Source organism: Anomalospiza imberbis, chromosome Z, assembly GCF_031753505.1.
Source record: "Anomalospiza imberbis isolate Cuckoo-Finch-1a 21T00152 chromosome Z, ASM3175350v1, whole genome shotgun sequence".
Lineage (NCBI taxonomy): Eukaryota > Metazoa > Chordata > Aves > Passeriformes > Viduidae > Anomalospiza > Anomalospiza imberbis.
In genome coordinates, this window is record NC_089721.1 from 43,183,650 (window position 1) to 43,292,551 (window position 108,902).

A 108,902-nucleotide genomic window follows, 5' to 3' on the forward strand; every position below is an offset into this window, starting at 1 on the left:
AAAACTAAAGAAGTAGTATAAGTCAATCCAAGACCAAAGGCTGGCAGCAGATGTATTGACCACACTCATCAGATGATGACTGTTTCAGCCTCTGCTTTAGTATGCTGTGGAAAGGCATTGTGGCAGAATGTTGTTCATTATAGCACAAAATATAAATATTGTTTTACCATGCAGATTCTGAACTACAACAGAACAGAATTTTCTACTTTGGTCTTGGCCTTACACACACATACAGTTGTGTGAAGGCAACCTCCTGGAGTGAGCTTAGGTCATGCTTTATTACTTATTTCACAGTATGCATATATACAATGATTGTTCCAGATCTGATCATAGTAAATCTTCCCTCCTGCTGCCCAATGCATACTGATATTAGAAACTGATCTGTCAACAAAGGAGAACATTACTTCCCTCATCACAAATATTATTTTTTTATTTATTAAATGATGATGGAACCCAAACAGGCATATAAATGTCAATCATTTACTTGTTCACATGATAAATGTGCTTCAACAGAAGACAAGGAAGATAATTTTGAATATTGAATTACACAGAGATAGGATGTTTTCTTTTTTAGGCTTATCACCCATGCAACAAGTAGTTATTAATATCTGAGTATGACTCAAAATCCATGAACATAGTTCTGACATTGTGTTAATGAAGAATTATTTGAAGTCAATTGGACAGTCTGCAGAACTTACTCTGTGAGAAAAATTGTTTTTATAACTTTACAGTTTCTAGTTGCCAGGAATGTAGTGGGGTAAGTTTTGTCAACATGATGGTCACAATCACAAATAACCAAACATAATTCTCCTGGAGTGCATTCTGAAATACCCTTGGTATAGATCCAAAGAAGAAAATGTGATAGAATGGTTTAATCCTGTTACAATCACAAATAGTTTCTGTGCTTGCAGTGATGGTCCCATGGAAACCAGTATACTGCTTCCTACAGCAGGACATCACAGTCCAGAATGGAAAAACAATATTTCACATGGTCTCTAGTCTCTGTTACTAAATTTTCTTAACAGAAAATTAGTAAGAGAATTAGTGGAGGCATTCTAAGAGGCCTTGGTGTAGAAGTGTGTTTGGCAGCTTTAAGGTGTAGTAACCTCCATGTCATGTGAATAAATGCTTTATAGTTCTAGAGAAGTACAATGTACCTTTGCAGGGCAACAATTATAGATCCATAGAATCATTTAGATTAGAAAAGACCTTTAAGATCAACCAACCATTAACCAAGCACTGCAAAGTCCACCACTAAACAATGTCATTAAGTACTACATCTACTCATCTTTTAAAAACCTCCAGGGATAGTGACTCTATCACTTCTCTGAGCAGCCTGTCCTAATGCTGGGCAGCCCTTCCAGTGACAAAAGTTACCCTAGTATGCAATCTAAGCCTCCCTGGCACAACTTGAAGCTATTTTCTCTTGTCTTATTCTGTTACTTGGGACAGAACTCCAACATCTGCTTCACTACAACCTTCTTTCAGGTAATGAAGATAAACACAAGGAAGATGCAGGATCAAAGGATAACTTTGTGATTTTTATCTCAACATTCAATGACTCCTCAGATGGTATGTGTAGCCAAAGAGTATCACCTTCAAAATTTTCCAGGTTTCTGGGGAGCCTTTATTGACCAATAACACAATTCCTACTTCTAAAAATAAGCAGTCTTGAAGGTTTTACAGAATAGTTCTCAGGGAACATCGCCTCTCTTCTGTTTGCTCTCTTATTCCTTGTATCCCTCAGAGTGGTCAACAGATTTTTCAAAAGTATCACCTTTCAGAGTACTCCTAGAAGGTAATATTTCTGTCTGACTTAACTTCCTGGACTGTGTCAAATGACAGGCATATGGATTGTTCAATGACATTTCCTCCAGACATTATCCCACTCTCAAATCCTCATTTTAAAACAATTTTCAAAATCTCTATTTTGCTTTCTCACCTGTTTTTTTTGTACTAGGCACAAGCTGGGGTTGGTACTGGGCTGATACTCTTCAACATCTTATTGGTGACATTGTCACTGGGAGCAAGAGCACCTCAGCATGTTTGTCAATGACACCAAGATGAGTTGTGCGGTCAAACATGCTGGAGGGAAGGGATGCCATCCAGAGAGACCTTGACAGGCTTGAGAGGCTAGCCAATGCAAACCTCATAAAGTTCAACAAACCTAAGTGCAAGGTCCTTGTAACTGAGAGTAAGTAATTGAGAGTAATTGAGAGCAGCCCTGAGGACAAAGATTTGGGGGTGATAGTTGATGAAAAACTCAACATGAGCCAGCAGTGTGCACTTGCAGCCCAGAAAGCCAAACACATTCCAGGCTACATCCAAAGGAGTGTAGCCAGTAGATTAAAGGAGGTAATTCTGCCCCTCTGCTCTGCTCTTGTGTGACCCACCTGGAGTCACCCATTCTGTGTACAGTTCTGGTGTCCCCAGCATAAGAAGGACATGGAACTGTTGGAGCAAGTCCAGAGGAGGGCCATGAGGTTGGTAAGAGAACTGAGACATGTCCACTACAAAGACTGACTGAGAAAGTTGGGACTGTGCAGCCTGGAGAAGAGACCTCATAGCAACCTTCCAGTATCTGAAAGGGATCTGCAGGGAAGCTGGAGATGTCCCAGCCCTGGCAGTGTTCTAGGCCAGGCTGGATAAGGCCTTGAGCAACCTGGCCTAGTGGGAGGTGTCCCTTTCCATGGCAGCAGGGATTGAAACAAGATTTTAAATCCGGTCAATATTATTTTAAGGCCCTTCAAAACCCTTAACATTATATGTTTTTATGGTATCGTTCTCATAGGGACTATACAGAAGTTAGAATTGGAAAGACAGAGGTTTGTGTTAGTATTCATATTCAAAGATGTGCCAAAGCAAATGCCTTGAGCTTTAGAGGAGACAAACATTCATGCTTAAGACTGAAAAAGAGCCTTATCCCCATGACTGATCTCTTTAATTTGAACTAACTTTAAATTATTTACCTAAAAATCAACTATTCACAAAAAAAAAAAAGAAAAAAAATTTAAAAACTTATCTAAAAATCTAATACCTGAAAATCAAGGGTTAAACAGTGATGAATGTACATGGAGCAGCACACTTCACTTAGGAAGAAGGAAGTCTTTCCTATTGCTGCAGGCAAGAGGAAAACCTGAATTTACTGAGATATCTGTGAAGTACACTGAGCACACCAATTCTCAGAGTGGAACATAAGACTTAAAGCAATGCCAGATTATACAGTGCAAGAAGACGGGCAGTTCCATGGTGAAAAATACTGTCTATTGTCCGTGCCAGTCATCCAAAGGTCAAAGAAACATCCATGTTCATGTGACATGTGGGTTTAATAACAGCTGACTGCTCTGCAGGCAAGGAAGAAACACCTGACTGTTGGCTTTCACAAGCTACCCTAGCAATTGTGGGGTCTGGGCAAGGGTTCCCCATCACGTACAGCCTGATGGCCAAGCCATGGCAGAAAAGGCAGGGAACCATTTGGATTCACCTGTACCTGGCCTGCAGGGCATAGCTTTGAGCACCCCCTGCTGAAGGCAGCAGGCAGTTACCAGCAGATGCTAGTGTGAGCTAGGCAGAGCACTGTTATGACCACTATTGCTTTAAATAGTGTTTTGAGTAGCTAACCCATACTAAATAATAGAAATAATACCATAACATGAACAGTCAAACTCATTAACTTTGCTGTTTGTTGCTGCTGCTCTAATTTCACCTTTAGGTACCCAGATTTCTAAAAGGAAAGCAAAGTAAATTTAAGCTTACTTCTATTCAAGAAATTAAGTTCACTCTTTCCTTGCAGCAATCACCCATTTCTAAAACAACATTCTTCTCTTACAACCAAGTGTCTTAGCCTTACGTGATTTTTATACCAATGTGTTTGCTAATTGCTATAGTGTGTTTTTAAATTGTAGTTTTTATTATCAAAGAAATCAGCATAGGCAATATGTTAAGTAGAATTCTCTTAAATTCCTTCCTCATATGAAAACATCTTAAGTATTTTTCTTTTCTGAGGAAAAACTGACTAGCCTAGAAGAGGAAATGAGTTTAGGTCCATCCTTGCGAAAATCACATCAAATTACAAAATTCGCAATTCACAAATTCACAAAATTGTGAATTAGTGACTGATTTTTATTTTCATACTGTATTTCACAATCATACTTCAGAACTATTTTTATGAGTTAAATTTCTACAATTAAAAACTGTCTTTGGTGTCTCTGCATTTGCACATTACATATTTAGAAATAGAGAGGATTGTCTGAAGTAGATTCATCTCTTTTCAATTACAGGTTTCTTCAATTTCATAAAGGTAAAAGAAGAAAAACTATTATAGCATACATAGATGCAACTTTTTGTGATTATTTGATTTTTAAAAAGTTTGTGGTTTCCAACTGATGATCATGAAACCAAAGGATTTTTGGTAGCTTACTTTATGACAAAGCAGTTTTTAAATAATAATTATGTAACTAGAAACAAAATAAGTTGTTTTTTTTTTTTTTTAAATTCCAGGAATTAAAAGAAATTGAAAGCAATTTCCATACTCTACAAGTTGAAGCATCAAAAGAAAATATCCAGCATGTAGTATCAGGCTTCAGAGAGAGGTATTTGATGCTTTGAGTAGATTAGTAGATCCCATACAATTTATTATTATGTTTCAATTTAGGTAGAAAAGCATCTGTGTACTACTCAAATGAAAAACGTTACAAAATTCACCTGGGCAGGAGAACAATGAATGGCTCATTTCCATTCATAGCTCTGCATGAAAGGCTTTTCTCTAGCTTAAACTCCACTGCAGATAGTACAATGTTATTTTTGTTTAATTTTCTCAACGTTATACTTGGTAAATAATTTAATTAGTCATATACCAATCCAAATATGAACTGCAAGTATTCACATAAGGAAAGTGGGAAAAAATGCAATGCTTAGTGAGTCCATATCCCTTCTTTCAAAAGTTCATTATTGTAAAATAAGACAAAACAAAAGCAGGAAAACAATCAACCACCATAATATTTTTGAAAACAAAGTAAACACACAAACAAAAATTTAGTTTGCCTCCATCTGGCTTTCACATTTTTTCCCCTGGAAATGGTAACTTATCACTATTTTTTCCTTCAGTAGGGGAAAACGTTATTATCTGTATGGCTTTAAGAGAAGAAAGAACAATATTTTTTTTAAGTCCTTAGAAGTGACTAAGAAGTCATGAACACAAGAATACTTCACCAAGAACATTAAAAACATAAACTACTACTGACTACAACTATTACTTTCAAAGGCAACAGTAATTAAAATATACTGTTATACCATACCTCACCATCAAATTCTCTAATACAAAAAGCATGAAGTAGGAATTTTAATCAAGAAATAGGAAAATAAGTATCTCCCTTCTCTAATTTTCTTCATTCGCTGCAAATAGTTACCTATATACAAACATTTAAACACTTCATCTTGAGTTAGTTTCTTTTGAATTAGCACTTACCTTTCTCTTCCTCATATTAGACACTTCCTTACCTTAGACACTTCAAGTAGCATTCAGCCACCAACTGAGGCTTCTATCCAACATGCAATCTGATAAAGTTTGTTCCCCAGTCCTAAGTAAAGGAAACTGTGATACAAAGCAGTGACAACAAAATCCCATGTATTAAATTGATAGTTGGGTTTGATTGGCTGCTTTTTGGCTTTTGGGGGATGAGATTTGGAGAGAATTAAGGGTTGAATCAAAACTCCCTGACACAACGTTTTTACTCTAGTTATGCTGAAAACCTTGTGTCACCTTATGATCAGGGACTTGTGAGTTGATCTACCCTTATTTATGTATCAAGTAAGGAAATGATTAGCATTCATGATGTCACTGCTTGAATTTTAAGTAGCAGTCTGGAATAAAAGCATACCCAAAACATTTTCCAGATTCATGGTAAGTTGCTGTGAATGTGTATTGCCACCTAGAGTGTCTAAGTTATAACTGTAGGCATGGAAGTAATTAAGCCAGCCCAGGCATATCAGTTATTATGAAATGCTCCTTTGAGCACAAGTTTTGCTGCAGAAAATAGTGAGTCTGTGCAGTCTAAGTCCTCTTCCCACAGTCATGGTCAGAGGCTTTCAAAAAAGAATACATTAATTTCCCCAAATGAATCTCCTGTTCTGGTTAGAACATACTGGCTGATGCTGGATAGTAATTATCTTCAGTTTCACCTGGTAATACATACATTTGCACACTTTTATATTATTTATGAAGGACCCTATATATTTTCCAAGTCCATATACAGAAGCATGCTTTTTAAACATCCATTAAATTCCTGGCCAATAGGAAAAAAATCAACCAGCAACTGTCAAAACAGTGAGAAACCTATTACATTTAGTTGATACCATATTCAAATTACTGTAACGTTGCTGTGCTGAAGATGGAGCTAATGCTGAAAATATTCTTGTCGTTGATCTGCTGGTCAACTATACCTGCACTCACAGGCTGAGTTACTTCATGATCACCTACCTTCCATCCTCCACTTTTTCCCCTTTCTTTCTACAGTCTATTTACCAACACATGTTAATTTATGCAGCCTGTTTTTCACAGTAGTTCTTCACTTTCCTAATCTGGACTGAGCTTTAATCTCTTCCCGGAGGCTTATCTATCTTAGGAACCATAAACATAGTGCAGGCCTCCAATAAATACAAATCAGACAATCTAAGACAGTTTAGAATAATGCAAAATATTTATTAAAGTTGGTCATGCTACTTTTCTGTTTAAATCTGCTTTGAAACATATTTAACTCCCATATCTGATTTACTATTATGCCTGTACTCTTACTGTGCAACTTGCTGATGCAGCAACTGATTAATCTGGGTGGTAACTAGGTGTGGTCACCCCTTACAAGTTCTTAAGCTTGTGACACTGTTTTTTCCTTTTAGAGAAAAGTATTTTAGAGAATACCAAACTCCCTGTTAACTACAGAAAATATAAATTATTTTTTTATTCTGAAAATTAAAACAATACCAAATTAAAACTGTCAGTCAGTATGCAGCTACCAAATTGTTTTGATGCGTGATGGCATTTCTTTATCTTAAAACATTATATTTTCATTGGATGTTAATGTATATGCAAATTAAAAGTTCTAAGCTTACATAGAGTTTACATGCAGCTTTTGAATGAAAAGCCTCTAGTAAAATGGGGTCAGAAGTCAAGACCAGCAATTTGGTAGTTCAGTGTCATATGGCATCTGGAGACACCAGACACTGAGAAATCCAATTTATCATACCTTTTGTCAGCTCTAATGCAAAATTTATGTATCTGTCATCACTCCCCATTACTGCCCCAGCCTTTTGTATAACCCAGACTCTCAAGAGTAATTTCAAATAGTTTTCCAAGGCTTTTAAATTTACCTCTATTTGCAAAGAGATGAATGGAAAAAATGAATCAGCTCAGGAAACATTCTAAAAGTAGCCATAGCATTCCAGCCTGCAAGAGAGTCCACAACTGAAATAAACTATGAGGAAAGTGCTTGCCGACAGCACAATTGCAAATGAAGTAAACATATGGCTTACTGCACACTGCAAGCTTAATTTGTTGTAAAGGACTTATTTATCTAGTTATGGGATAGATCAAACATGTATTTCAAAGACCATAATAAAACATCTTCTGTCCCATGAATGGAGTGGAATGACAGATTTTAATAATAAAATGCAGGCTATTGCTAGGATGTATCTACTGTGAGTGAGGCACCAAGCAGATTTTAAGTGAGCAGTGTGTTGCAAAGATACTAGCTAATAATGCAAAATACTGGATCCTGAGAACACTGGATGGTCTGAAATATTATAAAACTCACAGGAATGCATGTACCATATAGGGTCAAAACGTGGATCATATAACCAATTCAAACACTTCAACAAATTAATAGATCTATTTTTTCCACTAATTTATTTTGTTTATAGTAAACATGAAATAACAGTTTTATAGCCTTCTTGCCAGAAAAGGAGTTTGTTTTTTAGAAAAATTTCAAAGTATCTCCTAAGACAAGTTGGTGTATTTGGACTTAAACAAAACGTTAAAACTGTCTGAGAAAAATGCATATTGTCCAAATATGTATCCAACTAATCTGACAGAAAACAGAAGGATATTCAAAGAGGCACCGTGAACTGTTTAAGTCCCTAAGCCACCTCCTTTTTTCAGAAGGTATTCAGAGATCTCAACAAGTTCAATGAATAAGCAACAAATAAAGATATCTAGGCAGCACAAATTCCAGAAAAAGTTTCCTAGTGTTTACCAAGGAAGCTGACAAGCTCACTATTTTAAGCAAAAAGACCTAATAAATAAATAAATATACAGAAGCAGCAATCTTATGAAATAAAGTCAAGAACTTCACATAGTAATAGTGCCTAAGTTTTCACATACACATTGGCAAAACTTTATTGTCCTTTAACAAACACATTATTAGAAAAAAAAATAAAATTCAAAAGTTGCCTTTTTCCATAGTGATTACAGAAAAAATACAATGTTTTCTATCCCTAAAGACAAATCATATTCCAAAATGTAAGTCTTCCCATACAACTTCAGTCTATTGTTAAAGGTGTCTTTCTAATTGTACTTCAATTTGTAAATAAATTGCAAATCACAAACATTAAGTTCAAAATTCACAGCAAAAAAAAAAACTATTTCAATGAGCTTCTGCAAAAACCTTCTGCAAGATTCACAGTCTCTGCAAACACTACACCTCAGTCAGTATAGTTTGAAAGAGTGTGTGTGATCATTTTATATTGTGCTGACTTTCCTTGACATATCTGCCCAAACCTGTCATTCATATGCAATCTACTAGTTCAGAGGAACTTCACAAAGACTAAGAATAGCAATAACTTTAGAATGAACCAAAAACATAAAAAAACAGGGTGCCCACTGCTGTCCGTAATGTAAAAAAGGTGAAAAAACTTCTCAATGAGAATGTGAAACATTTCAGAACAGCAGCAGCTTTCAGCAAAAAGTAGCCCCCTTTCCTTCCCCTTCTCTGCCACACTTGGTTTCTAGTTTGCATAGAAAAGGGAATGCTTTGTCCAATTTTGATGGACTCTTATTTTTTGGTTTAGCTATTTTACAGAAAAAAAAAAAAAAAAACAAACACATTAGAAATCACTAGAGCTTGTGTGCTTTATGATAAATTCACACATTAAATACTTCTCTTTCAGGTACCACATGATTTTTGTTCAGGACAGACAAAATGATTTTGCATTTCCTTTTGACATGTAACATATCCCCATTTCTTTTAATTGCATCTCAAAGTATAATTTTCTTCTTTTAGTCTGCCTCCATGTCTTCAAGAATTCTTGTTATACTGTTGGCTCCTCCTTACTGCCCACCTTCAGACAGCTTCCTGTTAAGTACCTAATACCATTTATCCCATCCACTAAGGCAACTCAGATTTGCTTTTGAAGACTGCCAGAACAGTTTCTCCAAGACCACATAAGCATGCTTATTATTCACCCAAGGAACAGAACCCGAATGTCAATGGAAACAAGTTTCCTGGGAGTAGACACACAGCTATGAAACAACTGATCAGGTTTCCATTTCAGTCTCTGAGGTATCAGTCCTTGCAGCAGTTTTAGCACTCGATGGAGTCTCTTCATCTAGGTTCTGAATATCAGACAAATCCACAGCAGGCAGTGGTGGTCTCCAGTACAGGAATGAGTTATATTGACAGAATTCTTCTTCTTGCTTTGAAAAGAGACAAATAAACAAAAAGTTAACAAAACATTAATGTGTATATCAGCAGCAGAAAATAAGAAAGTTTTTATCTGAAAAACTGAAACTAAGAAGAGTTACTCAGCTATTTCATATTAACAACTATTTTATGATTCTTAACTAGATCATGATTTACTTCTGCCTTTTTTAATATTCTTGCAAAGAATTATGTAACAGCTTCCATAATTCCATAAATTTCTTCAGCTTACGACTTTTGCACAGAAAAAAAGGTGTAAAACTTGTGCAATTACTGGACTTTCCATACAAAAACGGCTCACTGCTTTTTCTTCTCATAATAGTATACAATTTTCATGCACATTTAGAAACTGGTATTCAAAAGAATGTATTTAGCTACTTAACAGCAACTCAGAGGGATGATACATATAGGATAAATAAAGCATTTTATATTACTTAAACAACATTCTACTTTTCTTTTCCGTATCCAAATTTGTATTCAAGAGAGGAAAGCTTAAGAATCACAGAATATTCTGAGCTGGAAGGGACCCTCAAGGACCAGCAAGTGCAGCTCTTAAATGAATCGCCCATATGGGGAGCAAACCCACAACCTTGGCATTATGAGCACAATGCTCCAACCTGTCTAACTACATAGCATCTCAAAAATCCTTGGAGAAACAAACACATCCTCATCTACTAATTTAATATGGCAGCACAATTTTAATTTTTTTTTAAATGTCTATGAGAAAGTGCACTGTCTGTTTATAAACATGTCACAGTTATCAACAGTGGCCAAGCTGCACATGTTTCTAGGGACATGATACATCTAGGAAGAGGAAATAATTAAATTATTCCTTAGGTCATGAGCATGTATTTTCTTCTGGTATATAAAAACAGTGTATGCTGACACAAACCTAAAATAATGCATTTCCACATTATATTGAGTTTGCATTTTTCCTAACATACAATTCAAATTTTTAAATACTTTACTTCACTGTCTAAGCTCTAACAGACGCTGAACAGAAGTTTTTTTAACAAATAAAATGTAATTGTTTTGGTATTTCTGAGATACCAAAGTACAGCCTGTAGGGGGTCAAAACATCACCACAATCCACACTGTGACTAAGTCAACTTCAACGGGCCTCTACGGTGTGGCTCTTGAAAATATTAATTACTTGTCTGTTGGTTTTGCAACAGAATTAAAAAAAACAGTAGTGAATACTATCCCTACACCTTCTCAAATACTGAAAAATTATGCTTTCTCCACTCTTCCCAAAAGAGAGAAGTACATAAAATTACCATACTTCTCATTTAAAGAATACATTTTTCTATTTGTTACCACACAGACCTCTCCTGAACTACAATCTGTTGTACTTCAAGAAACATCTTCCTGCTGCAAAACCTCTGCATGATTTAAAACCTATAATAATTAAGAGAGGATGAAAGGTGTAGACATTTCATAGCAGTAAGACGGCGCCTTGCCTGTAGAATACTACTAATGTGAATTTCCTCATTGGGAAAGTTTGTCTTAGAAAATATTAAAGAACAAAAGTTCTCATTAATTGAGACCAAAACCAATTAAATGACACCATGACACAGGAACAAAAGGATTGATTATACTGAAACTGGAAGAAAGCCAAACTAAAAGTAGTTGCCCATTCTTGTAAACTGGAAGTTTTGTACAGCACAGCATTAACAACAACTGACAAGTATGGAAAAGATGACTTTCCAGTCTGTATTGCAACATAGGCAGCATCACTCACACAGAACTGTGCAGGGCAGATGGCTAAAACATTCTTTGAAAAAAATTTCAGGCAGTGCACTTTCAGAAACTGTCAACTACTTTTACAAATTCTCCCCTGCATTATTTGTACTTCCCTGACATTTTAGTAAGTTGTTTTTTTTTTTAACTGAGAACTAAGAACTAAAAATCAGAACTCTGATGCTTTGTATGCATAAAGTGAATGACAACACCCTCGTTTCAAAATTATTACGAGTCTAAGAGTTCATAAACACATACTCAATTTTGGACTAAGACTACATGCATAATTACTCTCAAAAGCTTTCAGGTTTACAGATCAGCAATACTGCAGTGTGAAAATGAAAAAAAAAAAAAGAACAAAAGACAGGCACAAGTGCTAAACATTCGTACCTAGAAGGCAAAATAAAACACCAGATATTCACCTTCAACTAAGTAAGTTTCCACATAGGTTTTGAGTAGAAATTCTAGCAAGGTAGGCAACAAGGTAGGCAAGCTCAGACATACAAAAGCTCCATTTCTATAGGCTAAGTTGCACAATATTTAAGGAGTAAGTTTTCCAACTCTAGTTGCAAAAGTGTACTTTGAATTAAAATAATCTTTCTTCTCTGGCCAACTGCAGTACGATGCTTTAAATTTTAACAAAACCACTGTGAAATTAACAGTATCCTGATCATACTTATTAATGTAATGAAATACACAAGCCATAAACAGCAAAGAATAATACCAACCTAAAGATTGTATTTTCATAAAGGTGTAAAAATCATCATCAGAAATATCATTATAAAACATTTAAAATATATAGGTGGGACACACAAAAACTGGAAGAAATATCTCTAGCCTGAAGTGTTAATCAAGCTTTATTTTAAAACTAAAACATTTTTATAAAATATTGTGCTGAGAGAAACAACCTGTTTAAAATACAAACCTAGGAAAATAATTTATATAGAGAACCAATCTTCACTGTGTGGAAATTCAAGGGGCTTGTGGCCTTCCAATCACTGCTAAAGCTTACAAAATTATGCCAAGTAACACCAAGAGCAAGTATACCTGACCTGTAACAGGAGCCAAACTGTTCCATAGAGGTTTGTTCAATTTGTTTAATTACTATACTTATGAATAAGTGTTTCACCTTCAAAAATAAAATAAATGCTTGTGTTTAAAATGGCTGTATAATATTCATATGACATAGAATTTTTTCTGAATTTCTTCCTGCCTTAATTTTACCATCCATCATCAATAAAACCCACTAACAAATCCATCAACCAAGAAAACACAAAAAGGCAGAGCATGAAAAATAAAAGCCACTGTTTTCTTTACAGATTGTGAGTGTTATACTGTGATACGCCTCAAATTATTGAAATTAAAGTCTTCAACTGCCAATGAAAGCCCATCTAACCTGATCAGACTTTCTGCCACTTCCGTATCACTGAGTCTAAAGATCTAATAGTCTTTCAAGATCCAGGTGGGAGGAAAAGTTAGTTTAACATGTACCAAACGTCTGTGTTTGAAATGTGTGAAAATCTGATCACAATCTGCTTTCATTGTGCGGGGTTTTTGGTTTGTTTTTTTAAATTACAATTTTCTTCATATGTACCAGATTTTGTTTGCTGAACTACTATGTAAAATGCAGTCAAGGTCAGGAAGAAAAATGTATATTGCTCAAAGTTAACCAGAAAACTCGTTTGAATATAATCTAATCATTATGACACTGATGCCCCTCCTCAGACCACCACCTCCGCTAAATATTTATGTTAAAAGACAGCTCTGGCATTGCTATTAAATGTCAAAACACGAAATTTGGGAAGCTGACGCTGTAGCGAGCCTAGCCCTCACCCTCACACAACAGAGGCAACACCTGAAAAACCTCGGCAAGCTTCCCCCGCACTGCTGGACGGGGATGAAGCTGAGCATAACCTCGGGTAAGGTGGACAGCATGTTTCATGGCACGGAGCGGGGAACGAACCGGTAAAGCTGGATGATACTTCTCTTGCCTCAAGGAATACAAAAGTAAAAGGAGCTTTAAGATGCCCGCGGCCAGGAGGAGGCGCAGGAGGAGGCGCAGGAGGAGGCGCAGACGGGGCTGGGCGGCGCCGAGCGCCGCGCCGTGCCCGGCGAACGCCCGCCAGCACCCCCGGCGGACACCCGCGTCCGGCAGACACGCTTCAGCCGCTACCGGCACCGCCCCCCACCTTCCCTCCCCACGGACGAGCGACGCGGGCCCGTCCCGCACAGCTACCTCGACGGCCGCGACGGCGGCCCGCTCTTTGCCCCGGCCGCCCGCGCGTCCCTCCGCCGCCGGCGTGTCCTGGGGCGCCACAGTCCCGCCGCAGCGCCGCCGCCCGCCGCCCGCGTCACCCGGCTGCGCACGGGGGGCGCCGGGCCCGAGCCGCTTTCCCGGCGGGGCCTCCGCCTCCTCCAGCGGGCGCTTGAGCGCGGCCGGGGCCGCGCATCCCGGCTCTGCCCGGGGCCGCCGCTCGCCCGCGCGGGGCAGCGCCGGGTCCCGCAGCAGCCGCTTCGCGGGCACGTGGCACATCAGCGGCTCCGCGCGCCGCTTGGCCATGAGGGCGGCGCGCCGGCGGCTCCGCGGAGCTCGCGTGCCCCGCCGGCGCGGACGCGGCAGGCGCGCGCTGCAGCGCGCATGAGCGCCACGCTCGGCGCCGCCGCCGGGGGGCGGAGCCGCCCGCCGCGCTGCCTGACGGGAGGAACGGGCGGCAAGCGCCCTCACGGCCGGAGCCTCAAGCGGCCGAGAGGGATGGAGCCGGACGCGGGACTTCATGCCTTACAGCAGTCTCCAATATCCAAAAAACCCAGTCCCTTACTGTGAAAAATGCCAGTCACTCGTTTTAAAATTTTAAAAGTTTAACAGTAATAAAATAGTTATAGTAGTAAAAATTAGAGCAATAAGAATTTGGACAATCAGAGTTAGGACAATAAAGGACAATAAAAAGCGAAGAATTATGGGCATCCGGGTGTCTGGCAGTCTGCCATATATGAGAAAATGGCTACTCACTTTTCATAATTTTAGAAAGGTTTAACAAACCCTACCAAAAATACAACAGAAGACTGAAGAGAGAAAATGTTACAGCACCGCCGTGGATATTCCCCACCATGTGCTCGCCTTTTAACCCTTTAACCCCTCCAAAGGTTCTGTCCGTCGACGACCCCTTCTTTGTTGTCCAGTGGTGCAGAACCCTTCCTCAAATCCTGATTGGAGGTCACATGTCGCCACAGTGACAAGCCAACCCTCCCATATGTCCCAGCCCCGGCTATCTCTTGATAACAATGCAAGGGGGTAAAACATAACTATAAATCTATAAAACTTTTCTTAACCAATACACATGATATTTGTCCGTTAATTGTGAGAGTCAGTCATCGCATTACTCATCTATCATAAATAGAAACACACCTCACTAATGAAGGATTAACCCTTAAAAGCAATAGCCTGTTGCATATTCATATATCTCATACATGATGCAAACATTTTCAAACAAAGGATGTCTTCCATTCAATTTCTGCCCCTTCCCCCTCCCTCCCCATCTTGTAAATCAATTCTTTTGGCTCCTTGAAGTCTGGTAAAAGTCTGAATGAAGTCTGAATAGTCCCAATAAGGAGGCAATAATTCTTCTCTTGAGATTTTGGTGTCTTGTTGCTGTTATTTCTATCCAAATAGGATAATGCAACGAATTTCTTGATTATCTTTTCCATTCCTTGAGCTAGTTACAAAAAGTATCTTACATCACATAGTTTCTATTTTAATATTATACTATAGCCAAAAAACTATATTTACCACACTACTTAAAATAAATTGATACAGCATAACTTTCCAACATAACACATGTAGAATTCATTTCAGTATTTGCAAAGAGCCAATCATATCATATGCATTTTTCACAATCCCTCCTCTTATTCTTTATAAATCATTTGGCTTGAGCAATATTTCTTGTCCACTTGTGTTGTTTGGACTATGTTGGTAATCAAATAAAATGGGGGACTAAACAAGGAAGAAATATTAAAACAATTGTAACACATAAAAGAAAGAATCCTAATTTCTTCCACCATCCTATCCTAAATACATTATCCCACCAGCTAGTTTTTTAACATTGTCTTCCAATTTTTGGACCGGTACCTGGGTTATTTTTCTGATATCTTTTGCTTTTTTTCCAGGATGACATCCCCGTTGTCATCTAGTTTTAACAATCTGATAGATGAAACTTTCCCCAAACACCCCCTTCTTTAGCCAATAGTCTAAAGCCAACCTGTTCTGATACACTACAGTTTATGTTTGGCTTTGCTGATTCAATATTAATTCCAATGCCTGAGCTGCTTTGTTTGTTATCTTCTCTATAACTGCTTGGAGTCCTATAATACAATTCAGTATAAAATTTGGGGCCAATACAGAGTTAGTCTGCTGTGCTGGTTGTACCTTTTTTTTTTACTGAATCTTGGACTGTATTTCTAAGATCAAATGTAAAACAAATCCATCTCTCCTCTTGGACATTTAATTCCCTGTCTATTACTACTTATTCCTATGTTTCTTGTAATCCAATATGTTTCCCCATTTTGCCTGCAGGTACTTAATTTGGATGGGTTATAACAGTGGCTGTTGACACAGGTATGTGTAATAGAAGAGGAACTTTGGTTTCTTTCCATGTAATGCTTTCTGTAGCATTTGCGACACGATCTTGCTGATATCCCGAAAGGGAAAAGACAACAAATGAGTGACAGAAACAGGAATAGCAGAGGTCTGGTATGGCTTATACCCCCACCTTCCCCACCTATGGAGTTGCAACCCATAGCAGGAGTATATGATCTGCTCAGTGGCAAGTACAGAGGTCAACCCAGGCTTGCACTCTTTTTCCTTTGTCACTTCCTTTTTACTGTCCCAGATTGAGAAGCAAGATTTATTCTATTACCATCTGTGTAGCAGTTGTCCTCTGTTAAGTAAGCAGTTTTCCTTATCGCTTCCACAACCACGCCTGTTTCTGGGGAGATATCTGCTGATAATGGGCTATTGAATGTCACTGCATGACTGACAAGAACTGTAACATCCCATTGTGAGATGCTCCTCCCAGAGGGAGGAGCCAAGCATTTCTATCTGGAGATAATCTTGAGTTTCTGGAACACCAGCATGGCTTTTCCTGCGCTGGATTTTGCAGAGGAACAGCTGCCTCTTCCACTGCAGGAAGACTCCACCCCCTTTTTACAGAATCACTGCTCCAACAGAACCACACCTGACACTCCAGGAGGACTGCAGCCACAATTCCAATTGGACTGCTGCCAACACCCTGTCCAACAGGGTGTCAGGTTGTATTCTGACTCTGTCAGTGTTGTTTTGGTTCACTGCATTGTTTATTTCTTTTTATTATTATTATTTTCTTCCCTAATAAAGAACTGTTATTCCTGCTCCCATATTTTTGCCTGAGAGCCCCCCTTAATTTCAAATTTATACCAATTCAGAGGGAAGGGGTTTTTATTTCTTTTTCCATTTCAGGGGAGGCTCCTGCCTTCCTTAGCAGATACCTGTCTTTCCAAACCAAGACACTAGGCAAATCATTTTTGACACTACTTAACTGTGGTTTCATACTGTTCCTCAGGTATCTCTCATTTAACAGGCACTAATAATTTCCATCCACAAAACAAAGTTATTACTTCAGTTGTTTTGAGTTCTATCTGGATAGGGGTTAAATTTAGTACACAACACTTCTTGCAACAAGAGCTAAGATTTTGTGAACTACAATACCAATTATTCCCAAAATTTAAACATTTACTTATAACCCAGCTAGCATGTCCAGTGAATGAACTAGATGAATCAGAGTATACAGTATAGCACTGATGGAAATTGTAATTCCCCCTCTTCCCTGTACAAGTTACAGGCTAAGGCCAGAATATAAGAACTCTTTGACCAAAACAGTCGTGATCCTCCTGTTTGAAGTGACAGTATTCCTCCCCAAGGAGGGTACTGGAGGCATCTCAGAACTTGTCCAGGCAGTACTTGAAACCACTGACACAAGCTTGGTACATTTCCTAGATAATTTGGGTCTTCCCACTTTATTACCACCCATAGCTTGTTTGAGAGTCAATTTGGTATCACCCAGTTTAGATGTGATAGTCCATTCCTCAGGTTTCTTCACAAGTTCTTTAATTCTGCTGGCATGAATTTACCCCTGGTTCGGATTGTTGTTTTAGTACTACCTGAAAAGGACTTTTTAATAGCACAGGGACAGTGACAAAAGGAAGACAACACTACATCAGCTTTCTTCAAAACTTTTTGGGTTTAGCTTTTTTTTTCCACAGCTGCCTCCTCTTCTTGTATACAGCTATGCTAAAAGCTGCAGAGGCAAATTCTTCTTTTTGTGAGCGACAATTAGTTAAACAAGAAAAAGGCCACACCAATTTTAAAACAAGATGAGTCTTATCTATTGCCTTTTTTACCCTCTGGGCAATATTTAACTATTTTAGCATTACAGATTTATTCCTCAAACAACAGCCCCTTTTAACAGCAGGAAAAAGGAAAAAAACAAACAGAAAGAAAAACAGAAATCTTGCTTTAAAAATAAACAACTTTGTGAGCTTTGGAGGTCAGCAAGAGATTAAGGCTATCTCTGCCTTGATCTTATCTCTAGTGCCAACCCCTCTCCCTTTTTTTACAACAGTGCTTTCAAAGCTGTCTTTCCCATACAGCCGCCTGCGCAGGGGGAGGCCAGGGGCATGGCCTGCGCCTTGTCTCCCTCTCACCCTCTCTCTCGGCCTTCAGCGGCACTTGCTGGATCTGAGGATACGATACCATCCTGGACTTGGGACCTTAGCAGGCTGGGAGCCACCCCTGGTAGTTCCACCACTGAGCCAGTCCGTTCCTGAGCAGCAAACCTGCACGATCCGCACGAAGCACAGCCACCGGGCCAGCAAGTGCATCCGGCAACCCTGCACTTTCTGGGACCCTGGCATAACCAAGCCAGCTCCCAACCCCCAGTGGTGCCCTGTTGGGGCTGAAAGGCCCACTGATGAGAGAATTCCTGTACTCCCTTGGAGGGCCAATCCTTGAACAAACAGCTCCGCAGTCAGGGTGAGAAAATCCCCTACCCAAAGTGCCTTGTTATTTATATTGATTCAATGTTACTCATTGGCTCTGCTTCCTTTACCCCACCTCTGAACTTGTATCCCATTTGTTACTGAGTTGTCCCCGCCTCTCTCCTTTCCTATATAAACCTCAGGTTTTCGCCTGTTCAGAGAGCTGGCTGTCACTGGCCTCATTCACAAAGTGATGTGTTCTCAAATAAAGGCTTCTCTCTGTAGAACACCTAACAGTGCTCGAGTCCCTTACTCCGCATCACCTCAAAGAGCTGATATCACTAGCTAGGCTGGGAGAAGGATGTGCCTGTGCCCCTGAGCCGTCCTTCTAAGGATGTCTTCTTCAGGAAGGTCACGGCACTCTACCATTGACCCCGCTGCGGCAGTGCCCCATGCAAACCACACCCTGTGCCGCTTCTACCGGCTGGGAGAACCCTGGCAGTGGCTGCTCCGGGTCACCCCCATGAATCGGCCCTTGCCACAGTTCCTGAGACCTTGCTGCTTGCATGAGAGTGGCCAAACACCTCTTAACTTTGACAATCTTTAACTTGGCATCCCCAGGTGCTCCTGACATTCTTTTTCCTTAGTCTACCTTCCCGGACTCCAATTCGGCATTGAATAACCTCTAAACAACTATGAGTTAAGACACTTCCCTGCCCCTCATGCAGAAACTGCATTCAAATTCCTGTCTTCCTCCAGCACAAAGGCTTCATCATCCCACATTCCAACATCCCAGAGTCTGCCTTTTTCAACTTCTCTCTTTCTTCTCTATTTTTTCCTCTTTTCTCTGATTCAACACACCTCAGACCACACAAGGTGTACACACAACTAGTTTTCTTCCAAAAGTAAACTTATGACTTTCTTCTACCAGGATTGCAGTAGCTGCTATAGCTTAAATACATACTGGCCGGCCGTGGCTCATTTGGTCTAACATTTTTGATAAATAAGCTACTGGTCTCTGTACTCCTCCCCACTCCTGAACCAGAACTCCATGAGCTACCCCATTTTCCACATTTACGTAGAGATGAAAGGGTTTTTCTAGCGAGGGTAACTTAAAGCTGGTACTGAGGCCAGTTTTAATTTCAATTCTTCTAATTTAACATCCTCTTCCTTGGTCTACTTTATATCATCTGTAAGTCTCTTCCTAATAAGTTGCTACCTGCTCCAGGGACCAATAAGACATCTCCCATCCAAATTCTAGTTTTAACACATCTTGCCTGGATGGGCAAGGAGGTATTGGAGGAACTTAGGAATAAAAAAAGGATGTATCATCTCTGGAAGGACGGTCAGGTTTCTCAGGAAGTATTTAAGAAGGCTGCTAGAGCATGTAGGAAAATAATAGAAAATGTAGGGAGGCTAAAGCTCAGCCTGAATTTAAGATGGCTGCTTCAATAAAGGATTATAAGAAATGTTTTTACAAATATGTAAATGGTAAAAGGAAGGGTAAGACCAACCTTTGTTCTTTATTGGATGAGGGAGGGAACTTAGTATCTGCAGATAAGGAGAAGGCAGAAGTACTTAATGCCTTCTTTGCCTCAGTCTTTAGCGGAAAGATGGCTTGTCCTCAGGACAACTTTCCTCTTGGGTTGATTAATAGCGTCAGCAAACAGAATGGTCCCCCTATTATGCAGGAGCAGGCAGTCAGAGATCTGCTGGGATGCTTGGATATTCATAAATCTATGGGACCAGATGGGATCCATCCCAGGGTGATGAGGGAGGTGGCAGATGAGCTTGTGAAGCCACTCTTCATCATTTACCAACAGTCCTGGCTCAGTGGTGAGGTTCCAGATGACTGGAAGCTGGCCAGTGTGACGCCCATTTACAAAAAGGGTAGGGAGGAGGACCCTGGTAACTATAGGCCAGTTTGCCTGACCTCAGTACCCGGTAAGGTAATGGAACAGCTTGTACTGAGTGCCATCACACAGAATTTACAGGATGGCCAGGGTATCAGACCCAGCCAGCATGGGTTTAGGAGGGGTAGGTTGTGTTTGACCAACCTGATCTCCTTTTATGACCAGGTCACCCGCCTGATGGATGCAGGAAGGGCTGTGGATGTTGTCTATTTGGACTTCAGCAAGGCCTTTGACACTGTCTCCCACAGCACACTCCTGGAAAAGCTGGCAGCCCACGGCTGTGACAGGAGCACTCTCTGCTGGGTTAGGAACTGGCTGGATGGCCGGGCCCAGAGAATGGTGGTGAACAGTGCTGCATTCAGCTGGGGGCCAGTCACCGGTGGTGTCCCTCAGGAGTCTGTGCTGGGACCAATTCTGTTCAATATTTTTATTGATGACATGGATGAGGGAATTGAGTCTTTCATTAGTAAATTTGCAGATGACACTAAGCTGGGAGCTTGTGTCGATTTACCGGAAGGAAGAAGGGCTCTGCAGAGAGACCTGGATCGGTTGGATGGATGGGCAGAGTCCAATGGGATGAAGTTTAATAAGTCCAAGTGCCGGGTACTGCATTTTGGCCACAATAATACCCTGCAACGTTATAGGCTGGGGACGGTGTGGCTGGACAGTGCCCAGGCAGAAAGGGACCTGGGGGTACTGGTAGATAGTCGGCTGAATATGAGCCAGCAGTGTGCCCTGGTGGCCAAGAAGGCCAATGGCTCCTGGCCTGTATCAGGAATAGTGTGGACAGCAGGAGCAGGGAGGTCATTCTTCTGCTGTACTCTGCGCTGGTGAGGCCACACCTTGAATGTTGTGTCCAGTTCTGGGCCCCTCAGTTTAAGCAGGACGTTGAGGTGCTTGAGCGTGTTCAGAGGAGGGCAACAAGGCTGGTGAAGGGCTTGGAACATAAGCCCTATGAGGAACGACTGAGGGAGCTGGGATGATTTAGCCTGGAGAAAAGGAGACTCAGAGGTGATCTTATCGCTCTCTTCAACTTCCTGAAGGGTGGCTGTAGTCAGGTAGGGGTTGACCTCTTTCACCAGGCAGCAACTGACAAAACAAGAGGACACAATCTCAAGCTGTGTCAAGGGAAATATAGGTTGGATATTAGGAAAAAGTTTTTTACAGACAAAACAAGAGGACACAGTCTCAAGCTGTGTCAAGGGAAATACAGGTTGGATATTAGGAAAAAGTTTTTTACAGAAAGGGTGATAAAGTACTGGAATGAACTGCCTGGGGAGGTGGTGGAATCACCGTCCCTGGATGTGTTTAAAAAAGACTGGATATGGCACTCGATGCCATGATCTAATTGAGGTGCTAGGGCATGGGTTGGACTCGATGATCTTGAAGGTCTCTTCCAACCCAGACATTCTGTGAATTCTATGAATTCTGTGAACTCTTTAATGACAGGAACTGTAAAACTCTCTCCCCTTGCTCCTGTTACTTTTACAGTGTCTTTGCTTACACTGTAACTTTTTGGAATTTAACAGGCAGGTTCTCTCTGCCCTGGTGTCTACCACAAATTCTAGTTTTTCTTCTTGGGGACCCACTTCTAAAGTTATCACAGGCTCCAGGTGGTATTTGTCCCCCAAAAAATAGGACCTATGACCTCCCTATTCCTCCTCTGTGCCCATCTCTTGGAAGATTTTTAGATCTTTTATTTGATTAGGGCAATTTCTTTTACAATGTCCTTTGACCCTACAGTAAAAACAGATATTTCTAGAATGCTCCTGAGATTTGGGTTGGACTGGAGTTCTGTTCTTTTAATTTTCCCTTTCTCCTTTTATATCTAGGAGTGGTGCCAGGGGGTTTTAGATTCTTCTGGAAATTACTTTCTCGTATAGTGGTTACCATAATTTTTGCTTTCATTTTATCTTTTCCTTCATCTCTCTGAACATAAATCTTTTGAGCCTCCTTTAATAAATGATCTAACGATCTATTATGCCAATCATCACTATTTTTCTAGTTTTTTTTTTTTTTTAATATCTGGCCTGGCATTTGTGACAAAATTAATTCTTAACAGAGCTTGTCCCACAGCAGTCTCAGGGTCTATTCCAGAATATTGTTTCATACTTCTCCTAAGTCTGTCTTACTATTTAGTTGGAGTTTCTTCTTTCCTTTGCTGTCCCTCAAAAGCCTTTTTAGCATTTTTGCCCTTGGGGTGCAGCCTCTTTTATTCCCTTGATTATCAAATTACAATAATAATTCATGTTTTTCCTCCCCTCCTCATCATTTTGACCCCAATCAGGAGGTGCTGTTGGCATTGTCTGATCTCCTGGGTTGGGGGGCCCTGCTGGTTTTCTTTTTCCCAAACTTTTATTTCAGCTGCTCTGATCAATTGCCTTTCCTTCTGAGAAAAAACTATCTTCATTATAGAGTGCATCTCTTCCCAAGTATAACTCTTCAGACCTAAGAACTGGTCTAATTGCTCAGCTGTGCCTATGGGATTTTCCAGAATTCCTTTTATTTATTTTTTTTTTTAATTTCTGACTTCAGAAGGAGTAAAAGGGACGTTTACAAACCCCGTTCCACTCCCTCCCATTGGAACCTCTCTTAGCGGAAAAAGACTAATCCCTTCATCCTATTCTTTTTGTTTTTTTTCCTCTATAGCCTTTCTCCCGTGTTTTGAGGAAAGATCAGGAGGGTTGTCTTTTAAAAGAGCTTCTTCTGTTTCAATAAAGTGGATCTTCTCCAGGGAGAGAGTTATCTTGAACAGCTGGAGCTGTCGTTACCAAGGGAACGGGACCCAGGGCAGGGATGGGAAGAAGGGGAGTGAGGGGAGGGATCCTCCCCAGGGCTTGGTCCTCCAAGGGCAGGGCGCAGTCGGGGTCCGCTGATGGAACCGCTGAAGGAGGGGGATCTTTCGGTGGAAACCAAGCCGGAGCGTGGATAGCCCGCACGTGTTTCATGGAGGTTGGGTCCGCATCTCCCAGCGCAGCCGGCACAGGCAGAGCAGCCAGGGATGGGGCAGTGGGGACAGCCGCAGGAAAAGCAGTCGGGAATGGACGGCTGGGACCGATGGGACGCCCTGTCGGTGCGGCGACCACAGACCATGCGACAGGAGTGACCCTCGGTATGGGTGGCGGAACGGCCGCGGGCCAAGCAGCTGGGACTGGGCCAGACAAACTCACCGGCAGGGCCGGAGCCGGGATGTGGAGGGGCCGGGAGTATTGGCGCAACCGCAAGTTATGAGACCGGGGCCGGGCCGGGAGCCAGGACCGGCGAGCAAGTGGGAACGGAGGAGGTAATACCTGTAAAGGATTTTTTCCCCGTCTTGTTCCCAGCCCTTTTCTTTCCCCCGCCCCCCGCTTTTTTTTTTTTTTTTTTTTTTTTTTTGTTCTTGATTTGTCTTGGGCGTTTCTGATATTTTAAAGATTTTTTTATTCTCCTGCAATATCTCATCCAGCATACGCCATACTCTCTTCTGGATTAAACGGTTCTTTTGAATTTATAAATAAATTTAGAGCCTGACAAATCCAAACTTAAAAAAAACCAAAAAAACCCTCCATATCTAGGCCAATAAACGTGGTCAGATCTTATTTCCTTCTTTGCCCATTCATACAAAATTGGGTCATCTTTACCTTGTCCTTTCTCCTTGTACAAGGATTTTTTTTATCCCAGTTAGCTAACATAACTCCCAGAGGGCTATCCTGGGGTATCTTTGCTGGTACCCTTTTATCCCCTTTTTTTCCCTGTATCTAATTTACTGGTCTTCTGTCCCAGTTTTCCAAGATCTTACCTATTTGTCCCCTGCCTCTGTTTCCCACTGTCTCTAACTTAAATACCACCTTCTTCCCACTACAAAAAAACCAAAAAAAAAACCAAAAAAAAAAAAACAAACCACCCTTTCTCTCACAATACAATTCAATACACCTCCCTCCAAGGAGCTAAAGTGAGGCTTAAAATAAACAATCTACATTACATATACTTTCATTCATCTACTTTTATTTCTCACTCATTCTCACACACATTCATTCACACCTTCAGGCCTATTCATTCATACTTCTCGACTCCTTAACCGAGCTTTTGGTTTTTGGTGCTTTGCCCCACTTGGACTATGGAAGGTATTTTTTTTGACAGCCCAGAACCTTAAGTACTGATATCCCTAAGTTTCCCCACTGACTTCGGTACAGTACTCCATACATTTCCCTTTATTTTATTGGACAGAGGAAGGAAACATTAGCAAACCTCTGAGACTTACACAAAGCAGACCCCTATTGCAAGAGAATCACTGGTCCGTGTAGGCCCCCACCCTGACCCCTTCCACCTACCCGAGGTTTGACTATCCCTCTTCCCTAGAGACAGCCTCAGAGTCAGGGGTTCGGACCTCTGCACCTTGCCCAAGCTGGACTCCCTACCCTCTGTACCATAAGGAACAGGCCACAAGACTACCCTGTGCAGCCGTGGTGCTAAAAAGTCCTACGATACTGTAGCCCCCCTCACCTTGGGGTCAGCCTCTCTGGCCTTCGGTACCACCGAGGCTCCGGGAAGGGCCTTGAATCTGGTCACCTGTGGTGCCAGTTCACCTGTGAGGCTGCACTCAGTACAACGCCCTACACGGCCGGTTCGCAGGTCACTTCCACCTTTTGCCACAGCCACTCACCTGCCCAGGAAAATGAGGCTGATTTTCTCTCACACAACAGGACAACAAGGTACATTTTCCTTTCAAATCACTTGTTATAATTTCAGATGTTACCGGCCAGCCCCGGATGCTCTTGGGCATCCCTCAATCCAGCTGTGTTGTCCAACTCCGAATGCTCTTGGGCATATCCTGAATCCGGCAGAATTTTGCTTAACCCTGGATGCTCTTGGGCATATTAATCCCTCAACCCAGCAGGTTTAATCCTGGATGCTCCTGGGCATTTTTATCCCTCAACCCAGCAGAATTTTCAGGGGCCCCCTCGACTTCCACCCCCCACCTCTGTTTTCCCAGTGGATTGTTCCAGGAAAACCCTCGGCTCACTCTCTATAAGGGGTCCCATCCCTTCCCTGAAACCCAGTCCCAGCTTGCCCTGGGGAGATTCTCTCACTCCTTTTACCACTTGCTTCATCTCCTTACTGGCTGTTTTTCTCGCAAAAAGATGAAACCGCAGCATGGGAGACTCCTCACTCACCTGGCAGATCTGGGACAACCAGCTCGCCTCTCAGACACACACACACACTCTCATGAACCCCCCTCTATCCGTCCCCCCAAAAAAGTATTTACAATCCTTTTTCCTTTCCAAGTCTTCGTGTACATTTATAGGAGGCCAATTACCGCGGGTTTAGGGAGCCTTTTCCCTTTTTTTTGTTTTATTGTCTTTTTTTGTCCACTGGTTGAGACCTGCATGTGCCGATCATGCCAAAAGGAAGAGCGAGGCTGCCAAACTTGGCAGGGTGCGCCTCCCTCACTCAGAATCCTGAGGTTTCAACACTGAGATGTTTCATCCGAGTCACAGCACCAAATTGTGAAAAACGCCAATCACTTGTTTGAAAATTTTTAAAGTTTAATAGTAATAAAACAGTTATAAAAATAGTAGTAAAAATTAGAGCAATAGGAATTTGGACAATCAGAGTTAGGACAATAAAGGACAATAAAAAGCAAAGAATTATGGATGTCCAGATGTCTGGCACTCTGCTATAGAAACACACCTCACTAACGAAGGATTAACCCTTAAAAGCAATAGCCTGTTGCATATTCATATATCTCATACATGATGCAAACATTTTCAAACAAAGGATGTTTTCCACTCAATTTCTGCCCCTTCCCCCTTCCTCCCCATCTTGTAAATCAATTCTTTTGGCTCCTTGAAGTCTGGTAAAAGTCTGAATGAAGTCTGAATAGTCCCGATAAGGAGGCAATAATTCTTCTCTTGAGATTTTGGTGTCTTGTTGCTGTTATCTCTATCCAAATAGGATAATGCAACGAATTTCTTGATTATCTTTTCCATTCCTTGAGCTAGTTACAAAAAGTATCTTACATCACATAGTTTCTATTTTAATATTATACTATAGCCAAAAAACTATATTTACCACACTACTTAAAATAAATTGATACAGCATAACTTTCCAACATAACACATGTAGAATTCATTTCAGTATTTGCAAAGAGCTAATCATATCATATGCATTTTTCAAATGACACACACTGAAAACTGTGGGAAGTGCACACAGAGACATTAAATTTCCCATTCTTACCATCTTTGCAACCAATTTTAGAATGTAACACATTAAAAAAATACAGGACGTTTTACATTTATCAAACTCCATATAAAGAAGTTTTATGCTGAAGATTATGCAGCATTTTATTTTACACTTGTTACCATGTATAGATTAATAATGACCCAAAATAAACAATCTTAGCTGATGAACACCTGGAGCATTTCCTCCTGCATATAAAACTAAATAAAACAATGATCAAATTCCATAATACACAATTATCCCTGTGCATTACTATACAAGTGACGAATTCTAAGAACTCATATATGGGACTGAAGATAAAACACTACTGACAGCTCATTCACAAGATTATTTTGCTTCCAACTCTTAATGTGACTGCTGCAATTTAAATGCAGAACGCTCTGGGAAAAAAACCCCAGCATTTCCTAGATCAGAAATAAAAGCACATCACTGTATTAGACCGTATATAAAAATATTTTCAGAGAACATACAAAAATGGCACCTGTGATAACATGAAGCGGTAAGGAAAAAAAAACCACCAGAACACAGGATCTTGACACTCAACCATAAATGAAGAGTTCCTATGCTTTTTTTGAAAAACAGAACAGCACATTTCAAGTTACAGACTGCGTAAGGGGCAGTAACTGGGTAGTATTAGACATAGATATGCTACTCACCATCAGCTTCATTGACATTCAGCTAACCTCTGTCTTATTTCAAGAAGCGTGAAAATCTACTAAATTACTAATCATATTCTATCTAAGAGAAGAAAAGCGTAATGAAAGCAAAGAATCACAAATTTTCTCAAAAATTAAACAGTACAATGTGGAAATTAAAGCATGTGGTTTTTTACTTTTAGTTACACAAGGACTTTTATTTTAAAATTATTTGTTGAATAGCAGTGTTTAAACACATCTCACTTGGAACAGGGAAGAACTTTGATAGTTCATGCACTTTTAGAAATAAGAGAGTTAAAAGAAGAGTAGTTTAAGCCAAACTTAAAAACTTCTGTAGACCAGAAGCCTCTGTTCTCAATCAGGATTCTGAGCAGAAAGGAGCATAATACTACAATATATACAAGCATGCACTCTCTTATGCAGTGTTGAAAATATTTTTTAAAGAAGTTTGTTTTCCCTCCTTGCAGATTTTCAATTTAGGAATAAAGACAAAATTTTTTGGCCTTGATCAGAAAAACTGAAAAGCCCGTAACAGATCTATTAAAGAGATGTGATAAGGACATCACCATGAAAGACAGGACAAAAAGTAATTGGAAAGAAACAACATACGGACCAGTGTCTTTTTAGCCAAAGAAGAAAAAAAAAATTCAGCCCTCATCATAATGATTTTATATTTTAAACATATTTTTGAAAATGCATCCAAATGGCACTTACGGTAATCAATATATTACGCAAACAGAATGCTTAACATGACACCTCATCATGACACCTCAGACTAGTCACTAACAGTCATTAGTGACTGTTAATTATGTTTTTTCTCATTTCTTACATAACTTCAAAGTGACATGAAATTGTATGTGACATGACAGCTTCTTGTATAGTATCATGACTTGTAGATTAAATATTCAGCTAAGCCACATGTGTTAGGGAAAAAAACCACATTAATAGGAGGAACCAAGAAATCACAAGGGTAAGGTGTCTGAAGTTACAAGGAAATTGTCTACCTGGCCTGCATATCCTGGCTCAGGTGAAAGTAATTAAGTTATAGCACATATTTACATGTAACTTCACTGCTCTGATAGGTATTTTTATGTTGTACTACCTACACGTGGCATGGATAACTCAGCTATGTTAATCAACATTAAAAGTTCTGGCTTAAACAGTAAGAAGATGACTCAAAATCAGTGTTATTTCAAGAAGGCAAAGCATCTAACCCATTTCAGTTCCAACACTAAGATTAATCCAGACCGGTGTTTTCCTGAACTGAGGTTAACATACTTCTTCTCTGTGATAGTCTGCTTTTTCTTCACTCAGTGTTCTGTCTTCACATAGCATTTTCAATTTCCTGATTTTTGGTTAAACCTTTAACAGTGGTACAGCCAAAGATCAAAATTTGTATAATATCCTATTTTACTTCAGTTGCACAGGAAATGCTCTAACAGTTCTGATGACTACTTTATCTGTCAAGAATAATTTTACCACTTCCCAACTATTTCAGACTTCATAATTTAAGTATACATTTACAAATACTTCTCTAAAAGTGATACAGCTAGTACAGTAAGCACCTCCATGCATTCCTAATATCATCAAGTAGGGAAAAAAGCACTATAAAATCTATGAAAAACGAGGCAGCATTAGCAGAGAATTGGCCTAGTTACGGCAAACATTAAATTTTGTTCTCAAGAAAACACTTTTGCTTTTATATTTAATGCATTCCAAAGTACAAAGACAGTGCATGTGAACATTTAATCTTTCACAAGTGTATTATGAATATGCATATTCATATGTATATGAATATCCATGGCATAGTATATGTCTGAATAGCAATAGAGTTATTAAGAAAATAGACACTATCTATATCCTCTTAGGAACAAGAAGGCACCACAGATTTGAGGTTATGTCCATACATCACCACATGATTTTATTCTCATTTCTAGCTTTCAAGCCAATATTATTTTCTCATTAACCTATTCAAACCACTACTACTCTGGTTTTCTCACCACAAACAACACACATTCATAGTAGTATTTCATCATGGAGAGTTCATTCACAGTGTAAGTTGACAGTACAGATTCTTTCTCCACCTGAAAACAAAGCAGCAGTTTTCAAGACAGCTTCTGCACAGGAACTATACATGAAAATGCTATATTGTTACTGGATTATGAGGCTCATCTATGCACTTCTTATAAAATGAGAAAAGCAGGTAATTTATAAGATACATAATACTTCATTATATTGAATGAAATTTATGGTGGTTTATTCAAAGCAGTTTGTCTGATTCATAACAATACTGCTTATTGCAAACTACACTATCTTCTTACCTCTATATGGAATCCATACTGCAGGATAACATTTTTTATATCCTCGTAGCTTAATTCTATGGAAAGTTCATTTCCCAAGTTTTCAAAATGGTAAAGGAGAGGACCTGAAGTACAAAGATACAACAGAAATGGCTACCAAAAAGACAAAATATGTGTTAAAAGTCAAAAGTACACACTGATAGTGCAACAAACACTTATATCCAGATTCACATACTCAAAAATATGTAAGGTTCCCTGCCAGGGAGGGTTGGAACTACATCATATTTAAGATCCCTTCCAAGCCAAACCATTCTATGATTCTATAAATACTGACAAAAGAACACATTGCTGTTACTTGAATATGATTCTTACAATGAATTTCAGAATCAATGAACAATAAAAATTAATTACTTTATCTCTTATTCAAAAATTTGCTACATTTCTTACCAGATTCTGTTTTCTGTATCTTAAAATTTCTTCAGTCAAGCATCACTGCTGTCTCTATAGCTCAGAACATTTAAGTCTGCCTAGGAGCTCTGCTAGCACTCTTCCTGGCTGGGACAGAGAGTGTGACAAGACTGACCAGTAACTGACCAGTTTTTACTATGCATAATGTTTAATGCCTGTGTCATGTCTAACATTCTTTCACCATGGAAGACTCCAATCAAATCGCATTCCCAAAACTTCTGCTTCAAGGCAGAGTACCAATTAGACAAACCCTAAAAAAGCAAGGATGAATTTTAAAGTTCTGTTTTCTTAGAAAAATAGCAAAGAACAACACAGAATACTACATTTGTCAAAAAACAAACGTTTGATGCATGAATGCAAAACCTGCCACGGGCAAGATTTACTTGCCTGTTTAAAAATCACAGTGTTGACTTGATTATAACTAGCAAACATCTGAACATATTTTGAAAACTTGAGATAATTTCCAAGCCCTATATTTTTCTAGCTGTACAGTTTGCTGTATAGACACAATTATTTACACACATTTCTCAAGTATACTTTTAAAAATAATTCAAAAAGAGCAGGTGGTCACACTTGCCTACATTTATCCATATTCCTCCAGGCTTTAGTATTTTCCATATAGTATCAATATAATCAATAACATTATGTGCTGTATCTATGAAAAAGCAAGTAGCTACACAGTCCCACGTATCTGCATGAAAAGAGCAAAGTATACAGAGATTAGTTTCAGTGCTTTTAACCATGTAGAAGTTCATCATTTGACCCTGGTATTTGTTGATACCCTCAGAATCACCTTCAACTAACAGCAGCTGAAGGATCTTTATTTTGTTTCCAAGTATAGTATTTTGGTTTACATTAAAAACTGTTAACTTTGGGTTCATTTGGCCTGTATTCATGTATGCATATGTACACATACACACACTACAATATCACTACTTATTCACTTAACGAAACTGTTCATACATTATATAAAATTATATATATATTGTAAAATGTAAATTTTGTAAAACATTATATACAAATGAAGCCCTAAGTGTGCTATTACTCACCTGTCCTATGAATTTCATTATGACAACCGTTAAAAATACAACTGCAAAAATCCCCAGTAATTTAGTATCTAGAACAATACAAGTCTGCACACTAAAGTGTACTTTCAAAAGTCATTTAGCTTTAAAACATTTTACTCAGTATTTGAATATTTCCCCAGCTGTTTTTAATTAGTTAATTCAACAAGCTGGAATTTTCAAAGTCTACCTTTTAAAGCATGAGTCTCCCAATTTTTCTCGAAACAGGTATTCTTGAAATAGCAAAAGTTTTAAGTTCTGTAAATAAAAAATATTAGAGGTCTTAATTTATGCCAGTCTTGCATGTTCTACTGTTGAATATAGAATCTTCAGAAAATTAAGCAGCTGCAGGGAAGGCTCCTGCAAGATCTGTTAGACAAGGAGGTGTCCAGATTTTCTATAACTAGGAAGAAAAGCTGATTTGGAGTAAGAAATAGACCTATTGATACAGCTGGAGAAATATTCTGAATATGAGAACCTTGCTACAGCTAGTTCTTTATACTTAATACTGGTACATACACTTCCATTCTCTTTATAATCTGTCCCAAATACTCTGGAAGACTGTAAAGTTAGATGGATAGCCTAGAAGTCTGCATTTACTCACTGCACTCAGAATAAATTTCCTGAAAATCCCCTGCTGTCATAGAGAAGTTTGAACCAGAAGGAAGACTGTGAGGATCAACATCTGGGAAATAAATTGGTCGTATCTGATCAGCAGATCTTCTGTTATTGCTAAATTGATGAATCCAGGGATAAAGCTTACATGAATTAATTCGAGAGCATCTGCAAAATATAGAAACCAGCAAAATTTATTTCAACTAATTGCTTATCTAGAATCTAGAAATATAAGAGTCAAAGTCTTGTAACAGCTCCACATTTGCCAGAAAATTTAACCTAGTTCACAACACTTTGGACCGCTCATGATAGCAAAGTGATCAAAAAACTAATTTTAATCTGACAAAATCACTTCTACAAAGGAATTGCCTTTTCCAGTTTTAGAATTTTCTTTTAGGATTTGTAATTTTCTCCAACTTATTTCTCTGCTGAGAAGAAAACACATACGCTTATTTTGTAAGATTAATGAAATCTGTAATTTGCTATATTACATAAAGCTGAGACTTGCTGGATCATCTCTCTTCCTATTTAAAAAAAAAACCCAAAAAACCAAAACCAACAAACAAACAAACAAAAAAAAAAAGTAAAAATAGTTCCATGATTTTTTTTTTTGAAATGTTTGTTATCATTCTAGACTTTTCTGAACCATAATCATAGGAAGTTTGGAAGCATAGCTGAACAAAAGCATTTTTCAGATGCTAACTGAAAAGATGCTTTAAGAATTAAAATATAAATAAGCACCATTTTGCAAAGTACAATAATAGTAATTTTAAATTTGTAACCTGGATCTTTGCAATCATGCTAAGTAAAGATGTCTTTGTAAAACAGAGTTTCTGGATTCACATGACTAACTAAATCAACTCACATTTTAAAAAGTTAAAAACCACATCATTTAACTATAACATGAAGCTTTTCCCACCATGCCATAAAATTAGTCTGTAACTAAAAAATGAAAAAAAAAATTCTTTCAAGGACAATAGAGGACATATCTGTCCCACAAAATACATAACATCAAGCATTTCATAAACTGCAAGTGATCTACTGGGTTACAGAAAGTGCACTCTTTTGGCTGGTGATTAGAAGATATTTGTGATAAAGCGTTTGAAATAATGTCTTTTACCATTTCCATGTCATATCTCTATTTTATCAGTTAAAAACTAAAACTTAAGCAGCAGTCTACAGTGTTCAATGACTTTTTTCATGTATAAATAAATACCAGACATATGCAATTGGTTAAAAAAAGCAAACCCAAAACGAATCAACAAAAAAGCGCCCTAACTATTACAAAAGCAATTAAAAAAAAGATTAGAAAGGAGTTCATTGTTCACATAGACTTGGAAACAGTTATAATTTAACAGAAAACAGCAATCTCTTCATATAGAAGCTTGAAAACCTCCATTTCCAGTTTCAACAATTTTTACTTCAAAAACAAGTAGTCCAGTCCTTGGCAATTCCATTCTTATAACAAAAGATGTGTAATACACATTCTCTTATAAACATCTAACATATTTAAGTGTGACACACTTCATTACTTTCCATAGGGAAGTGTTCACTGTTCAACGTTCAGCTTAAAAGACAGTTTTGGAAAAGATGGGTAGGTCAAATCTCACTTCTCACGACTAGTATACACATAAAAATGTAACTTAACTGTTTTCATCCTAAGGCATTAATGGACATGCAACAAACACACCCAGTAGTCTCCTCCAAGTGTCAAGATTTATCTAAAATTATATTTTTCCCAGAAAGTAAAGAAGAAAAACACATCATGTAAGAAACTTAGGCACACAAGGGAAAGCAGAATGTCCCATACAAGGACTGAAGCAGCCTTGGAGCCACTGCAGGTTAACTAGTCTAGGGTCACTTTATTCTCAAGTTAGAGTTTCCTCAACAGAATAACAAACTCTAAATAATTTCAGATATTTACAGTGACCACAGTTACACTATGATACACTCTACATATCATACCATGCAACTTTATCCACTGTAACAAAAGTTCACGGTTTCAGATATATGGAAGGCTTTTTTAAAATCTGTGAAAATCAGCAAATACCACTTTGCACACAGAAACATTAAGCCAGTGTACCACACCTAATTATGTAGCAATGCTTGGCATTCAAAACAGTACTCTGTCTTCCTAAATATAAACCACTGACAGACAAAGAAGGTAAAGCTGTAAGATGTAAAATTGTAAGCACAGATGAGCAAAATCCTCATGCTTTTATCAATTAAAAATAAGTATAAATTAAATTGAGACTACAGTTAAAAACTAACTGCCAAATTATTTTTTTTCTGACCACTCTTCTTTAGGTATTATCTTCAGCTTATATTGATCAAGGCTGTTTCTTCCAGTTTCAGAAAAATAAATGTGCATTTCAGAAGGCTAACCATGAAGAGCTACTTCAGACTAAACTGAAAGAATCTTCATGTCCCTAAAACCTTTATAACAGAAGGTTACATCAAGTCCACACTTAGATCTGGCAGAAAGGGATGCTTGGACTTCAACTAAATTGACTGCTGCTCAGTCATGCTAGCAGTATTCTCTTCCATGCTAACAATGTAACTGGTAACTTATTCAGCAAAGATAAAGACTACAGCAGTTGCACAACACTCAATTTTCCTGTCCAAAATCTTATATTGTTAGCAAGTTTAATGCATATACACCTCTTTGCTAAATATCCTACATGAACAGGAAACACTACATGAGCATTAAATGCTAAAATTACTACCGTTAGTAAAGCATTAATCTTTAGGATAATTTTACATATAGGCAAAGACTCTGTATTTAATAAAGAAGTATTTAAGGAAGCATGTCATCAGAGGGTAGGGGTGAAGTTAACTAACCTCTGCGACAGCTGATCAGGGTACCAAAAGGTGGGAAATTAATGCTTTTATGCTGCTTTGAAGTTCCAAAATATGAGAGGAATATGGTTTCCTTTTAGCAGCTAAAAGGCATCAGTCAGATCAATCATAATATACAATTTCACCACCAAATATGAGTCACATGAGAATAATGCAGGAAAAAAAGAACAAATGAACCGCCAGTAAACATCTATTATCATCATACGGAGCACTACTGCTATACGCAGATACTCAGCAGGCACCATGCAGTGTTTTCCCCTTGTTGTTTTGGAACAGAAGCTGTGTGAGATGCACAGCATCACAGTGCGCTGTGGATTATCAGTCTATAAAACAGTCTCCAAAACAATATGGTAATACAGAAAAAAAGCCAATCGTTTAGGTATTTTCAGCAGAGGTGTATAATTTCAGACAGATGACTGAACTATCAAATTCTGCCTTTGTGAACTTGGACTAATCACCCACCACCCCCCCACTAAAACAACCCCACGACCTCTTTCAATACCTGCCCACCTGTAGCTTTCCCACTCTGTTTCTTAAAAGAACAGTTGCATATGCTGCCTTTTTTCTTCCCTAACAAAGTAATTTAGAAAACAGTAATTCCAGTGCAAGTGGCAGAATACCAAATGTAGAAATGTCATTTTAAGTAAAACCTGTAACATGAAATGTACTACATTTGAATTTATTGTCTGAGCATAATTGTGGAACTATTAACTCTTAACCTCTTGCTCAGCATGCTTCAATTATTCTTTTTCTTGTCAAAACAGTGCCTAAAATTTTAGTATGGAAGGTGATAGTTTTTTTTAAAACAGGTATCCTCAGTTAATAATCACCACCACTAAATAACATGGACGGATTTACTAGCCCATATTCAGTAATAGTAAGACAGTTGTCAATTTTACAGAAACAGATGTGAAATAAATCATAAAACCTAATCAAAATTTAGCAGAAAATCTGTTGTACAATTTAAGAGATTTTAAATCTCACAACTTGAAAGCCATGATTCCTGTAATTTTAATGACTCAGATACAATACTTCCTTCCCCATTTATCCCTACGATTTTTTTTCCTTAAAGCATTCTAAAAAGTGAGTATGTGTGCCTTGTAGTACAACTTATGAATCTATTCTTTTGAGATGTATATATTCAGATTTCTCACATTTTTAATTTTGCCTCTCTAGGTTTTATTCAGCAAGTAAAACATAAGCTATATACCTGTTGAGTACAAAGTTAGAAGAAAAGAGCATAAAGAGGCTCCATTCATTTCCTTGGCAAGCATAACCGAGCATAGCTATTTCCCACGCCAATCTACCTAGCCCAGCACCAGGTACCAGGATATTAACTTTGGAGAAATCCCTGCAACAGAACAAAAATAACAGTTAAGTCTTTATCTGATACCCCTTAACACAACTTAGAGGTCCAGCCAAACATTTTTCCCACCATATACTTAGAGATACTGTAGGATGTTTCCTGCATGACTTCACTTTTAAATGAAACTGAACCAACTCTGATCAGACTGGTTAATTGTACAGTCAAAATAATTCACAGAAATTACTCAAAAGAACATATACAACCCTCATTCAGAATACAGAGCATAAATGCTATACACAAATTGTTTTCCTTAGAAGTTCTACAGTTATCCAGTCAAAAATTTCTTAGGTGAAATTAAGAATATTAACATATAGCAAAATATATTTTTCTTTAAGCCCCACTGATAATCAGAAAGCATTCTAGACATATTTTTTTATCTTGCAAGAAAAAAAAAACCAAATCCCAAGTATTTTAACATGAGAAATGACAACATAAAATCTCCACAATCTGATGAATAATTCAGAATGTAAAAACCTTCAAGTAGTGACTGTTCCAGCAATGGTGGGTTCTTCATATGCTGCTCACTGGTTTCCCCAAGTACACTAAGTGACCTATTTCCTAAATCAAAGTACATTGCAGCTCTCTAACTATTTACCCATAACTCGGCATCAAGTTGAAGACAACCAGAAAACATCCAGCAGTGTGTTAATTGAAATACTTAAAATCTCTCCCAAATGCAGCAACTAACAAACAGAACTAAGAACCTCAAAAAGGAGAATCACTCCTCTTTGAGGCACATACATATTCTAACTGTTGCACTTCCACCACAATGCAATCAAACCTTCATTCATAAAACAGAAACCTCTCACATGCCAAACTGAAGATACTTATCTAAAAAGAAATAGTTTTTCAGTTTCCAGTCATAAACATGACTTCAAGAGTTCACGATTTCATACACCGAGGTATGAATATTCATAGACCTCCTGACATCGTTTTACATATCACCTTCTGAGACAAAAAATACATGTACCAATTTGTATGCAAGTACATGAAGGAGGCCAAAACCACCAGTTCCAAAGGATAAAAGGCACCAAACCACAAAGCCTTTGACTACTTAAAAATTCAGAATGCCAAAAAGGGTTCAAAAGAGTTAAGAATGCTGCACAGCATGAAGATGAATAAAGGAGATACAGAGATTCTAAAAGTTGTACATTTCTGAACACTATTACCCAAAACCAAAGGGAAGTATTATTATTTTCTAAAGGCCACAAAATCTAATAAAGCAGTTTTTACAGTGCCTTTTGAGTTTTGATTTCATCATCTAGTTAACGAAGTCTCCAAAATGGAAAATCATCCCATTCATTTCCATTCCATTATTCATCCAGGCTCTTCTTCTGACTTAACAAGAAGCTGGAAATCAAGACTGTGTTATTAGTTAAGAACACTCCTGTGAAGAAACGGTTCTCATTACCTCTCTTCTACAGGGGAAACCAGAAGCTAGCACAAAGTCCTTCTGAATAAAAATACTTCAGGAGAAAACTACATGCTCAATATGAAATTTTTGAAAATAGGGAACCATGAGAAGGAAGAAGAAAAGGTGCCTTCTGGTAGAAGCCAGAAAAGCTTCTATCTTAGAGCTTTTCTTAATTATAATGGTACACCATTATTCCATATAGATTTTCTAACCTAATCTATTTCTCCATTTCCTTACAATTTCACTTTATTTAAGAAATACTTAGAGTAACTCTACACAGATTTTAGCACCACCATGTGGACACTTCTATAATACATGGGATGATAAGCCATAAACCACTTTCAAGATAACAACACATTGATTAGAAGTCTTTTCTTAAAGCAACCTGGTAGCTAACAGATATGCAGGTATATTCACATTTTGAAATCTGCTCCTTTGTGCACCCTGAAACAAGAAAAAACTTTTAACAGTCAAGTGAGTTGATTTTAAATTGCCTGTAGTTGTCTTTATCTTTTCATTCACAATATAATGTTTTTGTACTTCTAAACAAATTTTCCCAATTCTCTCTTAGAAAATAGTTTTCTATTCTCTTTTTCTAGTGTAGACTTAACTGCGCTTTCGTTTGCACCTTTATTTAGGGATTAAAGTCTGGAAATTTGCTAGCAATTTAATTTCTAGCATGACTCTTCAGATCAGTAGATGGAGAATGCTCCTAGCCACCAACTTCATTTCAGCAACAGAGCACATCTAATAAAATATAATATAAACAAATCTCAGTCCACTAACATTGACACTAACTTTCCAAGAGCATATTTTTGAATTTACAGACTGAGAAATTATGTATGTGGCAAACTTACTGTTGATAGCGTCCCCTCATTAGAAAAAAATGTCACACTTTTTTCAAGACTTGAACTGTTTGTAACAAACTTTTAATGAATTATGTTGAATTTTGAATCCTTATAATATCTAAAAATCTTTAAATGCATAGAAACTGCTTCTTTAATGGCTATAGTCCTTTAAGAGACTAGAAAAACAGCTTTTCTCTGGTGGTAATGTGATTACAGCAGTTACAAAGTTAACTAAAAAAAAAAGACAAAAAACCACCAACAACTGTGGTAACATTAATAACCCAAAGTGATCCACAAGGCAAACTACCCTGGAACCAGCCAGCAAGGTCAGGATTTCCATGACATACATCTAGCAGTAGTTAGGAACATAATTAAGTATCCAACAAGTACCCACTGAACACCTGTGGGCCAAGAGGTAATAGGCATCAGCCTATTAACCTGACAGGTGTGGGAAAAGGTGCTGGCCAAGCAGCAGAGAAGAGGGCTGCACAGTACTATTCAGCTCAATTACTGAAACTGCAGAAGCCTCTTTAAAAAAGACAATGGAGAAATATCAGAAACAAATCTTTCATGCCCTTTTCACACTGCATGTTTCAGTGTGATATATTTTCAGCTTTTAGAAGACTAATGATATTAATGAAGATTTAAACTTTTTTAAAGGTGTCCCTTTTAAAAGGGGGAAATTAAACATTATAAGAATGGAGGCTTAATTCATGTCTATTGTGTTGTAAAAAAAAAGTAATGGTGCTGAAGGGGTAAGCATGCTTAGCAAAATAAAAATGAGAGTGTCTGATCAAACACAATCCCCATTTTCATAAAGTAAACAGAGCAGTTCAATTTATCAAATGAAGTAATAAATACATATCTCACACTGTGATGGGCTTCTGATCAGTGGAAATACCAGCACAGGAACATACTGTGGGACTCCTTTCCTAGTGTTTACGAGGTCTATACATTTAGATCATAAACAGATCTAATTCTCAGTATCCCATATTTTGTTATTTTACTTCAATCATATTGTCAGTGATTTTTTTTAAAGACAAATGCTAAACAGCACAATCATTTGAAGAGCAATTCTCTGAACTTGGCAGCTGAGTTTTATATACTTTCATTTAAAGACCTGCAAAGCACCTGGGTGATGCAGTAACACTGCAAAGTTTAGGCTAAGTACAAAGACCTGCAAGGACAAATGCATTTCATATAAAGTCAAATAAAATGCAAATAAAGCAGAAATTTCAACTCTGCTATAAATGTGACTGAGCACACTCAAGAAGTATAGTAAAGCTCAGAACTAATAAGCTGTTTTTCATATTAAAAGGAAACTAAGCTCTGGTAATTTATTTTGGGCTTCTCTGTCAGCATCTTGGAAAATACATTTGATAGCTGGACAGCATGGCACAGATGAATTTCAAGTTATACCTCATTCTAGAGGCTTAGTTTATGAGAAAACTGGAAAAAATACCCAAGTATATTGGTTTTGGCCATGGAATGGTAATTAACAAAAAAGTTAATTATTTCACAGATTTCTTCTGGACAAGAAGCTGATGATCATTAGGTGAAACATCGTTCCACCTAAGCAGGAAGAGCAACATTAGAAGTGAAAGGAAACCAAGATGACTGAAAGAAAGGGAAAGCAAAAAAAAAAATTATGAGTATGCTTATTTAGATTTTCAACTTAATACTTTCCCTATAGAAACACTTCAATAAATACACAGATAAAGAAATCAAAATGTACCTATGTTTTACTATTTTCTCCTACAGCAAGTAGGTTCATTCTAATCCAAGACACTTAAACAGTACAGAGCTCCTGTAAGCTGAAACACAAATTCCAACATGAAGAATGCAAGAAATCTATCAGTTGTTCAGGAAGACCTGATCTCATGGGCTTTACTTAAAACTGCTTTGTTGATTCTGCTAACAAAGTCTGTGTTAAGGTGCTAAGCAGAAAGAGGCAGGAACAGCTTCTGCCATTTAATTTACTTTTAGGTGACAGCCTAATCAGAAGACTAGACTGAAACACATAACACATGATAAGTAGCACCTACTAAATAACTATTCTGATTTACAGCTGCTTTCAACCATTGCTTGCACTACTTCTACTTCCCATAGAGCAAGGATATACAAAACTTCACTGCTTTTCCTATTTACATACCAACTGAGCCCATTCGTGTCCATCCTGCAAATTGCAATGCTTTAAAGTGTGCAACCACAGATGAAACACACTTCATAAGTTTCAAAAATTTAAAATCTATTTTCACATGATTCCAATGCGTTGAATTAATAACATCAATAAATTATGTTAACTAAAAATTGAAGGTACCATTCCACTGAGTATTACAAATTTGATGAGTACTGCAATTCCTTTTACAAAGTAAAAGGGGACTGGCACTGACAGTTTCAAATTAAAAACATTTATCATTTTTAACACAAAATACATTCAGAAAATGACTTTTTTTCACCCAGTGCAGTTTTTCTCTTGCACTTTAATTTCATTCTTTCAGGAGACTTTAGTGCTCTGTGCTACAAAAGGAAACTCTAAAGCAATATAAAGCTGCATTTTGAGGTTCATTTACAGGCTACTTTCTTTCACACATTAGAGTCCATGGTCAGTCCTCTCCTACTATAAACAACAGACAGAATGTCAGTTCAGGCCCTCTGAATCCCTTCAAACTGAAAAAACGTCTCCACTCCAAGATCACTGAATCACAGAATATGCCGAGCTTGAACAGATTTATCAGGGTAAGAAAATCCAGCTCCTGGCCCTATGCAGGACACTCCAAGAGTCCCACCATGTGCCTAAAAATATTGTCCAAACACTTCTGGAAATCAGATAGGCTTGGTGCTGTGACCACCTCCTCCCTGAAGACCCTGTTCCAGTGCTCATCCACCAGAGGGTGGTTTTTTCCCTGGTGTCTGACCTAAACCTCCCTTGACTCAGCTGCATGCCATTCCCTCAGGTTCTGTCACTGGAGAGTGAAGAGTGTGCATAAAATCTGTATAAAAAACCCAGACTTACTAGCTAGCCAACCCTACCAGGGAAGTTATTTCTTGCACAAGGCTGAAATGGCACTGCCAGTTAAGCTTGATAGTACATGACTCTCCTTCTTACCTCAAAAAGGAAAGTACACCTAACCAGAAGAGTCTTCTGTCACCAGGAAAAATGAGTGAGTTGACAATAGTAACTAACAGTATGTGAACAGAGAAAAGGTTTTACCTACGTGCTACAACAGCTCCACAATGATAACTTAAGTAATATACATTTTAGAAATTTAAAAAATGCTGTTTGATGAACTCAAACTTGTAGTAGAGATGTTTGATCCATACAGTGATGTATTGAGATTTCAGCAGAGACAAAATAAAACTCAGATGGTACTTCAGAGCTACCACAATAGGGAGCAATGCTCTGCCACATCAGTTTTGTCTGACAACAACCACTAGAATTCCCTGTAAAGAAGCACAAAGCTGTCAACTTCAGATTCACCGTTACCACATGTTACTTCCTAATATCAATTGAAGGTTTTGAAATAGAGTTCATTAGTGACAAATGTAAAAGTCAAGATTTTCTGGCCTCAGTCATGAATCTCTTAAGATTTGACATAAGCTACCTCTCCCATAACCAAAATCCATAAACAGTTAGCAGACAAGAGAAAAAGCTGAATTGCTACTTTGGAGATTAGAATGACTTCTTGCAAAACTAACCAGGAGTTTTCCTACAGATCTACACATCAGAGGTATACCTCCAGAATTTAATTCATTTTTTATCTTATGTGAGGCACCATTAGCACTAGAAAAATCGCAGAAAATTAACTTGCAGATAAAACATTTTTAAAGGTGTATCTTTAGGTAAGTCAGTTCAAGGCAAAATAGAAACCATCTACACTCTATGTTCTCCCACCACAAACGGTCTTTACTAATGAAACTAAACGATGGCTAGTGGAAGAGACTTCAAATTCACACAAGAGCATTATTAACAACTGCTGAGAGAGAAAAAACACCACAATAATAACCTGCTATGACAGTTTAAACTAAAATGTACTTTAAGATTACTGGGTTGATTAAATGACAGAACCAATAAAGATGGAATTCTTACAGGACTATAACCTTCTGAGACTTTACTAGTATGCTTCTACCTAAATTACCTAAAACCCCTGCATAAATGACTATTTTGGCACTGTTAACAAGCCAATACTTACAAAATAACCCTCACATGTGCAACTAAGCTTTAAGAATTTTCCTAGAACAGCTATCTGAAACCAAGATTAGAATTTACTATTTTCAGAATAAATTCTTGCAATTAAGTGCAACTGCACTAGAGGTTAAGTCTTCCTTCTTCTTTCCATAATGAAGAGTAAAAGCCTTAGTTCCTGCTGTCAGAGTCCTTCCTTTCACCTGCAGCAGACACACTCCAAGAATCTGCTAACATGCAAACTTTACCTCACCAAGCACAACTGAGTTAACTTTCTGAAGTCTCTTACTTGAAAGATTTATTGTTACAGCCAGCTTCAGAACAACAACAAAAAATTATTACTGGTTTACCTGGTATTACTTTATGAAGCTTATGATTACACTCTTTTCCAACATCTTGTATTAGAAATAAAAAAAAATTATTGATTGAAAAATAAATTCCACTAAATTCATAAAAAATATTCTACTTTTGAAACAAAGCTTTTCATTACTCCATAAATTCATTACTCCGTACACCGTTTTAGATTTGTGCAACGGTGTAAGTCCAAATAAATAAAAGCTTTAAGACACTATTACCATTTTTCTTTTGGAAAGTTCTTTAAAATTTCACTAATAATTGGCTGGTAGCAGGAATCCCTCTCAGGCTTTCCTTCTTCACTCCAGTCTCTCACAAATTGTTTCAATGTGGACTTTAATTTATCCATGTCAAATGTTGAAGCTGGTGTAATCTTCCCACTTCTCTGAATAAAGTGGAGAGAAAAAAAAAAGTTAGTGGAAAACATACCAAGTATCTGGAGTCCTGGGGAAGGGGGGCGGGGGAAGAAGGGAGAAGCAAATTATGAAGAGAAAAAAGGCCATGCTGCAAGAACTGCTGGGATTATCAGCTTTGTCACTCCTGAGACTGAGGCTTGAATCCACCTTAATATCCCAAACAAACAACAGAGTTTGCTGGCCTCTGTTTGGCATTCACAAGTCCAGTTTCCATATCAAACAAACAATACACAACAAAGCACAACTGGTAGTCCATATTCAGGAATGGATCAGGGCTTAGCCAGTGCAGAGGCTGAACTGCATACCCTGAAAAAAGGATCCCTTTGGATACTGGTAAGGCAAAACTGAGAAGCTTACATTAAAGCTGACCATTACTGTATCTTGCCTGTATCCAAGGAGGACTTCAGTTTCCATTTCTGTCAGTCCTTTAAGTCTTGGTGTCATTTTTTTTGATAGAAAATAGGTTAAGTAGTAAAAAAAGTGTTTACAAATAACAACATTAAAAATACTTACAATCTAGAATTGCAACCAATTTATAATGTTGTAACATGTAAGAACCAATATCACTTATATTCTATATAGTTAAGAGAAAAAAATAACTTTAAAATGTAACCAGGGTAAAGTTAGAACTCTGGAGTGAAAACAATGATTTGCCAGATTCACAGTTAATTTTCTTAAGAGTAACTAACAGAACTAACAACAAACAGCTACATTAAGCATCAGCTCTACAAAATGTGAAAGATAAGAGAGAGAAAAGTGTGACCAAACAAAAAACACTACAACAAGGAAGGCAAAAGAAAAGAAAGTTGGAGGTTTGAGGTATTAAAAACAAATGTACAAAATCCCAACGCATATAGAATTTAATTCTGGAGCAAAAAAAAAGTCCATTTTAACATACATCTTCTCCATATTCCTTATTTTCAAACATATGAACACAGTCATTCACAATGGTTTGTAGTATTTCTTGGTTATGATCAATGCACTTCCGAATCTTGTCAAGGTGAGGAAGAAATTGAGGAAGAAGACTCTGCTGGTTAGATGGGAGAGACTTAAACTGCCTCTCTGTTCTGTTCACTCGTTCATGCATATTCGTTCTAAAAAGCAAAAGTTTTAAATATTTAGAAGCAATATACACACATGCAAATAGCTCACTCTAAGCTATTACAATTATTCATTTTTTTATACACAGAGAGTGAAAGTTTTCTAGAATTTTTTAGCCAAAAATTCTTTTAAGCTCTAGTTCTATTTTACCACTTTATTTAACACATTCCAGTTCAGAGGACTATCCTTTCCTCCTCACTGTTTCATCGTCAGCCACTCATTTCCAGAGCAGGTGATCAACACCTTAACACAGAGATCTATAAAATTTAATAACCAACCATCTTCCAAGTTTGTTTCACAAATCCAAATTAAATTAAATTAATTTGAATGCAGTGGTAAGCTTCGGTTACAGAAACAACAAGATGTGGAGTGGGAATTGGAATCCTCAATATCCATTGCTTTCAGGAGAACTGTAAAAGTCTCAGTTGGACCATACCAGAGTTCTGGAAGCCCCACTAAGATACTAAGCTACCTTCTTTTAACAGCATATTCCTCGTAAGTACTGTGAACATAATCATGTGACTGATGCAAGCTAAAAATAATTTGCCACTTCCCCAGGATAAAAGTTTCATAAAAATGGTGACTCTTCCAAGATTTTGCTAGATTTGATTTCTGTCTAAACTGACAGAAGTATAGTAGCACAGTTATGACAACTATAGAGAGATAATTCAATAAGTGATACTGACCCTTCTGACCACCAAATGATTTTTGCTGGTCTAGTCATACTGAAGTTTCCCAAATCTTGTGTCAGCATACAGCAGCACAGAGCTGAAAAAACTAGCCATTATGAGAGACAGCTGCAATTCCTGGCATTTTAATTACAACCTCATTCTAGAAATTTGACCATAATATCTCATTCACGTGTTACTGAGAAGGTCTTGTTCACTGCAATAACAACACTGGTTTAAAATTACATTCTTGGACAAGAAACAGAAAAAAAAAAAAACCAAGAGAAAAGAATAAACTGATGCTCTACATAAAGCACATCAGCTTAGCTCAAAAACATCTTCCTGAAATTTTATCAGCAAAAAAACCTTTGAACCTTATTCTCCACCCTTTTGTGCTAAATTACAACCATCTAGCAGAATGACTAACTGAAATCAGAAAAAGTTTATATCTAGAAGACAAGAACAAGATCTGAAAGTGTGTTACTATCTTATTTAAACAGATGTTTCCAAGTTAACTGGAAATATGTATGAGAAAACAAAAATCCCATTTATTAAGTACCAATATATGTAATTTCACCTAAATTCAAAATTATTTCTTTGAGACAGAAGTAATTTCATTGAATTTCTATACTGGAAATCTGAACCACATCCTTATGTTTTTACTGAAACAAGCATTCAAAAGCAACCCAAAGCCACGGTTCAGCAGAAGGCTGAGAAAGATACTCCCAGATTCTAAGGCCTGAGGGTGCAATTATACCGCTAATATAAATAAATTACAAGTCGGAATTAATTAGTAGCAATCAGTATTAGATACTTTTAACTAATTAGGTCTTCAATATGTCCAAACTGAATTTGAGAATTCACTCTGGAAGAGACAGCAAAGCATCATTCAGACCAACCTCTGGCTCAAACACTTGTCCTGGAAGACAAATAAAACTTAAATGGACAAACCTCAAATAGAAAAAAATTATATAAGTATCACTCACTCCTACCAAGAACCTCACTACGATGTACATATTATGCCTGTGCTACATTGACAAAAGAGGGTCCAGCACATAGTAATGAGCCACATGAAGGCATTTTGTTAGCTGAAGTACAAATCTGCTTCCCAAACCCAGAAAAAGGAAACGGTTTATCAAAACACTTTTCCTGGCTGGACTTTTCCAGCTAGATTCCACTACCTTGCAATGCGAGTAACTTGCTTCCTCGTCTACTAAACGGATTCAGTCCTAAAACCAGGTGTTCCTCATCACCGCTGGCTCATTTCTATGGAGCCAGCAAACACCCTTCTGACTCAACAGATGTTATCAAAAACTGCATCCACAATCCCTAGCATTAGGTCTTATCTCTTCTGCAAAGTAAAATGTCTTTCATGAATTTCCACCCATAATCGAAACTCCATTTTGCATTTCTTTGCCAGCAAGAGATACGATTGTTTTGTGGGCTGTACAGCGCCTCAGAGCATTTTATCTCCTAAGAGACCTCGAGGCACTCTTTTCAGGTTTGATGCTCTCGAATTGGCAGATATCAAGGCAACTTTGCGCGTATCCCAAAGGAAAGTGGTGCAAAAGCCTTCTGCCGAGTCGGGCTGCGCACCGCGCTGCAAGCACGGTGCTGCGCACGGAGCGCGGACCGGGAGGCGGCCGCAAGACGCGCACCAAGAGCGAGCGCCCCGCTCCCGGGGCCGCCGCGAATCCTGCGGCGTCCGCTCGGCGAGCGGAGGGACCCCGGCAGGGCCCGACGCCCGGAAGGCAGGCCCCAATTACCCGTAGTATCGGAAAGCGTTGATGATCCTCCGAAAATGTTCCCGCTCCTGACGTTCCTCCTCCTCCACCGCCCAGGCCGACGCCGTCGTCGGCGCCCTCGGCTCCAGAGGCGGCCGCCTCCGCCGCTCGTCGCTCAGCGGTGCCGCCCACTCCGCCTCGGCCTCCGCGCCCATGCTGCCCCCGCTCTCTCCCGGCCACGGCAGCTGCTCCCGCTCCTCCTCGCGGCCTCGCCGCAGCCCCCTGCGCATCACCTTAGCGGGCGACTCCGTCTCGCCCTGGGCACCCGACCTCGGCAGCGGCGCTTTCCGGGACACGGCGCACGTGGCCGACATCCCCCGCGCCCTCCTGCGCCCGCGGGCACGGCCGGCGCGCACGCGCACCGCCGCCCTTCCGCCGCCAGCCCCACGCAGGAGGGTATCGCGAGAGGGGGCGGAACTGGCTACGCGCATGCGCATCCGTAGGCGGGGGTGCTGCGTTCCCGAGCCGGTGTGACAGGGATCGGGAGCGGCTCCCCAGCCGGTTGGCATCACAGGGCACACTGTCTGTGGCGTGGTGTCCGGGCCCGGTGTGTGAAGCGGCACGGCGGGGCCGCCCGATGGCGGCAGTGGCACTGACGCACCTCCGGCACATCGGGGAGGATGCACAGCTGCCGGGCTCCTCGGGGGTGCCCAGGCACAGGCAGTACCGGCTCAGCACTCAAACCCCGCCTCTCCGCCCGGCTGCCGGCTCCAGGCTGGGGTCAGCTATACACCCAGCCCGGCTGGCAGGCAGCCGGGGCAGCGAGGTCACTGTGCTGGCAAGAGGCACTCCTTCACACTCTGCACCAGACTGGAGACGGATGATGTTTCCTGGGGAGATGGGCAGGGACCAACTGTGGGGAGGGAAAAGCAAAGTGTCTAACCGTATGTGAGTAACTAAATACTAGATTTCCCCCCACAACAACAGACTTTGGCCTGGATGACGGGCACATCCTCCTCCACCTGACAAACCTTGTTTGACCAGGTGCAGACACCGTGTCATGCAGCATGTCACACCGTACACCTTTGCACCGTGCTTTGAGAAGAGGTGGCTGATGCAAGACTGCCTCATTTGTAAGGGCCCATCCCCTCAGTCTTAAAACCTAAAGAGCCCTACCACACCTCCTGTCTGTCAAAAGACGGGGCAGTCATTAAGCAATCCAAGTAAAGCAGCAGGAATAGGAAAGGGTTTTGGCACACTAACTTCCTCTCTGTGGAAATAGGAGCATCAGCTTCCTAAAATAAACACTTTCACTTTACTTTTGCACTGCTCCTGCTCTCTTGTAACTACAGTAATTGACCAGGCAGTGAATGGACACTGGACAGTGTGTTCAGTGGCAGTGCCAGAGAGAAACCAAACACATAACCAGTTCGATGCACAAAAGAGTCATTGTTCACAAGGGGGTATGTAAATTAGGAAACACCTTGTGTGTGACAAAACCAACTTCTGAATCGATACATAGTCTAAACAGAAATTCAGCTTTTATGCTTTGAAGGTTAGAGTAGGAATCATAAGCTCTGAGAGATAAAAAGTTTGTTTCTACATCAGTTTTTATGACTCGTCATATTCTGTTATTTTAACATCAGAAAATCACCTTCTAAATATCAAACGAATAATACATTTGTATTTCTGTCCTTATATAAAAGCCATTAGCCTTTTATTGAACACCACCACCTCTATCACTCCGCATTTCTGAATACATGCCAGACACTGAGCAAAGCTTTCTCTCACTTGTGACAGCCTGAAATTGCTGCCAGCAGATGACACCACTTCCAGAAAGTTATCTATTCTTCACTAAAGAACCACAGGCTTGTGTCATGCAGCTCTCCCCAACCACTTCACAGCTATCATAGCCCTGGCAATGCAAAGGCATTCATCAAGAGCAAACTAGAAAAAAAAAAAAAATTCTGTCAAGGGCTGTACCACCTTCAAACCAAAAGCATTCTGCCAACATGCCAAGTAACAGGCCAGCTCTGTAAGTGTTTGATAAATGGCATGTGAAATATTTTGTCTACCAAACAGACTCAGAAGAATTCATTATCTTTTGCAGTGGAGTTGCTGCAGCAACTGGCAAGAGTGCACAATTTAAGGACACCAGGTGAGCCTGGTCAGTTTCTACATCCATGCTATAGCACTGCTTGCTTCTTTTACTACTTCTTATGGGTGAACTGTCACTGAATTTTCTGGATCCCTTTTGAACTTGCTGGTACTGTCTGCCACCTTTGGCATTACATCTTAGAAGGTCAGTGTCTGCTGCATAAATTATCACCTCTACCAGTGTGAAATATCACCTTAATATAAATTGGCCAATCTGTTTCAAATGAGGAAGTGTCCTCCAGACTAGTATTTGTAAAATTTGGTGAATACTAGTTCTACATCCGTTTGACTCACAGCTTTCAAGACACTGAATTTTAGTTGCTCTTCTTTTAACTCCACTGTGGACTCCCTCCAAATGTAGAAACCAGAACTGCCCAGCTCTGAAGACATGGGTCCACTGGTCTTACACAGGAGCCAAGTAAGACCACCTGTTTTGTTTGCCAAAAAAAAAAAAAAAAAAAAAAAAAAAGCAGCTCCAAACTGTATAGAAGAACTGTGAAAGATCTATGCCCTGAGCTCTTATTAAAAGTTGGTGAAGCACCAGATCAGTAACATGTATATTCCAATAATGATTTACATCACAAATGCATAGATCTGTATTGGAGCTCATCTATCATTTCTCCCCATAGGAGGATCTGACAAAACTGATCTTCTTGCCTCAGCACCAGTGTTGGACTACTTGAGAATAAAGTCAGGTGATACCATTGTTAATTTCTTCCCTCTTCTGAATCAGCACACAGAGCAGGTGGAAGTGGAAGACTGTCCCAGTGGGAGGGACCTCACTCTCGAGCAGCAGAGGACTGTGTAGAGGAAGGAGCAACACAATCCCCATCCACCTGTGCTGCTGGGAGACAGGAGGTAGAGAATTTGTGCAGGGAGTCAAGCCCAGGAAGAAGGGAGGTGTGGGGGGAAGGTGTGTTATGATTTGTTCTTAATTATCATTATTTCTGATTTTATTGGCAGTAGATTCAAATAATTTCCCAAAACTACGTCTGTTTTGACTGCATGTGAGTAACTGCTGAGTGATCTTCCTGTCCTTATCTTGATGCACGAATCAAGATGTAAATCCATTACATTTTTTCCCCTCTCCTGTTGAGGAGGGGCAAGTAATAGTGCAGTTTTGGTGGCTAGCCAAGGTCAGCCCTCCACAGCCATTCCATGCATTAGCTAATCTCTTGCAATTGTACCCTTTCCAAAGGGAAATAAAAACAAAAATACAGTTTAAAGTCAGACAGTCCATCACAGCATATGAGCAAATGCAAGATGAAGAATTTTAGTGCAAAATAATAGTACAAAATTATATTTGGAAGCACTTTGTTTTAAACACAGCTAGACACAGCTGTAATCTGATAACATCTTTTTCTTATACACAGATTTAGGATTTTTACAATAAAGTACTACACTTCAATCACTGACCAGTTCAGCTGTCACATACCAAGTAATAAAATCCATCCTTTGCTTTCCATGTAGTTTTATTTTTATTCTGGCTCATAAAAATGCAACCTATTGTCTAGAAAATATAAGAGTTAAGACATTATTTATTCAGCAACAAAATATGATCCAATTTCCTAGTTGCATAAATATATATACACAAATTCTATAACAAAGCTTTCACATTTGTCTGGCATTCCTGCTTTCTGAACATTTCACTCACAACATTTCAGTTTCATTTCACTTTCAATGTGAGTTACTAATGTTAATAACAATTATTTCTTCCTTCTTCCTCCCTGAAGCATGGATTATCTAGTTGTCTGTGCCATCCCAGTCAATCTCTGCACAATATATGTACTATACCTTGTTAATGATGCATCTCCATTCTCTACATCTTATTTCCCCACCTTTTTCCAACAATCTGAGTCCTCTTCAGGTTTGTTTTCATTTTCTTAACATCTATTCCCAACTGCTCTAAACATTACACCACACAAAAATTACAGTGCAAACTCCAGAGAGGTATTTAGCAAGTCTAAAAAAGTTTAGCTGTGATGTATTCAGTTACTGAATAAGCATCATAACAACTTACATAAACTTACATAACTTACACGACTACTTTCTCTGAGCATGTTTATCAGTGATAATAAGCTCCTAAGAATATTAGAGGCAATCACTGTCATTCCTATATGATCATTACAAATTACAATCATCCATGTTCAGATATGCTTATTAATCCAAGAGAAGCGCATCTTTATGGTTTCATTTTATGCACAAAAATCTTCATGTTCTTTAAAATGTACACATTCAATCAGATTTAAAGCTCAGCCAAAGCAGGACTGATTAAGGGAAATTTAAAGAATGCACTGTTCATACTCCTAAATGGAGTCTCTGATTTCATATCCAAAAGAGAGTTAATAATTACTTACAAAAGCTCTTGTGTTATATGAAGTAGCATTATGATCATACACACAACATTTGCCCAATTGGTTGGCTTGCCATATATTACAGTCTTGGTGTTTTCAACTCATATCAAATGGAACCCAGGCTTTCTACATTGTCATGCTGTGACCTGCTGATCTAAAATAAATACAAAATACATATCTAACCTGTAGTGTTTCCAAGCGACATCACTGTATATTAGTGATAATATGATTCCACTAACACATTTGTTTTCATTGATACTTTATCTCATATTCCTTCTCTTCCACGTTTTTATTATTATTTTATCATTAAGTTATAGTGGATTCAACTATGATCTTAGAACATCTCATTTCAAGAACTCACAGTTTTAACTGAAATTGACTCAGAGTAATGAGCAAACATGGTATTGTAGCACATAAAGAAATATAGATCTTCATCATTCTTGTAGTACTTTCAAATAAAAGTATTAGCTTCTTGTTAACATGGAATAGAATATATAGATTCAATTTCCAGTAACGTTACTTACTTTCTTCCCTCAGCTTGTTTAATTCCTGTATTATATCACTATACACATAGGATAAAAGCTCCTCTTGGGATTTTGTTCCATCCAAATAATCTGAGGAAGAAAAAAGAATATGTATTCATGAGTTCTATGCCAGCTATCTGTAATGGCAATTGGCAAAGTTTTCAGTATTCCTATAGATGCCATCAGAAGAGAAGAAAAAAAAAAAACCAAGAACAGCACCTCCCATTTTCCTCGTCCCCAAACTTGTTTTACATGTTAAAAAAAACCAGCATAATGGAAAATAATTCTAGTTAATAATTCATTTACAATTTTTTGTGGTACAGAAGTCTCCTTAAGCATAATGGTAATTATGTGAGGACAGTGAAGCAATGGAGTAATTTGGCAAAAAGGTTTCTGTGCAGTAGATAATTTCAGGTTCCTCAATTTCAGCCTTTGAGCAAGTTCTGGAGGAGCACTGCAGTTCTTATTCTTACTGCACAGCAAGAAGCAGTGTGCTAATAATAAAGAGGCAACCCAACTTCCCTCCCCTGCCCTCTGGCCTCACTACAGAAGCAGGTAGTCCAAGAGCTGTGTTAGTATGAGCATCACACAAACTTGTGGCACTGCCCCAACAGCTGCCCCAGCTTTGACATGTCTCATGCAAAACTGGTGACTGTAGTGTGGACAGTCAGCACCTACAAAGTATCTTCAGCTTATTACAAAACTTCACCGGGATTTCAGTTTTGTTCTGAAGAACTCTGCCAATACATCAGCTACCATCTCAGAAGCTTCCTATACAGACATAAGTGTGTTATTCTGTTAAGAGCACTTAATTAGTGATCAGAACATTTTCTATTAAAACTTCCTAATTTTCATTATTAAATAACAAAACCAAAATCCCCATAGACTTTAAATGTAAACTAATAGAAACATCAAAACCTACTAAGTGCCACACAAACATTTGAAGAAAATTTTGTCCCTTTAAAAAAAAAAATCCCACAATTCAACAAAAACTGCACAAGTGCCACACTTAAGCATTTTATAAGTTTAAAATTAAGGATACCATACCGACTTGCATACTTGCATTCTCTTCCAATTCATTTTTATATTTCAAATACATAGGCCACACATGTCCATCGAAGTACCCTGGTGTATCTGCTGGCTGATAGACTCTGGTGCTACAGAAAAATACGTATGCGTTCCCATATAAGTTTTATATTTTCCCCTAGTGTCAGCTGGTTAAATAACAGCTTGTATCAAAAATAAAAAAGAAAGGCTGGCTGTATTTTTGTTGGAGCCAAGGAGGCTCCTTTGTGTTAATTCAATCTGTGACATGAACTCCTCCTGTCTTTTGCTATCTTACCTACTTCTGCCAATCAAACCACATTTAAGATAAGGTAAAAGTTTGGGGGTTTTAATTTTGTAAAAAGTATTACAGATAAATTAAATTGTATTGACACTACTTCCAAAATAAGCTACTTTTTGTCAATTTACTAGGTATACATATTTCTCAAGCTTTAAATTACTACTTTAGTCTAGACTCTTCCATTCTGGACACTAAAGTCTTAAGTGAGTCTAGTGAGAAACCAAGAAAGTTGTATCATCCACAGCCAATTGAACAGAAGATTTCTTCACTCAGCCAGCAGATTCTGACTTTGTGCACGTATTATTATTCCAAGCACACAGTATTGCTCCAAATTTAGACGCAAGTCAGACACTAGCTCAATAATCTAGTTTAGATCCACAGTAAAATTAATGGACAGTCTAAACAAAACCATACACTTAATCCACACATGAACATTGTTACTCAAAGAATAATCATCAATTAACTATATTTAAGCAAGAATAAGAGTGCTTAGTATTTTTAACCATTTCTCATTTTCAACGTAGTTTTACTCAAATATGCAATCAGTAATGAAATCATTAATCAGGACAATAAATTCTCTTTTTAGCGTTTGTAAAGCACTTCTTAATTTAATAACCATGTGCTCTAAAATAAAAACCAAACCAAACAAACCTCAAACTAACAAGCAGAGGATAGATGATCTTAATAGTTTACATTTTACAAGCACTAAAGAAAAGTTAGTAAAAAAGGACCACTTCAGAGGGTGCAGTGACTCTTTTTAAACAAGATGTCAATAATCTTACCTCCTTCTCCTTTTGCACTCTTCATAAGGAAGGGTCAAAAAATATCTTCTATTCCATAGTTCATTAAGTGGCCTAAGATAATAACATATTTAGTTCCCTCTTCCGTTTTAGGGTAGCTTTTTATTTACTAGGTTACATATTACTGCTTACTCATAATTGTAAAGGAGAAAGCCTTCAACAATCAAAATATAAACATTTTTCAGACTGCCACATGTATTCTCTGGCTCTTCTGTCACAACACCTGAGCTTGCTGGGCTTTTCATCCAATTGCGAATACTTGTCACCATTTCATCCATATAGAGGGCATCAAGTACTAGATGAAAACAAAGTTAAACATCCCTTAAAAACAAAGAATAAAAAAAAAAGAACTCTTAAGTATGCCTACATTAATCAGTAAGAATCAAATAATCTACATACAAATTTAAACAATGGGGAACAGGATTACCCCAAAGATTATATTGGTATTTCCGTGTTTGCTATTGATGATTTCCTGAAACCAAAGCTTGCACCAGGATTGGGGTATTTCTGTTGGGTGTAGTCTCTCTGAACTTTATGGCATCTAAGTGTCTGAACTGAATTCACAGCTTTTGACTTCGTGACAGAAACTTCAAGGACTGCTCTCTGCTTTCACAAAACTTGTAAAAATTTACTAACCCTGAGACCTCCACTATTTTGTCAATTGTCAGAGGGGGAAGTAGACGCTCAACATTTTTTGCTTTGGGTTTTTATAAGGTTCATCAGGTGGGCATAGAGAGAGTTAAAGGACCATGGTGTACAAAGCAAAATAGCACAATGTAACACCTGTTTTTGTCTGTAGACATACAAGAATATATTGAGGAAATATTAAAAGGTAGAAATAAGGTAGCTTTTGCATACCATAACAGCAAACACATTTTTAAAGAGCTTTTAAGAGCAGCATTAATCCTGGATATTTGAATAAGAATGTCCATTTTATCCCTTTCTTTCACATTCCATTTACAAAGATTGCATAGCTGGTAATGACCAGTTTTCAAGTACAACTGAAGGGTCTGACCCATATTCTCAGCAATACATTTTGTGATCATGAAGTATCAACAGAGATTAGCTATTAACCAAGCAACTGTTTACGAGTAGATATGACCTGACACAAAACACTGGCCTAAAGTGGATCTGGATCTAGATGTGTCTAGGAATAAATTGAGCCAGCATTAATCATGAACTTAAAAATATATGTTCTTTATGTGAGATCTGACATTAAATAAAGGTGTCAGGATAAACCGAAGTTTTAACTGACTTGGAAAACCTAATAGCGATAACCCATGAGATCACCAGCAAAAGCAGAAAAAAAAAGGGCCATTACCAAGTGATGAGATTAAGCTTATGCCAGCACTACAAGCCAAGACTTCTAAGTGAACCATTTGCTACTAAACCAGACACAAGAGAAGAAACAGGGGAAAATATTCAAAAAAGAAAAGGAAAAGTCAAACACTAGCTTGAGCTATTTACTTTTTAAGCAGATTTTCTTAGGTATCTCAATGAGCTGAATGAAATTAAGAGGATTGCTCTGGAACAACCACTTGTTTACTACCTTGCTTCGAAGGGAAGAGAGCGAGGGGATGGGGTGGAAGAAGTGTTGGAGCTCAGCACAACAATTTCAGAACAATGTTCAAAAGCAGTGCATCAGAGTTACTGACCATCATATAGCTTAAATCCACGTTCATCTGTTTCTACTTCAGACTCTGGCTGAAGGGGAAAAAAATTAATTTTTTCAAGGTTACTTTTATGACCATGCTGAGAGAAACATACTCTGGTTATAAACATAAGGATACACTTTTGTATCCTATTAGTTGAATTTATCTTCAACATTAAACTGATGTAAACAACTGTTAAAATAGACTACAAAAACTTTATTTAATCTAGAACAACAAACACTCCATATCATATTACTTAAATTCATTAGAGCTTTACTTGAGAAAAGCGTGTGTCAAAACACAAGCTGTTTTTCTGTTTTAACTTGGGAGACAAAGAACTACTTACCGTTGTATGGGTGTGGGCTTAAGATAGTACAATTCAACTCATTAGCACAAAGGGCCTTGAAAAATGCATCCATCATACATCCATGCCTTATATTAAAAGAGTGGCAAAGAAGGCAGGAAATTTCTTTTGGCGGAGTATATTCAGTAGTTTGGCCATTTAAATTTCACTTACCCCAGTGCTCATTTTATGATTCTTATGAAATTAACATTACTTTAAGCAGCACAAATTTTAAAAGTTCACCAATAGGAGAACTGCAAAAGGAATTGAAATCTACTCAAGCCTACTTTTACCTATCAGGTTTTTCCATTAAAACTGTTACCTTAAAGAAGTCATCTTGAGAGATTATATCACAGTTGGGAAGCATATTCTTAAGTTTTTCTGCTAGCGTTGTTTTCCCTCCATTTGTTACGCTGTTAAAAACATTGTAAAAAGTTCACAAAGGCAAAAAACTAAACTTTTAAACATATGTACAAGCTCACACATTTCTGTATACTTATATGCAAATAAACAATACAACTTCCCCCAAATTTTAGTCACATTAAATACTCTACCTCTAGAAATTTTCTGGCATGTTCCAACAGTTTTCAGTAATCAGTACAGTAAATCAAGCAGTGCCAAGAAAGATGCTACAGACACCCACACCTGAGGTCTCCAACTGACATAGAACAATTTCTTAAGAGTTACATGCTATAAAACTATACAATTATATGTTGCATTTGTAATCCATTTTCAAAAAAAATGTAGTCAGAAATAGAAATTACATCACATCATTCTGAGAAGAAGATTAGTCTTAAGCTAAAGAGGAAATTTAATTTTGTATAACTTACCCCCCAAGGCCGATAACCAATACTTTCATAGTTTGTTTTCTGCTCAGTTCTTCCTTTTTACTGTCAAAAACAATAGCCAGTAAAAAAAATCTTAATTCAGGAACAAGAAGGCAACTATGGTATTAAGAAATACCAATTATACAATTAATTTATTTTCTCTCTGTTGTCCATCATTTTTCTTTTTGCAAAGGTACAGTCAGAATCTCAGCTGCTTGTTCTAGTGCTAACAACCTCCAACATATATGCGTCATCTTAAATTCCAATTTATTTTTGACAGTATTTTAATAATTTGAAAGGAACTCTGGGAGACTCGATTCTAACAATATTAATATCATACAAGTTCCTAAAGAAAAGCACAATCACTAGCTCAAGCATTAACAATATAAAAAAAGACTAGGTAAACAAAAGTTGTGGTGGCAAAACAAACAAAATCATTAAGAAACAAGTGGCATGCTAAAGAGAAAGACGTCTTAAAATTTCATGAAGACTTGTAACAAAGAGTATGTTCAAAAACTTTTATAATCCTGGTCTCAGCAATGTAATATTCACTGTGTAATTCACTACTCCCTAAGGGTATTAACAGCATAGACCATACAAATCCTCCTCCTCTGCCCCACCACAGATTAATCTGGAAGCATTAAAACTACTGCAAGGGTAGTTTAAGCCATCCTAGCTGACTTAGTATTGAGAAGAATTAGGTAGCACTTATTTTGCCGTGAAAAGATTGAAGAGTAAACTCTAAAGGTCAATTTGTCCACCATATCCCTCCTGCTGCCACCATGTCCCACCAGCTCTGAGGCTCTGACTGCCTGAACACCTTCAGCAGTCAGAGCTGCCAGGACAGACAATTACTGTCTTGCCCCAGCTCTTTCCCCTGAACTGTCTTCTGGAATAGGTGTTTGCCTAATGAACTATCCTGGAAAAATACTGCAGCTGAAAAACAGTTCTGCAAAAGACAGGGGAAACAATGTTTGTTTTCAGTTTCACACATCAATTTATAACTAATTACCCACATGCAAACACCTTTTCACCTGCTCTATCCTCCTAGGTCAGACTTAGGAAGGTAAGACCCATGACACCTAAGACCTGAAAGGAAGGAGCAGGTAAAACTCTCCCGGCCTCCAACAAGCAAGTATATGTATTGTACTAGAAAAAAGACTGTTACAGACCATCAGTATGAAAACAAAACCACATTGTTTCTGTGAAAGTAAGCTCTAGACATATGTGGAGCCTGAAATAGTATCATCTTGTATTTGGTGCAATGACTGGAAGTTCCACTGTTTCACATGTCTGTGATATGATCTTCGCATGCTTTTTAATGTATGGTTATGTTAAAAAAAAAGCCAACAAAAGACATATTGACTAGTGCAAGCCATCATCTGTATGACAGCGATTGCTTTGCAATGGTGCTGCTTATCTACACTAGTTGGCATTTGTGAGTTTTTAAAGTTAGTACACATCAATTTTCTAGGAATATTATACTTTTCAAATTCAGTGATGCATTGAATGTTCATAGTACTGGCTATCATTGCAAAGAGGGAAGACAAGTAATTTTTTCTTAAGAAGTGATGATACTCAGACTACTTTAAAAATAAGATTAAAAAGCCAGTTTCTAGAAGTCATCAGTAAAGTTTGTGTTGCAGAGGATTACCCTTTGTCCCACAAAGGGTGTTACGCAACAAACTTGACAAACGTGTTCACCTTTGGACTTTAATTCATGTCATTGTCTATATGCAAACTAATCCCAATCTACGACAAAAAATACCATCATAAAAAAACCACACCAATTCTTGTGCCCCCCTGAGTAATGTGTAAAACAAATTTCAAAAGCAAATTTGTCAGAAATGCTGCAACACAGAAATCCTACACTACTCTGCCTTGGGTCAATTTGTCTCTTTAAATAGAGCACAAACCCATGACACGGCTAGCACGTCACTGCAGTCACCCCATTTTTAAGGGCATACCGCGGCAACGCTCCCACGTACGGGGCCACCCGAAGGCGCACCGGACGCGGACCGGGAACGTCTCTCACAGGTACGGGCCCACACAGCGGGGCTGGCGGAGATTCCCGGCCGCGCCTCCACCAGCTGCAGTTCCAACACTTAAGCGCCTCCGGAGTTCGCACTTAACTTCAACCACGAAGCGCGGGCGCTAGGAGCACATCCTTCCGCCAGCAAGGCCCGCCTCCTACGTCCTGTCACGGAGCTCTGCGGGGCGCGCCCGCCTCCCAGCCAGGGCGGTCCCAAGCACACGACGCCCCAGCCGACTTCCCAGGAGCAGCCCCATCGCAGCCGCCGGAGCCACCCCCGTCCCTCGGGCCGCCTGGGCGGCTTCTCCGGCCCGGGCGGAGCGCGGAGAGGGAAGCGGCGGGGCCTCGTCCCGCGGCGCGCGCTGATTGGCCGCGTGCCGCTCGGGGCTGGCACGGCGCCCGCGGCCGGCGGGGGCGGGGGGGACCCGCCGGGGACCTGCCCTTCGTCCCGGCTGCTGCCGCCGCTGCCGCGCCGTGCCCGGGGACTGCCGGGGTTCGCACCGCCACCTCTCACCGGGGACCCGCGCCCCGGCAGCCGATCGCCGTCGCGCCGCTCCCCCGTCCGTGCTTAGGCCAGCCATGTCCAAGCCGCCACCTAAACCGGCCAAGCCAGGTGAGGGAAGGACAGCGCGGCCTGGCACGTCCTCGCCGTGCGGGGCGCGACGCAGCCCGCTGCTGCTGACACGTGAATGGCTTGGGTTTCGGGTCTGCGCTCTCAATCAGAGCCCGGGCGAGGGTGGGAATGGGCACGGCCGTCCTTCCGTTCCGGACCGCACCCTGCCGCCATGAAGCTCGGCACCGCACGCCTGGTGTCGGCGGGGAGGGCTGCCCTTCCCGTGGCTGGGAAGCAAAGGGGCTTCCCCCGGGCGCAGTGTCTGGACCGGACCCCGTGCTCGCTCTAGCTCGGGAGAAGGTTCGCGAGTGCCCCCAAGTCGGAGCCATCGCCCAGCGACAGGCTCCCCGTGCCGCGGCTTGTCAAAGCGCTCTTGCCCCGGCCTTGCTCGTCTGCTGCACGAAGCCGCGGTGCTCAGCGATGGCGCTTGGAGTCGTGGCGTGCCCGGCCGGCGGTGGCCGTCCGGGAGCTGCTTGCGTAGCTTGAAAAGCACAGGAAACCTTTTGCCCTTTTTAAGAAACACTGCTGAAGTACTCTGAGGTTTGCCTCCTGCTTGCACGGATTGGCAATATATTAATGTCTAAAATCAGTTTTATAGTATAGTCTCGTGCAACATTCTTCATCTTCAAAGGTGGAATCCACTGTTTTCTCTTGTAGGAGTCCTAACGGCCAGAGTCTAAATGTGCTCCTCGAAATTCAGTTGTCAATGTGCACCTCACCCTTTCTAGTGCATTTAGTCATCAATGTGTAATGTGTTGCTCCTGTGTTTTTTTCAGAAAAATTTACTGCAAAGCCGGTTTTCTAAGAAAATTAATTGCAGCCATAGGTTTTTCTAAAAATAAATTGAAAAGCTATTGGAAGTTGCACAGTTTTAAATCTTAGAATAGAAGTGGCATTTTTCAGGTAAATATACATTATTCTGTCACAAATTTAACCATTACCTTTAGGGTTTTGGGATTTTTTAAGTAAGAAATTGATCTGGAAAGTTTAATGGCTATTTATCATGTTTTTTATCATCTGTCAGTGATAAGCTTAAGTTCTTACTTAGAAATTAAAAATCCTCAGTGATTTTAATTAAATGGATAAGAGTAGTTGATGTCTTCCAAACCAGGATTATCTGATCCCTAAGTACACTCAAATTTCAATTTTTTTTGCACTTGGAATACTGTTTGAAATGCCGATATAAAAAAATATTTAATTCTTAGCCTAACTGAGTATTTTAACTAGACAGATTATAAAACAATTTTTAATTTGAAGTCAAGTAAGTGCAGAAACAGTTTAGACCATTTAAACCATTAGTCTCATCCTGCCTGCAGAAGCAAAATCTGCTAAAGCTCTCTGGCAGTAATTTCATCTTCAGAATTTCCTCTGCCCTGTAGTTTGCTAAGCTTCTTTGAAAACAGCTTACTTGAAATGAAAAAGACAGTAATAAGAGCATTGTTGTTGTGGACCCTTACTGAAAACAGTCAGTACTGAGGGAATCTGCGGGCTTTTGAAAGGATGTGGTGTTTCACAGCTGAATATGTGTGGAAAATGGGATTTTCTGAAGACGTTGGTAACTCAGTTTTCTATTTTTCAAGAAAATTAGTTAAATTTAATGTAAGATTCTTAAGGAGTTAGAGGCTATAGCCCTGCCTAACTTACAGGAGCCCTCAGATTGAGAACTCTCAGACATATTCTGTCTAATACTAGGTGTCTCTCCCTAGTTTCATGGGGTGCAGTTTGTGGTGTGCTGATAAAATCTGATCTGATAAAATGCGGACTGTCATCAAAAGGACAGAATCCCTACCCCCACCATCCCTTTCTGTTCCGTTTAGTCATGTGACAAGCTGGCGATGCTCTCAACTTTTTTATGTTTGGTTATTTGTATGTCGGTGTAAGGTTATTTTATGTCTGATGAACTTGCTGAGCTGGTTTACCAGCATGAGTGCTTGACACAGCAAAAGGAAATTTGTAGGAGAAGGAAGACAAAGAAAGTAAAATTGTCTTGCTAATGACTTTCAGAGGGTAATAAGATTAATTTTTCCAAATCTCTGACTTTCGAGGAGATAAAATTTTATGGTATCTGTTGTGTTAGATTTTTTTTAAAGTAATTTTCTGAAAATGATTGCCTTCTAGCAAACTTGAAAATATCTCTGTAATTGCATGTCTGACTTCTGTATGTTATACAGATAATACACCTTTGATACTGTAAAATAATTTCTTAGGGTTATAGATAAATAACCCTATCATTTAAAGACATAAATATAGGAACTGCATATGGAGACATAGTTTCTACAGCAGTGGAAGGCTGTCTCTTTTGGTGGCATTTTGACTGCATTTGCTAGAATATCTTGGTGCCTTTGGCCAAGCTCTATTGATTTTTCTTCAGTGATTATTAGGTATCATGTCTATAAGCTCTGTCAGGAAACAGCAAGCCTGCTTGCATTGCTGATGAATTACTACAGTTCAGGACAGACAGAAGAGAAAACCAGACATTGGTTGCTGTCATCCATTCCTCTGTGTTGGGGAAATATGAAGTGCAGATTGGACAGAGAAGGAGGAAAATATTTTGCTGGTGGGGAAGTGAAAATATATAGTGAAATAAATATCCTTTTTAGAACACTGTGTCTTCACTGCTCAATTCAGGGATTTTGGACATCAGTACTTTAAAAATGTGGGGAAAAGAGGTGATATGAAGGAGGTAAACCAGCTACCTGTGACACTGTCATTTTCTTCAGTACATGAGAGCATTTTTTCTGACAGATTGCTTTTCTGTAAATCCTATTCTGTGCACAGCACATAAGGATTTCAGTTACAGAGAGATATGTCAACATATGTTAGACAATTGTGTTTGTGAACACTTGAGCTAGTCTTCTGGGTCTGTAGTCAGCCCTTGGGTAAGGGGACAAAATTGTTTATAGAGACTCTTAAGTCTTTTAGCTTGTAGTGTTTTGGTTTTTTTTTTTTTAAGTGCTTTGCTTTTCTCATGCAACTCTGTATTACTGTTTTCTAGCTGTAGTTTTTATTTAGACACTCTATCAAAAATGGAATGGAGTGGATGGTGAAAGTAGCAGAAACATACTTTTCTGTCAGCATTATGCAAGAGTAGGGTTTTCTCTCCATCTTTAAGAAATCTGTTGATGTCTCAAGCTACAATATTCTTTGCAGAGCTCATATCATGTTGGATATTAATCCTGTTTACGAAAGTTGCTTATTCAGTACTTTGGATTTGACGAGCTTTAATGGCTTCTGCTTAGTTGTCTGTTACTTAAGCAGTGTTTTCTTGAAGAGTGCTGTCTGGTGATGTCTTTGTGATTAAAGCCTTATATAGTGTGCAGCGAAAGCTTTTGGGGAGATGAAAGGGGTGTACCAATATTTTTTAAAAACCTTACTCTCATGTTCACAGTAAGGTTTGTTGATCCTGGCCTAGACTTGACACATTTATATTTTATGGAGAAGTACCAGCCTGTGTACCAAGGAAATTAGAGTTTTAAATTACTGCAGTTGAGAGGGAGGCAGGAGGAAGCATAAGGATTTAACATAAAGGGTTGCTACCTCAATGCAGTTTTGTTGACTTTCTCCCCCTAGTAGCTGTCAGAGTTAAAAGTAGGATTCTTGACATAAATACTTAGTTTGAGTCATAAACAAGTTCACCCCAATTCTAAGGTGAAGTATGAGCTGTGACAGCATTCACAGGAGCAGAACACTCACATTGAGTCACATGCCTAAGGCCTTGGCAGTAGGCTTTAAATTTGGCATAAGTGATGGTGGTTTGGGTTTCTTCTTTACTCAGAGAAAGGTTTCTGTTAGCTAGGAAGATGTGAGCATGTGAATGTGGGGAGTTACATTGCAATCATTAGGTCTGTGGGGAGAAAAATGTCAGATAAACAATTAAACAGTTCCCAGTCTGCTTTCAGTATGAATTATAAACTTTCATTTCTGACCTCAAACCCTCTTATTACTGCAAGTTGCTGGGACCTCCAGCAAGCTTCCTGAAAGTGAAGGCAAGTGAAGGCATGCTGGTATTTATAAAAGTAAAATTGATAAGATTTCAGGAAGATTTCATCATCAGGCTATGACAGTGGCACTTATATCTTCTGTGAGAATATTTTTACTTCTGATTTTCTGTAACGAAATGACATTTGTTCCTTCCCTTCCAGGTACCGATTAGTGCAGTCCATGATTGTTCCTGGATACCTCAGTTTGTCATCTAGGCTGGCACCAGTCTATGCTTTGCATTTTTTAGTATGCCCTTCCCCTCCTCCAACATATATTCTCTGTGTTTACTTCCCCCTTCTCATAAGAGTTACTTAGAAGTTGAAGATGGTTCTCTAAATACTGGGGACTCCACCTTTTTCTACCTCCATTGTGGCAATCCTTAAATGCTGTGTTGAACTCTGCTGTGTCTGTGATCAAAATGCTAAAGTGCAAATGGCACTCCTGTAGAAAGTACTTCCAATACTTTTTTTTGTACCTGTTTGGAGGCCTGTGTGCAAAGCACCTTGTTTTCCAATTCTGAATGCTACAGGCTTGGGCCAGAGAGGCTAGAAAGCTTCCCAGAGGAAAAGGACCTGAGGGTGTTGGTCGACAGCTGTCTTAACATGAGCTAGCCCAGGTAGCCAAGAAGGCCACTGGCATCCTGGCCTGCATGAAAAGTGGTGTGGGCAGCAGACAGTACCTGTCCCCCTGTACTGGGTGCTGGTCAGGCTGCACCTCAAGTCTTGTGTCCAGTTCTCGGCCCCTCACTACACAAAAGACACTTGAGGTGCTTGGGAGAGTCCAGAGAAGGGCAGCGGAGTTGGTGAAGAGTCTGGAGAGTAGGTGGAATGAGGAGTGGCTGAGGGAGCTGGGGGTGTTTATTCTGGAGGAAGGGAGGCTCAGGAGACCTTATTGCTTTGTATGACTATCTGAAGAGAGGTTGTACAAAGATGTGTGTTTTTTCTTGTCCCAAGTGACAAGTGATAGGATGAGAGAAAATGGCCTCAAGTTGTGCCGTGGAAGTTAAGATTGGATATTAAGGAAAATTTCATCACTGAAAGTGTTTGTCAGGTATTGGAATAGACTTTGCATATTTTCATCTTTTGGGTGGCCATTTGTTACAGGTAGTGGTTCAAATTAGTTTTTTTCAATCAAGTTGGTGCTTGAGTAACTGATTCTGGACTGTTTCTATCCAGCATTATGGCAGCAAGGAGAAAGGTGGCTGATGAGAGCCCAGGATTAGGTTGAACCATTTAAGAGGTTGATAGACTTGTGTTTTTTAACTAACTGTAGATTGCCATAGTCAATTCTGATTTTCTGCAGCACAGAGATTATCCCTCTGTGTACTGTGGGCACTGACAATGCATTGTGACACACAGTGAGTCAGTTCATCTTGAGTTAGTTATTCTGATTTTTATGGCAGTCTTGATACTCAGTCTTAATATAGCTAATGAAAACATACTGCATCAGGATAGGATCAATATCTGATAAGTAGCACCTTATTCAAGTCAGTGAGATTTAATTATGGCTCTCTATGGAGATGCTAACAAAAAACTCGTATTGGTCCAGTGGGTCCAATCCTTGGTAGCTCCTGTGAACATTGACTTACCACCATCATTATTTTGTTTAAAATATGCGTGTTTTGAACCAAGGACAGTGCTGGGGTGTTTTTTTGTTTGAGGACGTAATATTAATTGACAGCTAATGAAATTTCATTATCTCTCCTTTGATGGTAAAATTTCAGCTTAACACAAATACCTAGGTAAGTAATACCGTGCAAGTATAGGTTGGTTTTTTGTTTTTTTCCTTTTTTAGCTTTTCATTAGGTGCGTTGAAAGCAAATAAGAGAGAGTGGAGAATTTTTTGGTGGTAGAGGGGATTTTAATGCTAATGTCTGTGGCGGTTTAGAGAAGCTGGAGTAAAAGAACAGAAAGGAAGTGGGGAAAAAAAAGTCACTGTGAGAGAAACAGCAACTCCTTGTTGCTGTGCTCATTACTTAGCACTTCTTTGAAAGCAGTCTTCTCTTAATGGTACTGCAATTGATTAAAAATAAACCTCAAAGTTGTAAGAAGAAAACAAAAATATTTCAGTATTTTTAGAAAATAGTGTTTTGGTTTTGTGAGTTCTTTTTATTATTTTGCATTATGAAGCACAGCAGGTATGTCTCTTCAGTACCTATCAGAAACTGCGTTTTTAAGCTGTTGTTACTGTTTAGTTTCTCTGTTTCATTGCTTTGATGCACTTAGTGGGGAAAGGATTATTTTAGAATTATGAGTTGCATGTTTCCCTTCCTCAGAAAAAGCTGCAGGAGTTTATAAGTAAGTTATTCACAATAAATTAAAGGGCGTGGGATTGGCCTAACCTGACATTAGGTTTATGTTGCTAGTTACAGAGAGTAGTTAGTTTGACTCCCTTACTGTGATGCATTGCTGAAGGGAGGGTTTGGCAAGTTGTGACTTGGGAGGTTTGTATGCTGAGTATTTGTATCTATTGAGTATGTATTATAAGTTACATTTTTTACTTGTCAAGTAGTTGATTTGCAGATGTTTATTAGAAATTCCATAAGAAGGGAGAAGACAGTCTTATAACTAAAGTTTGGGATTTGTGAGACTGAAATATTACTGGTTAATGTCTCAAATTTAAAAAAGCAGGGTGTACTTTGCTTTCCATGATATGTAAGATCAGGTGGAGAGAGCATGAGCACCTGAGGATGACCACAACAAATCAACCCGTGTTTATCAAGAAACTGGGGTTTGAGGCAGATAAGGGAAGAGGCCTGTAAGTGTTTTATCATGTCTTCCTTTACTCAACTGGATCAGGTGTGAAAACTCCCTTCTGTGGGGAAGGTGTCAGACATTCATACCAAGCCTGAAGGTATTCGTCCCTGCTGGTGGGGTATAACTAACTCAACTACTTGAAAGGCAGATGTTGTATCTTAGAAAGTGCCATAAACCATCCAAAACCCCAACCCCAGACCAATTTCTGAAGCCTTCCGCCAGAGAGAACTGCAGATGATCCACAAGTGTTATAGCAGAGAGTGTTAATTTCTGCTCCCCCCTCGGAGATACCTGGCCATTCCCACCTGAACCTGAGCATATGATAATACATTTAACTTTGTGCTTCATGGGTTTTTCCCTATGGATCAAGGTTGTGACTATCACTTTGATGTGGACATCAAAATTGCTAGTCTTGTCACTGGGTCCATGGGTGGTGATATCTTTCTGTTCTTATCCTTTCTTTCTGTATTTCTTCTCCTAACTTCTTCTGGAAATATATTGTAAACTGAACAAAAAGTTCCAGTCAAGGCCTTAGTAAAAGCTGGCTAAATTAAAGTTTCTGAAGTGCTTTAGTTTGTCTGGATTTTGCTTTAAAAATTGCCAAGTACCTAATTCTACCTTAATGTTCTGAAAATTTGCATGTAAAGGTTTGCTATTGAAGATTTTTGCTGTTTCTCCTGTACACTGCTCTAAATGACTCAAATAACCTTCCCCTAAACCCACCAAGCAGACCAGGGCACAACAGGGCTGAAAAGAAAACCCCTTTGAATCTGTCCCTGTGCTTAGAAAAAGATTTGTTGTGGGACATATCACTGCTCTGTGCTTCCATGTATTTTTCTTTTAAAAGGGATACTCCTCTCATTAATCATGCTGAGAATAAAGTAATTCATGTGTGCCTGGTGCATTGAAATTTTAAAAAAGTACATGTGTGCAGTGCGGAGGATCAGAAACGGGACATCATGCCATGATCAAGTGAAGCCACCTTTATTATACAGAAACCTGTATCTATAATATATTATAATGTCCATGTCCCTCTAGCTAATACATAATTGACCAATCCTAACTGTCCATGCATCTGAGACTAAATGCTAATTGGATCACCTGATTCTACACACATATTGCTGTGGTTGTCTGGCCCACCCTTAGTCCTCTTTTTTTTTCACTTTCCTGAACTTTGCTGACAACTTGTTGATTCTCGCTGACTCTTCTTCTGTCTTCAAGGAATCACTGTCCCCGGTCCTTGAACTGGTTACTTTGTTACCAGAAGGCTGGACTGTGCATCTGCTGAATGTGTCCATTGTCCTGCAAAAATTCCTCAACAATTCCCCCTTCTTGTTTTTGCACAAGCCAGACTGACTTAATAGCTCGCTTAGCTACCCTGTGTACACATTGCATTAAGCAAGGCACTATAAGCAAAATTGCTGAAATAATGCAAAGCACCATAATGCCAGAGTGTACTAAGTCCTTAAGACACCCTGTTAAGCCCCAAGATCTTAGCTATTCATCAAAAGAGTTCTCAACCACTGTGAGCTTTTTCATATTCTTTTTAAGCTGTGACAGCTTCTTGTGAATGGATTCAGAGTGATCAGAAAGGTTCATGCAACACATTCCTTCAAGATCCTCACACCCATGTCCTGGTGCTAGCAGTAAAAAATTAATGGCAGCTCTATCTTGTAACACAGCGTGGTGTATGGTACCTACATCAGAGTTCATTCCGTAGTGGGGATGTAATGTTAATTTGTTTCCCTGTCCAACATGCCAATCACCTCAGCTGTGTAAGGGCCTTTGATGAGGCTACTCCTGGTGAAAAAATTGAGGCTAGAATAACTGATGGAGTTCCCCACAATTATACATCATCTCTATATTCAGGGCCCAATTGATGCACACTACTTCTTGAACGCTGCAACTTGTGACTGATGTTAAGCATCTGTCGGATACTAGGGGCAAACAATGTTAATTTTCCAAAATAACATGGTCCTTTCAATGCTTTCTGAGATACTGCAGGCCAGGCTCTATCCACACAAATAAGGAAAACTCCAGGAGGTAGAATCCTTACTGATTTTTACTTTGGGGGTATAGGCCAAACCCAATTGGCACAGTATGCTGTGGTATTGTAATACCACAAAGAAATAGATGATATCCAGGTGCTACAATCTTTTGCTTTTCCCAATTTCTCACTAACCATGTTCTTCCTTTTGTAATTTCCAAAAAACAAACAATAATTTCCAGGCATTGATCCTAAAATATCCAATTCCTGTGGTTCCATACCTGTAGTATTTAACTCTTGAGCAATTGTGAGTGCTTGAACTCCTATAGGGTTTCTGAGGATTCCCAATTTGTCACATTGATTTTTGGTAATGATCCCATTCTGACTAGCACACCAGCTCGACCAGGCCTTACTTAAGTTGCTATAAATTGTGGCTCTGGTCCAACACCCAAATTCTTCAAAGGAGTCTAAAGGAACACCAATTAAACATGTGCGAAATGGATCAGAAGGTGTAGCCAATGATAAACAAAAGGATTTCTGCCCTGTTTTGTTGGCCCATGTGACCCACATGTTAGTTCGATGTTCAGTGTTATATAATCCCTGTGTTTTCCTGATCATTGCACAGATTATCATTGTTACTACCTGCCAAATTATTGCCATTGCCATAGCTGTCGTTGTTGATCACATCTATACCTTGCCCAGTCTATACCTTTGGCTTCGTCCCACTGATTGTCAGAAACATAGTGTCCTTGTGGTATTGCTATTCTTCCTCCACACTCAGTAGCTGTTATCTGACTCTGCAAGATAATCTGATTTGTTATGGCTTGTTTAGCCAAGTGCAATTTAATCCAAAACAGTCTTCTTTGGTCTTGTGTTTCTATCAAAGACAAAGCCTGGCTAAAATTCCACTGTTGTAAAAGCAGTCCTTGAAGAGGGGCAGGTGGAGGCTGTCTTTGATTATTAGGCCCTAAAAATATTGCTAGTGTACTTTCTGGGGTAAGTATGTTAAGTATGTTAAAGCATCTATTGCATACTAAGTTTCTGCTTTTTCTTTTGAGCTAAGGTTAGATTGTTTTCTTGGCGAATTTGTCGCCAAGTTTTCAAATTACATTTTATACAATGAACCTGAAGCCATGGCTTACATGTATAGCCATGCATAGGACAAGCTTTTTCAATCTGATTTACAATCTGTGATGGAAGTGGTGGTAAAGCATCAGTGCCAGTTACAGTTACTCTAGGTCCAGGTAACCATCCTGTTCCTGCAATCTCCAGCAGCCGTGGGGAAAATTCCGAGCGTTGATCAGCCATCAGGTGTTGGAGAGGGGGGTCCAGGTGTGTCCAGATTCGGTCCTAATTTGTTTAGGTGTGTCCTAATTTGTTCCTTGACGAACAAATGAGTGTAAAGGACTTAGTGTGTAACCCATCTGGGAGTGTAAGAATGACATTATATGATAATTGTTGGCTCATATGCAATACTTCATCAATACTTCTAGCTTGAGCAGTTGCAGTAGCCCAGGGTCCATTGCCAAGCAATTGTTGTGCTGTTAAGCCATACAGAGGGTCTCCCTGAGCTCGAGGTCTTGCTGCCTCCTGATTGCATTTTGTTTCCCAACTTTTATGAAACTGAACTTTTTGGTGGGGGGGCTTTTATCAGTTGTACAAGCACTTGAACATTGGCTGGAATTAATGTGTTAGCAGAAAAAATATACTGCGGGAGTGACTGTGCAATTTGGGATTTTAAGCCATATGGTGAAACTGCAGCCTTCAATTTCCCAAAAATTTTCCAGTCAAATGGCTCCCAGTTTCAACCCATAGGATTAGTAACCACAGGGAATTTTTCAATATCATTCAGGAGGAAAGTCCCTTCCACAATAGCCTCAGTTATAACTCCCCTCCATTTCCTTTTCTGAGCTGCTTCTATTTCAGGGTCGCATTCCAGCTCTAACTCCTCATCCACAACAGCATGAGACGGAGGCTTTTGTCTACCCTGTCCCCACACCAGAATGTGGATGTGGTATCTGTTTTCCCTTTTGCCTCTCCGAGCATACTATCATTGGCAGATCCCTTTTCTCAAAAGAATAATCCCTTTTGGGGACAACTGAGTCTTTTTGTTGAATCACTGATTTTTGTAAATTGTTAACTAAGGATTTCAAATCCTCCTCAATAGAAGCACCACTCATAACAACATCACCGTCCTCATCTTTATTACCCAATGTATGTTTTGCTTCTAAGTTACTGCCACTGCCTGTTTCTTCGCTTTGAGCATAATTTTGCCTTGATTTACACAGTCCAAGCCTCTGTGGGACACTCCAGCTCCCTCATTCTCCTTCTGAGACGGGGTGCAGTTGGGATAACACCCAGTTTGAGAGTGGAGACTGAGCTGAGGGGTTGTGGACTGCGTGATGGGATATCTAAGGTTGTAGAGAACAGTTGCTGGACTGAACTGACTGTAAATGCTTGAGGCTTTGGATTTAAATCAGAAGCAATAGCTGCACAAGCTGCTGCTGCAGCCTTTCTCTCTGCCTTCATAGCCTGCAGCACTTCTATGATAGTTTTTCCCAAGGTAGCATACTTAGAAGCCTCTTTTGCTTCACCGCCCCCAGACGTAGCACAGTCCCATAACATTTGCCCCACAGCTTCCCATGTCGAAATCTCAAAGGCATCCTGCACTCCTGCTATGAGGTTACAGTCCCAAGCCCAGTGAATAAGTCCCTTCAGAGTGGAAGTCTCGTATTTTTGTTCTATCTTAGAGAGGATATGTTGGAGGAGTTTTTGGACTCCATCTCTCTCATGGTCCGACCTCGTGTCCTCCCCGGCCGCTCATCTGATCAGGGCGAGATTCAAGTCGTCTTCACCTGGAGCACTCCAGACTTTTACTCCCTTTTCCTCTCGCCGGGGCAGTGAAGATACTTTCGACCGGCTTCCCCGCTTCCCGAAGACTGTCGCTGATCCTCTGCACAGCAGCCAAGTTGCTGTCTTCGGGTCCCTTGGACGCGGATGGTATCACATCGCTTGGGTCACCAGAAATGCAGTGCAGAGGATCAGAAATGGGACATCACGCCATGATCAATGTGATCAAGTGAAGCCACCTTTATTATACAGAAACCTGTATCTATAATATATTATAATGTCCATGTCCCTCTAGCTAATACATAATTGACCAATCCTAACTGTCCATGCATCTGAGACTAAATGCTAATTGGATCACCTAATTCTACACACATATTGCTGTGGTTGTCTGGCCCACCCTTAGTCCTCTTTTTTTTCACTTTCCTGAACTTTGCTGACAACTTGTCGATTCTTGCTGACTCTTCTGTCTTCAAGGAATCACTGTCCCTGGTCCTTGAACTGGTTACTTTGTTACCAGAAGGCTGGACTGTGCATCTGCTGAATGTGTCCATTGTCCTGCAAAAATTCCTCAACACATGTGGTCTGTGTTCTACTTACTTTGTTCTTTAAAAGTGTGTGGTGAGAAGTTGCAGTCAGTCAACTTCGATAAGTTCAAATCCGTGCAAATTACTGGTTCGCCATCCTACCAGAATCTTGAAACATTGTTTGTACTAGAGAGATGGTTGTAAGTGGAAACAGAGGAAGACCTCAGGTACTTTGTAAATCTTTGTGTCCTCCAAAGCAAAAATTACTGCCAGTGCAAGCTCTGTCTGCATGCCTAGAGGTAGGTATTGCTAGATAAAAGTACTCCCAGTGATTACAGGTGCCTAATAAAATACGATTTCTCTGTGTTTGCAGAACAAGGATTCAAGTCTAATATGCCCTTTGCATGCTAACATTTTATTTTAATCTTCTAGACTGTATTTTTGCATTAGAATTTGGTGCCAAAAAATCAAAATTTACAAATATTAAAGTCTTCTTGTTCTAAGCTCTTTAATGAAGCAAAGTAAACAGGCTAAATATCAAGAAATTTTTAAAAGATTGGTGCCAGTAATGAGTAGTGTTTAACTTCAATATACAGTACTGTGAAATTAATATTAACAAGACCTGTAGTTCTATAGATGGAGATCTGTACTTTGTATTCCATCACAGAAGAATGTTTTAGCATGTGTCGGTCTGTCTCTGACACCACAGTTGAACATTTGGGGAAGTAACTCTCTGTTTCAGGTTTACAGAATTTAAAAAAACCCCACAAACAATAAACAATGAATTGCCTTTTATTTAAACAATGTGCTAGCCATAACTGTAATCATCATCAGTATTTCTAGTCTTCTTTGTCTCCACAGGTGTGATAGCTTTAGAAAATCTGTTGACACATATGCAGTACGTTAGTATGAAAGACATGAAACACACCAATGCACATTTCTCCTTTTTCCCTGCTTTCTGCCATCTTCTCATTTCCCTTTTTAATATTTCTTACTCTTCCCTTTTGTTGCCCATATTTCCTCCTCTTACATTAAACACTGAAAATCGGTGCATGATTGTTGCATTCTCCATAGTTGTTGGTGGGCAGTTCTGTCTTTTGTTTTTATGTCTTCTGTGTGAGAAAGCCAAGGAGAAGGGTCATTACTCCTGTCTTCCATCCTGTTGTGTCAACTCTTGTTCTTTGTTATTTTCTTTTTTTTCTTTCTTGTTTTTTTGTTATTGTTGCTTAGCTTCTCCACAGCTGCAGTTCACGTTTCATGCTCAAGCTCTTTGGTCCAGGATGCATTACTGTGTGCTGTTTTTTGTGGCTTTTGTTCTTCTCGCTCCAGTCTCGGGCAGCCCGGGCGCCTGGCTAGGCACTGCCTTCTGGTGAGACCGAGGCTGCCGCGTGCACGGAGGCTCCAGGGCTGAGCGCTCCAGGGTGGGTAATGCAGCTTTCGTAGCCGTACGCTGAGAGAAAGCAAAGGGACGAGAGAAGGCACACCTTGTCCCGCGTGGCTGAGAACTGTTTATTTCCCGCGTGGCTGCAGCGGTGGTCGTAGCAGCGTTCCCAGGTTGTGTGTGTGGACAAAATGGTGATTGAACAAGGGAAGCATTGGATTAAATAGGGGGCGGGCAGACAGGGGTGGAAGGCCCCCTCGCCCAATGGGGACAGACGACAGGGGAGTGACACGGACCACGGCAACCTACGTGGATAGATAACGGGTGGATACAGCATTCTGGGACAAATAGGATTGCAAGGATGGTGTGACTGACACAGAACTTTCAGGAATAAACAGGGGGTGGCTATAAGATAGACATGTAAGAGCTCCCGTGGTAGACAGCTTGGAGCAGACCACTGTGAGGGGGAAATAAGGGTACAGAGAACCAACCTAACTAACATTTATTAAAATCCCAAACTGAACCAACCCGGCATACAACAGTCCTTGTTCATCATCTCTGTATAGGTAGTAAACATCACTCAGATTTCATTCTTTTTAGCTGTTACCACAGTTGGAAGTATTTTGTTTCTGGGGCAAAGTCTGAGAAGTGTTGGACTGTCTATGTCTAGGAAATGGATGCTGTGTGAAATAGAGAATCAACCAATAAAGCCAAATTTAATTCCTTATTAAAAATTAGGAACTGGGAGAAGCAATAACATATTGGGGAAAAATATGTACAGTATCTACATGTACTTGGCAATGTGTTTACACAGATTCATCTTATTTTTTTAGTTTTACATACACTTAGTCACAAAAAAGCCTGAGAATAGAGAACTGCAGAAGTGTCTTGCTTAGTTATTGTGCCTTGGCAAGTGTGCCTTGGCATTGTTGTTGGTAGGGAATATCCAGAGGCATTTGAAAATATAGTTAAAGAGCCACCCCCAGGGATGCTGCAAAATTGCAGTTGGGTACCATCCTCCTTTCTCAAGGTGGTTAGCATATTCACCTTCAGAATGTCATTTCCAAAGCCCTTAAGTTAACGTTCTAAAATGTTCGCTTTTGTGGGGAGGATTTTAGATACTGGGATAACAAAGACTACATCTAGTAGGAAAAAAATTAAAAAATTTATACAGATTATGGTTCTTAATTAGAAAGGTAAAGGCTTATTCTTGAGACCTACTCAATCTTTCCTCACTCATCTCCATTTAATAAACAATATGAAACATTGCATGTGCACACTTTATTTTACAGTACGGTGTTTGGTAGTAAGTTCATCAGTTTCTCTGAGGACACAAAATAGCCTAGACCTAATGTGACCTAAGTAACACATTCTCCTAGTGGATCAGACTCTGCAATTTTAAACAAGTTAATCTGTATAAACACAGAGAGTGTAAGAACCTGTGTAACCTACACTTGCAAGTTTAGAACATTTAAAAGTAAATAAACCTACATGCTTAAGACTTCAGGTACCTAAAAGTAAACAATACAGAACAGTCTGCCTAATATATTCCTCTGGTAAGTTCAATGGACTCCAGCAGTTTGACTAATTAAATTGTGTAACATACATGTTTCTTCTATATTGTACTTTCTGTTCATGCTCTTGAAATGTACCTTTTGAATTGTAAAAATAAAGTTTGTAGGGAAGCTTCTTTTGCAGTTCATGCAATTTAATTTGAACCTCTCTGCATTAAGGTTATTTTTCCTTGGCTTGAATGCTGCTGTCAACCCCTTCCAAAGTGCCCTATTAAAACATCTGTTAGTCACTACTGGAGTTGCAAACCCTATGCCTTATTTTAAGCATCTGAATAGAACAGGACATCAGTTGTACATTAAATAGGACTTTGTGACCATATGTCATTTTTCTTTATGAGTTCTGTGTTACTGCATTATTTTTCTAATAATGACTGCAAGTAAGTGTAAGAACATGTTGGTGATATTGGTCATTGGTTTGTTTGTTTTTTCTTAATTCTTTGTCATTTGACAGATTTGATGTTAGTAATAAAAGTACGTACAGCAATGTAGGAGTGTGTGAGGGTATATATGAGTGAAATTAGTCTTTTCCTCAAAAATCAGTGACAACACTTCTGTTGTCCAGTGAGCTATAAAGACCATGTTAAGTGTGCAGAAGAGGCTGCTTACATGTAACTGATCAGGTGGCCAGTTTCCTTCACAACCCATGTTGCTGGGTTTTTTAACTCAGGCTGCTGAGTCTTTTCATCATGATTTTCTTTGATAGAGGTATAGCACAAATTCATTCCGCAACTGGCGTTAAGCTTAAAGGAATGTATTTGGATTTAAGGGCTGCATTTAAAGAAATGGTACTGGTACTGACTTTTTAATTGGGTTTTTTTGTTTGTTTGTTTTTTTTAGGGCAGGTTAAAGTATTCAGGGCCCTGTATATGTTTGAGCCCAGAACGGTAAGTACATCTAGACTTCAGTGGTTTGAGAGTCTTACTTTTAACCTTGTCCATAATATTTCTTTAGTTCTGCTGTTATTACTGTTGATGGATAGTCATTCTTAATGTGAGTAAAACTGTCTTGATTAATCATCAGTCACTTTTAAGAACAGCTCTGTTTAAAAGCAGCATGCTTTCTTCTGTAGTATCAGTTGCCTACAATTAAAGATCAGAAATCTTGAATAATTTGTTATTTCTTCCAAAGACAGCAATGATTGTTGAGACCTAAGAGATCTGGAGAACTGGGAGCAACCAAAAAGATTTCCCAAATGAAGTTAACAAACCTAAGAGATATTTCACTGCTTCTTTTGCACCATGCTTTGTTGGAAAGGCCACAGTCTTCCTGTGTTGTTAGAAAGTCTTCCTGTGTTGATCCAGAAAGTTAGCTGTAAGCAAGTCAAACTAAGGACTGTTGTCTTGGTGATAGAGGATTTGAGTTATCATTCTTTTGAATGAAGAGATGAATGTATTCTGACTTATCCAGGCATTTGTTTTTCCTACGTACATATATTCAAATGTATTTGTTTACTTGTTATTTTTTTTTAAGCCAGATGAACTGTACTTTGAAGAAGGAGATATCATTTACATCTCAGACATGGTGAGTCTAAGACATCCCACATGGACTGAGTACTTCTGAGATGCAATATATCCCGTTTAGAATATTTTCCATTTTCTCTGCAGAGTGATACGAATTGGTGGAAAGGAACTTGCAAAGGGAGAACTGGACTAATTCCAAGCAACTATGGTAAAGTCTAGAATATTTTTATTTGGTAAGATAATTCACAATTAAAGGAAATCACTAAATAAAAAGACATCTTCTCAAAAATAGACCACAGTATTGGTACTCAACAGTACTCTACCATGTATTTCAGAATATATCTATCTGCAGTATCAGTTACCACTGTACCTCAGCAGTGGACAAGCTGTCTGGTGTTTTTATAACCTAGGGATAACTTGAGTTTGCTGATTGTTCCTGTTTCTGATTATGTGCTTAACAGATACTTGAGACACTTTCTGTTTTGAGGGGAAGAACACTTGGATCTAAAGGATGGAGTTTTGCTTGCCTTCTGCTCTTTTTTTAGTGAATATATTCTGCCACAGAAAGCATTAGTTTCTTAGGGTTTGCACCACATTAAACATCCCAAATATATTTGGACTGAATAGAAACTGCTTTTTCAGATTCAACTAAAATCGTTTACAAAAGCCATGAGTACAGACAATACAACACAATTCCTCCAAGTCCTGCCAGGAATTGCAGGCAGAGTAGCAGTGTCTTATGACAGATTGCATCACAGCTGTCAATGTGACTTAGGTTGATTCATGTTGTCCGTTCTTCAGTAGGAGACATTATGGTAACAATGCTCTGTTTCCCTGCCCTGTAGTTGATAGAAACATATTAATAGAAATCTGTGGTGTAGTCATTGAGGCTACATCAACTTCCAAACTGACTCTATTCTTGCTGCTTGCCAGAGGTCAGAGGTCATGCACTATTAATATGCAAGAAGACTAATTTATACATGTTGCATATCTACATTCAAATTTCTTTTGAATATTGGAGTGAATATTTAAAATAAACCAAACAAGGTATTAATTCATGTTCCCATTGAGATTATTTGTAAAGCTTTGATTTTAGACCATGGTGGGAGGGGTGGTGTGTCTGTCCATACATTTGCAAAACTGTCATGTATAAGCAGAACAGAAGCTTTTGCAGACCTTAAGAACAAATAGTACTAGGACCACATCTTCTCATTTAGACCAGTTGTGCAATGTGATGCTGTTTGAAGTTTTCACAAGGTTTTCTCTGAATTAGTTTCCCATAAACTGGAAATTAAAGTGCATCTCACTGGTCTGTCATTCACAAAATTCTTTTCAGTTTGGAATCAAATATGTTTTGTTTCCACACAGGTTTCAAATACATGTTTCAGAAGTAGTTAGAATTTACTCTTTTGTTTCAGTGGCAGAGCAAGCAGAGTCTATTAATAATCCACTGCATGAAGCTGCCAAACGAGGTATGTTCAGTGTTTTACTTGTGTGATGCTAAAGGATGATTTGCTTGTTTTCTACCATAATAAGAACAATCATAATAACAATAATAATAATATAAAATATATAATAATAATTATAATATAATATTTAGAATGAAGATGTTCTACCTGTTTTGGTTGTCTTGCTTCTTGAGCAAGTTATCTGGTAAGTTTTACAGCTTTGAAAAGGTGAGATACTGCCTGGTGGAATTGCCACTCTGTCTATACACAGAGGAAGTGTGGTACCATCCATTGAACTACATAGGGATATAAAGGTCTTCTGGGAATGGAAGAAAAGATATTTGGTATGGCTTAGTATGACTTTGTCATTATTTGCTATGACTAGGTATGACTGGTTATTCAATGAATTATAAATATTGCTGCTAATCACTTCCTTTCTTCAGAAGTTCATGGGACAACTGACACAATTTAGAAAGTACTGTTTACTTGTAATGGTTCTTTTAACTTTCCAAGCAAAAAAAGATCATCAAAACTGATTTTGTCTTTCAGGCAATCTGAGCTGGTTGAGAGAGTGTTTGGATAATCAAGTTGGTGTCAATGGGTTAGACAAAGCTGGAAACACAGCTCTGTATTGGGCATGCCATGGAGGTCATAAAGGTATCAGAGCATTAATTTGAAATTATTGTTCTCTAGTTTTCTTGTTATTTTTGTTAGGCTGATGGATAAAATTGCAATGCTAAATAATAGGGTTTTTTCAGTGTAATTCTATTTTTTTTCTTTGATAAAAATCAGGCTAGGAGGTAGGTTCAGCTCCATCCCAGTGCTATGTGTTTTGTTGTTGCTGTTAAAGCAGGCATGCTCATTAGTGTAACTTAGAGGCAGAGTAGAAGAAGGACAGATGAAAAAGAACTCTGGTATTATTTGGGGTACTTCATGCAGAAGCATTTTTTGTGACTAATTGTTGTTTGCCCAATGCAGTCTGATTTACAGATTTTCATTAGCTGATTTGATTGGTCTTTCATTGAATCTTAACTACAGTGAATGCAAAAATAGCATAATTCCTTTCCACAAAATTCTTCTCTTATCATCTCTTCCTGTTTTCTGCAGATGTAGTAGATGTCCTGCTTACCCAGGCAAACTTAGAGTTAAACCAACAGGTAGGTTGAATCCATAGATCCTTAAGAGTAGAGGTGTGATGTTACTCACCATTGGTAGAAGCTGAAAGGTTTTTTGCTGCATTTTAATCCTGTTGCTTTTCCCTCTAACTCCACAGAACAAATTGGGAGACACAGCTTTGCATGCTGCTGCATGGAAAGGTTATGCAGATATTGTAGAGATGCTGCTGGAAAAGGGTAAAGATCTTCACCAAGGTTTCAACAATCTGTGTACAGACTAGATTCCTGAATGTTTAATTTGTATTTCTTAAGTATTTCTCTATAAATCAGGTACAGTCTTTAGCCAGCTCACCTGCCTGACTTGCAGGAAAAGTCTTGCAAAAAGTTCTGGCAGCTGTGGAAGGTAGACATCTCACCAGGTCAAGATAATTTCATTGTGCTTTACAGACAAAAGTAGGCACTTAAACCCCAGAACAGCAATGACATCTGCTTCTTAAAAAGGAAGAGCAGCCAGCAAGTTTCCTAAACAACTGTAGCTTATGCAAGAGCATCCATAGCTTTTTGTCTGCTTCAGAGCAGTCAGTGGCTCAGATTCCCTTGTCCATTACTGTTCTACCCACATTACCAAAAGTCTTATCATAATGGCATTGGTTAAGAAATAACTGGGATTGTGATTCATGATGAAAATTTTCTTCATGAAGGGGCAAGAACAGATCTGAAAAACAACGAGAAGAAACTGGCTTTAGATATGGCAACGAACGCAGCTTGTGCTTCCTTGCTTAAGAAGAAACAGAGTGCAGGTATTTCTGATTTTGTTTTTCTGATAATTTTACTTTTGGAAAATTAATACTTTAGCCAAATACCAATATACTGATAGCCATAAAAAACATTTGGGAGGTACATAGGCTAAGAATTGTGTTTGGAAGGGCTTGCTTGAGAGAGTTAGTTTAGAGCTATGATAGGAAGATGGTTTATCACATGCCATGTTGCTGACTCCACACAAAATGCCACATTGTATCAGCAAGAGGCATAAGAGTTCAGAAAGTGTGAAAATACTAAGGGAAGATACGAAAATAGAAGACGGGCCCTTCAGGCAAAATGAAAGCAGGGATGGAGCATACCACAAGGGAGAGGGTACAAGAAGAAAGCAATGTCCTATCTTTCTCCATATGCTTGTGTGTTCCTCCAAACTTAAGCCAAACAAGCACCGACATACGATCCTCCTTTTCTTACTGCTAAAATTTTTTGCTTTCTTATTTCTGTGTGTCTCTGAGTGACTGAGAAATAAAGAAAGAATGCTTTCAAGTGTTAATTAAAATAGTCCCACTGCCTCCCACTGTCTTCATCTCTTCTAATAGCATAGTGTCCATGTCCAAAAGAGTTAAAGAGGCTATTTTAAAAAGCTAAAGACTGAATTGTTCAGTATTGTGTAACTGCAATTGCCTGTAGCTTTCAGGAGGCTGAAGTAAGGGTGGAAACTCTAAGTGGAAGAAGAAATCACTTTAAAACACAGGCAGGGTTATAGTTGAGTTTGGTGGGATATTCAGTACAGCAGTTGTATTGTCTCAGGTCTAGTGAGAACAGAGGGATTGCTAACCTGCAGGAGCCTAGAGGTTACAGTGATTAAATAGAGGAATAGCTGACTGCAACAAGAGCAATTGCAGCAAAAATACTGTTCTGCCTTTTGGTAGAGGTAAAATCAGGATTTCCCAGAAGACTGGCAAGTTATTTCTCCCAATCTTGGTTCTTAAGAAAGCGGTTGTAAAAAAGGGCAGATGTCCTTCTCTATGTGTGTGTGTGTGTGTGTATGTACATATATAAATATATGTATACATTTCTATCTACACATATACATTATTTCATTCATATGTATATAATACTTTAAATATGTATGTATAGTATATATAATTTATATATATATATATATATATATATAATATAATATATTCCTAAAGTTACTTGATCCCTATTTGTTACACTTCATACGTCTTTGCATGTTGATTGTAGGCACCTAGTACAGGTGTTTTCTCTTTTCTGATGTCCCAATAATTATACTAATGTTTTATTTCCTGATGCTAATTAACTAATCTACATAACTAATCTACTTCTTCACTCCCTTTAAAATAATTTTGTTTCAATGAGTAACTGATTTTTTTGTCCTTAGTCACCTTGTCTGTCACCAGTCTTTGGTAATTTCACTCCCTGTCTTTTTTTGCTTGCCTTGATATAACAGCTGATATTCTCAGTCTAACTACAGTTTCAGTATTAGCATCCTTGTTAATTTTTGTGTCTCAACGTGGCATTTTATAATATCTCTGACACCACTGATCTGTATACTTTTCTTGCATTTTGTATTTTCTTGGTTATTTTCACTAATTTAATTTTTCTGTCTCTGGAGTCTGCATTTAAGTATTTCCAGTGTCTGGATGTGAAACATTGTTTTTTCAGAGGTTCAGTTCTATATCAGCAGTCTTCTCCCTTGTTCCTGTTTACATAAGACTTCTATCATAGTCCAGCTCTAAAAGTGTTTTATTGGAGGAAGCTTATTTTGTCTCCACTTCAATGTTCAGATTTATGTTTTACACGTACTGACAGGTTTTCAAATGTCAATTGCTGAAGTACATTCTAAAAATCTAACTTATTAAAATCATATCACAGAAATGCAAAAAGATTGTGTTAATTGTGCTGCTAAACAGGGGAGCAGAAGAAATGTAGAGAAGAAATGTAATTTGTACTTTATTGAAATATGACCCCTTCACCACAGGGCTCTGCAATTTTCTCTCTTCCTGTTTTCCTTTTGCTGTTCCTCCTCCTAAAAATGTGAATAATTTTTTTCACTTAGATTTCTTTTCTCAATACAGTCGAGCAGGTTCATTTTAAACTTACTCATTTTTCTTGTTCCAGAAGTCTAGGATAACAAGGGTTATCAGCTCTGTGAACTATGTCAGTCTTGTTTCCTCTGTGCCTGGTATTTTCAGTTCGCTTTTTAAAATTTGTTTCTTTGCAGGTACTGTCCGAACATTGAGTAATGCAGAGGAATACCTTGATGATGAAGACTCCGATTAGCTTTTTTAACTCTGTATGGAAAACTATAACTTGCATTGTCTGTGTCTTTTCAAAAAATATCTTCTCAACTGTAAAAATATCTCTCTTAGAGTATTGCAATATAGCATATTAATGAGAGGGTGAAATCCTGCTTTACAAAGGAATAATCTTAATGTAGCCAGAAGATGTCACTTTTTAAATCAGATTTCCTTTTTGGAATTATCACAGAGAAGGTGTGGCATACCTTTATCACTGAATATGGCAGAGAACCATCTTCTAAACTCACAGGTTTCATCTCAGGCCTTCCCAGCAAGTGCCTTGTATTTCTGGAATACTGAAAGGTCCTTGTGGGACAGCAGGACACCACTGCTAATATTTCCCCAAATCCCACTGGATATATATTCCTTCATGCAGGTAATACTGACAGTCAGTACTGGCTGGCAGCCATAAATGGAGATGCTACTATAGAGAGGGGCAATTGTTTGCGCTCAATGTCTGATTTTTAATTTTGGTAAAATTTTTTCCCTTCCTTCCTCCATCCCTCTAAGTGAGGTGCAAAATGACGTGAGACAATCTGCCTCAGGAATGCTTTATCTTCTCTGTTGCTGTGGGCCCAATCCCTGAAATGTAACACAGGTGAAAGGCTTGCTTAAGTCAAGTTTGCTTTAGAAATTGGACTTTGTGGCTTGATTATTTTGCTTTTTAAAGTGTATTATGCTGAAACTATTTGTAGTGAAAGGAAGGCAGATTTTTTTCTATTTATCCTGCCTAAAATTTTTAATACTGATCTGTGCTTTTATTTTTTGCAAGTGCTCTTATGTCTTGTCCTAGATTACCTCCAAGTTTAAGTGTGTTTGAAGTAATGAGGGAAGATGTGCATCAAATATACCACAGGTATCTTTAGAAGAGATACCTGAAACTGAATAAACATTTTTAAAATGTATTGCTGCTTCCTGTGAATTAAAGAAAAGTGGAAAATAAATTCAGCTACTTTCAAGCTTCCCTGCTGAGTTAAAAATTAGTACTTCCTTCAGATTGCTTAAGTAGCTGTAGCCAAATATTGCACATTACTGAGAGATACTTTCCTATTGTGATGGTAAGTAAATGTTACAAGTATTTGAGATACAATCTCATTTTCAATTTTTTGTTGCTAACTTCTCTAATAGAGACTTCTAACCAATTCATTCTAACACAGCAGTCTGTGATACTAAAACAAAACCAAAAAAAGGAGAAAAATAAGGACAAAAAAAAGTTCTTGTGAAAGACTGGGGATAAATGAAAAGTTCTTGTGGAAGTCTGGGGATAAATGAAAATCACACTAAGTATTTAAGAGATTTTAAAAAGTGTAGAGCACTCCTAATTTCCCATTTTTAAAAATACATTGAGCCAGATTTTTATTTTTATCATCCTGTAGAGAACTAGATGCCAGTAAAGCTTGTTAAGCTCTTATCAAAGAAGGCAGTGTTTGATTGACCAGATCTGTTTAAGATGGGGACATTGCACAAGCAGTCATCTGCAGATGTAATTCTAGACTGTTTAAATGTTAAAACCATAGAACAATGTTTTAGCCCTATGCAATACTGTGGTTAAATGGACAGTGATGTTTTATTTTGTGTGAACTTGAAGATCCTAGGGGGAAAGAAACAAAAACCAAAGCCACCAATTTTTTCTCTCTAGATTTCATTAGAACGGTTGTTGAACATAACTCATTATATTTAAGACTGTTCTGCTTCATATTTAATCAGCCAGCTCTTTTATTAGCTCAGCCTTTTTTAGTAGTTAAACCGTATTTTATGTTGCATACTGTTGATTAAAATGATGCAATTGCAAAGTGCAAGCTTTAAAGTCCTGTAATGAGAGGCAAGAAGGTTCAGGTATCTGTTACATGAGTCTTTTTCCTGCAAAAACAAAGCTCACAAGCTTAAAATTCTTCAGTGTCACAGGACATGGATCAAGTCACTATTTTTTCTGTGGACCTTTGGAGGCAGAGTCTGTATTCATAAATAACTCAATGTAATGTCTTCTGCTGCCATGGCTTCAGCAGTCTACAAGGAAGAGGTTATGTTCCTGTCTGTGTAATTAACAGCTGCCAGAAGACCCTGTGTTCTTCTGCAGACAGATCTAAGTGCTGCACAGGAATGAAGCACAAGTTGAGCCCAAGGATTGCATCCAGAGTTCTTGCCGGAATGTCCTGAAGGAAGCACATTTACATCAAAAGGCACCTATGGAGTGCTGTCATTTTTTTACAGGACAAAATTTACTGCTTTTGTTTTTTCCCACAACTTTGTTTTTCTTTATGAAACTGTCTGTTCATCTTGTGAAATACAAATCACTGTGAAAGCTTTCAGGCAATAAATTACTTCTTGTCTAACTCCAAGACTAAAGTTTTGATTAAAAAAAAACCCAAAACAACACAACATAATAAAAAAAAAAAACAAGACAAATATCTTCCAGGTAGAAGAAATTACAGCTGGAGTAAGCTAATACAGCATCTTACTGGATATGCAAACTTACTTGCTCCCCCTTTTCTTCAGTGTTTGCACTACAGACTTATTTGAATTTAAGATTTTTTCCAAAGGCAGGTACATTCATGTGTGTAACAATAAGAAAAATAGGGGATTTAGGAACAGCAAATGGAAAGTTTTCAAGCTCATGGTATCTTAGAACTGAACATTGAAGGATTATTCTGGCTTTCATACTTCTGGTTGAATCAATGTATGCGCCTTTCTTTTGAAAATCAGCTGTGTTCCCATCAGAAATTTTGTGCTGTTAGGGAATAGAAATTGTTTGGATTGATTTGAGGCTCTTTGAAACTAAATTAGTACATTTTCTGTTGGCTTCATCAGAGGAATCAAATGCTTGATCCCTGTTTTATGGAAGGAAAAAATGGGACATTTCTTGCATTGGCTTTAGTATAGTTACTGGATTCTTGATAATTTTCAAATTAATATGTTGTTTTTCTAAGACAAAGCCCATCTTACTGAATTCCACTCTTATACATCCCATCACCTGAAATGTAATTTACCTAAAACAGTTCAGGTCACACTAAATATTTAAACTGAGTGGCTCATTTTCTAACAAAGTCTCCAGCTCTGAACACTGACTTCTTATTTCTGAAGACATTAATGTGTTTCTTGTGTTTGAGTTTTATATCAAGGACCAAAGATTGCTGAAAGTAAGTTAGCCTGACCTTGTGGTCACTTCATTTGCATGCTACAAAATCAGATGTTTGAGCATGCAGCACACATCAAAATTAAAAATTTGTTTGCAGCCATTGCCACCTTCTAAGGAAACCATTGAAACACCATGGAACAGAGTAACAAATAATGGGGCATCAGTCATCTGCTTCATGAGACAGATAAAAGCTGAAGTTACTAGAAGTGTTTCAGGAGAATATTAGTCAACTGTACTTTGATCTTATCAGGAGACAAAACCAAGCAGAAATGGTTTTGAAGAACTTGGAACAGAAATCTTAATAAGAAATTAGTTTGATACAAAATCAATATCTTTATTTGCTAAATAGATGAAAAGGTAAGAGCTGGGTTGGTTTTGGTTGGTTGGGCTTTTTTTGAAACTATGCATTTACAGAAGCTATAAATAAGACAATACCAAAAAGCATTTCAGAAAAAAAGTTATTTTACATCACTAGTTCTGGAACAGAATGTGGACTGGTGGTAGTGTCTGCCTGTGGCAGAAAAAAACTACCAAGTGGCCATTTACCTGATGCCTGTTGTTTCCTAGCTGAGAGTTGATGCTGAATATTATGTGTCTCACCTGTGGCCTTTTCTAGAAAGCCACATCATTACTTAATCCTCCTACCAAGGTTAGTAGTTCCTCCTTTGAGCTCTGTAGAGCAGTCCATAGAACTCCAGAGAATTCTGGAAGACATTCCTCTGTGACATTGTGACATTGCTAACCTGTGAGCAATGCCACTGGGAAAAGTAGTGTGGTCCAGCTAATGTTCACCCTCACAGTTACAAAAACGGTTGTTTCTTGTGGTTGTGAGCAACTCCTGAAATCAGAGGCTGGAGGAATCTCTTGCAGAGATAATGGTAATTTAGGTTGGATTTTTAAAGTAAATGTGCAGCAGTACAGAACTTGACAGCGTTACCAGCATTCAGCTGTTTCATGTGTCAAGTTTATGCAGCCAGGAAAGGGTCTGTAACTTGCATTGTTCCCTTGCGAGTTACTCCTTTCCCTGAAATTCTGAAGCACACATTAGAGTAACTGTCTGTTCTATTCTTTCTTTCTCTCTATCCAGAAATGGACTTCTCACTTTAAGGAAATTTAGTGAGATTTAATATAAAACAGGTAGGAAGACTCAAAGTGCCACAAGAAAATAGGACATTGGGTAGTTTGATATGGTCATACTTCTGATTTGAAATGTCAAGCAAGTCGGTGGAATCCAGTGAAGATACATGGGCAATGGAGGACCTCTCTTGTTAAGCTCAGCACAAACCTGTATTCGTTTTCTTGATTTACGTTGCTTAATAAAGTATATTTTTGCTCACAGCTTTACTGCAGTCACACCGCCAATTAACTTTATGTCTACAGGGACATAGTGAAATTAATGACCATCTTCAGTCTGTTTTGACCATCTTCAGACATGCTTAACATAAAATTAGAATCAAATGCTCACAATTTATATTCAATTTTAATGTGTCTTTCCTGTTCAGCAGACTTATACAGCACATGTAGTTTCATAATGTTAGTAAATTACTCAGACTTTGTTAATTGAAAGCTCTAATTTTATCCTTTCATATAATTTACCTTTTGTGGTAAGAGATGGTACATTTCATATAATCTGAAATTCATTAAAAACTAGTATATATTCTTCTCAGTCTATCAATTTTTCACTTCTCTTTTATGCTTTTCCTGAAGATTCCTGTTTAAGCCATTTTCCTAGAAAATTCCAGCTTCATAGCTATGAGTTTGAAATGGAAAAAGAATGAAGAAATAAAAATTATGTCTGGCCTACATGCACTTGCACTGAAAGCAAAAGCAATAAACATTTTATTGACCAAAATGTTGTGTTAGAGGTAGATTGAGTAGTGGGCATTGTAATTAAGAGAAACTTAGATTTATTAGAGCCTGAGCTAGCATTTAACTTTTAACTACTCCCATCTAATCAGAGAATGTGATTTCAATTCAAGTTACAATTCTATGAGTACTTTTCTGAAAAATATTTTCCACATGGAGTTACAACAGTGGAGAGTCATGGCATAATGCAATTTCAATCAAATGTCATTCTGCTAAAAGGTTATAGAGTGCTCTCTAGTCAGACAGGAATAATTCAAAAGTTCATATAATTTCAGAGGCTTAACCACAGTGAATATTTTCTCATCTGTTGGATAATGTCAGAAGAATTTTCATAGGCTTCTTCCAGCTGAAAAGTGCTGAAAGTGAAAGAGTGCTGAAAGTGTTTTAATTACTTCCAGTAGGTATGACAAGATTATTCAAACTAAATGAGTTTGAAATGAAAAACCATTATTACACAGGAGAAAATAGGTGGAAAGGGTCTGGTGGTGCTCATATTTAATTAGGAGTCATTTCCATTCAGTTTTAACTGAAGCCAGCCTACACCAGACACAGTTTCAGCAGTTTTCTAACCACTTAAAGATTCTGGTTTATTCATGTTGTTTTAGGGAAACTCCAGTTTAGTTGTATGTTTCCATTTTATGGACTGTTAGCTGCTAATTAGCTGAGCTCTACCTTTGCACTTTTACTGGTTACACCAGTTGCTGCAGCCTACAAGCTTTCCACTTCAGTCTGGTATTCAGAAAGTTTAAATGAAATTTAATGTTCTTGTGCTAGGCTTAGCTTTCCATTTGTTCAAAGGGGATGGCTGTCTGAAGTGCACTGTAGCCATATCCTTACTGCATTTAAAAAGTATCTTGAAATTTAGAGAAAAGGGAAAAAATAAATTAAAAGCATAAGCCTAGAGCATAGAAACTCATGTCAGATGCAAAAAGGTGAGAGTGCAATATGGAATCTCTCTAGAAATGCAATAGAAAGGCCCGCTATTTAAGTACCTACACACCAATATAACAGCATTACTTTAGTGTAAATACATACAGACAGCCTGAAATTTTTCTTACCTGATTGTGTAATTAAAGTATGCACATATCTATGTTGGCTTTCTTCAATTTAGTTTAATTTAGTTTCTAAAATTACCATTTGTCTGAAGTTACTCTATGATTTCCAGGATGCATTTGCTTTGGTCTTAAGTTAAAGAAATAATTTCAGTCTCATGTGAGAAAAGTAAAAAATATATTTTCATATATCTGATGTTTTTACATAACTTTAACTTAATGCTTGGAGACATGGGTTGAAAAAAAATCTGCTTTGTACTTCATGTATTAAGACACAGGTTGAAAAATTCTGCTTCTTACTAAGAGCTGTGAGCATTACTAATGTAATACTTCCTGCTTCCCTGTGTGAGAAGAGAATTTGATCCAAACTCTTGTATGATAATTACTGATAATTACTGATTTTTGTTCCTAAATGTCTGAGCTTTATTATATAATAAATAATATTTCTTTTTGTTTTAAGTAAAGTTATGTAAACTAATGATTTCTTTCATGCTGTGCTCTGAAAATCAATCACACATCTGACTTGATCGATCCAAATGCATCACTTCCATTACCTTTTGAAGTGGACTTTGCCTAATGAGCTAAGTGGTTTCCCATTTGGATTTAAAGAGCAAAGCTGAATTATTTTGCTTTTCATATCAAATCTGCAGACCTCACCACATTATCTATGCAATACTGTTTTCTGTGTTGACCAGCCTCTGATCACTGTGCTGTATAAACAAACTCACTGTCTGTTAATGGTGTCTACAGACAGGCTTTGCAAAATGCAGCTGCAGTCAAGGACACTGAAGCTAAAGAGCAGTGCCCAGTCTCTTTATTTCTGGTTAGGGGTGACATAACCTTCTTAATGTAAAAATATGTACATACCAGACAGCAAAGCCTGATTTGTAAAGCAACGTCCTGATTGGTTCTCCTAATAAAAATACATGTATCATTTTCCCGTATTGAGCAGTTTTAATAAATACAAACACCTAAATTTACATGAATGTTTACCCTGTGATTGCAGTGGAACTTATTAATTTGGATTGAAAAAAAGATCCAGGCACTTAGCAAAAATCTGTTAAAAAATTCTTCAGTAATTTACTTTCATTTCTCTAGATAAATATGTCTGCCTACTTGACTGGTATTCTCATGATCTAAACATGTAGTGAATGCAGAGCAGGATGTGTAACTAAGTGTAACCAATAACAACATTTCCAGACTTAGAGCAGAAGTCCAGACATGATTTGAAGTCAACCATACAGTTTCCTCTTACAAAACAGCTTTCTTCCCATAAAATATATAATGCTATGTGTAAATACCTTTCTGTTTAGCCTAGGGAATGAAGAAGGAAATAGAAAAGAGACGTAAGAGCAATGACTTGCTTATGTTTGTGGTTAATCAATTTCCTGCACCCTGATGCTTCAAGATACCTCTCTCCTTAAAACAAGATAAAAACGTTTTCTACTAATTTAATTTCCAAGCTGTCTATCAATTACTCAAGAAGATGACTTGGTTCTCAACTTTAAAGGCAGAAACAGACCTAATTTGTAGGCAAGACAAGTCACTGCATTCTCAATTATCATAACATTATTGACATATGCAACCATTTGACACAGTCCTAATGCAGCAGACACTTAACTGCATTGAGTTCTGCACTAGAGTGGGTGATTCCAATGGGACTAAGTGAGAAGGAGGGTTTGGCTGGTTTTTGTCAAGCATCAAAAATCTGGTAAGCTTTGATATGATCTTCTGCTCAGCCACTGTCAGGACCATGCGCACACACATCCCCTTCCCATGATGTACTGTGCAGCTCTGCTTCACCAAAGGTCTAGAAAAAGCATTTTTTCTGCTGCACTTTTCTTAAGTACATGTTAATGTTTGTGTCCTCATCCAGAGGCCTTTTGAGAAAGACACAGTAGACCATGGCCAATGTGAATTGTTCTAAAGAATCAAGTTAAGGTATTAGAGTGAGCACAGCTCAAGATGCTAGAGAACCAAGACAGCTACTATCGAGATTGAGAAGCAGAATGTTTTCTATTGCCATCTGTGTAGCAATTGTCTTCTGGGCAGTTTTCCTTATCTCCTGTTGATGGGCCCATCAATGTCTTGCCACACGACTCAGAGATAACTCCCTCCAGGAGCCGTTTCTGTTTAACAGGTGATCAAGGACCCACTGCACGACTCAGAATGACATCAGCCCATTGTGAGATGCTCCGCCCAGGGGGGAGGAGCTAAGCATTCCCACCCAGATTTATTCTGGGATTTTTGGGCAGAGAGGCAGCCTTCCCACAGGTTTCCAAGAGGATACAGCTGGGGTTTTCCACTGGACAACTGCACCTTTTCTACAGGACCACTGCTCCAACAGAACCACATCTGCCACTCCAGGAGGACTGCAGCACTCCAATTTGGACTGCTACCAACACGCTGGCCAAAGGGGTGTCAGGTTGTACTCTGACTTTGTCAGAGGTTTTCCATTTGTATTATTGCATGTGGGTTTTGTTTCTTTTCCCTTTTCCCAATAAATTGTATTTCTGACTTGGAGTCTTTCACTGGTTTTGCTTTCAAACCAGAACAGCTACTCAAGGAAAAATTATAATATGAATATTATAATTCATTGATTTTAGAAGCCATGCTGAAATATTGTCCAAGTCCTTAATGTGAAAGACTATAAACATTCTTAATGATGAGTATTTAAAGCTTGAACATAATCCTGACCACCAGAAAATTCCAGAGAGATAAAAGTAAACTAGTGTGTCAATACATAGGAAGTGAAAGCAGCACAGCTGCTGCACGGCTGCAGAAATTTGATACGATGGAATTTTCCAGTAAGGGCCTAGATGACTCATTAAATTAATGGTACTGTTTGTGAAGAAGACCCATTTTCAGAACCAGCATATCTATTTTTATACTATATACAACCTAATGTTGCATGATATTCAAATATAATTACAGTGTAAGGTATGTCTTGCATCTCAGAAAAAGGTCTATTTTGGCAAATCTCTTAAATCCTAACAACTGCATAAAAACTGCTTAATTGGAATTTATAATTGCTGTTGACCAGATCAGTGAATGTAATAGCAAACTTGTGAAATAGTAAATGATGATGCCATTTCTTATTAACAAAGATTATTAAGTGTATTTTAGGAAAGTAGGGTGCAAAGTTATGGACTTAGGAAGGATGAGCAAAGAGAACACCATAAGAGAACAGTGAATGGTGATTTTGTTCAGGCTTCCTTATATAAATTTCATCTTCTGTTCTTTTCCCAGTTCTTTCCAGTCCTTGCTGTGTTTGAAGGATAAGTCAGTCATCCTTTGTCTTTCAGCACACAGCAACTGAGGGTGATAAATTTATTGTGGATTTGGAGGTTTTGTGGGTTTTTTTTTTTGTTTGGGGGAGAGGTTATGTGCGACTGTGGATGAGATATTGTTCTGTTTTCACTAGATTATTGATTTGAAGTCGAAAAAAAAAGAGTAAGTAATATCACTGCAAAGCCAGCCCTATGAGCTCACTTTATACAGTTTTTCTCCACAAGTGCTAGAACACTTGTTGCAATCCAACCAATCAGATTTTGTGACAGCATTTGGCTGATCTGCTGCGAAAGAATTCAGAAATGAAATGAGAACAGGGTCTGATTAAAAAAAAAGAAAAAAAAAACCCAAAACTTTCAGATTCCCTTTTATTGGTATTTAAGTCTGCAAGACTGTCATACTTTATATATGGCCATAGTCACATTGTATAGTATAAAATGTTATAAAATGTTATAAAATATGTTCTTAGATGTGAGGGTATTTTACCAGTTCAATGAAACCTTTTTATACAAATATAAAAATAAATCATAAGGGTCAAAAATGCTGTTTCTAATGTCATTTTACAGTGGGTCGGCATTTTTCTATGATTGTGTATTACTGCTCTTGCAGGTCCATTTTTCTGCTAATTTTTAACTGGGTGTGTTTTTGCCCTCCTACACACACTGATGCATATTTCCACTGCAGTAATTTTTTTTTTAAGCTGAAGCCAGTTCCAAGCTAAGAACCTTCTTTAATACATAAAAGCCCGTTTAAGCTGTAGGAGCCTCTTTGTCCTTTTTTTTTTTTTTTCCTCTTGATCTCATCTCTTCCCTGTAAAATGTTGAAAACTTCTACATTCATGAAAAAATTCAGATCAGCTTCCATTCCTTCTGTAGATACCCCTGGGTCACCATCCTTAAGCAAGCTAGTTCACACCTGGAGATTAATAGTTGGGGTTGTTTTTATGTCTCACCATATAGAAACTTTGAAATGATTCAACAAACCTTCTGTAAACCTCTAGAGGAATACCTTCATGCGAGCTTGCTGCCTATTTTTTATGTGAGCAGCAGATCACTGAAGCTGATGGATTTGAGAGCAGATGCCTCCAACAGCTCTTTTGCTGGAGGCAATACACAGTGTTATTTTGTACCATTTAATATGTTTGCAACACACATCCTTGGGCCTTTAGACAGCATACACTGAAATCACCTATTTTTTCTAGAATCCTGGGCCAAATCTCCCTGTTCCATTTTGGGATGACACCTATGGTTGCCACACAGAACACGAAAGAATATTATATGTTTCTGTGTCTTCCAGTATCAACTTTGTTTTTATCTGCTGTTCTACTTTGGGGTTCAACTGTTCTGCTAAGCAGCATCAGTAACACAATGGGTCACACCACTCCTTCCTGACTTAGCTTCCAAACTTTTCCTTTAACAGAACTTTTAACAACTTTATGTGAAAGTTCTTTTTCCATTTGTCTGAGAGGTCAATGTCATCACTCACTGACCTGACTTGCCTGCCAATATAAATGTCATTTATCATTTTGTAAAAGATGACAGAAACCACATGAACTCACCCAATGTATTGCAAGGCTCATTTGTCCTCTGAATCACCTAGTTTACCTCACATCTAGATTATCTGTAGTGAGGTGAGGTAGGAAATATCTGCATGCTTTCCTGTCCTCTTAATCTGTGACATTGGAAGAATCTAAAGTTTGGTCCTCTTGGGTTTTCTCAGCGATCTGGTGGAAGGTGTCCATGACCACAGCAGGGAGGATAGAACCACATTATCATTAAGGTCCCTTCCTAACCAAACTGTCCTGTTGATTTGAAATCTGGGGTTAAAATTCCCAAGGAAGTTTTCATCCTTGCAGCTAGGAGACCTTTGGCCAGCAGATGACTTTCCTACTCTGAGGTGACTGGTGTATATAAGAGTGACATGAAGACCTTGGAAAACAAAATAGCTTAATTTCAAAATTTGGCCAGGACAATTAAAAGTCCTTTCACATTCCTGGCTCACAGTTCTTCCTTCTTCCTAGTTCTCCCTTCTACATCTGCTCCATCTCCTGGAAAGCAAATACTGATCCATGGGAAAGCTGTTTATTCTCTGATTTGGGATACTCTCTTGCCTTAATATATTTTCATTTTCCTGTATCATGCTGTTCTTCTACCTCCAAAAGGTTCTATCAGCGTTTAGATTTACTAAGTAGAAACTAAAAAAAAAGTTAAAAATACAGTATGGCTAAGTACATTTCCAGTCTAGATCAGCTCAAGTCTGGCCAAAGGCAATGCAGAAAGAACAGGGCTCTGTGAACTTCACTTTCTACTCTCTTTGCCCCCAAGGCCACATGTGAAATGGTATTATGACTTTGATTGTAGAGATAAATTGCCATCCCAGGAGAAAGCACAGTCTGGAAATGATTGTTTGATTTGAACAAGAAATCATGGCAACAGTTTTTAGTGAGTTTGCTGTGTATTCCTTGAAGAGATTCATTGGGAACTTGTCATAAAGAGCTTGCCAAAGAGATATAAGAGGTCTATTGTGATCCTTTATATCAGATTTCCTGAAACTGCTTTGTAAAGAAATTTGAAAGGAAAAGCACAGGAAAGCACAAGGTTACTGCTTCAAATAAGTACAGCAGAGTGCCACTGAATCTTCTAGAAGCCTGAACACAGTTGGAAGATAGAAAGTTGATACAGACAGGCTACAGAAAATTTGCTGAAGTGTGCAAATGCTTCACAAGCCTTATGTTAGGAGACTGTTCAGTGTTTTAAAAAACTGAAAAATAAACACAATTTAAAGATAAAGCGTGTGGAAATTATTACATCATTCTTACGTCACTACAGAAGAGGACATCATATTTCCCTCCTGTAAACCAGACATGAACAGAGCATGGAGACCTGCACATACTGATTGTGCTGGGGCTGATCTTCAAAATACAAGTCAGTCTCTGTCATATATGGAATCACATATGGAATCTGAAGAAGAAAGCAATGAAATATTTAAGCATTGCAAATAACTTTTATAGTCTTATCAGTCAGTGCAGAAGATAATAATTAAAGAAAAAAGACAGTAACAGATTTAATGGTGAGGGGCAGTAGAAATTCATGTTTAGAAGAAAAAACAGAATATTTGCTGAATGGAATAGAAACACTCTAGAAGGTTCCCTTAAACAGTGTTTGATTCCTTCATGTGCCTTAGAGTGTTCTGATTTTTAAAGGAGCTTTATCTGAAAAACCACAAGCTGGTCTTTATAGTCATTAGCTGTGCATTATCCTCTCCTTCCCTCCTGGTCCTAAAACAATTTCATTATACCATTTTTTAAATATAAAAATGCACTGTTTGGATATTTGACATTTTATACTAATTTCTAGTCGTCCCTCTTTCTGATGCTCCTGCCCACTAGTTATCAGAAATTTTATTGTTAGGGAAGGGTTTCAAGTATGTACTGTTATCTCTGTTGAAATACTGGCAAAAGAAAGCAGCAGAGAGATTTCCCAGCTGCATGATTTTTTCCTTGTACGAAGAAGGAAATCCACCTACTTAAAAGCACCAAATAATCCTTAAGGAATCCATTAGAACAAGTTCCTTTCACAATGTGGAGATATAGGTGCTGTTTGTCACCAATACTTGGTTAGGACTTGACTGTGTAATCTTTAGCATAGTTTTAGCTTTTCTTTGCAAATAAGTCTGGCAAAATCTAAAAAAGCAAGTGTGAGCTGTGAGATGAACTTAATAAATTATAAACTGTTGGGTTGTTATGCAGCACCTGAAGCATGTCTCAGTTTATCTGTAAGTATGTTTGAATGCATTATACTCTGCCTGGAGCTCTTTTGCTGCAGCATCAGCCCCTTTTTTCACATAATTCCACTGACACAATTCTAAGTGTTTCTTCAAAGCAGAAGAACCAGGCTTTGAAATTATTATGAAAGCTGTAGAGAATTGAGATTCTTATTAATTAATGTTTGATATATCCTCAGTGAGAGGACTTTATATTAAACAGATTTATTTGCCACAACAACCCCCTGCAATGCCACAGGCTGGGGGCGAGGTGGCTGGACAGTACCCAGGCAGAAAAGGACCCAGGGGTACTGGTCAACAGCTGGCTGAACATGAGCCAGCAGTGTGCCCTGGTGGCCAAGAAGGCCAACGGCATCCTGGCCTGTATCAGGACTAGTGTGGCCAGCAGGAGCAGGGAGGTCATTCTTCCCCTGTGCTCAGTGCTGGTGAGGCCACACCTTGAATGCTGTGTCCAGTTCTGGGCCCCTCATTTTGGGAAGGACGTTGAGGTGCTTGAGCGTGTTCAGAGGAGGGCAACAAGGCTGATGAGGGGCTTGGAACACAAGCCCTGTGAGGAATGACTGAGGGAGCTGGGGGTGTTTAGCCTGGAGAAAAGGAGAATCAGAGTTGACCTTATTGCTCCCTACAGCTTCCTGAAAGATGGTTGTAGTCAAGTGGGGATCAGCCTATTCTCCCAGGAGACAACTGACAGAATGAGAGGACACAGTCTTGAGCTGTGCCAAGGGAAGTTTAGGTTGGATGTTAGAACATGGTTTAGTTGATGAGGAGGTGTTAGGTCATAGGTAGGACTAGATGATCTTAAAAGGTTGTTTCCAACCCAGTTCATTCTGTGATTTAGCCAACATCTCTTACAAAGGACAGCTCTCATTCTTGAGTCTGGTAACATGATTGTTCTCAATAGAACACAAAAGCATACCCTTGGTCAAAAGCCTAAATAAAGCTCAAAATAAGAGAAAAGTTGCTTCAGCTGAAGGCATTGTCTGAATGGAATAAGGGTACCAAGAGGAACTGAAAGGAGAAATCTGGAAAAATTAAGAAGTATTATTTGATAAAGTGTTATAATTCCCTTCTCATCACACATCAGGGAGCCAAATGTAATCCTCTTGCATCAGAGCATGTGATGACACCAGCAGGGCTTGATCTTGTGAATTGTATCATTATAAAAATTTATATTTCTAGGAAAATACTAATTTAAGATTATTAAAACAATAATCTTCAAGGAAAGGAATCAGCAGTCATTTCTTATGGGAAAAAATGGGAAAGTGGAATAAAAGTTTTTTATCAGGAGAAACGTTGACTATCCTTAAATCCTTCAGGCAATCTTCATCTATACAGATAAAAAGAAAAGGGAAAATAATCTTCTTTCAGCATAACGCATTTATAAAAGCAGATAAAAAGCACATATATGATTTTCTGCATAATATTAAAACAGCTGTGATTACATTTATGGTAACTTATAAGGTTCTTACCTCTTGAAGATAAGAGGTCAGCAGTTTAAAGGTTACAGTGGAACTTTTTCCCCACAAAACCAAACCAAAGCAACAAAAAAAAAACCCCAAGGACTGGATTTCAAGGTATATCCAGGCTTGTTGTGCTCTATAGTTTCCAGGACAGGTGTTTCTTTGTGTTTAATATGCCATACCTTGTATATTTTCCTTTTTATTTTTTTCCTAGCTCTCTTTATTTCTTTCATCTTACAGCACACTTCTTTGAATGAGTTAAATTCACAGATGGGAGATAATGGTCAATGAAGAATTGTAGCTAAAAGTATAGAAAACAAGAAAGATTGGAAGATTACATGCTTTATTATATTGCCAGCTATCTTGATTTTAATGCAAGTTCTGTGATATTTGCCATTCTTCCTTTCAAGCCTGGGCTGCTGGTAGTCAAAATCTTTTATAAGAACTTCAGTGCACTTTTTATTAAAAGTTCAGACACTTCTAGCCCTCATAACTAAAAACAAAACAAAACAAAATAAACACCAAGAAACAAACAAACAAACAAAACCCAACAACAACCAAAAAACCCACAAACCTCAAAAGAGCAAAAGAAGTATTAAAGGCTAAAAATAAATGAAAAAAATACTATTTTACTGCCAAACTTTTTTTAAACATGAGAACTTCAAAGCATTTATATAATTTACAAAATATTGACCAAAAATTTAAAGAAACCCTTCAGACAACTACTGTTATCCTCATATTGCCACTGCATAGAAGAAAACATAGTTTGAAATATTTTCTGTTTTCTAAACAAATTATGACTAAGCCCAGTGCACATATTAAGATAAAAATTAAGACATGCTTCCTAGCTCTATAGCTTCAAAGCTTGCACAGAACAATTCCTATTGCCCATGGCAAAATGTAATCTCCAGGCAGAGGCCTTTGATTTTCACTTAATCACCTAGCTCCCACAGGTAAATCTCAGTGCTCAGGCTCCTGACCTTATGTTGTGTTGCACCAAGCCAGGATCAATCTCACACCTTTACTCACAGAATGGTGTTGGTATTTCTCTCTCGCTAAAACACAACTGTGATCTGAGCATTAGCCCTGGATTCTAAACAAAGCACTTTTAAAGGCTGTTGTTTCATATTTATAAAGCCTTACATACATTTGCCTTGGATATACCAACTCCCATGCCAATGTTTTGGATTAGAATTTTGCAGTGGTTTCACTGGCATGACTCAGACCTACGTACCAGATGCTTTTATCATATTTTGCATGTGTGAATTACAACTTCCACCAGTGTCATAGCCACTGTGATACAACATATATCAGTGTGTATTTCTGCCTGTGGAGAAGACATATTGATGACGAAATAACTCAAGACAGCATATGTAGGACAGAAAAGAACTAACTTCACCCTTACCTTCCTCTCAGGTGTTTAGGATGAGTGTAGCTTGATCTAGGGTCATAGTAAATCACAGCTGTCAGGCTGTGAACTTTGCCAGTGGCCCACTCCTTGTCCATCTAAGCACAGAGGGTGAGTTAACTGCCAGAATATTTTCTACATACTTATATATACTTATGTCATTCACATCATTGTACTTCCAGAATGAGTTATGTCTCTAAATTAATCACAATATTTTGAGGGAATTTGCCTGGATGTAGCAGTAGCAGATGACAGAGGGAAACTGACTCTTGCTATTTACTAGTACATCAGAAGGTACCTGCATCACAGTTTTCAAAAGGAGCATAAATACATGTATCCACATAAGCTCTCACCTGTTATGCACAGTTCATACACAAGACCACTCCATGAAAAGAAAGTTAAACTTTCTATTTCTAGTCTTGTTAATGTTTATTAAAGATACTGCATATCTCTCTCAGTCTGCAGCAACTAACCTCACCTCTGTGAAATGTTGCTATTGTTACATTTAGCTTAGTGTGAGAAACATGGCTCACTATTTAAAATTTTATAAAAGATTATTAAGGGATAAAAGGCATAAAATCCAGTGCTGGGGTGCCTGGCTATTTGCCAAAAGCACACTGTTAACTTAAACCACGTTCTCTATATACTGTCACATTACAGGGGTACATTCATAGTCATAAGAGTTTATACATATTCAAACATTCCTTTGAGTTTAGACGTTCTTTTGCTTAGTTTTAACCTTTGACTTGCCTTCATGCCATCTTGGAGAATAAACCAATATATTTTATTTCTTCTTGTGGTTCCATCCTGTTGTATTTTCACTTCCTAATAATGAGGGTCAATAAATTCTTCTTTTCCTTGGTGCTCTGGTTTCCATTTCCTTTATCTTGTCTTTCAGATAAGATAGTCCCTGAATGTGAGAAATCACCTAATTATTTTACACCATTTTCTGAGTTAATTACATGAAAAAGCATTTCAACATTTCATAGTCTCTATTATGCTACAGTCTAAGATAATATATATTACACTTCTATTTTTAAAAGCTATACAGTGCCTACATAAACTGACAGAAAATACTATATCAAAAGCAGTAATTACAGTATATCAAAAGCAGTAATTAAATTGCACTATATTAGGATTTTTGTGATCAATAATAAATTGCAAAACAAAAGTTAATACATAAATGCAAAAGCCAATAACTGTATTTGTTATTTATAACACTCAGCATTTAAATTCTGCCTAATTCTGTGATCTCACCTTCTTTTCAGATAATTTTGATATTCAGAACATGGAGCAAAGAGGTTATTTCTTTCTGAAAGGCCTCCTTAATGGCAGAAGATGATGATTTCTAAATCCCAGGCCGAACTGGTACAATCTCCCCCAGGATGGCACTTCACCACATCTGAGAAGGCTGCAGTCAGTATCAAACTTGATGCTTTTGGGCAAGAATCAGTTTGCAGAGCAACTCACAGAAGTTAATTGGTTTCTACATGTCCTTGTAGAGTATTCACAGAGCTGTCTGAGGTGAGTAGGCCTGAAAGTCCCCAAGATAATTACTTTGCTGACATTTGTGTCACAGCAGTGATGAAGGGGCTCCGAAGGGTCAGAAAGAATGAGATGCAAACAAACCTCATGGGTAACCCCTTAAATAATGGCATGGCTTTATTTCTCACTATATCTTTCATGTTTCTTACACTGCCTCTACCAAAGCAGTTACTAAATATCAGACCTCTTCTATCAGCTGTTTTTTACCAAAATGCAAACTGAACATGCTCTAAATTTGGATAGAGACTTGTATTTCTTGCAGATTACCAGTGGCACACCACTTAAAAAGCTGATTGGAGTTTTACATTGCGTTATGTAACCACCTTCATGTTCAGGAGTTTTTTGAAATCTTTGTTCTCCACCCATCATGTACAACTAGGAAAAGGGAATAAAAGACCTTGGAGTTCCTTAAGCATATGAGCTTCTGCAATTACCTTCTTATGCCTAGGGACATCTTCCCACTGGGGACTTGAAAGTTCAACTACCTGCATAAAATCAGAGCAATAAAATATATGCATGCGCACACACACCTACACACACACACACACACACACATATTTATCAAATGAGGGATTATCCCCAGGAGGATCTGTTCAAAATGATACAACTTTTAAAATTCTTTTAAGTAACTTTCGTCATGGATCTGCTTGCCTTTGCCCTGGGGGAGGGGAACTGAAGTTTTTCTTCAAAAGAATCTGTCCACTGAGAGTTTGATATTCGCTGGGTGAGGCCTGATGGTCTTCAATGAACAAAAAGAAGATACCTAGGCTCCAAAAGTTTAACATGTATATGTTGAGACTAGCCAGAAGACACAGAGGAGATAAATGGACATTAACAAATGTTACCCCACCCTCCATCCCCTCTCCTGTGGTGCAGTTGGAGACACCTGGTCTGGGAGAAGATTGATAAAAGAACCAATGAATGAGGACCAAATTAGCATCGAAAGTGAAGGGATCCAAAACCAACAGGAGATTGAATGCTAAGAATTGTGTAATGTAGAATCAATAAACAAGAATTTCTTTGCGGTTTTTGTATATAAGCATGGGAAATTCTGGTAATTAACCATGTGTGATGGAGTGATTTCTACTGCGCATCCTGGCATGTGTGGATGGAATGATTTCCATTGCATATCCTGGCCAGAATAACATCCCGGCCAGAATAAAGTAATTCCTGATTATCTAAAATTATAAGATGTTGTTGGAGAGTTTTTTTTATTCCTGCAGTTTTACTGACAAATCTATGCTGCTTTAATTCTACCAGTATTTTATTTCCTAGGTTGACAAACACTAGTAATGTAATAATCCATTCCTTACACCAAGTCTTCATTAAACGCTGTTGGCTTTTCATGAAATTACACTCTTTGGATGATAGAGTCTCCAGAAAACTTTCATTAACCAAGTACTGAAATCTGTGCTCCCTTTCTTACAGTTGCATAACTTTTAGAAGCTATACAGTTTTCTATCAGTAGATGGCCGTGTCGTTTTACAACTATTATTCCATTCTGGTTCTTTAGATTAAATGTTAAAAAGACAAAACATTATAGTTGGCCCGATGTGATCTCTTTAGGCTGAAAATTTTTAGAGGTAAAGGAGTTCTAACTCTGCAGGGTACACAAAAAAAAAAGGAGATTTCCAAAGCTCTTGCAGATGTGCTTCATATCAGAACAAGTGAGAAAAGTTAAAAAACTCTCCCTACAAACAGTTCCTATTTCTCCAACTGCAGGCCACTACATGCACTTTCATTTGGTTATAATTATCATGCTGTCTGAAGTCTAAACCAAGGAACAGTATGATCCTTAAACTAAAAATGGAAGGACTAACCCATTAATCATAGTCTTTCTATCACAAGGCCTTCCTTCTTTTAAAGATGAGTCAGGTTAAGTTTTTCTGTGTGCTTTCAATAAATGTTAAATATGAATCTGTAACATTTCTTAAGGATAAGGTTATAGCTAAATATTCATTTAAAAAATCATGGTCAGGCATCAGTACAAGAGAACCACTAGCTACTTTCAGATTCTTGAGTTTTATTAGAAATATGCCTAAAAACAAATTTAAAACAATTGTCTTTAGCATTTATTTTGTTCTGAATTGTGCTGGCAAAAAGACAGAAAGCTGTCCCTCAGGCAAGTAAAGCATCTGGTTGGTAATGCAGTCAGCCACAATAGAGAGAGCTCTGATCTGAGGCCTTTGGTTCTTGCTGACAACAGACTTTATCTCAGGTCCAGAAAACTTCCTTAGGACCACAGCAAATTTTGAAAACCTTTTAATTAACATATCTAGATATATTGAGTTTCTTACAAAAATGTTTTGTTAAAGTTCCTGCTTAGTGTCATTGTCATTGGTGCGTGGCAGGATGTTTGCTGTAAATTCTTGTCAGGCTGAACAAAAACATCAGACATATGTCAGAGAACTCTTGTGCTTTTATTGTATTGTTGCTGTAACTCTGGCAGCCAGCTCACTCTTTAGACCAAAAGGTATTGGCTAACAAGCCCTGAAATTCTTAGAATGCATTTTCTCAGAAGGGCTAGCAAGCCCTTAGTTTCATAGAGTATGCTTCAATCAGTTCTCAATTCCCACAACAAACTTCTCAAAGGTGCTGGCTCCCAAGCCACAACTTGCAACCAAAGGGGCTAGCTCACGAGCTACAGTACAGCTCTTCTGAAGAGTGCTGGTTAACATGCCACAGCACACTTCCACAAGCTCCCCACTCTCACAGCAAACTTCTGTACCAAGGATGGGGAAAAATGTGACAGCCATTCCCAGACAAAGCAAAGAAGGAGAGGAATAAAGGTGAGAAAGAGAAACAAGGAATGAGTCCACAGTTACCACATTGGTTCTGCCATGTGGATGGACCAGAGCTGGGGTAGATAATGAGAGTGAAAAAGAGGAAAAAGAGAGCAAACGGTCCTGATCTGCTTCATTTTATATCTGACCTGGTGCATGCCCCTTATATGAACTAGATTTTCTGCTGTTTTGTTCATGCCTGCACAGACAGCCCCTTGAGCCCTCCCTCAGGGAGCGAGTTAAGGAGGAGGATTAATCACAAGTGTCCAGGTGGAGCAGGAAGTTGGCTCAGAACAAGTGCTGCCCCACTTCTGCAGGACCATGGCCTCAAATTACATCTTTCCCATTGTAACAGTCAGAATATTTGAGACAAAATGTGCCTGAACCTTCACAGTTAGTTCCACACTTACATCCCATCACCACTTGTTCATAATAGGTAAGCATCCCAAATTATGTCCAAGTATGCATATTTCTGGATAACAGAAATTAGGTCTCAATTTAGAATAATGTTATCTAATTACAACATAACATTATGTACTTTTTCTACAAGATAAACACAGGAATGTTATTCTACAGTAAGCAGAGAAACACATTAAGAGTTTAGTTTCTCTAAAAGAAGGAAAGATTGAATGTAGCACTTAGTGCCATGGTGTAGTTTACATGGTGGTGTTAGGTCATAGGTTGGACTCGATCTCAGAGGTCTTTTCCAACTTAATTGATTCTGTTATTCTGTGATTCTCCATTGTTCCAACAGATCCATGTCCTTCCTGTCCTGGAGGACCTCAGAGCTGGATGCAGCTGTCCAGGTGGGGGCTCACCAGAGCAGAGGGGCAGAATCACCTCCCTCAACCTGCTGACACAGTGCTTTTGATGCAGCCCAAGACACAGCTGTTTTTCTGGGCTGGAAGAACAGCCGGCAATTGTCCAGCCTCTCACCCACCAGCAACCCCAAGTCCTTCTTGGCATGGTTGCTCTCATCCCCCAGCTTGTATTGATACCAAATACCCCAAGGTGATTCTTCCCTCTACCTTCAATGGAGCCATGTAAGATGCATAAGCCATGGTGCACTGTACACTTTGTTTATGGGCTGACATCTTCAGAATATGAGGAAATCACATCATTGTACATGGGTCAGCACATGGAAGCCTTCAGCTTCCAGCTGCCAAATGGCAATAGCTGAACACTCACAACAGATGTTTTTTAAGAACACAGAAAAACAATTAAAGGAGCATCCTGGTTTCAGCCCGGGATATAGTTACTTTCTTCTCAGTAGCTAGTACAGCACTGTGTTTTGGGTTCAGAATGGAAATAATATTGATACCATAGTGAAGTTTTGGGGGTTGCTAAGTTGTGTGTCCATATAGGATAGGGTTTTTTTTATAGGATAGGACTGGTTATTTTGTGTCTCATGCTGTACCAGTGAGGAGGCAAACAAAAATAAAACTGTAAAGCAGCATAGGTGGGACAGGGGATCGAATCTGATCAAAGGGGTATACTACACCATAGACTGTCGTGCCCAGTATATAAATTGGAGGATTTACTTGGAAATGGGGCTGATCTGGGATTGTGAACAGGGTCTGGCTTCAATCGGGGAGTTATGAACAACTGTATTGTGCATCCCTTGATTGTTTTTTTCTTTCTCTTCTAACTATCATTGTTATTTTCTCTTATTATAATGTTTTACTTTGTTTTCAAATATTAAACTGTTCGTATGTCAACCTGCAAATGTTTACTTTTGGGTCCCCTCCTCAGTCACTGAGGTTGGGAGTGTGAGAGGAAGGATTGAACGAGTGGGTGCTCGGTTACCAGTTCAGCTTAAACAACAACAAGGAGATAACTACCTTAGATTTTTCTAAGATTTGCTGAATTACTACAAATAGACACTAACAGATGTAACTTCTATTTACAGATCTCTTTGGCAAGCTGACCCTGTTTTCCACCAAGCTGTGACAGTTCCCTTCTTTCCCTGTAGGTTTTAAGGAACTCCACCCAAGCAGAGACCCCATTTTGCATTGACAATTTCACCCCTTACAGTATTTGCTGGAAATGACCTCAAAGTTCCTTTGTAGGTGTGGGATGGGGGGGGGAGCAAATTCCATTGAATGGATGATAGTGCCATATATTAAAAGATCCTTTACAGTCAAATCTTAACATTTGTGACTGACAAGAAGATCCTATTGAAGCAGACATTAGCACAAGGATAAATGAGTTACACAAAGCATTGTACATGAGCCCTTTCAAATGTTGAATAAAAGTGGGATGTTCTGCCTGAAATAATCCCAACCTTTTATAAAACATGATTTTGTAGAAATCCGAACCCCTCATTTATCCTTTTTACAGCCACTTGCTGTCTGCATAGCATCACATCAGCTGCAAGAAGGTGATGGAATGCCATACCCACTGTGCAACAACCATTTTTTCAGAGAAAAAGTCGTGCAACCTGTTGGTCCTCTTTGGATTCACTACAGTCATAAATTAAGTTCCTGCCTGCTAAATTTGCATGTGAGGTTGATTACTTACATGATAGGCAAAAATGATGTTTGCTCTTCCCATTTAAAGTCTCCTCATGTTATCTTTCTGTGGGAAATGTCACATCTGTTAGTGGTGACAGGTGAAGCAAATTTCTGTTGTTTAGGTAGCAACACCAAGGCCTTTTGTCACCCCCATCCCATGGGTACCTGACTGAGCATGGGCTTCTTCATGCCATTATGGCCCACAGAGAACTGCAGTGGAGGACACCCTACAAGACACGCTGCACTGCTCTGTAGTCTTTTGTTAGAGGTCTTCTGATGATTGCTTAAAGGTAGGTTAGCTTTCCTTCCTTCCTCCCTTCCTCCCTTCCTCAGTGTCCTAAATTGGTATCTTTTGTCAAGAAGCAAAAATGCTGTGTACTGATGTAATGTTTTATTTCCACTCTGCCAATGAGTTGAGTATGGTTAAGTCTGAAAGATTCACAAGCCACTTGAACATGAAACTTGACATTTAACTTCTGAGACAAGCATCCTTTTACCCATTTGTTACTGTTTTTGCTGGGTACCCATGAGCTGCCATTCAGCCTCAGCTGTGCAAGCAGCCCACAAACTCCAGAAGCAGTTCTGCTTACACAAGCAACAAGTTCTCTCAGCATACCAGGGTCAAGGTTTGAATTGCGAGCCTGTAACTGAAGCTCTTGATGTTTCATCTGAGGAGCTGTTGTATGAGGTGACTTTAAAGATGCTATTTAGTCTGGAGTTTGAGCTCCCAAAGGAAGAACATGCAAGTTTTTCTTAAGGCAGATGGAGAAGCTCTCACACTTCATGCCTACAAGAGAAATGTAGTTATGGTCTATGCTGTACATGCAAACCACTTTGTCTCAACAAACACAGTTTCTTACACAACCAGGAAATTAGCAGAACAATTACTGGGGAATAATTTGGCCTCTCTCCTTTCTCCTTTCTGAAGAGAACCATAGGTTTTAATTACCAAGCTATTTCTTCTGCCTCAGTGCTCCTTCCAAAAAAAAAAAAAAAAAAAAACAACCACAAAACCCCAAGAAACCAACAACCCCCCTCTAAAAGACCAACCCTGCCCCCCAAACCCTAAACCAACAAACAAACAAACCACCCAGAAAAACTCATTTACTCCAAGGAAAGAAGGAAAGACAGTTATTTGGTGGAAGCTTCATACATCCTCTTATTCATTCCATGTCTCTTCCCTCTTCTGCTCACACAGGAAAGAAAATGGGACTTGTAATCTGTGACAAGATGAAAATTTAGTGGAGATGACCGGACACAATTTTTGTTCACAGAAGAAAATGTAAAACAATGAAGAAGCTGTTTCTCTAGTGGATCCAGAAAGGATTTTAAACACAAGGAAGAAAGAGGAGAAAGGTGCAATGTACATCCAAGGAGTAATCCAACCTTAGGACCCAATATTAAATTGCAACTAAAAGTTTAGGAAGGGTATATGTCCTGTGGAGGACTTTATTGAAAATGAATGTGAGGTTTATCATGAACATTTATATTTCAACTTATGCTTGTAAAGCTAGTATTGGAAAAATTAATTTAGAATCATCAATCTTGCTAAAAATCCATTTGAAAATAAAAGTCACTAAAGGACAATTTACAGATGAAGAAAAGGTATGTTGTCATTTTGGATGGGTTATCTTATCACTGAAAAAATAAAATTATTTGTAAATATAGTCTCAGTAGCCCGTGTATGGCAACTTTGCCATTGGCAAAGCATTCAAAATGAATGCCCTAGTTTCAACCCAGATCCTGTTATTCAAAACTACCTCAAGTCATTGCCAGGGGTGCAGGGAATGAATTTTCTCTCTCCCTTTCAAGCAGAAGGGCATTCCTTCTGGTGGAGCAGGCATGGCAGACGGATCAGAGAGGGAGCTTGTCCCCAGCTGGAGGGAGCGGTCTGGGTGACACGGCTGCTGTCACTACCTGCAGGTGAGCTCTGCCCTCTCTCTTTTGTACACTTTTGTTATCAATATTGTTGCTGCCACTCTTCCTTTTACTATCTCATTGTTGTTTCCAGTAAATTGTTCTTATCTCAGCCCATGATCTTTGCCTTTTGTGCCTCCAAGTCTCCTCTCCAGTCTGCCGCAGAGTGGAGGGGAAAAGGGGCAGGAGGCGGTGACCGGGGGGGTAGCAAGTGAGCAGCACATGGTTTTGGAGCCTGAGTGGGGGAAGGCACTAAACTGGGGAGTACACTTTCTTAACCACAACAGTGGAAAAGATGTTGCAGCCCACAACATTCCTAGGAATACTTGGAAAAATAGAGGAACCACTTTCCAACTTAATGTTGGAATTACCATCTAGCAAAAACAGAAACCCAAAAATACATCCACTGCTGTGATCCAGAAATGCACTGCAAATCTAAGTAAAACAGCAATAACGCTAACTGTTTTATCACCCAATCCCCCATCAGGCACAGCTCATAATTTCTCTATAGCAAGATATATAATTGAAGAGCAGAGTATCATGAAAATTAGAGTACCAAGGACTTTGGATATACTGCCTTGAATATAAGTCTGTTAAGGGAGAGTTACATGCCATGCTAACAAAATCCAATGCATCGTTGAGGAGTCAACAGCATGACTCAAAAGGTGCAGGAAAAACAACTACCTGAAAGAGCCAGAAACCAAAGCTCATTTGCAAGACTTGCACAGAACCATGGAATCTCTGCCACCAAAATTGGTAGGATAGAAAGTTTCTAACACAGTTTTGTGTAGCAGAATTTCTGAGGGAAAGAGGCCACGATTTGTACGTTTAGAGCGAAGGCTGAGCTACCCCAGCCTAGGCCTCAGATGTGGGCCTCGGTGAGGCCTTGAAGCCTGTGGCGCAGTTAGGAATAAGTTTGTGGCGCAGTCAGAAATTATGTTAAGGTATAACACAGTGTACTGAGCTATCTAGGTGTGAATTAGTATAGGTCTGCAGTGTGAAACTTTAACCACCTTAAGACAAAGACAAACAATGTTTGCTTGCCAATGAGAGTGTGCTCACGATGGTAAACTGTCTTGAAGTGTATAAAAACTACTGTCTGTAAACAATAAAGGGAGAACGTATGATTAACCACATTGGTTCGGATCTGCGTTCGTTCCTGTCCAGCAACCCTATTTTTATGATGTCCCTGATTCAGTTTTGAGTATAAGAAAGCAGGCATTCTTTGCTGCAGAACACTGTTCACTTGGAGGATCCTTCCTCTGATCGACTTTGCCAAGTGTTGGGTGAACAGTTTTTACCTTACATAAGGTAAATATAATGATTACATAATCATTATCTATTCATTAGCTATCCCCACTTAAGTATATTATATTTATTACTTAATTTTACATGGTCACACCCCTTGTCAGAAGTCCTTGTCTGGTCTTTTGGTGTCTTCTTCAAGTGGTCTTCAATGCCCAGTGTCCCAAAATTTTTAGATGGGTGTTCCTTTACCGCATGTTTGAGGAAATGTAGATTTTTTTCCTCATTTCCAAGCTGAGCTATAATCAGAGGTTCTTCCAGGGAAGAATCCTCTGGTCTCCCTCAGTCATCATTGGTGATGGTCATGAGAGGGGGGCTTTTATGTTTCAACTGTGGACAATCCTCTTTTCAATGCCTGTCTATATTACAGCATGTACATTTGATTTATATCAAGTCTCCCAGGGAAATCTGAGGTAGGCTGCCAATACCCTCATTCCCTTCCTTTCCCCAAGGGCACCATTCCTTTGGAAATTCCTCCCATAACTACAACTACTTTTTGTTTTGTTATTTCTCACTCTTTTCTCTATTCTGATAATCTCTGTAAGCCACATCTAACAGCTCCTCTAAATCATACCTCTCTTGTTCTTGTAGTTTCCTTCTAGCATCATCTGAGGATTGCCCCACATATGTGGGGGCTAATTGAGTTTTTCTCTCTTCTTCTTCGGGATTCATATTAGTCCATTTTAAGACATTTCTTTCAATGACTTAAGAATTTGGTAGGTGATTCCTTGCAATCCTGCTAAATTTCAAATTATTTAGACGTATTGATAGCCTTTGCCATGGCATGTCTAATTCCGTATATCCGTTGTTATCTATTTCATCTCTCTTTAAACACGGGCACATTGGGGTTCCACTTGGGATCTGCACTGTGAAAATTAATGTCCATTGTACCCAGCAAATTACCTAATACAATCTGCTCTTCCACAAACCTCCTACAGGTTTTAACAACCATCTTCCTTTCTGTAGCATCAAACAACATTTCTAACATGGTGCCTATATCCTTCCAGTCAGCATCCTGAGTTTTAATCATAATTTAAAAATATTTTGCCTTTTTGTCTGGGTCAGCTCATTAGGTGCCTCCTAGTTATTGAGGTCTGTTATTGAAAATGTCATTTTTATTGTGATTGAACTGTACTGCCTGATGGAGGCAGATACTATCACACCTCTGTGTTTAGTTCTAGTTCTACCAGTGCAGTCCCAGTCTAAAACCCTCTGCTCCTTGATACATTCTTTCCATCTCTAATTTCTCCTCTGCTACTCAAGAAAAGCCTCCCCAAGCACTGGAAAAAAAATTACAATCGGAGTAATTTTGGTCTTGAATTGTGGACTATGTATGTATTTATAGATGAACAACATGAAGAGAGAAAAAAAATAATAATTACCTATTAATAATTTCTTTACTGTAGAAGAGAATGAAAAACTATTTGTA

The 108,902-nt window shown here is 38.7% G+C and overlaps 4 protein-coding genes and 1 long non-coding RNA gene across 12 annotated transcripts; 2 read left to right on the forward strand and 3 right to left on the reverse strand.

Moving 5' to 3' along the window:
- Positions 1-7,879: 7,879 nt before the first annotated feature.
- CZH9orf40 (chromosome Z C9orf40 homolog) lies at positions 7,880-14,069 on the reverse strand. The gene is given in 3 exon segments (XM_068175975.1): positions 7,880-9,685; positions 13,672-13,991; positions 13,994-14,069. Coding segments are annotated over 3 exon segments (555 nt in total). The 3' UTR covers positions 7,880-9,526.
- A 13,600-nt stretch (positions 14,070-27,669) lies between these two features.
- Positions 27,670-47,041, reverse strand: CARNMT1 (carnosine N-methyltransferase 1). Of its 3 annotated transcripts, XR_010994284.1 has the most exons (9): positions 46,651-47,041; positions 44,014-44,209; positions 42,921-43,084; positions 35,742-35,882; positions 31,662-31,840; positions 31,248-31,315; positions 30,571-30,684; positions 29,547-29,650; positions 27,670-29,309 (listed from the first exon to the last, which is right to left on the reverse strand). XR_010994284.1 is itself a non-coding variant. In XM_068175967.1 (8 exons), exons 1-8 carry the CDS (start codon positions 46,980-46,982, stop codon positions 29,208-29,210), a joined length of 1,332 nt encoding a protein of 443 aa, XP_068032068.1. In that variant the 5' UTR covers positions 46,983-47,041; the 3' UTR covers positions 27,670-29,207. The 3 variants fall into 3 exon arrangements, 1 of the variants encoding a protein (XP_068032068.1); XR_010994283.1 differs by lacking the exon at positions 31,248-31,315 and having other exon boundaries at positions 30,575-30,684; XM_068175967.1 differs by lacking the exon at positions 31,248-31,315.
- Positions 29,114-58,800, reverse strand: NMRK1 (nicotinamide riboside kinase 1). 5 transcript variants are annotated; one of them, XM_068175971.1, is made up of 15 exons: positions 58,630-58,800; positions 56,614-56,673; positions 56,106-56,196; positions 55,444-55,492; positions 53,921-54,083; positions 53,771-53,842; positions 52,691-52,800; positions 51,644-51,733; positions 44,014-44,209; positions 42,921-43,084; positions 35,742-35,882; positions 31,662-31,840; positions 30,571-30,684; positions 29,547-29,650; positions 29,114-29,309 (listed from the first exon to the last, which is right to left on the reverse strand). In XM_068175971.1, the coding sequence occupies exons 2-9, from the start codon at positions 56,640-56,642 to the stop codon at positions 44,187-44,189; spliced, it is 627 nt and encodes a 208-aa protein (XP_068032072.1). In that variant the 5' UTR covers positions 56,643-56,673; positions 58,630-58,800; the 3' UTR covers positions 29,114-29,309; positions 29,547-29,650; positions 30,571-30,684; positions 31,662-31,840; positions 35,742-35,882; positions 42,921-43,084; positions 44,014-44,186. The 5 variants fall into 5 exon arrangements, with proteins under 5 accessions (XP_068032072.1, XP_068032071.1, XP_068032074.1 ...); XM_068175970.1 differs by having other exon boundaries at positions 58,578-58,799; XM_068175973.1 differs by lacking the exons at positions 29,114-29,309; positions 29,547-29,650; positions 30,571-30,684; ... (2 more) ...; positions 42,921-43,084; positions 44,014-44,209 and adding exons at positions 49,690-49,953; positions 51,123-51,273 and having other exon boundaries at positions 58,578-58,797.
- LOC137464562 (uncharacterized) lies at positions 47,663-50,570 on the forward strand. Its single transcript, XR_010994285.1, has 2 exons — positions 47,663-48,766; positions 49,395-50,570. It is a non-coding gene; the product is annotated as an uncharacterized lncRNA (long non-coding RNA).
- Positions 58,801-58,989: 189 nt separating the features above from the next.
- On the forward strand, positions 58,990-83,747 carry OSTF1 (osteoclast stimulating factor 1). Of its 2 annotated transcripts, XM_068176911.1 has the most exons (10): positions 59,005-59,255; positions 75,146-75,192; positions 75,779-75,829; positions 75,913-75,976; positions 77,187-77,240; positions 77,766-77,873; positions 78,324-78,373; positions 78,490-78,568; positions 79,033-79,131; positions 81,339-83,747. In XM_068176911.1, the coding sequence occupies exons 1-10, from the start codon at positions 59,222-59,224 to the stop codon at positions 81,395-81,397; spliced, it is 645 nt and encodes a 214-aa protein (XP_068033012.1). In that variant the 5' UTR covers positions 59,005-59,221; the 3' UTR covers positions 81,398-83,747. The 2 variants fall into 2 exon arrangements, with proteins under 2 accessions (XP_068033013.1, XP_068033012.1); XM_068176912.1 differs by lacking the exons at positions 79,033-79,131; positions 81,339-83,747 and adding an exon at positions 78,807-79,017 and having other exon boundaries at positions 58,990-59,255; positions 78,490-78,597.
- Positions 83,748-108,902: the final 25,155 nt, after the last annotated feature.

What these genes read in the sequence shown, in the direction of transcription:
- CARNMT1 (XM_068175967.1), bottom strand. Translation starts at nt 46,982, where the DNA reads ATGTCGGCCACGTGCGCCGTGTCCCGGAAAGCGCCGCTGCCGAGGTCG. An exon ending in AACGCTTTCCGATACTACGG is followed by an intron (nt 44,210 to 46,650) that starts GTAATTGGGGCC and finishes TTTGCTTTTTAG; the next exon opens with AACGAATATGCATGAACGAG. An exon ending in AGGAATATGGATAAATGTAG is followed by an intron (nt 29,651 to 30,570) that starts GCAAGTGTGACC and finishes TTTGTACTTCAG; the next exon opens with GTCCTCTCCTTTACCATTTT.
- NMRK1 (XM_068175971.1), bottom strand. Translation starts at nt 56,642, where the DNA reads ATGAAAGTATTGGTTATCGGCCTTGGGGG. An exon ending in CTCAAGATGACTTCTTTAAG is followed by an intron (nt 55,493 to 56,105) that starts GTAACAGTTTTA and finishes TTTCCCCTTCAG; the next exon opens with CCAGAGTCTGAAGTAGAAAC. An exon ending in TGGATTTAAGCTATATGATG is followed by an intron (nt 54,084 to 55,443) that starts GTCAGTAACTCT and finishes GTTTTCATCTAG; the next exon opens with TACTTGATGCCCTCTATATG.
- OSTF1 (XM_068176911.1), top strand. Translation starts at nt 59,222, where the DNA reads ATGTCCAAGCCGCCACCTAAACCGGCCAAGCCAG. An exon ending in TCATTTACATCTCAGACATG is followed by an intron (nt 75,830 to 75,912) that starts GTGAGTCTAAGA and finishes TTTTCTCTGCAG; the next exon opens with AGTGATACGAATTGGTGGAA. An exon ending in ACTTAGAGTTAAACCAACAG is followed by an intron (nt 78,374 to 78,489) that starts GTAGGTTGAATC and finishes CTAACTCCACAG; the next exon opens with AACAAATTGGGAGACACAGC.